The 144,179-nt window shown below is 42.3% G+C and overlaps 7 protein-coding genes and 1 non-coding gene across 8 annotated transcripts; 3 read left to right on the forward strand and 5 right to left on the reverse strand.

Annotated features, from left to right (window-relative positions):
- Window positions 1-17,217: 17,217 nt before the first annotated feature.
- Window positions 17,218-18,499, reverse strand: LOC134804894 (histidine-rich glycoprotein-like). Its single transcript, XM_063778245.1, has one exon. It carries the CDS (start codon window positions 18,304-18,306, stop codon window positions 17,485-17,487), a length of 822 nt encoding a protein of 273 aa, XP_063634315.1. The 5' UTR covers window positions 18,307-18,499; the 3' UTR covers window positions 17,218-17,484.
- A 3,751-nt stretch (window positions 18,500-22,250) lies between these two features.
- LOC134805006 (histidine-rich glycoprotein-like) lies at window positions 22,251-23,171 on the reverse strand. Its single transcript, XM_063778326.1, has one exon. It carries the CDS (start codon window positions 23,132-23,134, stop codon window positions 22,397-22,399), a length of 738 nt encoding a protein of 245 aa, XP_063634396.1. The 5' UTR covers window positions 23,135-23,171; the 3' UTR covers window positions 22,251-22,396.
- A 5,006-nt stretch (window positions 23,172-28,177) lies between these two features.
- On the reverse strand, window positions 28,178-105,031 carry LOC134793497 (E3 ubiquitin-protein ligase Ufd4). The gene is made up of 46 exons (XM_063765079.1): window positions 104,839-105,031; window positions 101,321-101,460; window positions 100,629-100,744; window positions 99,631-99,749; window positions 99,212-99,351; window positions 98,744-98,919; window positions 97,224-97,354; window positions 89,980-90,113; window positions 89,324-89,453; window positions 88,549-88,684; window positions 87,786-87,950; window positions 87,036-87,171; window positions 85,911-86,091; window positions 85,061-85,126; window positions 82,020-82,185; window positions 80,367-80,582; window positions 80,057-80,189; window positions 79,487-79,617; window positions 78,922-79,037; window positions 76,974-77,103; window positions 72,920-73,060; window positions 72,639-72,831; window positions 69,108-69,324; window positions 65,948-66,247; window positions 65,526-65,723; window positions 64,222-64,442; window positions 56,291-56,441; window positions 55,807-55,945; window positions 55,187-55,356; window positions 53,830-53,940; window positions 53,270-53,379; window positions 53,008-53,143; window positions 50,236-50,358; window positions 48,693-48,870; window positions 39,908-40,160; window positions 39,604-39,683; window positions 39,086-39,275; window positions 36,547-36,687; window positions 36,091-36,214; window positions 35,389-35,587; window positions 33,379-33,503; window positions 32,900-33,015; window positions 32,348-32,555; window positions 31,698-31,904; window positions 31,129-31,308; window positions 28,178-30,590 (listed from the first exon to the last, which is right to left on the reverse strand). Exons 1-46 carry the CDS (start codon window positions 104,839-104,841, stop codon window positions 30,453-30,455), a joined length of 7,014 nt encoding a protein of 2,337 aa, XP_063621149.1. The 5' UTR covers window positions 104,842-105,031; the 3' UTR covers window positions 28,178-30,452.
- On the reverse strand, window positions 84,311-84,382 carry Trnag-acc (transfer RNA glycine (anticodon ACC)). The gene has a single exon. It is a non-coding gene; the product is annotated as a tRNA-Gly (tRNA).
- Window positions 105,032-118,906: 13,875 nt separating the features above from the next.
- Window positions 118,907-120,322, forward strand: LOC134793509 (transcription initiation factor TFIID subunit 7-like). Its single transcript, XM_063765090.1, has one exon. The coding sequence runs from the start codon at window positions 119,032-119,034 to the stop codon at window positions 120,166-120,168; it is 1,137 nt and encodes a 378-aa protein (XP_063621160.1). The 5' UTR covers window positions 118,907-119,031; the 3' UTR covers window positions 120,169-120,322.
- Window positions 120,323-120,891: 569 nt separating this feature from the next.
- LOC134805086 (cytoplasmic dynein 2 light intermediate chain 1) lies at window positions 120,892-123,177 on the forward strand. Its single transcript, XM_063778408.1, has 4 exons — window positions 120,892-121,057; window positions 121,380-121,731; window positions 122,255-122,505; window positions 122,840-123,177. The coding sequence occupies exons 1-4, from the start codon at window positions 120,953-120,955 to the stop codon at window positions 123,026-123,028; spliced, it is 897 nt and encodes a 298-aa protein (XP_063634478.1). The 5' UTR covers window positions 120,892-120,952; the 3' UTR covers window positions 123,029-123,177.
- Window positions 123,178-123,599: 422 nt separating this feature from the next.
- LOC134805169 (tetratricopeptide repeat protein 8) lies at window positions 123,600-134,277 on the reverse strand. The gene is made up of 6 exons (XM_063778505.1): window positions 133,945-134,277; window positions 133,554-133,805; window positions 133,197-133,421; window positions 132,596-132,795; window positions 124,414-124,588; window positions 123,600-123,766 (listed from the first exon to the last, which is right to left on the reverse strand). Exons 1-6 carry the CDS (start codon window positions 134,215-134,217, stop codon window positions 123,638-123,640), a joined length of 1,254 nt encoding a protein of 417 aa, XP_063634575.1. The 5' UTR covers window positions 134,218-134,277; the 3' UTR covers window positions 123,600-123,637.
- A 1,235-nt stretch (window positions 134,278-135,512) lies between these two features.
- LOC134805253 (thyrostimulin alpha-2 subunit) lies at window positions 135,513-138,378 on the forward strand. The gene is made up of 3 exons (XM_063778595.1): window positions 135,513-135,706; window positions 136,158-136,324; window positions 137,465-138,378. Exons 1-3 carry the CDS (start codon window positions 135,619-135,621, stop codon window positions 137,555-137,557), a joined length of 348 nt encoding a protein of 115 aa, XP_063634665.1. The 5' UTR covers window positions 135,513-135,618; the 3' UTR covers window positions 137,558-138,378.
- The last annotated feature ends 5,801 nt before the right edge of the window (window positions 138,379-144,179 follow it).

Consider the following 144,179-nt stretch of genomic DNA (forward strand, 5'->3'; position numbering starts at 1 on the left):
GCAGGCGCACAGACTCGCACCGCCGCTCAGGAAGGCAGACCTTTGCCAGTACATTCTGCAACCATAACTCAGGGCAATAACTCTGTCATAACATAACATATTTGGATTCAACTTTTGAAATTATGGTTCAACTATCCTTGGCTCACTCAATATTTTCTAATAATTCATCAACATAATATTTGATCAGAATAGATTTAATGTCTCCCGTGGAAGACCTATGATGCCCGGCAGTGGAACATTGCACAGGCGGGTAATAAAATAATAATCTTGGCTTCAATTACATCAAGATTCCCACACAAGACATGTCGCATACTCTATCGAGATTCTTTATGAAGTATTGACACTATCCCACACATAAAAAGGGTTTTGTTAGAATAAGTAATGTGAATAAAACATGTGGACAATTTATTAGCTTAAGGTGTAGGTATACCAATACTGTATGAGCTTTAGTAAGCCATCTTTCAATGTTACTTCTTCCCATAACGATATACCAGGTTTACCACCTTCATGACAATACAGCAATAATTTATTATATTTTATCTTTTATAACACATATGTAGTGCCATTATATTATTACCATTATTCTATGACCATGTCAGATTTTCAATAAAATGGGATGTAGTAGTATGATTTTCTTGCATGGAAAACCAAATACTTCAACTTGTTGAAACAAAGAACTTGTGTTGAGAATACTTAACTTCTCTCATAGTGGTACATGCAGCGTCCAACTTGGCAACTTTTAACATACTACCTGCAGTCATCTCTCACCGCAGATTTCTTTCACTGCCAAGAATTCCTTATACCATCCAGTTCGGTGAGGACTCGCATCAAGCAGCTGCAGTAGCCATTTGAAGAGACATTTGAACATTCTAACAACACACAACATACAACATTTAACAAACAACAAAAACATGTGATATGTTTCTGTCACATCTTATTCCACATTATTATTTGTCAATTACATATAAGATTATTGCCTCAATTCAATTCAAGTAGTTTTGACTATGTTTTCATGACTAACCAAGACTAAACTAGTAGGTCTCTTAAAATGACACAATTTTCAATCAGCAACATAATATGAATAGTAAATAATTTAAATAAACTCTTTTACAAGAAGGTATCATCAGTCATCACCATATCAATTGTCCCTTTTTTATTTTTTATTTATTAATTCACTGAACTGACTGCCTGTTATAGTACAGTCAACATTAAGAGTAGGCACAGCTCCTTATTAACGGCACATGTCACTTCATCCTTTCCATTTGGACATCACTGGCCTTTAGTGGATATGCTGACCTGTTCTATTTTAGTAGAAACTGTAACGCATTCCTGTTGCCATTCAACCGCCCAGCCAGCCAAGCCACGTCATCGCCCCACTACCACCAGCCCCTCCATGCTGCCTAGCCGAGCCTCGGAGTGGGAGATGACAAGCCAGCCTATAAAAGCCAGCGCACCCTCATTTTGGGTGTTCATTCTGATTGATAAACTACTAAGTGGAAACTCTGTCCGATTAATCATAATTAATTATAAATAAAATAAATCACCGATCACAAAGTATTTGACTTCTCGCCGTCCCATTTCACCTGCTAATTTACATTCAGAAATTGGGATACGAGTACCTACAATTTAATGATGACGCGAGCGGCAACAAAAAAACGACCACGACCACCTGACTGGAACACTGAACACGTGGCCGCTTCCGCCAGTGACGAAGACATCGAAATTACGGACGCTACTTACGATCAAGATGAAGAAGACGGTACGTCTACGCCACCAGCAAGAAAAATTCTTAAAAGTCTTTTGACCCAAGAAGTGCATAAAGCCTTTGAAGCCTTGGAAGACGATATACCGGTGCTAGCACGTACAAAACACCATCGTGCTGCATCCCTGATCCCTGAATTCGACCCTGATAATGAGGACTGTACCGTTCAGACGTGGCTTAAGAAAATCGACCAATTAGGAGACATCCACGGTTGGAATGATAAAACAAAATCATTCCATCTCCAGGACAAGTTGCGTGGCCAAGCTCGTAAGTGGTATAATCGCCTTGAAGAGTACGATCATTCATGGGAAGACTGGAAGGAAATGATTCTTCGTGCTTTTCCGAAACATCGAGATTATTCGAATATACTAGAAGAAATGCTTAACAGGAAGAAAATGCCGAACGAAAGCATGACAAAGTACTACCAAGAAAAAATCGCCATGTGTCATCGGTGCAAGCTGTCCAACGCCGCTACAGTATCCTGCATCATCCGCGGCCTCCCGCCAACCCTGCAATCAAATGCGAGAGCATTCCAATGCGATCAGCCGACGGAGTTGTACGAGCGTTTCCTGTCTGCGTTGGACGACTACCGTGCGCCATTTTATGGCGCCGATGTAACTCGTGCCGGTTCTAAGGACGGTACACGTCAGTCTACTGAAAAGAAAGCGCCGGTAAATATTGAGGCAGATCCGTGCCCACGCTGTAAGAAAACCGGGCATTTGGTACGGAATTGCCCTTTACCTGACCAGCGCACCTGTTTCAAGTGTGGCGCAAAGGGGCACATTGCACCACGTTGCCCAGATAACCTAAAAACTCGAGACGAGACGACTCCAGCTGTAAAGGAAATCAAGATGATTCAAAAGCATAATAACATCTACAAGAAGACCGCTCAAATCAACGACGTCTACGTGAAGGCCTATTTGGACACCGGAAGCGAGGTCAACGTTCTCAATTCGGAAATCGCAGATCTGCTCAACTTAGAAGTGAAACCATCACAAGTCGCATTTAAAGGATTTTATGGCGACAGGGTGGAGAGCAAAGGTGAAGTCGAGTTTAAACTACAAATTGACAGCCTGGACGTAAATTGCCAAGCATATCTAACGGACGTCGAGATGACCGATATTGACTTAATAGTTGGCCAGCCTATTATTAATAAGGACGGCGTGACCCTGATAGTCAACAGAGGCGCAGCCACTTTAAGTATCACCGAACAAGATTTTATGGCAAACATGGATGTGGATAGCGAAACCCAGCGCTTCAAGGTTGTTACCGCGGTGAAGGAATGCTTGCCACCAGGAACATCCATCATCAAGGTTCGCATACTTGGGAACCGACCTGATAATGATGTGGTCACACCTGCGCGACACCACGACTTGCACGGAGTTACCTACTCGCTGCCCGCTACTCTTCTTCGCGGCGAAGCTGGCTACCTGAAAGTCGTCAACACTGGCAGCAAGGACGTGAAATGGAGCGAGGGCACCGTTCTGCTGCGTGCCGAGAGCTGCATGGAAGCCCAGGTTAGTCAAAATTCCGATTTATTGCCATCTTCCTCAGCCCAAAATGTTTTATGCATCAGCTCAGCCGATTCAGCTAGTAAACAACATATTATAGGGGGTGTTAAAATAGTAGATTTGAAGATAGGTCCGTTAAATGAAACGCAGCATAAGGTTCTTGTCGATTTATTATCCGAGTACAGTGATTGTTTTGCCAACGACACGAAGAATTTAGGCTGTTCCAATTTAGTTCAAATGCAAATCAATTTGAAAAATGATAATCCTATTTACTATCGTCCTTATAGACTCTCTCTCAGTGAGCAAGCGGTCCTAAAGTCTAAAATAGCCGATTTATTAGGTGCAGGCATTATCAAAGAGTCAGAATCAAGCTACGCCTTTCCAGTTATCCTCGTTAAAAAGAAAAATGGCGATTATCGCCTCTGTGTCGATTATCGATCACTTAATGCCATTACTATACGCGATCGATATCCTTTGCCTAACATAGACGACCAGCTGTCTAGGTTGGCCGGTAAAAATTATTTCACTAGCTTGGATCTGGCTCAAGGATACCACCAAGTCAATATAAGGCCTGAGGATACACATAAGACAGGATTTATTACGCCTCAAGGACATTTTGAGTATACACGTGTCCCGTATGGTTTGGCCAATTCGCCGTCAGTTTTCATGCGCTTGATTAATAAGGTAGTAGAATCTGTAGGCGATCACGAAATTCTAGCTTTCCTAGACGATATATTGCTACCATCAATTGACGTCGAGTCCGGTATTGAACTACTAAAGAAAGTCTTGGTCCGTTTGAAAGCTGAAAACCTGAAATTAAATATGAGTAAATGTTCATTCCTGCAAAAAGAAGTTACCTATCTAGGTCACCAAATTTCTCCGAATAGCATACAACCTAGTGAATTAAAGCTGGCAGCCGTATCTCAATTCCCAGTCCCACGTAATGTGCACGAAATCAGGCAATTTATAGGCCTCTGTAGTTATTTTCGCAAATTCATATATAATTTTGCAACTATAGCTCGCCCGCTTACGACACTAACACAAAAAAACACTCCATGGGTTTGGGGCGAACAACAAGCACATAGTTTCGATGAACTTAAACGTAAGCTATGCGAAAAGCCCGTGCTAGCAATATACGATCCCTTACTGCAAACAGAGATACATACTGACGCGAGTAAGCTAGGCATCGCAGGTATATTATTACAGAAACAATCCGATGGCACCTTACGTCCCGTTATGTATTTTAGCCGCGTCACGAGTAGAGAAGAAAGTGTTTATCATAGCTATGAATTAGAAACATTGGCGGTAGTTGAATCGTTGCGCAGATTTCGTGTGTATGTATTCGGAAAAAGAGTGAAGATAGTCACAGATTGCACGGCTGTCACCGCCACGTTAACAAAACGCGACCTCATTCCCCGAATCGCGAGATGGTGGCTGTTGATACAGGACTTTGACATTGACATTGATTATAGACCGGGCGAGCGAATGAAGCATGTAGACGCACTTAGCCGAAATCCCGTGGATTTAAATTCTTTGATAACGAAAAGTAAATCGGAGTGTGTATCGGAACGTCCCTCGCCGGCCATAGATAGTGTCAATGTCAATCGCCTCGAAGTGACAGATTGGTTTCTTACGGTTCAACAACAAGACGAAAAACTTAAAACTGTGATCGACTTGATAAATAGTGGGTGTACGGACTTGGATATAGTAAATAACTATGCCTTAATTAATGATAGACTTTATCGTAAAACGCTCAACGGTAATCGGCTTATAGTTCCCAGTTTCGCGCGTTGGAAAATCCTACAGATGCATCACGATGACATCGGTCATGTAGGTCTGAAAAGATGTACAGAGTTAATCAAATCGGTGTACTGGTTTCCTAAAATGTCGCGGTTTATTAGGAAATACGTCTCGAGCTGTCTTCACTGTGCATATGGCAAGGGTGATTACGGAAAGAAAGCAGGTAAATTACATCCTATACCTAAACCCTCAGAGCCCATGAAAATGATACATATAGACCACCTGGGACCCTTTTGCAAAACAAAAAAAGGGTACCAGTATATGTTAGTAGTGACAGATTCCTTCTCCAAGTTTGTTATTGCGGAACCTACGCGCACTGTTAACTCTGTCGAAACTATACGCGTGCTTAGGAAGATATTCAGCTTGTTCGACGTTCCTGAACGGATCGTATCCGATCATGGGAAAGCTTTTACCAGTAGGTATTTTAAAAAATTTTCACTTGAAAAACAGTTTCGTCATACGCTGTGTACCATTGCTTGCCCAAGGGCGAACGGCCAAGTGGAAAGGTCAAACCGTACGATTCTTGACGCGTTAAGGGCTACTGACCCTAGTAGTGCTAGCAACAATTGGGCTAATAGTTTACCTAACATAATTTGGGGTATTAATAACACTCTGAATGCCTCCACTGGATACAAACCATTTGATTTAATGTTTGCTAGGGTCAGTAGGTCTGTGTGTGATCTTGCGGTTCCGGGTCAGGTTCAGGAACCCATACAAACTAGGCGTGAAAAGGCAGTAGCTCGAAACAAGGTTGCTAGTGCTAGGATGAAACGACAATATGACAAAAAGCGTAAAAACAGTGTTCTATATAAAAAGGGAGACCTAGTTCTCTGGAACCAGGCCCCTGTAAGTAGTGCTAGCAAGGTAAATTCCAAATTAGATGATTTGTACTCCGGTCCTTATATAGTGGTTAAAGTGTTAGGTAATGACAGGTACAAAGTTAGGAGTATAAAAGGGGTAAGAGGGTACAAAAAGTTCATGGGACTTGTCTCTGCAGATGCCATAAGACCATACAAAAGTGTAGCATGTATGTCAGATAGTGAGAGTAGTACTAATGAGCAATTAGAAACTGAGGACCTTATTGATCTCTTGGAAAGTTAGAATTTTAATGATGCATGTGTCTATTTATTCGATTATTAATAGTGTATTCTCTCCCCATTGCGGGAGCAATTGTTTCAGGACGGCCGAGTGTAACGCATTCCTGTTGCCATTCAACCGCCCAGCCAGCCAAGCCACGTCATCGCCCCACTACCACCAGCCCCTCCATGCTGCCTAGCCGAGCCTCGGAGTGGGAGATGACAAGCCAGCCTATAAAAGCCAGCGCACCCTCATTTTGGGTGTTCATTCTGATTGATAAACTACTAAGTGGAAACTCTGTCCGATTAATCATAATTAATTATAAATAAAATAAATCACCGATCACAAAGTATTTGACTTCTCGCCGTCCCATTTCACCTGCTAATTTACAAAACATATTAACACATATTAATTATTTAGTGTAGGTGCATGACAATTTGAATATGTTAGGAACATGCCTCAATAGCCGCTTTTGAGTATAATTTGTGTAAGTCAATTATATATCTGATCACTCACTTGTTATTATTTTTATTATTTTAACCATGCTATAACTACAAATTATATGTGAATGTCGCTCACATAACACAACAGTATAATTTGGCCTTACCTCATTCAATTTTGTATCGCTGATTATATTTCTTATACCGCCAAAACCTTTTACACGGGACAGTATTACTTACTCATTTGTGTGCAATCATTCTGCAAGCGCAAGGCTTCTGTGAGTATGCAGACATAAAGCTTGTTCTGGTAAACAATACCTCCTGCATAAAACACATTTATTCTGTGAAAATATAAATGAAGCAACAACTTTATCTGAAATGACAATTATTACCATCTTTCCCATAATGTGATCATGCTACACTCACACTCACACACAAACAACATTCTCAAAGGGATTATTTCAACATAGCCTTATAAAACTATGCCATTCAATGACAGCAACTTGGTCGATCTTGCATAAATAGGCATAATAGCTCAGGTTCTCTATTACATTCAAAACAATAATATTCAAAGTGTAATAATAATCATACACCACATAAGTACTCTCAAACTATATTGCTTTTAATCTTAGAATGTTTTAATATATTAGTAACTAAAAGAATTACTCAACGTTAAATAACCAATCTTTTATATCGGTAACATGTAAAATACTTAATCCAATTGTTTTTATTGCTAATGCCAATATTTTCCAACATCAATCATAGACTAGGCGTTTAAACATAACCTCATACACCATAAGCCAAACCACTATGACTGATAAATTTCATAATCAATTTAATAACACCTTGATAGAACTTTCTGTGCTGAACGTGCAACATTTTCACCGTAGTATGATTTTTATGAAATTGGGGTCCAGAATAAATATTACAGTGTGTTTATAATGTTATTGCTGTAGTCTAGCTGGCATTTATAATCATAATAGTAATTTTGAGTATTGCCTTTTTTTGCATATTTTAAGAGTAAATAATTATGACCATTGTTGTTTACTGTAAATTGTTTGCATATGTGCAATACTATTCTACACTAAGTGGATAAGACAACCTTTCACAGATTTTCCTTGATTGTATAATGATATTCAAGACTTGACACTATGGCACTTAGTTCTTGGATTGCTTACCCATAGAACATTAAATGGTAAATCTTTACTTTATGGACCCACGATTTTTGGGGTGGGGAGGGGGGGAGGGGGGAGGGGGTGGAGAGGGCTACCCCCCAGTCCAACCCCCATGGTGAGGAACCCCATGGTTATGGAGATATTCATGGTTAAAGTTTGTATGGAATTACTAAGAAATAAGGGATTACAGCAAATTTTGAAGGAGGAGGGGGTGAGGGGTGAGGGGGGGCGCGCTTCGCCCGAAGGCCCGCTTCGTCGCCCCTGAGGTCGCGAGCTGACGAGACCATAGCTCGCTTGTGGACGTCGCCGGCTCGCTACGCTCGCCACCTCCCCCCCCTGCGCTTCGCTATTTGGTCTCGGTCGCTCGCTGACCTCGGGGCTACTCCGCGAGCCTTCGACCTCAGCGGTGAAGCTGTTGGATCTGGGTTAGCTCCGGCGCTGCGGAAGAGCAGCCCTTCCGCCCTCGCGTGACAAAGCACGCTCACTACACTCGGCTCCGCAGCTTCGGCTTACTGGTCGCCTTCGGCGACCAGCCTCAGCCGCTCGCCTCGCTCGTTCCCGCGCTCCGTCACGGCGGGCGAGGGCTGCCCTCCCTCCGCGCCTCCGTTTTTGGAATTGCTCTCTAGGGGTAGGACAGACAAGACCACGTGGATAGTGGGGTGCTCTGATTCGGTTTTAAGTGACCTTGACATTTTGGGTACCTTGAGATTCTGGTGACCAAAGATTTTGGTGACCTTGAGATTCTGGTGACCAAAATTTTTGGTGACCTTGAGATTTTGGTCACCATAAAATTTCGTGACCTTGAGATTTTGGTGACCTTGAGGATGGTGGTGTGGTATAAAAGGTAATATAAATTAACAAAAAACGGCACCTATCGACATCTGCTATTACATTTCTCCTTTATTTCATAGTAATTTCATACAAACTTTAACCATGGATATCTCCATAACCATGGGGTTCCGCGCCATGGGGGTTGGACTGGGGGGTAGCCCTTTGCACCCTCTACCCCCCCATACCCAACACACCCTCCAAATCGTGGGTCCATAAAGTAAAGATTAGCCCGTATTCCAACTAACTTCTCGTATTGGACAAGAGTGGCATGACGCCATGAACCACGGTGATGTACACCGTCAACAATAATTTTCTTCATCAAATATGCCTTAATAAGGCTTCACCAAAGATTTGTTTATATTATTCAATGATGAATGGTGCGAATATAATAGTAAAATCACTAGAACCGGCGTTCATTTGGTTAGCAACAATAAGCGAGTAAACTACTGGCTTTTTGCCTTTTAGAATATATTGTGGACGTAAATTACGCATCTCGCTTCTGAACTATTAAGAGAGAAAACACCATACATCATTAAATAAAGGATTCAATACATAAAACACGGAAAACAGGCGTAGCTTCAAGTAAATCACACTCCGACGCAGTAATGGCGAGCGATCCTCGTCTGACAGTTCGGGCCGCGCCAGTCCTGGTGTCACCATTGACACCTACCGTAGGGCTGCGTTCGAGCAAACCACATAATCGGTTATCAGTAGGTACCTTTCAATACGTGTCGCTCACGTTCTTACTATCTTAGATAGGTTTCAACTCACCAACTAACTAGGTGGCGGTGTTTTAATTTTATCAGGGGTTTATCGAACGAGCGAGCAAAGCGAACGAAGTTCTTACATTCGACTTGGGACACGCGGCTGGCTAGAGGCACGTCCCGGCATTTCGATGTTTTTAAGCTGAACTATCAGAGGATAGTTTGATACTCAAGAACTTAAGTAAATTTGTTCTAATTTAAATTAAATTGGGTAAACGTGTAGTTGAGGGCATTATATTTTAGTCATTAAATTATGAGTAGGCTCGATCAAGGGGTTATTGAGCTAGAAGAGCTTAGAAGGCTAAAAAGCTATTTGTGAGGGGTCTTGCTATTCTGGTCATCTTTTTGCAAGAAAGTATGGTCGAGTTTGGTATCAAATGAAAGTGCTCGGCTTGCACTTTTATAATATCGTTTTTAAATTTACCATTTTGAAATAATTAGCAAGATAAAAATAAACACAATATAGGTATTTGACATTTGACAGGAAATATTTCGGCTTACCACAGATACAGTATCAGTTAAGGGCTCCGCAGACCTTGTAATATATCCACGCGATTATTATTATTTTATAGTAGGACATAAAATAGTAGAAATGAAATAAAATGGAATTCTAAAATTTCCATACTATAGTCGGTCAAACAAGTTTGTCAGTAGAAAAAGGCGCGATATTTAAATTTTCCTTGGGACGATAACCCTTCGCGCCTACATTTTTTAGCCGCTTTTTTCTACTGACGAAAATGGCTTGACAGACTATAAATTGTTGCCATGTGTAAGTCAAAAATGTGACAGCTACGTAGAAAGTGGCGCCCTCATTTATTAACCGACTACCAAATCTCAAAAGGAGGAGATTCGATTGTGATTTTTTTTTATGTCTGTCACTCCATATCCATATCTCCGTCATTACTGGACCGATTTTGAAAATTATTTTTTTAATTGTATGTATATACATACAGATTGGTCCCGTTTTTGTCAAAACCCAGTTCTGATGATGGGATCCATGAGGAATCAAGGGAATCTTAAAGGCATACATATAGTGGTTTATGTGTTTTATCAACAAATCAAGCATATACATTCAAAAAAGTGACATTTGATGAAGTGGAACTGCTGATGATGATCAGAACGGAACTCTTCAACGACGCATAGTTCACGTTTGACGATTTGTCCTCTTCGTTATGTTTGTTAAGCAAGTTAAATTTTTAAGCCACATTTTTGTCAAGCTCGAGGTCTGATGGTGGTATCCATGAGGAATCGAGGGAACTCCTCAAATCTTAAAGGCATGCGTATAGAGATTTGTGTATTTTCATCAGAGAATGAAGAACTTACATTAAAAACTGTCGCATTTAATGAAGTGGAACTGCTAATGATGATCAGAACAGAACTCTTCAATGACTACACGTTTGGCGATTTCGAATTTCGATTTTGACGGAGCTGGCCCTGGAGCCACACCTGACCCGGATCCGGGCTCTTATCTGGAACTGAACCCGGACCTGGACCCGGACTTGTACCTGGACCAAGACTTAGACCTGGACCTGATCCTGGACCCGGAACTGGACCCGGACCCGGAACTGGACCCGGACCCGGACTCGGACCCGGACTCGGACCTTGACCCGGAAAACCACTGATACCTAAGCTAAATAAACCAATATGATTACCTACCTTAAAATGTAGGTATAAAGTATAATGATGCCAAACTTACTAGCCCCTTCCGCTCAAACCCCCGTACACCGCACCGCACGCGCCGTTAAGTGGGTTAGGTTAGGTTTGAACTGCGATCCTCACAGAACCGAAAAAAAGTGGGTTAGGTTAGGTCAGAACTGCGACCCTTACAGAAACGAAATGCTACCTACTAGAAAAATGGGTGGTTTTACCTCCTTTTTTACATAGTGCACCATATGTACAAAAATCTTTCACCGTCCCCCATAGAAGTCAGTTTTTTTTTCTTGAAAATTATTTTCTACTATTTTATGTCGAACTATACGAGTAAGTAGGTGCAACAAAGTAAATCGCTCTACTTATATAATTTTTGGTAAGCCGCGAGTTCTCAGTTCGGGGCGAACTACTAGTAATGTTAAAGATTAGCATGAAGGTTTAATATTTTACAATTCTACTTTTCTGTTGTTCATTGGTTCACAAATTCCATTGTGGCATGGCGCGTGATTTGGTTAACCCATAATTATATGCGAAATAAATCAACATCACTGGTTTAATTAGAGATTAATTAGACGAACCGCAGCTACTGTTTTACACTAATTAAAAATAAACGCGGGCTGGTTTTACTCCTCCTGACAACGACATATAATACACTGATATAGGTATAGTTACTGATGTGCCGTTGGAAAGATACCAAGATTGCGAAATTTCACAAGAGAAAATTTCGGAAACTCCTCATATTGTTGTATTGATTGAAAATTTTGTAAGCATGTTCGGTAATTATAAAGATCTCTTTGTCTATCGTAAAACCACCCAAATAGTTCAAAAGCTCTCAACTATGGTCTAAAATTAACTCGAATATTAAGATATTCGAGTTCAGGTGTAAATATTATTTTAAACTCGCAGTTTTAAGGCACAACATTTTCACAAAAGGGAGAAAAGTCTCAGGTAAAACAAAAAACATGTTGGTATTGGTATTGAGCGAGCGAAGCGAAGCGAAGTTCTTACATTCGACTTGGATCACGCGGCTGGCTAGCGGCACGTTCCTGCATTTCGATGTTTTTAAGCTGAACTGTCAGAAGATAGTTTGATACTCAAGAACTTAAGTAAATTTGTTCTAATTTAAATGAAATCGGGTAAACGTGTAGTTGAGGGCATTATATTTTAGCCATTAAATTATGAGCAGGCTCGATCAAGGGATTATTGAGATAGAAGAGCTTAGAAGGCCAAAAAGCTGTTTGTGAGAGATCTTGCTATTCTGGTCATTTTTTTGCATAAACCATGGTCGAATTTAGTATCAAATGAAAGTGCTCGGTTTGCAATTTTATAATATCGTTTTTATATTTACCATTTTGAAATAATTAGCAAGATAAAAATAAAATAATACAAACATAATATAGGTATTTGACATTTGACAGGAAATATTTCGGCTTAGCACAGATACAGTTTATTTTAATGTCTATGATTTATATGATGACTTAAATCAAAGACATATGTAACTTCGTATAAGACGAATAAAGTCTAAGGAAAAAACGTGCCTCGGAATTCAACCAAAAGTCATTCTCGAATAGATGGCGCACACACCTTTAGCCTATCCTCGGCTAGATGGCGTGACGACACCGTTTCATATTTAACAATTTTAACACATAGATATCAGTGAATGAACATGGATCAAAATGATATAAAAATAATAAAATCATTTATCCATATATATACATTTTTTGATAACTTTATACGTTTTCATTTTGAGTTTTAGTCGTGTGTCGATAGATGGCAGTAAATTTACAGTGACTACAACATTTACAATGACAGGACCCCTCTATACTATCTATTCTTTTTGCTTAAATCCAGGGGAAGGACAGTCGTATATAAATAAAAAGCACTATATTCGAAAAATAGCGACATCTATATTACTTAACGCTAAACTTTTTTTTATATGGCTTTATTTTTCGTTTGAACGTCTTAAAAGTCTTGTATCCAGGGCATGGATCAAACAAAAAAACATCTGTTAGAACAGATTATTTATGGCCATCGTTGCCATGGAGGCGATTGTCACAACATAACAACTTTGTCTAATAAAACTCAATAGTACATTGTGTATTAAGGGCGGGAAATAAGAAATTACGAACGAGTGTCAATTTTAAGCCCGACGCGAAGCGAGGGCTTAAAATGTTCACGAGTTCGGAATTTCTTTACCGCCCGTGGCACACACAATGTTTTTCATCACACTTGTAAGGAAAAAAAGGAGAATTAATAAAAACAAACTTCTGTATAAAACACTTTTCCGCCCTAGGGCGGAAAAAATCTTTTCCGCCCGCAAGCCCTACGTGTAAATAAGTGTTTTTCATCACACTTGCTCGGAAAAGATTTTTTCCGCCCTAGGGCGAAAAATTCAATTTCCCGCCCGCAAGCCCTACGTGTAAATACATCTTTTCCGAGCAAGTGTGATGAAAAATATTATAACACCCCATTTATTGTCTGTACTACGACATAATTCAGATAAATAAAAATACTTTCAGTTTTACAATGTTAAAAGAAACAAAGTTTTCATACGCCATCAAAGTTGCTGAGAACTTTATTACCAAAAAATTTAGAAAAATTATGGCGGGTAGATTCACAACCTGCTGTGTGTAATTGTGTTTCGTGGTCAATTGTGTGTTGTGTGTTATTCCAGCCGTGTATGATAGGTAATTTATTTACATCAACAGTCAAGTTAAAAGTACCTAATCTGTTTTCGTGTATTAATAAATATCCTGAAGCCTTTCTTCAAAGTCAAAGTTTTTTACGTTCGTAACATACTTCGATGCTATTTATGCCCCTCCCCCCCTGATATTGACGTTGATATTTATGGCACTTCAAAATGGATGCAAAAAAGTTCCACGAGAGGGCTCTCTTTGTCCTATATATTATACATACTACTCTTTGCTTAAATCTATCAGTCAAGGACTCCACAGACCTTGCAATAAATCTAGGCGATTTTTGATCCATTGTCGCCTATAGTGCGACATAAAATAGTAGAAATTAAATAAAATGAAACTCAAAAATGTCCATACTAAATTGTTGCCATGTGTAAGCATTTTACGTCAAAAATGTGACAGTTACGTAGAAAGTGGTGTGGTTTTATGTCGCACTATACGAGTACCTAAGTAGGTGCAACAAAGTCAATCGCTCTATAATAATTTTTGGTTAACTGCGAGTTCTAAGTTCGGGGCGAACTACTAGTTAGGTACGTTTAGTATTCAGTTTTTGGAAATTTGGCGGAAATAGTTCCGCCAAATTTTTGGGGTTCGCGAGAATCACGAGGTCTACGGCTCACAAAACCAGTAGTTCGTAGAGTTTGAATCTTGGCTAGTTTAACTAGGGGAACACCGCTCGCTGTGATAGTCATTAGGCATTCAGCTATATTCTCCCGGGCTAGTTAGAGGTATCTGTCCTGGACACGCTAGTCTCATTTAATTACCAGACGTTCATCCCAGCTAGCTAGGTCACCCAATTAAACATTAGCAGGTTTGTTTAGAACTAAATACAAACGCTGGCCCCGTTTGTTTTGTTTCAGGCAAAAACAGACGACCCTGCACATGAAGAGCGAACAGTTGCGGACATATTTTTTATATACCTATGGCATACGGCATTGTCCTAAAACCGTCTTTCAATAATTGTCATATGCCTTCCAAATGTCATAAGTCCTCAATTGCCCGAAATCGGATTCTAACAGCCATCTTCAGCTTTACACTGATTTAAAATACTGTCGCTGCGCAATTTGCCCAATATTTTGGGCTCATTTTCTTGCTATAGTTTAATCAAATCAATCGATCGATCCAAAGTTCTCAGTTGCCATAGTAATTACCAGTTGCGTAGGTGGGATAAGTGTGTGTGCCTTAATTGTGGCCACACTCGGCCGAAGGTATGCTCGCAATTTTACCTACCCCCAATAAGTGAATATTAATCACCCCCGATAATCTATATTTAATGCAGGGATGTCGTCCTTCGAGACCGTCTTCTTGCCCAAAGTTTGACTGAAGGGTTGCTGATATAGGTCATATTGGGTACATAGGTACCTACATGTATTGTAGGTATATAAAACAAAGGCAGACAACTGCTTGGAGTTATATACGAAAAGTGATTTAGATTATCTTCGTATACTTCAAAGTCAAAACAATACAATTTTACTTAACTTACTGATTAACAGTCCGCCGGACGGTATCGACCTGTCAGTTGTTCGGAACTGTCAAAATTTTGTTGTAACTGACAGGCCGACACCGTCCGGCGGACTGTTAATCAGTTGGCCCCTTTAGAATCCAACACGACGACTGCCGTCGTCTGACAAAACAATATATCACAATTCAAAGCGTTTTATATTAAAATTTTTCATTTTAGGACTTGATACACGTTTTGGTTTTGTTTTTGATACAATATAATTATTGTCCACTAAAGTCGGATAAATACTCGTAGTTTCATGGCCAAATTTATATGTATAAATGGAAATGTTTTTAACAATTTCTGAAAAATTACTGTATTTTAGATAGATATTCCGTGTTATGTCAGAGCACGGGATACTAGATACCGGGTCAAATTCTTGAAATAACGAGACGTAAGGCACTCCGCCCGACACGCCTGTAACGGGCGGGCGCAGTACGACGACCCTGATGTTAACTACCTATGTTTTGTAGGCTATAAATGTCGTTTCGAGTTACCTGAACTAGCTATTTGCTGATTTTTATAAAAATATTTAACCCGAGGAATAGGTAATTACGATTTTCTATTTACTTTTTCCTCGGGGTAAATATTTTCGTAGGGGTAAACTGATATTCCACAGGAGAAATAGAAATTGCCTTAGAACTACAAAATTCAAATAATAGTTGCACCTGAACAAAGTTATTAGATTTAATTTTGGGCCATCGTTAAGAGATTTTGGACTACAGTTGGGTTTTATGGTATTTATTCTTGTAACTAAATCGAAAGGTAATGTATGTACGCCAGTATATTAAAGAAAACCCAGGCTAGATTTTATTCATATTGTCGATAGCAGTAGGTACAAAAACAGTTTGCAAGGCATGCCTTTAATCATTATCAATTCAGTAAATGAAAGAAAAAACATTACTTCCTTCAGAATACGAAATACTTTAAGGATGACTCACGCTAGACGGGCCGTGCCCGCGCCGAGGCGTCCGATATGTCATTTTTTATGACGGCTGATCGGTGATCGCGTGGTGCTTTCCATAGAAAACGAAGTGCCGGAAGCTCCGGCCCGGATCCGGCCCGGTCTAGCGTGAGTCATCCTTTACTTGTAGACTTTGTAGCGAGTTCCCGATATTTATTAACCTACTTGCTTTCCAAACAGGCAGCTGTAATACACTGGTCATAAATACGATTGCTACATTACTTAAGTAGATAATATCTGCTATTTCTCTCAAGCACATAGAAATCCACGTCTAAATCCTGCTTACATTTTAACCAAGATTAATTAGAGCGTTCTCGTAATTCATTTCTATAGTAGGTAATCTACCCAATGTAGATACTTTCTTAGTCTAGCACGTAGTTATCTGACCGGGGGAGATAGACAGTGGCTAGATAATTATGCACAATTAATTTGTTCCAGCAGTCCGCCGGAGGGAGGATCTCTCGATTCCCGTGATTAAAATATCTCTTTACCCTCCGAGTATTACCGTAGGCACTCTATGAATTATTCAAGCCGTTTTCAACAAAAGACACAAAGCGATTTTCACTGTGATTAACCCGATTATATTATAGCCTTTGGATTTGGATATGTAGGTAGGTACATGCTCTAATTAAAATATCATACAATAGAGCTCGATTGTATCTTTATTAATGACTGTTTTTTCGTATAAAATATCTTAGTAATTTACTTACCGGATTTCTAGAGACAATGAAAGCGGGTCATTGTGTTTTCATAAGTACTAAATTGAGGCTCGAGTATGACCGCTCAGATACGATTAGGTACTACATGTCCTGTTAACGAGCCTACTCGCTTCGCCGTTTTTGCCCAAATATTCGTGTTGCATCTCTTTCTTCAGGATACATAAAAAAATAAAAAAGCTGTAGAGCTGTGTTGTGGCTGATTCGGCGAATTGAATAGGCACTATTAAGGGAAGTACATACGCTCATCCTTAGCGACATTGATACAATAATGTAAGTACATCGATTATCATTGAAAATTTAGATCCCTATAATATATGACCTCGCCTTTAAGTGGTGCCACGAGCCGCAACTATTTATCGAGGGGCGACATCAAAATTGCTTTTTAACGACCCACTTTTACGATTCGAGCCTCAAATTATGTATTAGTATTACAAACTAATGTCTAGACTCTTAAATAACTATAGTCATTTTAAAGTACTTAACTAATAAATAAATATTTTTTTTGGCGAATAATTTACGAGTATCGTAACGAAGACAAATGCGATCGCACCTGGAACATTGCAAACCATAAGTAAACTATTGTTCCTAATGTCATCAGTGACCTTTCTTGTAGCCGTATTTCTTGTGGTGTTCGTGTCCTCCTTTGTGCGCGTGATCGTGATGATGACGATAATGTTCGTCGTGGCCGGCGGCCTCCTTGTGGCCCTTGTGCTCCTTGTGATGGCCTCCCTTCTCGTGGTGGCCCTTCTCTCCATGCTCGTGCTCGTGATGCCCTCCGTGATGATGTCCCTTCTTGAAATGCCCTCCCTTCTTGTGTCCGTGCTCCTCGTGGAAACCGCCATGTTTTTCTTCGTGACCGGAATCACCTTCCTCGTCGAAGAAGTGTTTGTCCTTCTTGAACTCGTCAAGCTTGTGTACTTCGTGATGGCCCTTGGTCGAGTGGCCCTTGTTGTAGTGTCCTTTTTCGGCGTACTTGTGTCCCTTCTCGCCCTTGTCACCCTTGTGGTACTCGTCGTAGTGTCCGTCCTCGTGGTGGTGCTTTTTATCGTGTCCTCCGTGATCGTCGTACTCCCCCTTGTGGTGTTCCTTGTCGTGGTGCCCTTTTTTACCTTCCTCGTGGTGATGATGGCCCTTGTATCCCTTGTAGCCTTTCTCGCCGTGGTCGTTGTGGTGCTCGGCATGGTGTTCCTTGCCGCCTCCCTTTTTATGATCGTGGTTGTGGTGATGGTCCTTTTTATGTCCAGATGCCGCGGGCTGCTGGTCGGTGGTCTCTGCTGAGGCCTTGTCCGAGGAGGCCTTATCCGAGGAGGCCTTGTCCGAGTCGAACCGCCGGGATTTGGAAGAAGGCAGCCGGCGGGCGTCGACAACTGCAAGAATCAATATCAAGGCGAGTGTACAGGAGACGAGCGGCCTCATGATGCGGCGTGAGCTAATGCGGGTGTTGGGTTCAATCTCCTTGTTAAATTGTCGTCTCGATGATGGTGCAGCAGTTTTATATCAGGAGTTGTGTAAGCTGCGGTAACCGACGCGTCGCGACTGGCTTCGCGCGCTAACTATAGTTATTGCATCAAGCACAATCCCCAAATATTGCCCACTGTTTACCGAATATCTAATCAATCCTCAAGTCACCCAAGACGGCCAAAGAACCCTAATTAGATTTGAAGGTTTAACAGTATTAATTGCGTACCTATTAAATAACGAATTATTTTCAATCAGATTTTAATACTTTTAGAGCTTTTGTTTCATAATGATTATGAACGATATGCTCGCCTAACTTAGAAGTGAGATGAGATTAACAATTAATTTAAATATATTGAAAAGCCATTTGAGTATTATTAGCAGAGCAATTTTAATCATATCTAACCGATTTGGTTTCATTGAACGGCCACTCTGCTATTTCAGATTAATTGAACATTATTGCAAAACTGTTGGCTCAGCTGAAGCGAACAGAATATCTGTCGGAGCTTCGAGAGCATCACGGCGAACTTCAATTTGGGTCGGCGATGTTCTCGCCCCGACTGAAACAAATACTGTTCTATATGTAAACAAGTAAATACACCTCGGGAATATTGTTACTTTATATGTACGATTTTGCAACTTTTAAAGTTTATAAATCGTAAGTGTATTGGTATTTACTATTATGACGTGCCTTTAACTTTAACCGATTAGAGGAAGGTCAAACTCGAGCATACAGGTACCTTATATAAACGCCCGACCTACTTGTCGGCGACAGACAGATGTCACAAGCTAGAGTTTTAGTATGAAATAATAAAAAACAAAATGTGATTTTTTTGTGTTTGTATGCGAAACGACCGATAGCGTTGGACGTACTGTACTTAAAAATAAAGTTTAACATTAATTAAGCAAATAGGCCACAACAGCACTTTTACACGTCAACATTGAATTTACATTTTATTCACAACAAATGATTGAATTTACATTCAAACAAAAATAATAACAATAACACACACTAATCTACCACATCGTCTAGTAACCCCACAGAATTGCTACCGATAAGAGTGGTAGTTAATTCTAAAGTTAAGGTAAAATTTTAATACACCGAAAAAGGAGCATTTGTTAGCATACTTTTATTAAGAGTTCCATGACTATTATATATAGGTAATTAGGTAGGTATATCGATCGGAAGAAAATAATTACATTTAATAACAATTATTTTTGATTGGATACAGTCAAGCTCTTGAACACGCTGCCCAAGCAACACACAAGCAGGATAATAGAGTAAAATTATCATCTTATTCAAATTAAGATTGCATAAATTTTATATACAAAATTTATGCAATCTTAATTTGAATAAGATGATAATTTTACTCTATTTTTTAACTATCCTGCTTGTGTGTTACTTGGGTGCGCTATCTTCTCCTTTGGCAGTACCAGACAGTGGGGTCACTAAAAGCTAAATTATAAAACTATGACTCAGACGAAGCATTAATTGTAATTTTATATGTATTGATATGTATTTTATTTATTCATGTATTTATTTACATACATTTTATAACATGTAATAATGTAAGATTACTTTAGGTATCGTTTTTAATTACTTTTTGAGGATAGCTGGAAGAGATCCCTCATGGGGATACGTTCGCCTTTGTACTTTCAATTACATAATTATAATATCTGCTGTAACTTATCCTTATTTCGTGCAATAAAGTGTTTAGGTATTACTTTACTTTAATGTATTTTACATAGGCAGCTATCCTATAGCTAACTAAACATTTGCAACACCCATGTTCCCCCTGTTTACAAAACTTCACCCCCTTTTAAGCCTGATTATCTTGCGAAATTATTTAATTAATTAAGCTGTTAAGAAAATTTGCTTAATTATAAATAGTTAAAGGTACGGTCGCTGCGAGTCGCCTCTCAGACCAGACGTACGCCTTCATTACGAGTACTCATTCTGTCCAATTCCTATTTCAGGAGTACGTACTCTGTACCTGTGAAATGTAACTGGCGTACCTACTGGTGACTGATAATATACATCAGTTCATATATCTAACGTAATGTAATATAGCACGTAAATGAGGATTTAATACAATTGCTTGCTATATATAAAGGGAGGAGATGTATACCTTATTTACATTTAGGTCGGTATTATCGGTATAAAAATTATTATACGGGCTGATTTAGACGATGCGAGAACTCGCATGCGAGTTTCATACCATTGCGGGTTTTGATCGGTCGGTTGAATTGGGCGTAACCAACAGTCCGCAATGTAACTAAAATTGCATGCGAGTTCGCGCGCCGTCTAAATCAGCCCTAAGCAAATTCCCTCCTATAGGTGCCAGTAAAGTGACTGCATTTTGTTTTTGTTCTAATTACCTAAGACTCTTTTCAGGTTCTGATCCTTAGCAAAATTAATTATTTTCAGTCCAGTAATATCAAAATCAATCTGATCCCATGGCAAATTTTATTGTTCTAATTCAATTAGGTTTTTGAATTAGAGATTTAAGAAAATCCTTAAATGTCGTTCTTTTCGTACCTAGCCCCAAAATTATAACAAACTTAGTCTAAATTCTAATTCTAATCCGTTTAAGTTGCTCAAACATTTATAACCTGAAAATCAAGTCTACTATCAAAATTACTTAGACTCTTATTGATTCAAAGTACTCAAACCAGAGGCAATACTAATCCTATATAATTTATAGACAAGCTTTAAAAAGCCTCTGAACAGAGCGAATAATAGAGATAAGTGAAAACAAAGAACACAATGGCACACCTACTTGATATAATTACCTGGCCATGTTAGCTAATTAAATAGAAAAGAAATAATTGATGTAGCCGGGCTCTCTGGGCCCTCGCAGGTCACCGCTCGAATTTTAATTGAGGTAAGAGAGGTCTAACCATTTGTTCCACTGATGACACCTTACGTTTACATAATTTACATACCTATTATTTCGTGGAACATAATTCACCGAGCATTATTAAACCACGAAGCCCGGGTACGGGTAGCGTTATACCACTTTAACCAAAAATAATATTTTAAATGTATTTCGTCGACGAATGAAGACACAAAGTAATTTTGTAATTTACGGGATCCGGGAGGCTTAACATTTCTATTATTTTCTGTTTAAAAATAATCGGATGTTGTTATTACGGAAACTCGCTTTACATTTCATTAACTAGGTAGGTAAGTACGAGAGACATTTCTCACGTTAGAAGTGAGTTATAAGTAACTGAAAGGAAGAATTCTACAAACAAAAAAAATACCTTTAATAATTAGTATAAATTTATAAGAAAGGCGACGGGGACTACTTATAACCTGAGATATACGTATATTGTACCTATTTACACGGGTATTCCCCCAAACCGCTCACCGCGCCCCGATCCACCCTTCAGCCCGACTTGGCAATAACATCCCTTAAAACGCATATATTTTCTCAAACTTATCCTCTCACACATTTCACCTTTTTTATTCGAACAGAATTCGATATGTCTGTAGAGTCACAGACTTTTTAACAATTTCTCCTTTTCAAATAAAACTTTATCTACATGATCGCTGCAGCGAACAGACGGCAGTGCCTGCGACACGAGCAAGATTTATCTACACTTTTCTCAGTCCGATGGCTGAGAAGAAAATCCGTTATCAATTGCATTAGGGCTGCAAGTGTTTTCTATAGGAAACGGTTCATTGCAACCACGACTAATTCGTTGGCCACGAAAATGTAGGCCAATCTCGGGCACCGCTCTAGTTTCTCAACGTGAGTTTATCTCGCCAGCGGCCGTTGCCAACCTCCACCGCCAACTGTTTTATGTAACGTTTGTTGTTGAAATGAAACGTGAAATTGATGTTTTTCACTACCAATCAAACGTGCGATTATTCCGTGCAGGACAATAGGCGAAGGTCATTGTAATGAAGATGTTTCTTTAACATATAATTTCTTTAATAAAATCACCTAAACTGTACAAACAAAAACTCAACAACGTAAACCTAAACAAGTAAGGCTTAACTAATTGGCATCCATAGAAATATAAGCAGTCTTTTGATTGATTAGTGTCCCTTCTTGTGTCCCCAGTGTTTGTGGTCCTCGTGACCGCCCTTCTTGCCATGATCATGATGATGGTGATGGTGCTCGTGGTGGCCGCCCTCATCATGGTGTCCCTTGTGGTCGTGGTGATGTCCTCCCTTCTCATGGTGTCCCTTCTTGCCGTGGTGGTGCTCGTGGTGACCGCCGTGCTTGTGTCCCTTGTGGAATTCTCCTCCCTTCTTGTGGCCGTGTTCCTCGTGGTGCCCTCCGTGGTGCTCGTGGTGGCCCTTCTCGCCATGGTGATCGTGGAAGTGCTTCTCCTTCTTGAACTCGTCATGCTTGTGGACTCCGTGGTGGCCTTTAGTGGAGTGTCCCTTGTGGTAGTGGCCTTCCTCGTGATGACCGTGGCCCTTGTGGCCCTTCTCGCCGTGGTGATGTTCATGATGGTGGCCGTCGTCGTGGTGATGGTGTTTCTTGTGTCCGCCGTGCTCGTCGTGGTGTCCCTTGTGTCCCTCGTGGTGGTGGTGGCCTTTCTTGCCGTGCTCGTGATGGTGGTGGCCCTTGTAGCCCTTGTGTCCCTTCTCGCCGTGGTCGTGGTGGTGGTGCGCGTGGTGCTCGTGGCCGCCGCCTTTGTCCCACTTGCCGCCGTGGTGGGAGGCGGCCTCCTCCAGGTCGGCGGCGCGCCTGTCGCGGCTCAGCTCGCGGCCGCTGACCAGTGCCAGCGCCGCCGCCGCCACACAACACACTAGTAAGCCCCTCATACTGCACTGATCACAGGAACACTGTTGACTGATACACTGCTTCCGTTGCTGGAAGGTTTTATACTAATGATTTCAATTATTTAGCATTGTATGAAAATTGTGTAAAACACCAAGGTTGCGCTTGGTTGTTGCAGCCTACGGCAGCGGGAGCATTGCGCAGTGCTGGGACCCGGTGTCTCAACGCAAAAACTTAGTTATTTCAATAATGGGTGAGTATCGTAAAAGTCCGTTCGAAAGGATACTAACTCTCAAATAGCAAGTTTCTTTTTTCTGTTTATGTCTGACAATATAATGTAAAATAAGACTAATGTGTGTATTATGTATTATCAGACTAGGTAAATAAATAAATATCAGAAAGAAATTTTGAACTGTGGAATTCGTAGGTATTTGCGAGAGATAATGTTTTGTATCAAATTTGCTATTTGTGGTCAAGTAAGGTAAGGTTTTCAAGTGTGGGTTAGGTATGTACGTAGCTTTAATTGTGAATATATTATGATTTTTAATTTCGCATGTTCTGAAAGTGGCTCATTGCTTATCTATTAATCGAGCTAAAAGTGATGTACATTTCAAGAGTGTCTCCGACGTCTCCGTGCCTCCCTCTGTCCTAAAAGCAACTAAATGGAAAAATAAATATTTCGCCGTCTGGAACAATTGGAAATTGTTATGCATTGGATTTATTTGATCGAAAATGATGGTAAGTACCTATCTATATAGTTTAGTTATTAACGACGCTACAATACTAATGCGGTGCTAGTATAGTTGAATTATCGAGAAGATGGAATTGCATTTGTAGTGGTTGTACGCTGATAGTACAAGAAAATAGAAAATTCAAATATAGAATGCCTGTAAACAAACAATACTACTACATATGCAATTCCACGCTCTCGATGATTCAACTATACGTGACGTAAGGGCCGAACGCCGATATCGTCTTGGGTCGTCCCATTCGTTTTTCGTCACGTTCTTAAATTAGTCCTATTCTGCTTTCGTCACTCATTCTACATTGAAAGCCACCGACGATTGTGACGAATGTAGAATGAGTGACGAAAGCAGAATACTTAGGACTAATTTAAGAACGTGACGAAAAACGAATGGGACGACCCAAGACGATACCCGAACGCCATAAGGTACCTTTTCTCGTGGAACGTCACAAATTATCATTGTTTGTTTGTTTATTTATATGTAATATTATAAGTAAAAAGTATGAGGCAATCCCGCAGATCCGTTTATAAAGGTAATTAAGTACCTACCTTTAGAGGTCTGTGCGGAAAGAGAAGAGTTCGTAGAATGTATGGGCTCCCTTACATTCCACGTCTGTTCTCTTTCCGAACAGACTCTATATACAGTGGAACCTGGATAATTGCAATCTCAAGGGACCGGCCATTTTTTGTCAATTAACCAGGTTTTTCATTTAAGCAGGTCGTGTCAATTAACGAGGTTCAAAAAATCGTTGTGTCAATTATAGAGGTTTTCATTAATAGAGGTTTCGTTCTGACAAATTTCTTTTATGTAGGGTGCAAATAACCATTAAAAGTAGATTTACACGCTTACGTTCTGGGTTTCTGGTCTAAATATTGCTTCTGTCTATACTTGCACTTTTACACTACATTAATTAATAATTACTACTTTATTTTCTTATCATTTGGGTTTTAAAAAATTCCCTTGAAGAAAGAAGAAAGTTTTATTAGAATGTAAAAAGCATACTTTGTTTTTGATTCAATCAAAACTATTTCACCTACTACAGGCTGTGATAGATACCCAATAAATAAATTGAATTCTGGGTGCAGATATAAATAAAATGATCATTGCTATTAAAATGTTGTTTCTGCTGTCTACAACTACATTATTTCAATTACAGAGGTAATAAGTAAGACTCGTTTCAATAATAGAGGTAAAAAGAAGAGCAAAAATAACGGATTTCTTTAGCACAGTGTCAATTATAGAGGTCTTAGTTGCGATGTGGTCAATTACAGAGGCAAAATTACGAAAAGCACTAAAATCTAAATTGCAATTATAGAGGTTCCAAAATTTCAATTATAGAGGCCTTTTGGTCTCAAGGGACCGGGACCGGACCTTTGGTTGCAATTATTGAGGTTTTCCATTTATCCAGGTGCCAATTAACCAGGTTTCACTGTATAGGCTTTATTATATTAAATCATCATAAAAATATTCGCTACCTACACACGGCAGCGAACATTTTTCATGTGTCTAACTTGAGCTTTTGTATTTCAGTCTTTCAGCCCCATTCATGTCTGACATAAAAAAGAGTTCCGATCAGTTCCGTACTTTCCTATAAAAATCCTCATTAGCACCAGTACCAATTAGTGTAGTAAATAAAGGTAGTGGACCCCGCAGTAATTCCTCAGCCAGAAAAAACTTTACAGTATGATAAAGTATCAATAAATAAAAAGTATTGTATAAATTTCCAAAGAATAATAATAATAGAATTAAAGTAAATACCTAAAGTCTTAAATCGTTAATATCTTTTTACGGAAAAATGCTCCGTTCAAACTTTCTTCACCAGACATATTCATGTAACGTATTGCAACAATATATGAAATATCAAAAAAATATCCCAGCAGAAATACCAGTAATAATAAAATAAAATTTTTTGGCGTGTCTTGGACCGGAAAATTGCTCAGTCTAATTTTTTCACTGGAATGCCATTTTATTGCCGTTTTATACCTACAAAATGAAAATCTAAAAATTTTCCACTCTCAGTTTTTAATAGTTCTATAATACATACATTTCGATACGCATTTTTTTTGGATTTTTTTACCCACTGCGCCAAATTATATTCTAAGATCATATAAGAAGAAAAAAATGACAGAGTAATTTTCCGATGAAAATGAGCGGCAAAAAAAGGAAGTATCATAAAAATATATTCTCATGTTTGACAAAACTTTTAGATTTTTTTCTAGTATCACATACTGATACAAATAACTTATTTTGTAAAATAATTTTGGACTGAGGAATTACTCGGTTCAATATATAATCAGATTTGTGTTTTTACCTAACTTAGGAGTATTTTTTTTTTGGATATTTATAATGTTAGTCTCGGCTCATACTATACAATAATCAAGCTAAATTTCATCGACTGAGAAATTAATGCATGGGTCTCCATACAACAACTTGCTTCATTTACTACATTAAATGTTCTTCTCGTTTTTTCGTTATTATTTTGAACGCTACACACTATCCACCCCATACCTACCTACAATAGGCCTGTTGCAAGTAACAAAGAATTACGGAAATAATGGTTTCAAAGAAACATATATGTTAATATGATTCTAAAAAATGGCCCAATCTCAGTATAAACTGAAGGATTATTAATATGTTCAATAAAATAAAACTGCAAAATTCTCCAATCGGCCTTTATTACTGAAACGCCAATCAGAAGCGTTTTAAACAGTGACGTCATCAATCCATAACATATTTCTTAGAGCAACATAGACAACCTCATTGACCGAAATCCATACGTTCTCACCAAAGAGTTCGAAGGTGCAAAAAATATGTTATTTCGCCACTAAACATTTATTACGTCCAAAAAATATTATTACACGATATAAAGGAGATATCTATTTGTTATTATCTAAATAAAACGCTAAATAATACGATATTTCACCAACAAACTTTTTTAATTATTTGGCTGAATGGAACTATCATTGCCATGTTGGCTGTCGTAACTAGAAAAAATTAAAAAGTAAAACCGGCGCTCGGTGATTTTCACTCAAAATTTACATGTATCTAAATAATTCATCTTAAATTGCAACCGTGTGAGAGTTTTTGTGTAAAATGAGTTATTGTGATAAATTTTTGTAATGTATTTATCATCCCTAATCGTAATATATGGTGCTGAATTAACAATATCATTCGGATTCAAGGGAAATTCGTAACTGTAAGTATGTTAACAATGTCTACCACCCTACCACCAACTAAATGATGACGTCACAAATGTCGTTTTCGCGCGAGTTTTAAACTAGCTATAATAAAATGCAATTATTTATGTTAAATCTTATGAGTATAGCTGAAATATTGTGTTTTTCGGAACCAATACAAGTGTACCGACAATAATAAAAGGATTTCAAAATTTGTCATCAGGCCTATTGCGTAAAACTATAATTAAAATATACCTTAATTCATTGCGGTAAGGTTAACTATTGCAAGTGTATAAAAGACTTACGACGAGAACCTATTTAACCTTTAACCCATATCCGGAGTGATTGATAATTTCAAAAAAAAATTAAGAGCTACACAGAAATTGCAACAAAACGCATACGATTTTCAATAATTTCCGGCTAAGTAGGCTCAACTTTTAGTTAATTTGATGTTTCAACGATAATTGCATTTATCTTATTAAATTTCTAATATAAATGTTTGAAGTGCCGCATGGCTGTGGTCGCCTCTGCCTTGATATATAGTATTGTACTATATTTTGTCTCTCTGTAGTTCTGTACTATATACTTTTGGAAAAATATATAGTACGCTAAAATACTATATTTCCGATTAAACGTATATTACACTCATGTTTAGTATTTTATCTAAAAGTACTATATTTTTGATGCCTTATTCTGCAAAATACTATATTCCACCAAAAAAAAGGTGGCAACCCTACTTGACTGGGAGGCTTGAACCTACATTTTGACATCTAAAATATGTATTTTTGTTATCAATCCCCCGTTCGTCTCGTTTGCGCCAATACGTGCACGGAAAATTACGAGTGAAATGCACGCTCGAAAGACAACTTAATCACATCATTTAGATATAATGTTGAATATTTTGATATCAAATGTACGTTCGAATTGGCCTATACAGGGTATCGTGATATAAGGGCAAAATCGGTAGCTCTTAAGGTTGACCTTCGTTTGCTCCGTACCGTACTGAGCGCCACACCGTGTACAACGAAAATCGTTTCGACTGTTCTGGCCTTTGTCACGAGATAAGGTAGGACATAGATTTCACTGTTTAACAGACAGGTAACATGAACAACGAAAGCCACAATAATATAAGGTAATTCTCGGGGATACAAGTAAAAATGCTTCAAATTCTTGCTTAATTTATTGACACAATCCTCAACAACAAATATGATCCGAGCGCTACATGTTGCTGTAATGTTAATAAATTTTAATCTAATCGCCTAATTATGATAAACTAAATATCTTTTAATTCGTAAAATATTTCATACATCACAATATCAACTTTTAGTTGACTACTTAATAAAAGGAACATAGCTAAAATAGTATTAGTATATAGTGTTTTACACCCTGAATTTATATATCTTTCTTGGTTTCACTTTTTACATTTACCAAAGTGTATTTTCGTGTGAATTTGCTAATCATGATTAGTATACATTGAACATAAGCGATAGTTATGTTTGTTATTCGATACAAGATTATTTAGTACAGAATTCGATATACATAAGACAGTTATGGAAGCACCATACGCGATGCATACTTTAAAATTTAGATACATTAGCTAAGGCGTAGGCATCAGTAAGTACTATCACTTGACAAAATGGTGTTTTTTCAGGGAACCAAATTTTTCAATTATCATACAATATATGAAAGTTCAAACATTTATAGATGCAAGTTATTCGTAGATTTTCACATTCCTTTTGTCAAGCGAATCATACGTTTTAAAGGTGACTGCAAATAGCACATATGTCGTGCTTTTATATGTTTTACTAATTTCAACTATAAAATATTCAATTACGAGTGAATCCATGATTAGGGCACCCAAAAAGTACAAATCTGGTCATTTTCAACTATATGAATATAAACATCACAGAGATCTAGTCAAAAGTACTCGTTCACTAACAAAACAGAAGCCTCTCTTATTTTATATTTTTAATCAAATCTTACAATAATAATAGCAGCAAAAACTTAGAGCACAAATCAAGACACTATGTAAATAAATTGAATAATCCCGACCCAGCGATAGTGGTGTACTTTATATATATATATATATATATATAATTGCCCACGGTAACAAATCTTCATCGAGATTACATTACTCCTACCCAGATTATAAACTAAAGTGGTATTCAGAATTAGATAGTATTAACTGAGCGTGGATGTAATGAGATTACCACGTTACGGTATAAATATAATGGTTCTCATTAACATTTATATAAAAACGACATGTCTAAAATGTCTGTAAATCTGAATACTACCTTAAAACGACGGTACAATAGTTTGTACGTCTAAAATGTTACACAAACAGTTTATAGTATTAGATAACATACAAAAATCGTCTTCCTTTGATATCGCCGACCCAAGTATACAAATGAATAGTAACACGTATTACAAAACGACAAAAAGTATTGGTGAAAAAAAGGTTATTGATTACGCTTCGAAGCAGCGTGAATATATTTACCTATCTAAGCATTTTTTGTGAGAGAACTCCAATTTGTCTTTACAAGTACATTTTAAATCTAACAAAAAAATTAAAAAATATCTAACTAAATATGCCGCAAATAGACAAAAAATCTTCGCATACATATCGTCCGCCTAGTTACTCACGATACGCTGGTGATATGTACAACACAGTAAATTATATTCAAATAATACAAACAAAGTGTCTTATAGCATTATCTAATGTCATACCATAACACAAGTCTTTTTGAGCTATGTGTAAGATTAGACTATAGACTAGGCCGAGTACTCATATTGGTTGAGATCATGGTGAACTGTCGGTATACTTGTGGGCATTCAAGTTATATGTTAACATTTTTGCATCTTATTATATTGTAACAAGGCGTTAAATGTATACATATTTTAGACGTCGACTGCACCTGCTCGTAAAGACTGTAAAGTGGTACATAAACCAGCGCAGCGTAGATAAATATTTTAGCCAATAATAACTCTTCTTATCACACTTCTTCATCCGCTATTGGCTGTTTGCGGCTCAGCCGTTATTATATTGCGTTAGAGTTCAATTCCGTGTTCGTAGGTGTTAATATACGAGTCCATATACGATTGATAGTAAATCGAAAATATTCGCATACCCATTGTAATTCGAATATTTATTTTACCAAGGGTACAAATTAATAAAACTGTCAAGTCAATTATGTCAGTAGCAAGCAGCCAAGTAACTTATTACACCATAAGTTGAGATCATTCAATCGCGTTGATGCGTTGTGAGTCGTGGAAGCGCCAATCCTCAATAGGCATCAGAGAACGATCCGCCTCACGAGGATTTTACCACACGAAGCAGCTCGGTCTGTATAGACGTGCCTATTAGAGTACAAGGTGTAATATAATTATTTTCTACTAACGGCTTACAGACATTAGGAACTCGCTGGGTCGCCATGAGACGCCTAGTTGAGATGGAAGCCGCGCTCGTTGGTGGCGGCGAGCAGGCGCTCGCGTAGCACCTCTTTGCAGGAGTACTCGGGCAGCTTCAGGTAGTGCACGCATGTGTTCACTGAGGGATATGAGCCGTCGCCTGCGTCCACCTGCGGAAATAACGAGGGTTTAGTACAGAGATATGAGAAACAACAGATGTAATGTTTTGAAAAGATTGTTGCCGCCGAGTTTGTTGCCGGTCCCATAATAGGATACCCTCCTCCAATTGAGGGGGATTTAAATCTTCTCGAGGCAGAGGTGTAGGATTCGAGCCGGTGTAGCTTTATTTGACGTTCATAAGCGCATTGTAATATGCCTACTTGAATAATAAACTATATTTATCTTTAACACGAGATTGATAACGATAAACAGAAATATCATTGAAAGACAAACCAGTCTACAGCTACACGCAGGGAATCGGCTTCAAACTAGATGATTTAGTTTTTACAATGCGATTGGCTTAAGCATATTTATTTAGCACAAGATTTTTGTTTATCACTGGCCAACAAGTTAACTGCCTGGCGGCACCAACTTTTTGAGACAGCTGATATCACCAACCGCGTCACTACCACGTATAGTCACGTGCCGCAGCTTCGCAATATCATGGCCGGACCGTAATTAAGCATAATTGAACTGCTTGTGTCGTACCTTTCTGACGACAGTGAGGCGCGGGTGTAAGTTGGCCAGCCCGCCGGGCGGCAGGCTGCTGCAGCCCGTGGCAAACTGTAGGAAGGCCTTGCGCTCGCGCCACGACATCTCCACCAGCACGTCCACGAGCCGGAGGAAGCCGGGCGAGTCGCGGGTATAGCCCAGCTTCGGTTCCGTGTACTGTGGAAATGGGATATTGTTAGTTTCATTAATCTAAAAGGGTTAAATTACAAATTTGACCTTACGTAGCTAACGTTTGTATAAGTACATTACTGTTGAACATTTATTGTCCAACTGAAAAACAAAAATAAACACATTCCACCTTTATTTCCTCAAATATTTATTTATTTAAAATGTAAATCAGGCATCAAGGCCAATACTACTTTAATACCAGACTAAAATACACAAATTTCAAAACTTAAAACTAAACACTATTTTGGCGATAAAACGGCGGGGCTCGGTCGAATCGTGGCTCCCTCAAGGATCCTCCACAGCGGTCGCGGCACGCGCACTACAAAAGAGTTGAATCGCATACATTATAAATAAGTTACCAGTAATAAATAATTTACCTGTAAGAGCAGCTCTTTGGTCCACGCGGGTCCGCGCTCGCCGCACAGCAGCAGCCTGAGCTCGGCGGGGCTGAAGGCGCGCAGGCGGCGCGGCGGGAACACGCCGGCGAAGCCGCGCCGGAACGCGCCCGCCTGCCGCCGGATGCCGTCCGCGACCATCCAGCGTGCGCTCGCCTCCGCGTACGCGCGGGCGTTGTGTGCACCGATCTTTATAACAAATAAAAAACGTTACACAGTGAATCGATTTAAATGATGCTGTCTAAAAGGGATACGAAAACAAGGCCACTTTGCTACTAAACTTATCGCGGATAAAATTTTGCCTAGAAGGGAAATTATCATTGTTTTTCGATAGGTTTTCAGAAATAACACGTATATTAAGTATTTTATTTTCAACATATCAGGATCAGAAAGATTAACGTTTGCTAAACGTGTTAACATGTTTGCGGTTTGAGTTTGTGTTCAATCACGTAAACTCATGGAAATTTAAAACATAAAAAATGTAAAGCTTTACGCTGTTACATATTTGAAATTTGAAAACAATTTTTGACATAGATTCCGATCTGATTGCATACTTAGTATTCCCACAACATAAAAAGAAAATTAGTACGAAATCAAAACCCGTAACCGTACAGTAGAGTGTGGTATCGTACCTCGACGTGGTCGCCGGCGTCGCAGAGCGGCTGCAGGGCGGCGACGTCGCCGGCCGCCACGTGCGTCATGGTGAGCGCGAGCTGCTCGAACGTGGCGCCCTCCACGGTGAGCTCGGCTGCGCGCAAGGCGCGCGCCTCCGCGGACAGGGACGCGTCGGTTTGCAGCGCGTCGTATTGGTCCGCCGCGGCCAGAACGTTTTGCAGGAACCTAGAAGGATTCGTTTTTAATACGATTTTCTGTTGATGCGCTTTATCATCAAACATAATGTCGATTAAGGTAGAAAACGGTGTCAATTCTTTGTTTATTCTTATTTTCTAAATATTGATACCCAAGTACAAAAATACGATCACTACTGGTGTTGAACGACTCGGATCATGTAAAGAACGTGCAAATTTGATTTGATTTATAAAATAACCTAGATCATATCGTCTAGGGGTTGGAGGCGCTTATGAATAAACTTCGACCCATGGACACCTAGACAAAAAAAAACAAAAACACTAGCGATTTGGAATTTTGAAGATGGTTAAAAAATAAATGTACGCCTTGCATACCTGTGCCTAATCGGATCGATGTCCTCTAGATACTCGTTCTTCAGTTCCTCGCCGCACATGATGCGCAGGAACGGCTCCGAAAGCGGCAGGTCCACCAGCCGCCCGTCTTGTAAAACCTACCACAAACCAACGGTTACATTCCACATTCAAAAGCTATGAAGTGATTGGTTAATATACGATCTACATCAAGCGTGTGGTGTCAAAGGAATATGAACCTTTTGCTACTAGTTAGATGTCATTTTAACCCTTTGAACCCCTCGCTTATCGTCGCGTCGCTACTAAATTGACTTTAGTACATTTTTTTACTAGTACGGTTGGACAAATCAGGGTACTTCATCGAAGTGACATTTTAATATTTTGGATATAATATAACAAGATTTAAAGAAGGCTCAAACATTTGAAACGATTCTGTTAAAATACGATATGCGCTAGCCGTTTGATGTAAATTGCAAATTAAGAGTAAAAGAATAGTGAGTTACCTTAGCTAAAAATACTCCTAGGAACCAGAAATATTTGCAAACTTTATCACAGATTGGAGAGTCTTGAGGGAGCGGCGCCGGGAACAGACCGTTGGCCGGCGTCACGTAGTAGCCCGGGGGCTTTTCTGTGGAAAAAAAGTAAGTATTGAAATGTCAGTTGTGGTTTTTATTACCTAATAAATTTGAAATGGTGGTGGTGTTCAAGTGAGTGGAAACAGTGAACGTATGGTTTAGCAAGGAGTGACAATAGATCCCATATGTGTGGTAGGGAGGTATGCGTACCGTCCAGGTGGTAGGGCTGGTGGTGTGCGGGCTGCGCTGGCTGCAGCTGCGCGTCGTGCAGCCACATGGCGAGGTCGGCGCGCTGCAGCTCGGCCGCCACGAGCGCGTAGAACTCCAGCGTGGGCCCGAGCCCCGTGCCCTCCTCGCCCGCGAACTGCACCTTCATCACCTGCAGTAGTGAGGTATGCGTACCGTCCAGGTGGTAGGGCTGGTGGTGTGCGGGCTGCGCTGGCTGCAGCTGCGCGTCGTGCAGCCACATGGCGAGGTCGGCGCGCTGCAGCTCGGCCGCCACGAGCGCGTAGAACTCCAGCGTGGGCCCGAGCCCCGTGCCCTCCTCGCCCGCGAACTGCACCTTCATCACCTGCTGTAGTGAGGTATGCGTACCGTCCAGGTGGTAGGGCTGGTGGTGTGCGGGCTGCGCTGGCTGCAGCTGCGCGTCGTGCAGCCACATGGCGAGGTCGGCGCGCTGCAGCTCGGCCGCCACGAGCGCGTAGAACTCCAGCGTGGGCCCGAGCCCCGTGCCCTCCTCGCCCGCGAACTGCACCTTCATCACCTGCAGTAGTGAGGTATGCGTACCGTCCAGGTGGTAGGGCTGGTGGTGTGCGGGCTGCGCTGGCTGCAGCTGCGCGTCGTGCAGCCACATGGCGAGGTCGGCGCGCTGCAGCTCGGCCGCCACGAGCGCGTAGAACTCCAGCGTGGGCCCGAGCCCCGTGCCCTCCTCGCCCGCGAACTGCACCTTCATCACCTGCAGTAGTGAGGTATGCGTACCGTCCAGGTGGTAGGGCTGGTGGTGTGCGGGCTGCGCTGGCTGCAGCTGCGCGTCGTGCAGCCACATGGCGAGGTCGGCGCGCTGCAGCTCGGCCGCCACGAGCGCGTAGAACTCCAGCGTGGGCCCGAGCCCCGTGCCCTCCTCGCCCGCGAACTGCACCTTCATCACCTGCAGTAGTGAGGTATGCGTACCGTCCAGGTGGTAGGGCTGGTGGTGTGCGGGCTGCGCTGGCTGCAGCTGCGCGTCGTGCAGCCACATGGCGAGGTCGGCGCGCTGCAGCTCGGCCGCCACGAGCGCGTAGAACTCCAGCGTGGGCCCGAGCCCCGTGCCCTCCTCGCCCGCGAACTGCACCTTCATCACCTGCAGTAGTGAGGTATGCGTACCGTCCAGGTGGTAGGGCTGGTGGTGTGCGGGCTGCGCTGGCTGCAGCTGCGCGTCGTGCAGCCACATGGCGAGGTCGGCGCGCTGCAGCTCGGCCGCCACGAGCGCGTAGAACTCCAGCGTGGGCCCGAGCCCCGTGCCCTCCTCGCCCGCGAACTGCACCTTCATCACCTGCAGTAGTGAGGTATGCGTACCGTCCAGGTGGTAGGGCTGGTGGTGTGCGGGCTGCGCTGGCTGCAGCTGCGCGTCGTGCAGCCACATGGCGAGGTCGGCGCGCTGCAGCTCGGCCGCCACGAGCGCGTAGAACTCCAGCGTGGGCCCGAGCCCCGTGCCCTCCTCGCCCGCGAACTGCACCTTCATCACCTGCAGTAGTGAGGTATGCGTACCGTCCAGGTGGTAGGGCTGGTGGTGTGCGGGCTGCGCTGGCTGCAGCTGCGCGTCGTGCAGCCACATGGCGAGGTCGGCGCGCTGCAGCTCGGCCGCCACGAGCGCGTAGAACTCCAGCGTGGGCCCGAGCCCCGTGCCCTCCTCGCCCGCGAACTGCACCTTCATCACCTGCAGTAGTGAGGTATGCGTACCGTCCAGGTGGTAGGGCTGGTGGTGTGCGGGCTGCGCTGGCTGCAGCTGCGCGTCGTGCAGCCACATGGCGAGGTCGGCGCGCTGCAGCTCGGCCGCCACGAGCGCGTAGAACTCCAGCGTGGGCCCGAGCCCCGTGCCCTCCTCGCCCGCGAACTCCACCTCCAGCACCGACTTGCGCCCCGCGTGCACCTTCATCACCTGTGGAACAAATATATTTTTATAGTATTTTTAAGGATACTTTCAATTAACAATTTAGGCAAAAGTATCGTTATTTATGAAATGGGAGAGTCAAATATCAGAAGGGAAATTGTATAACAAATTCAAATACGTATAAAATTGTACACAAATTTCAATTGCTTATCGTAAAAAAAAAAAAATTTGTACATGGAACCTAAAATGCTCTAGTGCAGAAACGTATCATTTTCTGCACACCTTTTAGAACAACAACGACCCTCTTTCAGAGCATGAGAAATGAAAAAATTACATAGACGCAATATGAATGGAATTATTTATAAAGTAGCCCTTTTGCAGCTGGGGGTACCTAATGCACAATGGGATTTTATACATTGGCCACAAAACTAAATACTGACAAATCTACAACGTCCCGCTGAAACGAAGTGCAAGCTCAACTGCTAGAGGCTCGTTGATATCTTTTGTTCTATCGTTAGGCTTTATCTTACAGCACATGGACTACAACGTACCTGCATAGCGGATCGCAGCAGGTTAGGTTGGCGTGGGATGCGCACGCGTTCGTGCCGCAGACGACCCATGCGGAACTCCGTCGCTTCTAATTCCGCACGACGCGGCGACACCGTGTTGCCAGCTCTGTGTATCAATAGAAAACATTTAGAAACTGGACTTAAAGTACACGCTTAATCAAAAAATGCAGCAACGCTGCGTTTGTTCATCACAATGTTATACATAGTCTCGGATAAAGCCATAAAATAACCCACAAGCCTACACAAGAATGTTATACATAGTCTCGGATAAAGCCATAAAATAACCCACAAGCCTACACAAGAATGTACTCTTAAATCCTTATGTTGTTTTTGCACATCGATTTCATTTGTACACAGGGGTTTCTATAGGGATGGAAACTTTCGAAGCTTAGAAACATCCCGAAAGCTATCAGTTCTTTTGTATTGTATATATGGTACCTCTGGCGGTCCAGCGCTCGGTCGCGCTGCGCCTGCAGCCACACGATGGTGCGCGAGGTGCCGAACGCTGTGCACGCGAAGAACATCTGCCGCGTCTCCAGCGGGAACAGGAACGGGCACCAGTCGTTCAGTTGTTGGCACCTGGCAAAGCAACAAAAGTTAATAATAGAATTATCACAGATGAGCAGACACAGATGAGATAGCACAGACAAGCGATGTAATCCGTGTAAAGCGCGTCCACCGAATGTATTTTAATGGCAATCGGGTCTAGTGTAACGGCGCGCGGTTAGTAGCGCGCATACGTACAAAATGTTAGATCATAAGTCCGCCTGGCTACAGTTTTCGTTTCCTTGTGCAGTGAGCACTCACCAGTGCGGCGCGGCGTGCGCGGCGAGAGCCAGCGGGTCCTGCAGCTGCTGGTGCAGCTTGTTGGTGAGCTTGGTGGAGAGGAAGGCGTCGGGCGGCAGCGCGGGTGCGGCGGCGCGCAGGCGGCGCAGCACACCTCGCTCTGTAACAGTACTCACCAGTGCGGCGCGGCGTGCGCGGCGAGAGCCAGCGGGTCCTGCAGCTGCTGGTGCAGCTTGTTGGTGAGCTTGGTGGAGAGGAAGGCGTCGGGCGGCAGCGCGGGTGCGGCGGCGCGCAGGCGGCGCAGCACACCTCGCTCTGTAACAGTACTCACCAGTGCGGCGCGGCGTGCGCGGCGAGAGCCAGCGGGTCCTGCAGCTGCTGGTGCAGCTTGTTGGTGAGCTTGGTGGAGAGGAAGGCGTCGGGCGGCAGCTGGGGCGCGGCGGCGCGCAGGCGGCGCAGCACACCTCGCTCTGTAACAGTACTCACCAGTGCGGCGCGGCGTGCGCGGCGAGAGCCAGCGGGTCCTGCAGCTGCTGGTGCAGCTTGTTGGTGAGCTTGGTGGAGAGGAAGGCGTCGGGCGGCAGCTGGGGCGCGGCGGCGCGCAGGCGGCGCAGCACACCTCGCTCTGTAACAGTACTCACCAGTGCGGCGCGGCGTGCGCGGCGAGAGCCAGCGGGTCCTGCAGCTGCTGGTGCAGCTTGTTGGTGAGCTTGGTGGAGAGGAAGGCGTCGGGCGGCAGCGCGGGTGCGGCGGCGCGCAGGCGGCGCAGCACACCTCGCTCTGTAACAGTACTCACCAGTGCGGCGCGGCGTGCGCGGCGAGAGCCAGCGGGTCCTGCAGCTGCTGGTGCAGCTTGTTGGTGAGCTTGGTGGAGAGGAAGGCGTCGGGCGGCAGCTGGGGCGCGGCGACGCGCAGGCGGCGCAGCACACCTCGCTCTGTAACAGTACTCACCAGTGCGGCGCGGCGTGCGCGGCGAGAGCCAGCGGGTCCTGCAGCTGCTGGTGCAGCTTGTTGGTGAGCTTGGTGGAGAGGAAGGCGTCGGGCGGCAGCGCGGGTGCGGCGGCGCGCAGGCGGCGCAGCACACCTCGCTCTGTAACAGTACTCACCAGTGCGGCGCGGCGTGCGCGGCGAGAGCCAGCGGGTCCTGCAGCTGCTGGTGCAGCTTGTTGGTGAGCTTGGTGGAGAGGAAGGCGTCGGGCGGCAGCGCGGGTGCGGCGGCGCGCAGGCGGCGCAGCACACCTCGCTCTGTAACAGTACTCACCAGTGCGGCGCGGCGTGCGCGGCGAGAGCCAGCGGGTCCTGCAGCTGCTGGTGCAGCTTGTTGGTGAGCTTGGTGGAGAGGAAGGCGTCGGGCGGCAGCGCGGGTGCGGCGGCGCGCAGGCGGCGCAGCACACCTCGCTCTGTAACAGTACTCACCAGTGCGGCGCGGCGTGCGCGGCGAGAGCCAGCGGGTCCTGCAGCTGCTGGTGCAGCTTGTTGGTGAGCTTGGTGGAGAGGAAGGCGTCGGGCGGCAGCGCGGGTGCGGCGGCGCGCAGGCGGCGCAGCACACCTCGCTCTGTAACAGTACTCACCAGTGCGGCGCGGCGTGCGCGGCGAGAGCCAGCGGGTCCTGCAGCTGCTGGTGCAGCTTGTTGGTGAGCTTGGTGGAGAGGAAGGCGTCGGGCGGCAGCTGGGGCGCGGCGGCGCGCAGGCGGCGCAGCACACCTCGCTCTGTAACAGTACTCACCAGTGCGGCGCGGCGTGCGCGGCGAGAGCCAGCGGGTCCTGCAGCTGCTGGTGCAGCTTGTTGGTGAGCTTGGTGGAGAGGAAGGCGTCGGGCGGCAGCGCGGGTGCGGCGGCGCGCAGGCGGCGCAGCACACCTCGCTCTGTAACAGTACTCACCAGTGCGGCGCGGCGTGCGCGGCGAGAGCCAGCGGGTCCTGCAGCTGCTGGTGCAGCTTGTTGGTGAGCTTGGTGGAGAGGAAGGCGTCGGGCGGCAGCTGGGGCGCGGCGGCGCGCAGGCGGCGCAGCACACCTCGCTCTGTAACAGTACTCACCAGTGCGGCGCGGCGTGCGCGGCGAGAGCCAGCGGGTCCTGCAGCTGCTGGTGCAGCTTGTTGGTGAGCTTGGTGGAGAGGAAGGCGTCGGGCGGCAGCGCGGGTGCGGCGGCGCGCAGGCGGCGCAGCACACCTCGCTCTGTAACAGTACTCACCAGTGCGGCGCGGCGTGCGCGGCGAGAGCCAGCGGGTCCTGCAGCTGCTGGTGCAGCTTGTTGGTGAGCTTGGTGGAGAGGAAGGCGTCGGGCGGCAGCGCGGGTGCGGCGGCGCGCAGGCGGCGCAGCACGCGCACGCACACCGCCGCCGCCGCGCCCTCCGCTCCCTCGGCGCCGGACACGCCTCGCTCTGTAACAACGCAGTATTGTAGCGTGGAAAGCGTCACATTTTACGATCTCCGCGCAAATTAACTGGCTTCGAAGCTATCCAGCACTGCGATGTGTTTTTCACCTGATGGTCTCACAATTAACACTAGTGACATACTAAGAGTAAGATAAGATGAGATCATTTTCTTGAGGCTTGGCACGTTTCTTATTTATTTGTTAATTACTAGTTTATCTATACAAAATGTCATGTGCAGTTCAGACGACCACAATTTTCCGTTACAGTGACTTCCCGAGGCAAAATAGTAAGAGAATTTAAGGGCTGCAATACAAAAACCGTTGTTTCTGCTTACCTGGATCTCCCGGTTCGTCGTCTTCGCTATCACTGGACGCGGCGAACGTTTCCATTCCCTCCACTTCTTTATATGTTAATCTAAGAACAGATACGAATTAATTTTGTAGTCGTATCAAATAACTAGAATCGGGAATGGAAGTTTTCAGGAGTAACGTTGGTCTGATCGAGTTTTTAGTACAAATGCAAAATAAAATATAACCACTAGGTAGTCCCAAGTATTTAGACCATTTCTTTTTAACAAAATACTAATATCCGTAAAAGGATGTGTACGTCCATGATGTGAGAGGGGTTAGTAAACTGACGTGTAGGTGGTGTCCCTGTGCGAGTCCTGGTGGTTGTGGCGCTGGTTGAGCTGCACGACGGCGCGGTACACGGTCCAGTCGGGGCGCTCCAGCGGCAGCGAGGCGGCGCCCGAGCTCAGCACCAGGCGCAGCGCGGGCAGCCGGGGCGGCGGCGCGGCGGCGGGCGCGGGCGCGGGGGCGGGCGACGAGGGCGGGCTGCGCGCCGGCAAGGGCTCCTCCGTGTCGGAGGACTCGTTTAGGGGTATATCGAGATCTAGAAAGGGGAGCGTAAATAAACGAACGAGAACTCGACAATGACAGTATCAAATTATTGTTTTTCTACTCGTCGACTGTAATTCCTGAATTAAGATTTCGTATACTTTGGTATACTAATATATGCATTTGGGTACTTTTAATGTATGGGCTCCCAACTCAAGTATAATATTCATTTCAATACAGTTTAGTCAACTATAATGAAATTGACCAATCACAGCTCGCCGCGGTCAAAAGGACGAAACAAAACCATAGCTCGAATTAATTACTAATTTTAGGTTATTGTAGGAACAATTGCTTCATAAGTCAGAAACGCGCATGTGACACCCTTAATATAGGAACATCCATAGACTACGAAACCCGCTTAGTGTTACTTGTTAGTCTCCATAGGCTACGGTGGCTAAAATCGAGAAAAAAACTGTTTAAAAATTGAATTTAGCAAGGAGCAAGTACATACCAGGGCCTCATGAGCAAACGTCGGACTATAGGGGGCAATTTGAGGGCAAGGTAAGGTTTACAAAAAAATCTTAACTTACGAGTATTATAATTTTTTTTTTTTTTTTTTTTTGTTTTATTGAGAAACAGTCTTAAAATAAACATATGAACAACTTAGCTAGTAGCTACAAATTAATTTCGGTATAGACCTATAGTTCCCTAATTTACAAAGATAATTTACAAATGTATAAAATTTGTGTAAACTTATAGTACCCAATTACATAAAAATAGAATAGATGTAAAAGAGAAAAGACTCAAATTACAAGTATGCGGTTGCTTGCAACATTTCACACTTTCTTTACTTCAACAAAGAATATACAGTTTTCTTAAACAGACCTAATGAACTGCCAAACAAGTCTGCGTCCATACATTTTTCATTGTACTGCTTACATGCGCGCCCAATATATGAATGCTGTGCGTGTTTCGTTCTGCTGTTAGGAATGCTAAATAATGCCTTACTACGACAACTACGTTCATTCCTACGGGGAACACGGAAGCCAATTTTATGTAATAAGTCGGGGGCATCTACGACATTATTAATAATTTTGAATAAAAATACCAAATCTGTACATGACCGCCTAAGTGAAAGCGGCTGGATATTATGATGTGTAGCCGAGGAAGCGTAATTTACATAGTTCCGACCTACTCGAAATTCCAGTCCTTTAATAAACTTTTTCTGGAGTCTTTCAATTCGAGTCTTATGGACATTATAGAAAGGATTCCATACTACAGAGGCAAATTCCAATCTACTACGAACGTAACTATTGTAAAGAAGTTTATAAGTGAGAGGTCTTCGAAAAGGTTTTGCTACGCGAAGAACGAAACCCAGTTGTTTGTATGCTTTGTTTAATATATGATCTATATGTGGGTTAAACGTTAGTTTTGCATCCATTAGCACCCCTAGGTCACGTATACTATGCTGTCGTGTTAGAGAACTGCCGCAGAGCCGGTAACTGAATACAATGGGATCCCTTTTCCGAGTGAAGGTAATAACTGAACATTTGTCACTATTTAAAAACAGATTATTTTGCACACAATATGTTTCAAAGCTAGTTAAATCATCCTGCAATAGAGCACAGTCAGCGTCTGTTTTAATGATTCGAAATATTTTAGCATCATCGGCGTATAAAAGGGCTTTAGAATTTGTCAGACACTCCGTGACATCGTTTATGTATAAAATAAATAATAAAGGGCCCAAATGGGACCCTTGAGGGACACCTGAAGTGGTTATTTTGAAAGCCGATGAAAAACCGCCAAGTACAACACTTTGGGACCTATTTTCTATATACGATTTCACCCATCGAAAAAGATCACCATGGATGCCAAGTTTCCAAAGTTTCACCAGAAGCGTATTGTAAGAAATTTTGTCGAACGCTTTAGCGAAGTCTGTGTAAACTGCGTCGACTTGATACTTATTATCCATTGCATCTCGTATGACTTCACTAAAGGACAAAAGATTACTCTCCACACTTCGACCCTTATAGAACCCGTGCTGACTCGGATTGATATGACGCCGTACAGCGTTTGATAATTGGTCAGTGACAATTTTTTCCAATATTTTACCGAATTGGCACAACTTAGAAATAGGCCTATACTTTTCGACGTCTTGACTTATAGAACCCTTAGGTATTGGTGTGATCCACGCCGTTTTCCAGATTTGCGGTACCTTTCCCTCCTTAATAGACTGCTGATATAATTTGGTGACAGGAACCACCAAAGTACCAGCACATTTACTAATTAGCAAAGGATGTATACGATCAGGTCCTGCGCCTTTATTTATATCAACAGATTTCAGATATTTGAGGACCATTTCATTTGTCAACATAATTGTACTAAAATCAAAAACTGGCTTGAGCGGTGGCTCCAGGCAGTCGATGTCCAGTGGTGGTAAGGTGGAATTTTCAAAGACTGATTGGAAGTGATCACTGAACATATTACAAATAGTTTCACCGTCTGATGCAGAAACACCCCTGTAATTCATTGTTTGTGGTATACCTTTATTGGACATTGAGGACTTAATAAATTTCCAAAAATGCTTTACATGTGATTTTATTTTATCCTCGGAACTTTCTATATAATTTTTATAACACTCATTTTCTATTTTTTCAGCTCTTTTTCTTAAAATTTTATAACTTTCATAATCTAACGGATTACTATAACATTTCCATAATTTATGATATTTTCTTTTAAAATCTTCCTTAAAGATCTACTATGCCATACAGGATAATTTGTACACGAGTTTCTAGAATAACAGCAAGGTACGTGTTTATCAATTAAGGTATATAACAAATTATAAAACTTGGTTACGCATCCTTCGATATTTAAATTATTGAAATATGTGTTCCAATCTATATTTAATAAGTCACTGTTAATATCATCATAATTTGCTAAATAGAATTTATATATAAGCGTTTTAGCGGGTTTAATAGACGCAGTATAATTAAGTTTTAAATTTAAAAATAATGCCGCATGGTGTACATCCTCTGGAGTCAACGGAATATCACACCTAGTGACTGTACAAATCTCGTTACTAAATATGAGGTCAAGGATACGATTATTGACATTAACAATATTGTTAAATTGATTTAAATTACTGAGCGACATAAAATCATGCATAAATTGAACTAAAACATTACTAGAATTATTTAAGGATAGTGCTCCGGAGCCTCCACCTAACCATTCAGCATGGGAGATATTAAAGTACCCTGTAATAAGGAATACATCATCAGGGTGATCGAGAATAAGTCGAGAAGTTATGTCAAAAAATGATTCGATAGCATCTTTGTGGTTAGATCCGTGCGGAATGTATACGCATGCTATATTTAAGTATCTACGCTGAGAGTTAAAGTGATCATTACAAATAGGGAGTGATATCCAAACACACTCTGCGTGCGCGGGGGAGGGGCAGGGCCAGGCGCGGCGCAGCGGCAGCAGCTCGCGGCGCGCCGCCACCAGCACGCCCCCGCCGCGCGCAGCGCCGCTGTCCACCTCCGACCGGTCGCACCTATATACTATGTATCTTTCGTCAACATATTCTCTGTCATAAAAATTCGAGGTCAGCCAGGATTCAGTAATACAGATAAAATCGTAATCGGCCAGGGCAACTTGTGAAAAGAAACTATGCGATTTAGTTCGTAGTCCCCGTACGTTCTGATAATAACCGTTAAATAGCTTATCCGACACTGCAGATAAAAAATGTATTTATTTGCATTATTGTAAATATAAGAACAAAGCGTAGGCGTATATTTATACTGTGTGTAGCTATGAACAGCAGTAGTCTAAAGGCACTATTATAATTCAAAGCAGATAGATAGATATCTGTGCTACCAACATTTAGCAAGATTTTTGAAAAATTAGTTCTTTCTCAATTGGTACGACATTTTAACGTTAATAATTTGATGCATAATAAGCAGTTTGGTTTTACACGGGGTCGCTCAACAACCGATGCCGGTGTTGAGCTAATTAAGCATATTTTCGATGCCTGGGAGGAGTCACGAGATGCTTTAGGTGTCTTCTGTGATTTATCTAAGGCCTTCGACTGTGTTTGTCATGAAACATTAATCAGGAAACTTCATTATTACGGAGTTAGAGGATCGGCACTGAATTTACTTAAGTCCTACTTAAATGGTAGAATACAAAGGGTCGATGTGAATGGACAGCGATCACCTGGGTCATTGGTCTCTATGGGTGTACCACAGGGATCAATATTGGGACCTTTCCTGTTCCTTATCTACATAAATGACTTGCCATTCCTTGTTAAGACCCACCATGATATAGTATTGTTTGCAGACGACACCTCACTTATTTTCAAAGTCAAACGACAGCAACAAGCTTACAATGATGTAAACAATGCCATTTCAAAAGTAGTAAATTGGTTCAATGTTAATAATTTATTGTTAAATGAGAAAAAGACTAAATGTATTAAGTTTGTCACTAGTAGTAACGTAAGGCATGTGCAAACAAGTGTCATTGTGAAGGATGAGGAATTGGAATTAGTTGATAGTACAGTTTTTCTTGGTATAACTTTAGATTCTAAACTCCAGTGGGGTCCCCATATTGCTACTCTTTCGAATAGACTGAGCTCTGCAGCTTTTGCAGTGAGCAAAATCCGTCAGTTAACTGACGTGAAAACAGCTCGATTAGTATATTTTAGTTACTTCCATAGCATTATGGCATATGGTATTTTACTGTGGGGCGGTGCTTCAGAGATAAATACCATTTTTGTTCTGCAGAAGAGGGCTATTCGAGCAATATACAAAATGAACCATAGAGACTCACTTAGAGATAAATTTAAGGAAATTGACATAATGACAGTGCACTGTCAATACATTTATGAGAATATTCTGTATGTACATAAAAATATTGTAAATTTTAGGAAAAATTGTGAAATTCATAATATTAATACTAGAAATAAACATAAGCTCGCAGTGCCCTTCACTCGGCTCCATAAAATTAAAAAATCATTCATGGGTAATTGTGTAAGATTTTATAATAAACTTCCAAACCATATTACTGAATTATCTATTAATAAATTTAAGAATTATGTAAAGCGTAAACTTATTTCTAAAGCTTATTATACCACACAAGACTACATGAATGATATTACAACGTGGGATTAATTGTTATTCGAAATGATTATTTATTTATTAGGTACATTTGATTATTGATGAGGAAATGGATATTCCGATGTAATACTATCTACTTCTTTTGTTACTTATGCTTTTTTTTTTGACATTTAGATTTTATTCTAGAAATTCTAGACTAGTATTTTTTTATACAATCTTTTTAATGTTTGACGATCCTTTTGTGAAATTCTTAGTGTTAAATTTGATATGTATAATAATCCAATTTTATTATGGAATAATATTAACATCAATAAATTGCTCTGATAATTAGATTAAGATTAATTACGATTCATAAGAGCTTGTTGCTAGGCCTACATGAATAAAGTATATTTTTGATTTGATTTGATTTGATTTGCAGTTGAGGCATTACAAAATGATACAATACAAAAACATATATATTGTTTATTAACAGGTAAAATATTTGCGACATGGTGGCGGGCGTATGTAGGTACATAAAAAGCGTTGAGATAACAATAGCATTCATAATAATGAGACGCGCATGCAGGTCTGCCCATTATAGCCGTAAGCAAATAGTTAATAAATGATGTGATTTATGCTAAATAGACGAGAAGTACTTTGGCAGTCATTTGTGAAGGCAAAGGGCAACAACAGAGTATATAATAATCATATTTACATGCAAACGTGTACATACTGATATAACATAAACATAGTAGTCACTTTAACTTAAATAGATCCGAATCGTTATTTATCGCGACGATTTTAGACGTGTCGGTCTTACGCATGAGGATCTTGCAATCGCGAGTCCAAAGGTATGCATACTGGAGCTCAGCTTTCCTTTCCCTGGCGCGTTTTAATAGCAGTTTATTTGTCGGCGTGAGGTGATCACTTATGAATATGGCACGAGCCGGTCCCTCCGTGCCGATGTCTGTGGTGGTGAGGCCGCGGCGCGCGCGCACTGCTGCCAGCAGCTGGTCCTTGCACAGCCGCCTGGTGAATTTAACTATAATCGCGGGGGGACGTGGTTCTGTCGCATTGCTACCCATGCTTCTCTCGCCTGTTACGTTGCCTTCCGAGTTGGTGTCAACTTGACCAGTATTTCTGCTAACGAAACGGCGGACGCGATGTATGGAATCCACCTCTTTAGCCTCCAGATGTACACCAACTTTTTTGTAAATAGTGTCCAGTATCACTAAAAGGTTTTCGCCCTTCTTATACGGTATTCCAGATACTTCGACGTTGTTCATTCGTGCATTTTGGTCGCGCACATGCAATTCATTTTGTAGGTTATGTATTGTCTGACTTGAGGTGGCAAGTTCCGATTGTAATTTCGAAACGACTTTCGCACTGCTTTCCAGAGCAATCACTCTGTCTTCTAAACTGGAAAACCGGGATTCCATCTCATTCCATTTTGCATTTAATGAGTCAACAGAATTGGAGATTCGCTCAATGTCTGACCTAGCGGCGCCGAACTCTGCCCTAAAACCTCTCAGCTCCTCGAGAATGGTGGATATGTCCTGCGAATTATCGGGGCCAGCACGACATTTCTGGCATCGTATTCCTGCTCTTCGATCCATGTTCATTTTTCGGTAGGTGGTTTCCACTACGCCGATGCACCCAAAGTGAAATTGACTACGGCAGCTGCCACAGTCCACACCATCAATCACTGGTTCACTACAAGTTTTACACTTCATGATGACAATATTTATATATAAAGATATTTTTTTTTTCCTTATATTCGCGGTTAGTAAATCGTTAGTTAAGCGCGCACGAAACTGGTTTCTTATCGGTGCGCGCGACGATCGCTAGCCGCGGCCGCTAAGAGCGAAGTAATGTACCTAGTATTTGTAACATAGTTAATTAAATTAGTTACCCGTTATCATTTATTCATCTTTAATGTGTAAATACTCTATGAAGTGATGACTGATAGCCCACTGAAGTGGCCACTTAGAAAACAAATAAATAGCTGACATGCGCCATTATGACTGTTGTTCATACTTATATTTGGAATTTCACATTATAAATACTAGGTACCAAATACTAAGTACAAATACTCGAAAGTGAATTGATTGATTTGCGAACCTTACCTATGATTCTGACATGCCACGAAAATGCCCGCTGGAGTCCGACGTATGCTCATGAGTTACGAGAAGGTGTCGTTGACCAACCCGCCGGGCCGCGGCTGCTCGCGTATCTTATTTTTTTTTTTTTTCTTTATTTAGAAACAAACAGTCTCTTATAGTAATAAATTATTACAGTAAACGGTTATTAGACTTATAGACCTACAGTTTCCTTAATAAGAATATATAAACCATACAACTTATATAAGTAGTACTAAAACTAAATGGAATTTCAAAGTTGAAATGAAATTAAAGTTACTAAAATACTCAATGGAATTTCGAATTTGGAATGAAATAGAAGTTACAAAAATACTCGTGCATCCTAAAGAAAACGGATAAATTTAATAACAAACAAAAAGTGCACTTAGAGTTATAAACTATCTAATTAAAGCCTATTAATACACTTCAAGGTCAGTCGTTTGAAACTATATAACTTTTCATTGAAAATATCTAAATTTTGAAATTTATCATCGTACGTCCTGCATGCTCTTCTAATGAAACCGTTTCTCGCGTATGAAGTTCGGCTACGAGGAATATAAAAGAGGTTCTTCTTTCTACATGCTCGCTCACAACGACGGGGTACTCTAAAGGAAAGAGATTTTAACAACTCAGGGGCGTCGATAATGTTCTTATCTTAATGATCTTAGCTGTATACTTTTGGTTTATTTACTAGTTTAAAGTATTATTTTTGTAAACTCGTAGAAAAACTATTGTATACAATAGTGCTATAATCAAGCTTTTCAATCTCGTACCTTACTTAGGCAACGAAGCTTTTGTATAAAATACTATTAAGTAGAGTCGTAAAGCAATCTTATATTATAGGAGCCCTAGTACCACAGACAAAACATCCTCCAGACTGAGCATAGTCGCGCTACCCCCTCTGCCACGCATACGGTAATTTTACTCCATGTTCGAGTCGAAAGTGTCTTTGTGTGATGTCCGTGTCTTTGAACGGACCAATCACGGCACGGGACTTCGCTCACCTCGTCCCGCGCACCCCCGCATTTTTGGCATCATCGGTTGCATGAAATAATTGCTCTAAACTCGGTCTAGAGGATTCCTAGTCTATGCCTAGTACTGACAGCTGCAGTACGTCATACATATGCTGTAACTAGATTTTCAAGCGATAACGATAACATTTAACAATCCCTTTACAACAAATCTATAGCCACCAGTAGATGCATCCCCGCTGGCAACTAAAACTTCGGTTTTAAAAATCTGGCGAAGCGATCAAAGGTGAAACGAAAACTGGCGACATTACAGCCGGGACACGACCTCTTCTACCATGTTTGCCTTTGTGAATTGCGGCGTTCCTGCAACAATGACAGTACTTACCGACGGTCTGGTTGAGGTTGGTGCGGCCGGGGCGCGGGTCGAAGGCGGGTATGAGCGCGGAGAACTGCCGCTTCAGCACGAACTCGTCGTCCCACGGACGCCGTGCGCGCTGTCCTAGGCCTCCGCGGACCGCTTCCAACGCCTCCTCTTCCATAAGAGACAGCAGGTTGCGGGATACCTGTAAACGTATGCCGTGTTAGAACTTTACTGACGGCGACGAGACGCAAGGCAAGACTCACCCGCCCTTTCCTATTGCCGTTGTCAAGAAAAAAATCGTGATCAGGAGGTAAGATAAACCCAAATGGAAACTCCAGATAGTTACGTTACAGTATAATAGTTTGACCTGGAGCGTTTCAATAGTGTCACAGAATAAATAATAGTACTAGGTACAGAAGGTTCACTCTAACAAAACGCGTATATTACGACAGATGTGACCGCTAGGTGGCGCAAGCGTGAGCAGGCGTCCGTTTCGTAGCATTGCGCGGCAACTACTATGGCTAGACACCAAAATTGGTGTGGGCCGCGGGTGTGTAATGCTTAATATAATTATAAAAAAACTATCATACATTTGTTATAACGCCATTTGATATATTATTGTATGTTATAATGTAATTTTTATTATACGTTTCCTTTATTATATTGTGATTTCATCTAAACTGTCATTATTATAATGCCTAATGTAATATAATTTTCAAATAGTATATAGACATGTTTTATAATGACATTTGTTATATTATATTTTTGTATAACGTAATACTTTATACAATTTTATCAAGTATAAATAGGTACATATATTGTATAACATTTTTTGTCATATTTCATTTACTGATAACGAAAAGTTTTACATACTTTTTATAACTAGTACGCCGGCCTACTGCTTAGCTATTTTATTCTAGGGAGATCGCAGTTCTAACCTAACCTAACCAATTTTTTCACGGTTTTCGTTCTGCGGGAGCCGCAGTTCAAACCTAACCCAAACCACTTTTTTGTTAGAGTATTTTATTCTACGGAGGGTCAAAGTTCTAACCTAACCTAACCCTCCTTTTGTTAGGTAGTTATTCGTTTGTGCGGAGTCGCAGTTCCAACTTAACCTAACCCATTTATGTCATGCAACTATTATGCCACACAAATAATTATGTTATGTCACTTGTTATAACAAATGATATGCTTTAGATTATGTAATAATTATGACAATGTATATTAGACAAAGTGTAAATATACCTTATGACCATTATACCAATAATAACATTATGTATACCGTTAATTAGGTGTTACGGTAGTATGCCATTTATTACGTTATTCAAAATAACGATATATTAAACTATAATATATTAAAAGTAATTATAACAAATGTAATGCACCCGTGGGCCGCATGTACTTTGTAGCGACGCGACGAAATCACAGTGAACCACGCCCTTACAAACACTACTCTTTTAATGCTTATGAAAATGCTAGGAAGCCGATGTATTGCCTGTTCGGCAAGCTGCGAGGGCGCGGGACACAACTGTAGGAGGTCCTCCTAGACACGACTACATGTAGGTACCTCCTGGTAGGCGGGCTCGTTCTCCTTGTCGCTGTCGAGCGCGTCGTCGCCGTCGTCGTCGTCCTCCAGCTCGGCGAGGAGGGCGGGCGCGCGACACGATTCCAGGAAGTCTTCAAGGGACACCTGCCAACATAAGTGCTGAGTTAGCCAAAGGATACCAAATCGAATATAAAACGTGTCAAATTATATTCCATCTGTCCAATTTCTTGGTCCCATGTCATTGCGTCTCACTCTCTCATTAAGCAATATGTGAGATGCAAATAGGTACAGATTGGACCAAGAAATTGGATAGGTGGGATACCACGTTAAAGTTTACTGTAGGTACATAATGATTCATAGTTCTCTCAGTAAAGCTGATAAGTCCACTTTAGCGTACGAACTGAGTGGACACTCGTGCGGAGCTTGCAGCTAGCAGGAGCGTTTATGTTAAATAAATGCATACGGCGTAAGTATTTATCAAGATAAGAAAAATATACTAGTAGTTCGCCCCGAACTGAGAACTCGCGGTTTGCCAAAAATTATATAGAGCGATAGACTTTGTTGCACCTACGTACTCGTATAGTTCGACATAAAATAGTAGAAAATTATTATCAAGAAAAAAAAACCGATTTCTATGGGGGCCGGTGAAAGATTATTGTACATAGATGGGGCACTATGTAGAAAAGGAGGTAAAACCACCCACTTTTCTAGTAAGTAGCATTTCGTTTCTGTAAGTGTCGCAGTTTTAGCCTCACGAACCCACTTCTCTGATAGCAGTTCGGTTCTGTGAGGATTGCAGTTCGAACCTAACCAAAACCACTTTTCTAGCAGCATTTCGTTTCTGTAAGGCTCGCAGTTCTAACCTTACCAGGTAATCATAGTGGTTTATTTAGCTTAGGTATCAGTGGTTTTCCGGGTCAAGGTCCGAGTCCGGGTCCCGGTCCAGTTCCGGGTCCAGGACCAGGTCCAGGTCGAGGTCTAGGTTTTGGTCCAGGTCCAAATCCAGGTCCAAGTCCGGGTCCAGGTCCGGGTTCAGGTCCAGATAAGAGCCCGGATCCAGGTCAGGTCTGGCTCCAGGGCCAGCTCCGTCAAAATCGAAATTCGAAATCGCCAAACGTGTAGTCATTGAAGAGTTCTGTTCTGATCATCATCAGCAGTTCCACTTCATCAAATGCGACAGTTTTTAATGTAAATTCTTGATTTTCTGATGAAAATACACAAATCTCTATACGGATGCCTTTAAGCTTTGAGGAGTTCCCTCGATTCTTCATGGATACCATCATCAGACCTCGAGCTTGGCAAAAATGTGGCTTAAAAACTTAACTTGCTTAGCAAACATAACGAAGAGGACAAATCGCCAAACGTGAACTATGCGTCGTTGAAGAGTTCAGTTCTAATCATCATCAGCAGTTCCACTTCATCAAATGCGACAGTTTTTAATGAAAATGCTTGATTTTCTGATGAAAATACAAAAATCTCTATACGCATGCCTTTAAGATTTGAGGAGTTCCCTCGATTCCTCGTGGATCCCATCATCAGAACTCGAGCTTGACATAAATGTGGCTTAAAAAGTTAACTTGCTTAACAAACATAACGAAGAGGACAAATCGTCAAACGTGAACTATGCGTCGTTGAAGAGTTCCGTTCTGATCATCATCAGCAGTTCCACTTCATCAAATACGTCAGTTTTTAATGAAAATGCTTGATTTTCTGATGAAAATACAAAAATCTCTATACGCATGCCTTTAAGATTTGAGGAGTTCCCTCGATTCCTCATGGATCCCATCATCAGAACTGAGTTTTGACAAAAACGGGACCGATCTGTATGCATATACATACAATCAAAAAAATAATTTTCAAAACCGGTCCATTAATGACGGAGATATGGAGTAACATAGATAAAAAAATCACATTTGAATCTCCTCCTTCTGAGATTTGGAAGTCGGTTAATAAATGAGGGCGCCATTTTCTACGTAGCTGTCACATTTTTGACGTAAAATGCTTACACGTGGCAATTTATAGTCTGTCAAGCCATTTCCATCAGTAGAAAAAAGCGGCTAAAAAATGTAGGCGCGAAGGGTTATCGTCCCATAGAAAATTTGAATATCGCGCCTATTTCTCCTAAAAAACTTGTTTGGCCGACTATAGTATGGAAATTTTAGAGTTCAATTTTATTTTATTCCTACTATTTTATGTCCCACTATAGGCGGCAATGGATTAAAAATCGCGTGGATATATTACAAGGTCTGTGGAGCCCTTAACTGATACTGTATCAAAGGTAAGCCGAAATATTTCCTGTCAAATGTCAAATACCTATATTATGATTAGTTTTTATCTTGCAATTATTTCAAAATGGTAAATTTAAAAACGATATTATAAAAATGCAAGCCCAGCACTTTCATTTGATACCAAACTCGACCACATTTTCTTGCAAAAAGATGACCAGAATAGCAAGACCCCTCACAAACAGCTTTTTAGCCTTCTAAGCTCTTCTAGCTCAATAACCCATTGATCGAGCCTGCTCATAATTTAATGACTAAAATATAATGCCCTCAACTACACTTTTACCCAATTGCATTTAAATTAGAACAAATTTACTTAAGTTCTTGAGTATCAAACTATCCTCTGATAGTTCAGCTTAAAAACATCGAAATGTCGGGACGTGCCCCTAGCCAGCCGCGTGTCCCAAGTCGAATGTAAGAACTTCGTTCGCTTCGCTCGCTCGTTCGATAAAACATGTAAGTGTTATAACAAATATTTTGTAAAAAAAATCTCTGCTCTTTGTAAAAATACCTGCTCGCTCTCGCTGGAAGTAGACGTGAGGGAAAGGGTGAGAGCGTTTTGCGCGTTAGGTGCAAGCGAAGGGTAGCTCTGAGCTGCAGACAGCAGCCCGCCGGGGAAGTTGCTTGATAACGCGAGTCGCACCAAACTATAACATTACATACTATATAGAAATGTTTTCTTATAATGAGACCTTTGTATTATTTTATTTGTCAAAATGGAGCAAGATAGTATATTTTTCAGTCAATTAGTATAGTAAGTGATACGGGCATACCTCGGGAACAGGCTAGTGGAGTGGTTGGTGCGCGCGGCGCGCTGCGGGTTGTGGCCGCGGCCGGCGCCGCCGCGGCCCACGCCCAGCGACTCCAGCAGGCGCGCGGCACCCTGCACGACACAACCATACTTAACCACACAGTTTAAAGGTCGCATTGGTTCACGGGACTCGCTATAAATAAATGCCGGGAACCTATTGACTGGACCCTTTTACAGTACTTTTAGTTACAACTCTGTTGCCACTTTATGGCAAAAACGCTAGAGATAAATAGCAGATCTTCGAATTTTAATATTTGCTGAAGCCTTCCTGAACCGCTCTGTTCAGAATTGCAGCTTCAAGCATTATAGTTTTTAGAATATGTAGTAGACAATAAATGTGATAGTCAAGACATAGGTACATTACATAGATAGATAGAATACTCTTTATTGACACACTTCAGTAAAAAGATACAAAAGAAAAGAAACAATTTATTAAATGAAGAGGCAGACAACAGGCGGTCTTATCGCTAAAGAGCGATCTCTTCCAGACAACCTTTAGGTAGCTGGGTGGATTTATGATACCTGTTGTGTGAGATCCGGTTCGCTGGCACTCATCGTGCCCGAGCCGCTGCCCTGTCCATCATTTTTGTTGTGCTCGTCATATTGCCCCTCTCCGCTTTCGTTGTCTTCGCACTATACACCGACAAAAATATTTAATAAATGTTGGTGGACTTCTTGAAATGAAATCACATAATCTACGAACTATGAAGAACAGATACAATAATTTAAAAGTATTTTTTTTTTTACTAGCCTGTTTGAGTGTCCCACTTTAAATGTATTATTGTATTATATTCAAATCATAATGAAAGAACATACTACGTCGATGCTACCCCTGCTACCAAATTAACTATTACCTTTTACTTCTGTTCGTATAGTTTCTCAAGACTATTTACTTATTACTTCAGAGACTCGAAACATTATGTCGCTAAAATCATTCTAATCAAAAAACTAACGGCGCCTAGATTTTTTTGTAGGAAAGTAAAGTCTACGCAACCTTACAAAAGAATGAATTTTGATGGAAAACAATGCTCAAGAATCTAATGTCATAATTAGATAATTACCCTATTTTAAATGCATTGTGTCAACAAACTACACGGTTTTGGATAAGAAATAGTCCTAAATAGGACAGGGACCTGTATGTACAGGCCAGGAGGTCGCATCGCATGAAGTTGCCTCAGGAGTGCAGCAGGTATGGCCAGGAACGCGTTTGACAACGCCACGTCAGCATTATTATTCGATCCACGGGAGCAACGTTCCTATTTTAACAGGAATACATGTGTCAGAAATTACGCAAGATTGAACCCTATCGCATTGAAATAGAGAACCCTATCGCATCCCGCATAGCGCTATCGCAGTCATTACTGGAAATATACCTGCCTACCTCCTCAAGGCATAAACCGCGTCTACCGCTGATTTCTCTCTGATCTACTGTTTTCACATCAAACAAAGAGGGTTGTACCCACAAAGTTTTGGAATTTGTCACCAACTAGCTAGTCCCCAAAGACAATGTCAAAGGACGAATCTATAAGGTCCAAGAAAAAATCGACGATTCCTAATGTATGAAATAGTTGATTTGATTAGTTTGAGTAGTTAGTTTGTATGAGTAGTTGATGTTGATTTTGTTAGTTTGAAAATCGAACAGAAACCCAGTCACAGTTTTGTTTTTGTAGTAATTATTTTTTAAGATCATTATAATATAGACAATGTTTATCCAGGTATTGGCTATTGTAGTTATAAATTTTGCTATGTTTTTTCATGTCACTGTAATGTTGTATTGAATTGTTAAAGAGCCCTTGCCAAGGCAAATTTTTGTTTTTTTTTTTTAATTTCTGAATTTGAATTCCGGTGCATATTTTTTTTTGATTCAAAGTTAACAAACCTCTTGCGAATTCGCCTCCGGTAGCGGCTCCTTGGCCGGATAAGGCTTGGTGATGTCCGTGATGCTGGTGGGTCCCAGCTCCATGTTGGCGAACGAGTTGCCGCTGAGATCGGCGATGCAGTTGTTGCCCTCCGCGCCCAGCGTTAGAGACTCCACTATCGTCGCCAGATCTACCAACGAGAGGTCTTCACGATCGTCAACTAGTTTTTTTACATAAGCAAGTCAAAATATGCCCCTGCAGTTCTAGCACGGACTGCAGTTCTAAATATTTAAAGCGCAGCATCACATCGCATAGTAGTCAGTCTAGTCACAGCCAGCAGCCTAGCCTAGTAGGCTGGGGTAAAATTACCAGGAATAACTAATTTGCCGGTAATTTGGTCAGTCTACGCAAGCTTACACTAAATAATTGAAAGTAATTCCTTGGCTATCCGGAACAGCTTTATTTAAAATCAATCTGTACCTAGGTTTTAACCTCAAGTCGCCCAAAGGCCTTTAAAAAGGACTTCCACACTATTGTATTTTGAATCTTTGTTTTGACAAACCATTTTTGTCTTGGCAAGTTTTAATTTGTGGGCGGCTAGATGTTAAATCAAACTTATACACACAGAAGTTAGTGTTACCTGTGTTGATGTGATGAGTGGAGTTGTTGATCGCGGACAGGTCGGCGGTGTGCATACGCGGCCGCGTCATGTTGCTGGCCATCTCTTCACCCGATATGTTGTCCGCTGAGGACGCCTGCTCGGTTGACGCTACTGACACCTAATCAACGAGAAATATAGTTTAAAAAAATATGTGTATTCTCCTAAAATGTATGCATGTCCAAAGTTTCACCGTTGCCTAACTCTGAAACCAATAACCATTGTATGAAACACAGCCGAATTCATCTTTGTCTGAGGTGTCGGGTATTCGTTCGTCTGGCGCTTTATATATATCGACGTTTGTTGTGACACATCACACACGATTTAAATTCCCGTCTTAAAGCACAAGGGGTGGGGAAGCGGCCTATTCTAATCTATATTCTGGTGCAAGAAAACCACGGTAGTACTCTCATGTGCCAAAGAACAGTTTTTACAATCCCTGGTATAACATAGTGGGTAGAGTGACCTGGTCCTGCGCGGTGGCGTCGGGCAGGCTGGGGGTGGAGTGGGACTTGCGTCCGCCGCGCGCGCCCTCGGCCGCGCCGCCGCTCACCACCTTGAGGTCGAACTTGCCCTCAGCGCCCATGCGGTACGAGTTGCGCCCGCCGTGCTCCCACCTGACACAAACAATACCCATCATTAACATCATTAAGGGCCACTTGCACCATCCCACTAACCCGGGGTTAAGCGGTTAAACCGTTAACCCAGTGTCAAATTGTATTGGTAACCATGGTAACTCCAGATTTAACCAGTGTACCCCGAGTCAGTAGAATGGTGCAAGTGGCGCTTATTGTGACAAAATCATTCTAACTTAACAGAGAATCGAGATTGATTACTATCATAGAAAATATTGATACACAACTAATCACGCAAAAAAAATATGCCGTAAAAGTAACCCTTCGCAAACAGACGCATTCGCTACGTGTAGTGTAGACACAGATGCGTGCGCTGGTAAATCATCCTGAGATGTGGACCTTGTGTATTGGCAATAAAATTAAAGAATTGTCAGTATTATGCACGACGGTACCTGACGTCCACCCAGCCGTTGTGCAGGTCGGAGGTGACGGTGCCGAGGCCGGGCGGGCTGCCGTCCTGGTCGCGCCACTTCCAGTCGGGCCCGCGCGCCACCTTGGCGCCGGCGCACACTGTGGAGACACATACCTGACGTCCACCCAGCCGTTGTGCAGGTCGGAGGTGACGGTGCCGAGGCCGGGCGGGCTGCCGTCCTGGTCGCGCCACTTCCAGTCGGGCCCGCGCGCCACCTTGGCGCCGGCGCACACTGTGGAGACACATACCTGACGTCCACCCAGCCGTTGTGCAGGTCGGAGGTGACGGTGCCGAGGCCGGGCGGGCTGCCGTCCTGGTCGCGCCACTTCCAGTCGGGCCCGCGCGCCACCTTGGCGCCGGCGCACACTGTGGAGACACATACCTGACGTCCACCCAGCCGTTGTGCAGGTCGGAGGTGACGGTGCCGAGGCCGGGCGGGCTGCCGTCCTGGTCGCGCCACTTCCAGTCGGGCCCGCGCGCCACCTTGGCGCCGGCGCACACTGTGGAGACACATACCTGACGTCCACCCAGCCGTTGTGCAGGTCGGAGGTGACGGTGCCGAGGCCGGGCGGGCTGCCGTCCTGGTCGCGCCACTTCCAGTCGGGCCCGCGCGCCACCTTGGCGCCGGCGCACACTGTGGAGACACATACCTGACGTCCACCCAGCCGTTGTGCAGGTCGGAGGTGACGGTGCCGAGGCCGGGCGGGCTGCCGTCCTGGTCGCGCCACTTCCAGTCGGGCCCGCGCGCCACCTTGGCGCCGGCGCACACTGTGGAGACACATACCTGACGTCCACCCAGCCGTTGTGCAGGTCGGAGGTGACGGTGCCGAGGCCGGGCGGGCTGCCGTCCTGGTCGCGCCACTTCCAGTCGGGCCCGCGCGCCACCTTGGCGCCGGCGCACACTGTGGAGACACATACCTGACGTCCACCCAGCCGTTGTGCAGGTCGGAGGTGACGGTGCCGAGGCCGGGCGGGCTGCCGTCCTGGTCGCGCCACTTCCAGTCGGGCCCGCGCGCCACCTTGGCGCCGGCGCACACTGTGGAGACACATACCTGACGTCCACCCTGCCGTTGTGCAGGTCGGAGGTGACGGTGCCGAGGCCGGGCGGGCTGCCGTCCTGGTCGCGCCACTTCCAGTCGGGCCCGCGCGCCACCTTGGCGCCGGCGCACACTGTGGAGACACATACCTGACGTCCACCCAGCCGTTGTGCAGGTCGGAGGTGACGGTGCCGAGGCCGGGCGGGCTGCCGTCCTGGTCGCGCCACTTCCAGTCGGGCCCGCGCGCCACCTTGGCGCCGGCGCACACTGTGGAGACACATACCTGACGTCCACCCAGCCGTTGTGCAGGTCGGAGGTGACGGTGCCGAGGCCGGGCGGGCTGCCGTCCTGGTCGCGCCACTTCCAGTCGGGCCCGCGCGCCACCTTGGCGCCGGCGCACACTGTGGAGACACATACCTGACGTCCACCCAGCCGTTGTGCAGGTCGGAGGTGACGGTGCCGAGGCCGGGCGGGCTGCCGTCCTGGTCGCGCCACTTCCAGTCGGGCCCGCGCGCCACCTTGGCGCCGGCGCACACTGTGGAGACACATACCTGACGTCCACTCAGCCGTTGTGCAGGTCGGAGGTGACGGTGCCGAGGCCGGGCGGGCTGCCGTCCTGGTCGCGCCACTTCCAGTCGGGCCCGCGCGCCACCTTGGCGCCGGCGCACACTGTGGAGACACATACCTGACGTCCACCCAGCCGTTGTGCAGGTCGGAGGTGACGGTGCCGAGGCCGGGCGGGCTGCCGTCCTGGTCGCGCCACTTCCAGTCGGGCCCGCGCGCCACCTTGGCGCCGGCGCACACTGTGGAGACACATACCTGACGTCCACCCAGCCGTTGTGCAGGTCGGAGGTGACGGTGCCGAGGCCGGGCGGGCTGCCGTCCTGGTCGCGCCACTTCCAGTCGGGCCCGCGCGCCACCTTGGCGCCGGCGCACACTGTGGAGACACATACCTGACGTCCACTCAGCCGTTGTGCAGGTCGGAGGTGACGGTGCCGAGGCCGGGCGGGCTGCCGTCCTGGTCGCGCCACTTCCAGTCGGGCCCGCGCGCCACCTTGGCGCCGGCGCACACTGTGGAGACACATACCTGACGTCCACCCAGCCGTTGTGCAGGTCGGAGGTGACGGTGCCGAGGCCGGGCGGGCTGCCGTCCTGGTCGCGCCACTTCCAGTCGGGCCCGCGCGCCACCTTGGCGCCGGCGCACACTGTGGAGACACATACCTGACGTCCACCCAGCCGTTGTGCAGGTCGGAGGTGACGGTGCCGAGGCCGGGCGGGCTGCCGTCCTGGTCGCGCCACTTCCAGTCGGGCCCGCGCGCCACCTTGGCGCCGGCGCACACTGTGGAGACACATACCTGACGTCCACCCAGCCGTTGTGCAGGTCGGAGGTGACGGTGCCGAGGCCGGGCGGGCTGCCGTCCTGGTCGCGCCACTTCCAGTCGGGCCCGCGCGCCACCTTGGCGCCGGCGCACACTGTGGAGACACATACCTGACGTCCACCCAGCCGTTGTGCAGGTCGGAGGTGACGGTGCCGAGGCCGGGCGGGCTGCCGTCCTGGTCGCGCCACTTCCAGTCGGGCCCGCGCGCCACCTTGGCGCCGGCGCACACTGTGGAGACACATACCTGACGTCCACCCAGCCGTTGTGCAGGTCGGAGGTGACGGTGCCGAGGCCGGGCGGGCTGCCGTCCTGGTCGCGCCACTTCCAGTCGGGCCCGCGCGCCACCTTGGCGCCGGCGCACACTGTGGAGACACATACCTGACGTCCACCCAGCCGTTGTGCAGGTCGGAGGTGACGGTGCCGAGGCCGGGCGGGCTGCCGTCCTGGTCGCGCCACTTCCAGTCGGGCCCGCGCGCCACCTTGGCGCCGGCGCACACTGTGGAGACACATACCTGACGTCCACCCAGCCGTTGTGCAGGTCGGAGGTGACGGTGCCGAGGCCGGGCGGGCTGCCGTCCTGGTCGCGCCACTTCCAGTCGGGCCCGCGCGCCACCTTGGCGCCGGCGCACACTGTGGAGACACATACCTGACGTCCACCCAGCCGTTGTGCAGGTCGGAGGTGACGGTGCCGAGGCCGGGCGGGCTGCCGTCCTGGTCGCGCCACTTCCAGTCGGGCCCGCGCGCCACCTTGGCGCCGGCGCACACTGTGGAGACACATACCTGACGTCCACCCAGCCGTTGTGCAGGTCGGAGGTGACGGTGCCGAGGCCGGGCGGGCTGCCGTCCTGGTCGCGCCACTTCCAGTCGGGCCCGCGCGCCACCTTGGCGCCGGCGCACACTGTGGAGACACATACCTGACGTCCACCCAGCCGTTGTGCAGGTCGGAGGTGACGGTGCCGAGGCCGGGCGGGCTGCCGTCCTGGTCGCGCCACTTCCAGTCGGGCCCGCGCGCCACCTTGGCGCCGGCGCACACTGTGGAGACACATACCTGACGTCCACCCAGCCGTTGTGCAGGTCGGAGGTGACGGTGCCGAGGCCGGGCGGGCTGCCGTCCTGGTCGCGCCACTTCCAGTCGGGCCCGCGCGCCACCTTGGCGCCGGCGCACACTGTGGAGACACATACCTGACGTCCACCCAGCCGTTGTGCAGGTCGGAGGTGACGGTGCCGAGGCCGGGCGGGCTGCCGTCCTGGTCGCGCCACTTCCAGTCGGGCCCGCGCGCCACCTTGGCGCCGGCGCACACTGTGGAGACACATACCTGACGTCCACCCAGCCGTTGTGCAGGTCGGAGGTGACGGTGCCGAGGCCGGGCGGGCTGCCGTCCTGGTCGCGCCACTTCCAGTCGGGCCCGCGCGCCACCTTGGCGCCGGCGCACACTGTGGAGACACATACCTGACGTCCACCCAGCCGTTGTGCAGGTCGGAGGTGACGGTGCCGAGGCCGGGCGGGCTGCCGTCCTGGTCGCGCCACTTCCAGTCGGGCCCGCGCGCCACCTTGGCGCCGGCGCACACTGTGGAGACACATACCTGACGTCCACCCAGCCGTTGTGCAGGTCGGAGGTGACGGTGCCGAGGCCGGGCGGGCTGCCGTCCTGGTCGCGCCACTTCCAGTCGGGCCCGCGCGCCACCTTGGCGCCGGCGCACACTGTGGAGACACATACCTGACGTCCACCCAGCCGTTGTGCAGGTCGGAGGTGACGGTGCCGAGGCCGGGCGGGCTGCCGTCCTGGTCGCGCCACTTCCAGTCGGGCCCGCGCGCCACCTTGGCGCCGGCGCACACTGTGGAGACACATACCTGACGTCCACCCAGCCGTTGTGCAGGTCGGAGGTGACGGTGCCGAGGCCGGGCGGGCTGCCGTCCTGGTCGCGCCACTTCCAGTCGGGCCCGCGCGCCACCTTGGCGCCGGCGCACACTGTGGAGACACATACCTGACGTCCACCCAGCCGTTGTGCAGGTCGGAGGTGACGGTGCCGAGGCCGGGCGGGCTGCCGTCCTGGTCGCGCCACTTCCAGTCGGGCCCGCGCGCCACCTTGGCGCCGGCGCACACTGTGAAGACACATACCTGACGTCCACCCAGCCGTTGTGCAGGTCGGAGGTGACGGTGCCGAGGCCGGGCGGGCTGCCGTCCTGGTCGCGCCACTTCCAGTCGGGCCCGCGCGCCACCTTGGCGCCGGCGCACACTGTGGAGACACATACCTGACGTCCACCCAGCCGTTGTGCAGGTCGGAGGTGACGGTGCCGAGGCCGGGCGGGCTGCCGTCCTGGTCGCGCCACTTCCAGTCGGGCCCGCGCGCCACCTTGGCGCCGGCGCACACTGTGGAGACACATACCTGACGTCCACCCAGCCGTTGTGCAGGTCGGAGGTGACGGTGCCGAGGCCGGGCGGGCTGCCGTCCTGGTCGCGCCACTTCCAGTCGGGCCCGCGCGCCACCTTGGCGCCGGCGCACACTGTGGAGACACATACCTGACGTCCACCCAGCCGTTGTGCAGGTCGGAGGTGACGGTGCCGAGGCCGGGCGGGCTGCCGTCCTGGTCGCGCCACTTCCAGTCGGGCCCGCGCGCCACCTTGGCGCCGGCGCACACTGTGGAGACACATACCTGACGTCCACCCAGCCGTTGTGCAGGTCGGAGGTGACGGTGCCGAGGCCGGGCGGGCTGCCGTCCTGGTCGCGCCACTTTCAGTCGGGCCCGCGCGCCACCTTGGCGCCGGCGCACACTGTGGAGACACATACCTGACGTCCACCCAGCCGTTGTGCAGGTCGGAGGTGACGGTGCCGAGGCCGGGCGGGCTGCCGTCCTGGTCGCGCCACTTCCAGTCGGGCCCGCGCGCCACCTTGGCGCCGGCGCACACTGTGGAGACACATACCTGACGTCCACCCAGCCGTTGTGCAGGTCGGAGGTGACGGTGCCGAGGCCGGGCGGGCTGCCGTCCTGGTCGCGCCACTTCCAGTCGGGCCCGCGCGCCACCTTGGCGCCGGCGCACACTGTGGAGACACATACCTGACGTCGACCCAGCCGTTGTGCAGGTCGGAGGTGACGGTGCCGAGGCCGGGCGGGCTGCCGTCCTGGTCGCGCCACTTTCAGTCGGGCCCGCGCGCCACCTTGGCGCCGGCGCACACTGTGGAGACACATACCTGACGTCCACCCAGCCGTTGTGCAGGTCGGAGGTGACGGTGCCGAGGCCGGGCGGGCTGCCGTCCTGGTCGCGCCACTTCCAGTCGGGCCCGCGCGCCACCTTGGCGCCGGCGCACACTGTGGAGACACATACCTGACGTCCACCCAGCCGTTGTGCAGGTCGGAGGTGACGGTGCCGAGGCCGGGCGGGCTGCCGTCCTGGTCGCGCCACTTCCAGTCGGGCCCGCGCGCCACCTTGGCGCCGGCGCACACTGTGGAGACACATACCTGACGTCCACCCAGCCGTTGTGCAGGTCGGAGGTGACGGTGCCGAGGCCGGGCGGGCTGCCGTCCTGGTCGCGCCACTTTCAGTCGGGCCCGCGCGCCACCTTGGCGCCGGCGCACACTGTGGAGACACATACCTGACGTCCACCCAGCCGTTGTGCAGGTCGGAGGTGACGGTGCCGAGGCCGGGCGGGCTGCCGTCCTGGTCGCGCCACTTCCAGTCGGGCCCGCGCGCCACCTTGGCGCCGGCGCACACTGTGGAGACACATACCTGACGTCCACCCAGCCGTTGTGCAGGTCGGAGGTGACGGTGCCGAGGCCGGGCGGGCTGCCGTCCTGGTCGCGCCACTTCCAGTCGGGCCCGCGCGCCACCTTGGCGCCGGCGCACACTGTGGAGACACATACCTGACGTCCACCCAGCCGTTGTGCAGGTCGGAGGTGACGGTGCCGAGGCCGGGCGGGCTGCCGTCCTGGTCGCGCCACTTCCAGTCGGGCCCGCGCGCCACCTTGGCGCCGGCGCACACTGTGGAGACACATACCTGACGTCCACCCAGCCGTTGTGCAGGTCGGAGGTGACGGTGCCGAGGCCGGGCGGGCTGCCGTCCTGGTCGCGCCACTTTCAGTCGGGCCCGCGCGCCACCTTGGCGCCGGCGCACACTGTGGAGACACATACCTGACGTCCACCCAGCCGTTGTGCAGGTCGGAGGTGACGGTGCCGAGGCCGGGCGGGCTGCCGTCCTGGTCGCGCCACTTCCAGCCGGGCCCGCGCGCCACCTTGGCGCCGGCGCACACTGTGGAGACACATACCTGACGTCCACCCAGCCGTTGTGCAGGTCGGAGGTGACGGTGCCGAGGCCGGGCGGGCTGCCGTCCTGGTCGCGCCACTTCCAGTCGGGCCCGCGCGCCACCTTGGCGCCGGCGCACACTGTGGAGACACATACCTGACGTCCACCCAGCCGTTGTGCAGGTCGGAGGTGACGGTGCCGAGGCCGGGCGGGCTGCCGTCCTGGTCGCGCCACTTCCAGTCGGGCCCGCGCGCCACCTTGGCGCCGGCGCACACTGTGGAGACACATACCTGACGTCCACCCAGCCGTTGTGCAGGTCGGAGGTGACGGTGCCGAGGCCGGGCGGGCTGCCGTCCTGGTCGCGCCACTTCCAGTCGGGCCCGCGCGCCACCTTGGCGCCGGCGCACACTGTGGAGACACATACCTGACGTCCACCCAGCCGTTGTGCAGGTCGGAGGTGACGGTGCCGAGGCCGGGCGGGCTGCCGTCCTGGTCGCGCCACTTCCAGTCGGGCCCGCGCGCCACCTTGGCGCCGGCGCACACTGTGGAGACACATACCTGACGTCCACCCAGCCGTTGTGCAGGTCGGAGGTGACGGTGCCGAGGCCGGGCGGGCTGCCGTCCTGGTCGCGCCACTTCCAGTCGGGCCCGCGCGCCACCTTGGCGCCGGCGCACACTGTGGAGACACATACCTGACGTCCACCCAGCCGTTGTGCAGGTCGGAGGTGACGGTGCCGAGGCCGGGCGGGCTGCCGTCCTGGTCGCGCCACTTCCAGTCGGGCCCGCGCGCCACCTTGGCGCCGGCGCACAGCCCGCGCGCGCCGCGCGACCAGCGCCGCGAGCGCGCGCCGCCGCACGCGCCGCCCACGCTGCCCGCGCACTGCCGCGGCGGCGTCGAGCACACGCTCACCACCTGCCACACAACACACACACTATCTTATCTGCGAGCCTAACCGAGACGACAATCGTTCATAGAAAACGCCAATCGAAACTTAGATAATGTATGGAAACGGTGACGTGACTTTTCGTAGCATCTGTCATCCCGATACATTTTGTCTTTTCGTTTGACGTTTGTCGATATTCGATTGTCACCCTTAATTCGACAAAAAAGCACACAATGTGGTGCGTTCGAACCTCAATAATTGGAATGATTAGAATTAGCAAAGGTTATGTCCACAGTCCAGTATTTTAAACGCTGACGAATCAAAAGAAAAAGCTTTGAAAAATTTAGAATGTTTACAAAACAGTAGATTCTTCAAGAGTCGAAGCTTAACAACATGAGACGTGGTGAGCGAACACCTTAGCCTATAGACGCTTGAGCTTCACAACCCTTTATACGTATACATATGACGATTTACTGTGATGCCAAATTAAGGTACAAATTATATTATTTAAATGCACTCATGGTTTTGCAACAAAATCATTATTTAATTTAAAACAAAAAAGCAAGAGTTAAAAAACAATACGCTTTTAAACAGACAACTAACATACGAATGCAAAAAATAAAGAGGGAATAAAAGCTAACAAAAAGTTACAACAGAGAGCCAATTTCACGCACGTATTTGGCCGACATTGAGCGAGCGAAGCGCGACGACCGTGACATAAAAAGTTAACCCACAATATAGTTAATTCATTTCACGAGGGCACTGACCGCTCTCATATAGAGTTTAATTTCGTTAAATCTGTCCCTTTAATATTAAATATGTATCCGGTACGAAGAGCAGACCTTTTTTATGTCGTCTAGACTCTAACGTTGTTAACATTTGGGTTACGACATGTTTGTTTACAAAACGCAGTTGTGTACTAAGCATAAACTACCTTTCAAATAAAAGTTCAGGGTGGTCTAGTAATGAGTAGCAGATGAAAGATCCTAATGTTCATGGCAACACAAAAAAACGCGTTCTGGGGCTGTTGCATGATGAAACTTGATCCAAGACCTAAGATTGAGGCAAGGAAGCAGAGGCACGATTAGTGCGTGTCTCTGCTCAGTCAGTACCTTGCCGTATATCTCGAGGCCGGAGAGCGACAGGTAGTGTGATTGCCCGGAGGCGTTCTTGCCGTTCTGCTGCACGCGCAGGTAGCGGTAGGGCGCGTCGGCGCGAAGACGCCACGTGGCCGTACTGCCTGGTTCCTGTAGTGCTTGCTCGTCGCTGTGCGCCAGTAGGGTTGACCATGACATGCCGTCCGCAGACATCTGAAATATGACCCATTGTAATGCCAGCCTAACAATTTTACTAGAAAATAAGGGCTAGTGCACGATAACGAAGAAGTGGTCATAATGAGAGCTGTAGAACGTTTTATTCAATAAAATTTCAGCCCGAGATCGAGTGTGAGACGAGTAAGGTAGTTGGGGTCCGCGCGAAGATCAGGGGACCGCGTCAAGGCGAAATCATAACAACGACTGTTTATTTGACAAACCTGGAAGAGCCAATTTCTGAGCGCTGAGCGTCCATATCCTCTCGCATGCCGCAACGTATAGGCTGTAGGTATTATCTGCAGGCCGAGATCGAGTGCTATAAACGCGCGTCTATCATCGTTCGTATGCACGTTCAGCGGTTCAGGTGAGCGGGACAGAGCATCTTCGGCGCGACCGTAGGGTAATTGGCGGCCGTCGGAAGACCATACGGAGACGAGGGCATGTGCTCCCGGGTTGACCCACTCGGCGGTGCCCCCATTGCTGCCGATGAAGTATAGGACGCCGTTCTCGTCGAAATCGTGCTGTGGAATAAACAACGATTTTAAGTAGGAAAAGGAACGGTTACTTATTTTAGAACATATGAGCGTCAAAGTCTTACGACGTGTTTCGTGAAGAATTTATACAACGTGTCCCAAAATTCAACGATAAGCTGGCACCAGAAGATGGACCTGCTCATGACTACTCAAGGAAAACTATAAAAAAAAAATTAAAAAACAAATTGATAAATTGTAGACATGGTCGTTAAACATACCACTAGGGGTGTCGATTTTTTTTTTTTTTGTAATTCCATAATAAATTGAGGTATATATTTTTTCTTTTTTTTCCTCGAGTAGTCATGAGCAGATCCATCTTCTGGTGCCAGCTTATCGTTGAATTTTGGGACACGTGGTATAAGTATGAAACGCGTGTAATTTTGTATTGTCTATTGTCAATTAGGATTGTTCATTTTTTTTTAAATGTTCTATTTCGAAAACCATTTCGAGATATGAGGTTTTCAAACAGTTTCCGACATTTGCTGCGATATAATAATTGAGGATTGAAGATATTTCAACAAATATCCTTATGACCTTAGTTTGACCTTTCTCGTTGGCTGAATGTAAAGTCATCGCATAATAAAAGTTATCGGACCATAGTAAATCAATCCGTCACTCACGTAATTGTCAAAGTTATCATTGTCATAATGAAATTTTTCAGTTAAACCGCTGCGCTGGTTTGTTATGATTTGATTTATAATTGATACCTAAACAGTAGTTTTCGTTGCTTAATATATCAAAGACCTTGTTCCTACGTGTGGGAATGATTCACAAAAATAATTGTTCGAATCCGCGAAGACCTACGACGTGAAACATGGTGCCGTGAATTGAACTTGGAATACCTACCTACTTACACACAGTATTGCTGTGAGGATCACGTCGATGTAAGTATAAAATTAATATTATTTTACTACAATTATTTAATAGCTCACTTTGTAGGTAGGGTCGCGGGGACCTATGTGTTTTCTGTGGTAATGTAGCCAGAGTATATAAAGGCAAACCGTTAAACAGAGATGGTGCCTACTAGAAAGATACAAGAATACATAGTCATACTCAAAATTCAGCCTGAAACTGCTTTAAAAAGATATAATTTCTAATTTCCAGGTACATGTTGCAGTTCAAGCTGCTGATATCATGGTGGACAAGACTTAAGTTAATAGTTGTGAATAATAAAACATGTTTTTGTTTACCTACTTTTTTATTAATTTAGGAAATATATGTATATAAATAAATAAAATAAAAATAAAAAGCCTTTTATTTCCTGCTATTTGATAGGTACATGATTTGTTTGGTTAGTTAGATTTGGTTAGTACTTATTTGTTTTTTAGTTAAATTGATTTTTGTTAGTATTTTTACTCTTAGTCTAATAAGCAGGAACCCCTCCGGTGAAGGCCTCTTCCAAAGCTAGCCATTTTTCTCGGTCCTGAGCAGTTTTTTGCCAGTTCTGCCCGGCAATTTTTTTAATGTCGTCATCCCAGCGTGCAGTTGGTTTTCCTTTTTGTCCATCTGCGGTCCTTCAGACGCGCGACATGTCCAGCCCATCTCCATTTTAATTTCCTTGCTTGAGCAAGAGCATCAATTGTTTTTAATTTTGCTCTTATTGTGCTGTGTCTTATCTTATATATCTTTTTCACATTCAGCATGCTGCGTTCCATTCCTCGCTGGCATGTGATTATTTTATTTTTTACCTTTTCGGTAAAATTCCATGTTTGGCATGCATATATATGTATATATGTTTCCCAAAAAAAAGTAACTATACATATATGTATGTTCATCATGTTCTGCACGAGCAGCTGACAATGATGGCTTCTTGTTGACGAACCAGAAGAGAAGTGTATGGTTGGTTATTTACTCTGTTCCCAGGCATTATTTACTGTCGTAAAGTATTATGACGATTAATATGACGTTCGTTTCGATACAAAATGCTCAACTTTGTTCAGGGCCCAAGTGCCTTAACAAAATCAATCTCCTTCGTACATTACGTATCCCACAGCCGTATCTAAATAGGAATCACATGATGACCTGAAATTATAGGATATAATTAGCAAAATTGGCATGTACCTAATATAGTACAATATCCAAACAATGGTGACAAGCCGGTAGAACCCACTGGGTGCTACCTTAGCAATGGACGCTTATAACGATTTTATGAATCCAATCATCTTACGAATCGAATCAGTTAAAAAATATATGATGTAACTTACATTTGTATTTTTGCTCCCCTGATTTCAGCCAAGTTATGGTTGGAGTTGGATGCTATATTATGGATACATACTCCAATAAAACTAAGTTATATTATATAACTTAGGCAGATTTCTGGAATCAGCTTTCACAAATTTATATAGCGTAGGTATTTTGAAATTATTCAAAATAAACGAGTTTTCCAGACGATATTATTTATAGAAACGCGTGACACTGACATTGTAGACAGGTGACATTACAATCAATTGACAATTACAACTATTTTTTTAATGTTTGTTATTGCTTGTGCTTTATCAAATCAGCCACTACATGTAATTTACGAGAAGTCGTATCTCATATTTTCAATAAATTATAAATATTCAACCGAGCCGTGAATTAATAAATCATTCAAATTGGTATCTTAAATTAACCTATATTTTCAGAAAATAAAATAAAAATGGGGGTCTAAAAAAAATGAACAATCCTAATTGCTGTCCCGTATAGACGCACGTTTTTTCGTCTACCAGCCATTATTTGAAGCCTCGGCCTTGATGCGCTGCACGAAGTTGAAGCTGCATGTCGTACCACTGGCGCGCCACGGATTCGCCGAGGGCGCGTGCTGGTGGACGGTCAGGGCTTCAGGGTAGAGCAGGACGGGTATACTCACGTCGTACACGAAGTCGATCGGCGCCTCCGCCTTGATGCGCTGCACGAAGTTGAAGGTGGAGCGCTCCATGTCGTACCACTGGCGCGCCACGGACTTGGCGAGGAAGCGCTCCAGCTGGCGGACGGTGGTGAGGGCTTCCACCTTGAGGTTGCGGCCGGCGTTGTTGCTGTTGGCCGTGTCTTCGGTGCCGTCTTCGGTTGCGCGGACTACGCGTAATCTGATGGGTAAATTTTGGATGTGCACTTAATTTTCAAGATTGGTGAAACGATCATCGAACGATATTGAAGGGGTGAGTAAATAAAACTTTAGACTAGTTTCAATCCTATTATTAATAAAAATGCAGATGAACAACCTGTGGAGCATTGGGCAGTTTTTGACTCCTTAAAACGTTGCCGAATAGACTACAGATACATCCAGCTGTTGAAAAACCTTTACCGCTCAGCGACAATGACAGTGCAAATTCAAGGCTCCAAAACCTCAATACCACTCGGAAGAGGAGTGCGTCAAGGTGACGTAATATCTCCAAAACTTTTCACAAATGCACTAGAAGATGTATTTAAACACTGTAACTGGGACGGCAGAGGTATCAAGATAGATGGAGAGTACTTAAACCACCTGCGCTTTGCTGACGACATTGTTTTACTCGCAGAGACACCTGATGATCTCGAACACATGCTCAATGATCTAAGCCAGGCATCGATGCGAGTTGGTCTAAAAATGAATATGGAGAAAACAAAGTGGATGAGCACCGCTGAAAAGGCAACCATTTCATTGGAAGGCAAAACGATGGAGAGAGTAAGCGATTACGTATATTTGGGCCAGAAAATAACGCTCGACGGTAACCCCTTGGATGCCGAAATTAGTAGGCGCATTCAATTGGGTTGGGGCGCATTTGGAAAGCTAGGCGATGTAAGTCCAAAATCCCACAGTCACTGAAAACCCGGGTCTACAACCAATGCGTCCTCCCAGTGATGACTTACGCATGCGAGACATGGACGTTGACCGTCGGAAGGGTGCGCCAGCTAAAAGTTTCACAGAGAGCCATGGAGCGCGCGATGCTCGGGATCTCCCTGCGAGACAGAATTCGGAATGAGGACATTCGCCAACGCACGAGAGTTACCGACATCGCCAAAAGAATTGCGCAACTGAAGTGGGAATGGGCCGGCCATATCTGCCGCAGGGATGACGACCGATGGGGCCAGCGAATACTGTTCTGGAGACCTCGACTGGGAAGCCGGAGGGACGGAAAACACGAGAAAGACGGCAGGGCCGACCTGGCATAGAACCGCCGCAGACAGAACAACATGAAAATCCATGAAAGAGGCATATGTTCAGCAGTGGACGCAAATATGCTGAGAAGAGATGAACAACCGTCACCATAACGTATAAAACAAACGTTCCTGAACTCGGGCAGATGTAATGGAGGTTCTGGCTATTAAGGATGAACATCCTCTTTATACTTGAAGTGTTGTCTTTTTAATATATTCTGTTGCTATGAAACATTGTTGATTTTACTGTTACTTTGGACTTATCTAAATACAATAATAAACGCAAACTCTATTCTTGTTATACTTTAATATGGTAGCAGAGCGTGGTTTTTGGTCTCATACCAAATTTTTGCCTATGGCTCTTTCCAAAAACACAGCCTTCACAAATATCTGATGAACTTGAGTTTAACTTTACTCCAAGCTCTTGGTGTATCAGTTTTGCCACATGTCTCTTGTTCTGATGTCCCAGGCGTTCATGGTAGAGTTGAAGATTCTGAGGTGCCGATAATTGGTTCACTTCAAGCTTCGGCATCAAAACCTTGACGTTAAGTTTGTATAAATCGCCATATTTGGCTCGGTTTCCAAGTAATAGCACTCTTTCATCATTATTTAAACTACAAGACAGGCCATTTGACTTAAAACAGCTATTTTTCAGCGTATCTTGCGCGTACAACACGGAAAATAAGTTTCGTTTGATGCTTGGTATGTACCATACGTTTGAAAGGATTACTATCTCTTTGTGGCCGTTAATGTCAGCTTCAAGATGGATTGAGCCTTTTCCTAGGGCTTGTATCTCCTGTCCGCTGGCTGTCATTACTCTAGTAGAAGACTCGTCAAACTTTTCGAAATTTTGATATATATCTCTTCTGTTAGAGACAGTGGCTTTTCGAGCCATTATCTACATACCACGAGTATGGATCCGTATTCTTTATTTCGCAGGTAAGAGCGAGGTCAGTCAGTGTCAATGTCGCAATATTAGAGGTTTGCTTCGGAGGTTTAGGAGGTCTACCATCCGCAATCCACTTCTTGCAGGCTGTGACTTTGTGAAAGCCTTCTCCACAGTAATTGCATTTCTTGAACTTCTTATTTCTTTTCTTTTCGTACTGTTTATTCCCTCGTAACATAAGTAGTTCGTTGCTTCCTCCGGCTTCTTCACTACTTTTCTGATTTAGAGACCTCTCGTGTGCGCATACTTGTGTAGTCAAGTTCTCTATGTTCCTGTCACTTTTATTCATTAAAAGCCAACTTGATTTGAAGCTAAAGTATTGTTCAGGAAGTGTGTCCAAAATTTTGCATATTAATAGCATTTCTGGCAGGTTATTTCCCTCAATTTCTTTGTTCAGATCATACCATAGAGTTTTAAGATTTGAAATATGCGTAGCCATGTCGTGTTAGTCGTGAGGATTAGCAGCGCCTGACTATCTGATTTTTGAAACGCTTAGGCGCCTGCTTATCGCTGCTTATTGCTGCTTAGATATTTGAAGGGAACTGTCGATACAGGGCTTGAGTATAAGAAAGGTGAAAAGCGTGTGGTGTGCTACAGCGATCCCGATCACGGTGGAGACGATGCGACGGGGTGCTCCACTAGTGGAATATTATGCCTATATGCTGGTTCAGCAATATCATGGCGCAGTTCGAAGCAAACTGTCATCACACTATCATCTACAGAGGGAGATAGTAGCGGCCAGTGAAGCCAGCCGTGAGATTGTTTGGCTAAGGAGATTGTTCCAAGACCTGAAAATAAAACTTGATACGCCAATTTTGCGCATTGACAATGAGTCTGCAATCAAGCTTGCGTACAATCCTCCATATGAGCAACACCGGAAGACGAAACACATAAAACTGAAACACTTCTATGTGAAACAGTGTGTATCTGAAAAAGATATAACAATTGAGCAAGTACCGACAGCAGATCAACTTGCCGATATGTTTACGAAACCTCTTTACAAACCAAGATTGATTAAACTGTGCGAAGCCTTTGGCTTGAAAAGAGAGGGAATATTAAGGATGAACATCCTCTTTATACTTGAAGTGTTGTCTTTTTAATATATTCTGTTGCTATGAAACATTGTTGATTTTACTGTTACTTTGGACTTATCTAAATACAATAATAAACGCAAACTGTGTTCTTGTTATACTTTAATACTGGCCGCGTCGTGGCCGAAGATCGTGCTATAAAAGGACAAAAATCAAACAAGACCCAATGCAGCCCGCTCGGCCGTCCCTGGTCCGGATGGCTCCACGCCACACACAAATGTAGTACCTGATCCGCTTGGTGAGGTGGTGCAGCGCGGTGGAGGGCGGCGGCGGCGCGTCGCCGGCCGGCGCGTGCACGGGCAGGCGCTCCACGGACTCCAGCACGCCCACCAGCCGCGCCGCCAGCGCGCAGCCCGCGCGGCTGTCCGTGGCCCAGGCCCGGACGAGCTCCTCGCGCGCAAGGTACTGGGAGGCCGGTTCTGCACACAAGAACCGCACATGAGTAAACACATTCATATGTACAATTCCGATCAAACGGGATCAAACCAGGATTTCCCTTATACTTACCATTAGGTTGTTGTGACAGCACTTGCAACAGCGCGGGTGCGAGCCCCGATGATTGCAGTTCATAGGCGGATAGAAGTTCCTCTCCGCATAACAGCTCAGTTAACTGCTCTAAGGCTTCGTTCATCTCTTGCTGCCAGTCTTCTGTAATAATACAATTGTTTAGTCCAATATTCGATATTTAGTTTTCAGATTTAGTTGTTGAGATAAAGCAATAGTATTTACTGGAAACCAAAAAAATCCCGACTGTGTGAGCAGTCTAAATAGATATAACGTCGGGTAACAAGCAAAAGTCACTAAGTACTATCAAAAATTAAAGTAACAATGCACTTTATAACACTTGTAACACGGTTTATTGTCAAATAATTTCAATGGTGTTAGTTAGTGACTTTTGCTTGTCACCCGACGATAAGACAGTCTGCCAATTGCAGCATTAGTATAAGAGCCGGCCGCAAATTTTCTAACCGACCTGATACCACGATGAAATGCACAATGGTTTCCCATAAAAGTGATGCTAAGTCCGAATTCAATAGTCTGCCACGGCGGAACATGCCGAAAGTACGAAAAAGAAGGCCACTTCCGGTGCGAAAAAAGGGGGCTGATTTAACCCATCTGATACCGAAATAATAGTTATGGCAGCAGCTAGAAATTTACATGTAGACACAGAAAAGCGAAGTCTGCCAGTATTTTTTTTGCCGGAAGTGCTTGGCAGACGCTCTCAAAGGTGGCCACCGGGACCCCTAATTTAACCCATATGATACCACCATGAAACCAATTCCAGTCGGTAGGAATGAACCCTCATGTCAGGAATATATAAGTCTGCCAAGGCTTTTCCTGTCGAAACGCCTTGGCAGACGAGATTATGTGAGCAAGATGACCATCAGTTACCGTACACTAACCGATCTGATACCACCATGAAACCAATTCCAGTCGGTAGGTATGAACCCCTATTTTAGGAATATATAAGTCTGCCAAGGTTTTTCCTGCTGAAACACCTTGGCAGACGAGATTATAAGCAAGATGACCATCGGTTACCGTACACTAACCCATCTGATACCACGATGAATCCAATTCCAGTCGGTAGGTATGAACCCTCATTTCAGGAATATATAAGTCTGCCAGGGCTTTTGCTGTCCAAACACCTTGGCAGACGAGATTATGTTAGCAAGGTGTACATCAGTTACCCTACATCCAAGGCTACTACTACTGCCAAGGCTTTTCCTGCCGAAACACCTTGGCAGACGAGATTATAAGCAAGATGACCATCGGTTATCGTACACTAACCCATCTGATACCACCATGAAACTAATTCCAGTCGGTAGTTATGAACCCCCATTTGAGGAATATATAAGTCTGCCAAGGTTTTTCCTGCCGAAACACCTTGGCAGACGAAATTATAAGCAAGATGACCATCGGTTACCGTACACTAACCCATCTGATACCACCATGAAACCAATTCCAGTCGGTAGGTATGAACCCGCATTTCAGGAATATATAAGTCTGCCAAGGCCTTGGCAGACTTGACTTGGCAGCCTGGACTTGTCAAACAAGGTATCAGATGGGTAAATGTAGGGTAACTGATGTACACCTTGCTAACATAATCTCGTCTGCCAAGGTGTTTCGGCAGGAAAAGCCTTGGCAGACTTATATATTCCTGTAATGAGGGTGCATAGAGTCTGGCTACTGAAATATTACACAAATTATTGGCGGGAAATTCAAAAAATCTTGGGCTGGTCACACTTCGTGTAGTAGGAATTATAGTTTTGGTACTAGAAAATATTTTTGATTTTCTGTGCACACGTAAGGTACCTAAGGAAATAAGTTAAATATACGTTGACGTGCACTCAAAGTCAGCTCACATAATTTCTACCACTATTTAAAGTACAGTCAACGACAAACGCATAAGTTTACGTTCCAATGTTTAGATTTTATTGATATTTTCCAGAACTTCTAGTTTATCCGTTTTTTTACACACTTGTCCTGTTTATGAGATTCAGGTATTAATGGGCGTTTTCAGAAATTAAATAAATATTGAAAACCTCATTCTTTCACATCTGGACGTTCTTGGGCTCATTCTACTCAGAATCGACAGCATTCTCCATCCCTCCATTAAAAAAAGATGTCCCAAAATGTCCATTCCATTACGTCACGTTTTAGTATGAAATTTTTTTCACTTGTATGTGCGTGACGTAGTGAAATGTACAATTTTCATACAAATTTTTGGGACATTTTATTTTATCATCAGACTTGAATATGCTAGTGATTCTGAGTTGAAAGAACCCAAAAACACCGGGATCTCTGAGAATCGGGATTTCGATATTTATTTCTGAAAACGCCCTAATAAATTCACGTACTTAATCAAAGTTATATGGAAATGTTATAACTAGTACTTAAAGTATCAAAATATTAATAGAGCACCAACTTACTAAATTGTTTACGACTTGTAAACATTGCAGTTTTTTGTTATAAAACGCTTCACGTCGACTTCGCACATTGTCGTAATTATTTACGAGCGTAAATAATACTTTGCGGACCACACACGGAATAGTCATTATTAATATTATTTAAGTATTATTTAAAATAAACGCCTTATAAACCGTGAACAATTTGGACAATTTGAATGAATGACATAAATTGACAACAGACGTTAATTTTTTTTAAAGCATAGACAATTGGTGATACAACAAGGAAATATCTGTCAACAAAATTTGGCTAGCCAGACTCTACCTACCGACTGGAATTGGTTTCATGGTGGTATCAGATGGGTTAGTGTACGGTAACTGATGGTCATCTTGCTTATAATTTCGTTTGCCAAGGTGTTTCGGCAGGAAAAGCCCTGGCAGACTTATATATTCCTGAAATGAGGGTTCATACCTACCGACTGGAATTGGTTTCATCGTGGTATCAGAGGGGTTAGTGTACGGTAACCGATGGTCATCTTGCTTATAATCTCGTCTGCCAAGGTGTTTCGGCAGGAAAAGCCTTGGCACACATATATTCCTGAAATGGGGGTTCATACCTACCGACTGGAATTAGTTTCATGGTGGTATCAGATGGGTTGATGTAGGGTAACTGATGTACACCTTGCTAACATAATCTCGTCTGCCAAGGTGTTTCGGCAGGAAAAGCCCTGGCAGACTTATATATTCCTGAAATGAGGGTTCATACCTACCGACTGGAATTGGTTTCATCGTGGTATCAGATGGGTTAGTGTATGGTAACCGATGGTCATCTTGCTTATAATCTCGTCTGCCAAGGTGTTTCGGCAGGAAAACCCTTGGCAGACTTATATATTCCTAAAATGGGGGTTCATACCTACCGACTGGAATTGGTTTCATGGTGGTATCAGATGGGTTAGTGTAGGGTAACCGATGCTGACCTTGCTCAAATAATCTCGTCTGCCAAGGTGTTTCGGCAGGAACAGCCTTGGCAGACTTATATATTCCTGACATGAGGGTTCATACCTACCGACTGGAATTGGTTTCATGGTGGTATCAGATGGGTTAAATTAGGGGTCCCGGTGGCCACCTTTGAGAGCGTCTGGCAAAAAAAATACTGGCAGACTTCGCTTTTCTGTGTCTACATGTAAATTTCTAACTGCTGCCATAACTATTATTTCGGTATCAGATGGGTTAAATAAGCCCCCTTTTTTCGCACCGGAAGTGGCCTTCTTTTTCGTACTTTCGGCAAGTTCCGCCGTGGCAGACTATCGAATTCGGACTTAGCATCACTTTTATGGGAAACTCTCTACTACATGTCTACTACATAAAATCTTACTACATGGTTCCATTTTTATCGCCTGTCACTATGTTCGTCACTTTCGCACTTAAACTACATAAAATCTTACTACATGGTTCCATTTTTATCGCCTGTCACTATGTTCGTCACTTTCGCACTTAAAAATGCGATAAAAATGCGACCGTGCTACCGCCGCAGGTTTATAAAACACGAATGTCGGATTTTAAATATTCTCGAATGCTAATATCTTTTAGACAAGCGATAATCTGCTCATACGTTAGTGTAAGAATGTGTAATGGAAAGGAAGATGGTAGGTTACTGGTGGGTTTGGTGGCTTGCCGCTGCAGCAGCGTGAGCACGGCGCGCAGGCGGGCCACGGGCGCGCGCGGCTGGCGGCCCGCCGCGCCCGCCAGGTGCCGCGCGTACAGCGAGCGCGCGCGGGACCCCACCTAAGCCAATATCAACATTTTATTTATACATTTAAATCGTAGACCACTAAGTGTAAGGCCTGAGTGGACGCTCGAAGCGGAGCGTTCGGCGGGACGTGCAGCGTGGCGCCGGGCTCACAAGTGATTTGAGCAGCGTGCCTAAGGCCGCTCCTATACGTTTGCATTTGTTTAACATGCACGCCGCACGCCCCGCCCCGCTGCACGCTCAACTCGACCGTCCACTCAGGCCTTACACTAAGGGACTATCCAGATCTGGCGAGTGTGCCGCTAGCGCGTCATACGCCTTAGGCCCACTTGCACCATTACACTAACCCAAGGTTAAGCGGTTAAACCGATAACCTAGTGTCAAATTGTACTGGTAACCACGGTAACTCCAGGTTTAACCGGTTAACCCCGGGTTAGTTGAATGGTGCAAGTGGGCCTTAGTAACTCATGTCAATTGTTCAAACTTTGTCGTTTTTAATATTATCTTTGTACTGTAGTACTGGCTTTGACGTCTAATGGCGTTACTACACGTTTATTTTAAATGTCATTTTGACTAAAGCCCCATTTTCATGGTGCGAGATTCTCGCACGTTTTGGGGCGAGAAATCGTATGACATTATCGTATGCAATAATCGTCAGGCGATTATCGTATAAAAATGTTTACATTCATGCGACAAATAAAAACTCGCTTACGATTATGTTATTATCGACTCGTACGGAGATTATCGCCAGGCGAAATAGTTTACACGGGGAGCTGCATTCTAGGGAGATATTTGCTTACGATTTCTCGACTCGTCTAAACTGGTTCTCGTATGACATTTTTTCACGTACGTGCGAGTATCGCACGAATCGGTGCGAACCGATTTTCATACGAGTTTTACCTGTCAACTTACGTGATTATTTACTAATCATTACCACCATACTATCAATATTTGTAATTATATTAGTTATTACTCACATTATTTTTAATTTTAATATAATTTAAGTTGCATTTATTTTATTATTGGCTCTTAGCTAAAATGGAATGGCGTTCACTATAAGAAAAAAAAAGTTAGCGGGAGACAGCAGCCTTTTGAAAAGAAAAACTTTGTTCTGAGTTATGGCAATTAATAAAACATTTAAAATTTCCCAAAAAAACGTAGTACAAATTTGAAACTTCAACATATGTAAGGTTATTTCAGATGTATAAAAGCTACGAATGCTTAAATATGAAACCCGGAAGACATCAATTACAAAAACAGGGATGCAAGAGAAGCAGCACTTTATTCATTTTTGCATGAGTTGGCAATTAAAGAGTTTGATCCAAAATGAAAACAGAATAAAGATTAAAAATACACTCATGATGGCGACTGAATAGCACATGAACTCGAAGTACGATTCTCGCATTCAAATTTTGTTTATACGGAGACATCCAATCATCAAGGGTGAGGCGATTATCGCTCCGTCTTGTGCGATATCGTACGTATAGTGTACATGATACTATATTTTTCCTCGTGCTACGATAATCGCACGGTCGGGGCGAGAAACTCGAACCATGTAAATGGGCCTTTATTATGTATTTGTAAGAATGGGATAAAACATAAATTAGGTATAGTTAATTTTCATAAGGTCCATCATTCAACGCGAGAGGTACAATTGAGTCTTGTAAAATTTTATTAATAAGGGGGGTAAATGCTTCATCAAGATTTCGCGCGGTAGTGGCCACGGCGAGTCATGCATCGCTACGAATTATTATGAAACAAGAGGTCCGATCGCGGCGACACACTCCCACGTATGGCCACTCGCCACTGCTACCGATGTCGTGTCTTCTCAAAACCCTCCTCGAGTAACGTACCTGCGTCTTGAGCGCCTCAGTCTTAGCAGAGACTCGCGAGCGCCGCTGGTTAGCGTTGTTCGCGTTATTCGTTACTGTGGGTCTGCGGTCTGTCCATCCGCTTGCTAATTCTGGCCCTGTAGAAACATCTAATTAATACATGATAACCAGCTGTAATTACAAATGTTATCTTTTAAAGAATACAAGGATACAATTTAAAATAAATCTCTGATGAATCAAACACTGCCGCGCTTACAATAAGAACAGTAACTTATTTTGAAATCTCTTTCAATTGTTACAATCGTACAAGTACAAAGTATACAATTGAATGACATTTCAAAATGAGTTACCGCTCTCATTGTAAGCGCGGCAGAACAGGTGTTCGCAGAAATAATAACCCACCTTAGCATAGAAGCCAGAAAGCACACATACATACTAATCTAAAAGTGGTCTTATGTTTTAAAAAATCCTTTCGCAAACGGAGCGATCAAAATTGATCCCTATCATTTTGAAATAAAGATCAAAATCATGTTAGCAATATATTCACCTTTGTCTTTATAGTCTTATAATGGCTTAAAAAACTTACCTAAAAATGTTTCAGCAGTGAAGGAATGTTTGGTCCCTCGGTTGGATTCAAATATGAACCCGGGTAGATCTTCCCTTAGCAATGTGGTTTGCTGTTGACCATCTGTGTTGTGTATTTGAAGCTCCTTTTCCCTAGAGTTACAAAATTGTGGTAAATAAAACTAATTCACAAATATTGTCAAGCAATTCAAGTGTATATTAACCCAAGGGGGTTATTCATAAAACGTTACTAGCGTCAATCAGTTAATGTATGTTTTATCCTTTTCTTACAAATACATTTGTGAAAATGACAGATTTATAGCTGATTGAGACTTGTAGACGCCATACATGATTACAACATAATTACATATTTACTGCTTTTAAACCTGTCTTATACTTTAACCCTTAAGGCCCCAGTCACACAGATATACCACATGAAATTTAAATACCCTCTCATGTATGTAATGCACTGGAGAATACATTAAATGTCATCTCTCTCTCTTTATCTTTATCAGTTTCTAAGTAATTGTACATATGTGGTCGCTTAAACGCCACTGCCTTTATAAGGGATTCAATACTATACAATACTTACTTTTTGCAGGACAGAGACCAGTTACCAAGTATCAGTTTGGTGTGTGAGGGCTTGGACAATATCGGCTGTGGTACAGAGTTTTTCACCGACGCTCTGGCTCTTTGGAGTTTGTCAATGAACTCGCCGCGGTTCTCTGTTAACAACATTTAAATTTAGAAAAAAGATATGTACTGGTTAATAATATCCTTATCTCAGAGTAGACAATCTTCTGCTATGGACACATATTTCCTAGAGTTTATTGCCGGCGAAGCCAGGGTATAGCATCGTCACCTGCTATGGTGACGATGTTATACCCTGGCCATAAACGTACCCGTGTTGTCGGTCTGGTGCTCCGGGCTGCCGCTGGAGTACATGGTGGCCAGCTTGCCGTCCAGCAGGAAGCGGAACCAGCCGTTGGAGCCGGTGCTGAGCTCCAGCGCGGCCGCGTCGCTCCACACGTACAGCGCGTCGCGCCCGCGGCACAGGGACCACTCGCCCCAAGAGTACGCTACGTTGCTACACAAACTTGTCGCGTCTTCTGTTCCACCTGGATAACAATGTGTGTATTTTAGAATTCGTCTATGTCTATGTAACACCAGCGTAAACATTTAAACTGTATTGAACGCCACGCCTACAGTTTGGAGCGCGTCAACGTAAACCTTGTCAGAACGCACGAACGTTGATATTGAGCTATAGCCGCGTGCGTCATTATCTTTGGCAGTCAACAGGTTAACAAATTCGACCTATTGCTATACTGCGAAATTACACATAAAAAAGAATATATTCCAGATAATAAACGTACAGTACTAGTGCCCCAATTTGTCAAACCGGCCTAATAATATTAGTAGAAACTTGACACAAAAACAGGATTTTATATGTAAATTAACCAACTCAATCGACCAAAAATCCATCAAACACAGCTTTAAAATAGCGGAAACTGGAAACGGGCGTAGCCAGGAGCGAGCAGGAGATCAAATATCACATAGAATGTTTTGCAACCTTCAAAAAACAGGTAATAAAATTAAAAGCAGAGACATACAACAGGCAGTCTTACATTAAAGAGCCATTAACATTGCCAGCATATATTTTTATCTCTTGACTGAATTGTAGCATTTCTATAAAGTGACATTGTGTTGGTAGTTGCTAGCATATATGTAGTTATCGAGCGTGGAATGAGTAACTGTGATGGAGCGTGTTTCAAAATTTAACGTCATTTAGATAAAAGGATCCAACCCACACAAATCTGTCAATAAAATATGCACATCTCAAAAAATCACACATTTAAATGATATTTTTTTGAGAATGGATCTTTTTCGCTAAACTACGTCCAATTATTGGTATGAAATTGTTAAGCGTTTTGTCTCTATATTCGTTTGGAAGTTACCTTCGGTATCTGTGTAACTTATTTCAGTATCCTCTATACAAGAAAAAGAAATGAGAAAAATTAAGTTATGATTGTCTATGATAAAAAAAGAAGTAACTTTTACAAAATATACTTAGGTCTTTGTCTCCGGTTGGTGATGTACGCTGTGCACATACGTCAGGACGTCACGTTCTATAGAATTGTAACAATCTCCAATCCATTGTTACGCCATGCGCAGCGTACAGCATAAACCAAAGACCCAGGCCTAAGACGAAAGCTCATAAGCCATAACAGGGCCTACTTCTCAGGCTCATAAATCTCGTAATGCGTATCGCTGTAGAAGAGTTTAAATTAAATAATAACCATTAAAATAATCTAATAATAACCATTAAAATAATCTCTTATAACGGTATTTGCTACGACTAACCAAGAAATGGGCCGTAGACTTGTTTGCCACCGACGTGTCAAAAACAAGTCGCGATGAAGCTGCATATTCACTGCAGTGAGCTTGTCTTTATGAAAAAGAGAAAAAAAACAACAACAGGAACCTACTTTAAACCACGCTCGGCGCTGGATTCGCCGCCTAATCAACCCGTTAATTAAATCAACATTTGAACATACCAGCTGCACTAGTGGAGTTAGCAGTACTCGCCGCCGGTTCGGCCGCCAAAGCTTCCACCTTGCTGAAGACGCCCAGCCTCGCGAACTGCTCAAGGTAGATGTCTGTGGCCTTCACCATCACCTCTTCGGCGATGCCAAGCACGATGATGTGACCATCGTCGTCATCCTATAAGAGATTAGATATTTAGTCCAGGGTCTCCGGTTGACGCGTCAGCGTGAAATTGAATGGGAAGGAAGCTATTTTATAAAACATAACGCTGTATATAGAGCAGCGTCAACGGGAGACCAAAGCTTTAGGCCTTTCACACACGGGGCGACCCAAAAATGACTAGTTGTCAACTGCGACCCGCACGACCATACGCTGAAAATTAGTTTGTGATAAAACTTAGGGAACAAATCAAATTATTTCATTGAATATTTAGATTTATGTTATTTAAGTAGTCACACTACTTCATATGTGGCTTTCCATCACAGAAGGGTCCTTATGCTTTATGTGCAATAAGGATGTTTCCATCTGAAATTCCTCATGAATATTTGATAGAAACGTCTTTATACTGCCATATACGGAGGCAGGATTGGAACCGGCGTCTTCAGGCTAACGCCCTGGACCTCTAGGGCCTCTAGGCTACCCGGCCAGTTTTTGATAACTTGTGTCGTGTGGAAGTATGTCATTTATTTGACCGCGTCGCAGTTGACAATTTTCTTTGGATTGTTCCGTGTGAGAAAGACCTTATAGTGATGAATTTTATTCAGACAGTTTGGAGTTTTTGTAGCCACAGCGAAGCGGTTATATGAACACTTGTATTATTGATACACATATTAACAAGTTTAGTGGTTATTTCGAATCAGAATAAGAAATACATATTTGAGTCAACACTCAACATGTACGCTTATCCAAATTTCCTATACGCCTTGTATATAATTCGCGTTAAAATGGCGTCCGAATGTAAATATATGCACCAATAACCGCCGTGGCCACTCAAAGAAGGCATACCCCCTAAAATGGGTTAAGTATTCCAAATAGTTACCAAAAGCAATAGTTGCAATAACCGATCTATATGCCATTGGCATAATGGGGCCTACTGATTAACATGTTACTCAGTGGCGGACTGTTAATCAGTGGGCCCCTTAAAAGTCACTGAATGTGGCAGCTACTGGCATTAGGCTGCCTTTTCACTGAGGCGGAGAGGAGTCGTGCGGAAACCAACCAATAGCATTGATTCTTTTCTCCGCTCCGTTGGATTACAACGAATGCTTTTGGTTGATTTCCAGACGTCTCTCATCTCCGCTACAGTGGAAAGGCAGCCTTAATCTCAAAAACCCAGTATCAAAACTCAACGCCTATTTAGGGTTAGAGTATTTACTCAACCCCAAACTCAGCGGGACTAAAATCTACGAAGAAACAATATTAAAACACATAAAAACACCAAAAAAAACAATGCAAGTAAATTTCGATGGTGTGATGGTTTTTGTATATAAAACAGTGATGCGAGGAAACATGATATGTACATAAACCATAATATCCATTATCGGTGCTTATTAGTAAACAGTACTGTGATGTATGTGAAACAGGTACATAAATCGTTATTTCATATATAGCAATACAAAGCCGAGCAAATATTGGAGTCAGCATCGTACCATTTGAAAAATATACACTTTAAGGAGTTCGATCGTAAGTACAGTCAGCGTCAAATAGAAGTGACGGCCGAAGTGGTCAAATATATCGGAACACGTACTTATTGCTATGGTACGAAAGGTGTGATACGGTATAACCTCGAGGTCCTACCTAGAACTTATTCAGTACGATGAAATTTAAATCATATTCAATTAGAACAGAGTTGCATTTTCTTTGTATTGTTAAATTTTCAAACAAAACAAAATCAACTCTATTCCCTACACTGTAGGTTCAAATTTCAGTAACAAAATTTGGGGTTTTCATTTGTATGGCTGCCACTATCTATTGGATGCTGATTATACATCAGTGCGACATAAATTGCAATGTAAGTGGCTAAAATAATCTCATCGGTACGACGCTGCCGTATGCTACGGCTCTAAGTTACTGACCATTTTATTAACAATTCATTTTAAGGCCAATTACTTTGTTCCTTTTGAAATATTGGCTAATAATTGTTTTAGAGTAGAGTAGAAGTATCATAATCACCTTATAGAATGTTTAACCCGGCATTTAGTAATCAAAACTTTAAATTTTGGCATAGATTGATAAACACCATCAATAGTTTTATTTTAAAGGCTACGTTATAAAAAAGTAAATTAAAAGTGTAAAAATTCACTGTCTCGGTCGGGGCTCGAACTCGCGGCTCTGGATCGGTAGCCCATCGCTCTGCCAACTGAGCTACCGAGACTTCACTCGAAGACAACAGCAGGTTAGAGCGATGCGCTAGTGATCCAGAGTCGCGAGTTCGAGCCTCGCTCGAAACAATGAATTATTCCACTACCGCGATATAATTTCATTGTTTTTACCTTAAATTCCGACGTTTCAGCTGAATTGCACCAGTGGTCACGGAAAGACTGACGTCCCAGCAAATGTCAATGAAATTATATCGCGGTAGACCCTTTTGTGTAATCAAATATGTGTACAAAACGCGAGAGTTCAAAGTGTTATAAATTATTCCACTATTAATTTATTTCTAAGGTACATTATAAAGTGGCTTTAAACTCTGTGTTTATATCCCATACACTCACGCAGGATGATTATCCTGCTTTTGTAATAATTTCATACTAAAATGTCAGGTCAGTTGGACCAATCGGGACAATCAAACTGTTATATGAAATGGGATATATCAAAACAAGGTTTAATACGATGTCAATTTACCGCTCGACCACGGTAACAACCACGTTGTTAGAGCGAGAAGTCGGATGCGCGCTATAGCTTCAACGTAAGACGGCTAGCCATTCGGGCCCCGCACAAACTCAGTAGAGCGGTTAAACCGGAGTGTAGGCGACTATGATACTTGTACCGCTCGGGCAGTAGTTAGAGCCTCAGGCGCACACTCGGAATCATCACACCATCGGAACATTACCGCCGGCGCGCGGATATAGCGGCTGCGCAGCGCCCGAGGCACAGCTCGCCGGGGGCCCACCTCGCCCTACACACACAACCGCTGTACTTCCATCACCCTCAAATACATAAATCTGGCATAGAGTTAGACCAATAAAAGTTTGCAGCGATTTTGATAGCCCACGCAGTGCAAGTGTTATTTATATGTCATAATTTCATAGAAGTTTGACGTTTACAATGACACTTGCGCTGCGTGGGCTATCAAAATCGCTACAGACTTTTCTCGGTCTGAGTAATTTTGTCAGCAGAAAATGGCGGCAAATTAAAAAAAAAATAGGCAAGAAATGTTTCAATATTATAAAGGTTTAATTTTAGTATTTTTCAAATATGATTTTACGACGATACGGCATCAGTTGACTCATAAGCTTTTCACTAATATTACTGCAGACACTTTCAGCTGTATTACACTATCTTTGACTTGCTAGTGCCCGTGTATCTACTAGCTGCAAGAGAACATGTCTGAACACTTGTATCAAAGGGATCACTTACCACGTTGTATAGCAAAGTCAACAAAAAACCGATACCCTACTTCACACTCGTAAGCCCCGTCTCCATATCGCGCGGCAAACTATCGAACATTGACTCGCGAGGCAGCCGCGCGCATTGGATACCGGGTTGGCTCGCGAGCCAACTCGCTCTGATCGACAGTATGCCGCGCGATATGGAGACAGGGCTGTATATTTACAAGGAAAAATTTGTTGAAAAAAAAAATCATTTGTACAATACGAGTATTTCCCCGTAATTAGTACAGAGTGCGCAGTACGGCATCGAAACGATGGTAAAGGGCACATGTTATGTATATGTTATGTTACCACGTTGTCGAGCACGGCGGCGATGAGCATGGTGAGCGCGTTGGCGGTGGCTCGGGGCAGCCGGCGCAGCAGGCGGGCGGGCGTGTAGTGCACCATCTTGCGCACCAGCGACAGGCACGCGCGCCGCACGCTCGCGCCGCCCGCGCCCAGGTAGCGCGCGCAGAACACTGGGATCAGACGCCTGCGAACCGATATCACAGAATAACTAATTAAAGTAACGGTATTATCATACAGAACGGCCACGCACCGCCCCGCCCCGACTCGAATTACCTCGCCCCGCGACCGCCCGCGACATGAATCTGGCGTCCTCTCAGTAAAGAGAGACAGAGGTGTACGGTTGGAGCCGGTATAGCTTTATTTGACGTTCATAAGCGCATTGTAATATGCCTACTTGAATAAACTATTTTTTATCTTTTTTATCTTTATCTTTAAAGCGACTTACCCACACATACACAATGACGCGTGTACAGACGTGCCGCGCACACATATAAACGCAAATTATTTTGATGTATGGCGTGTCCGCCCTGTGCCAATATCTAGGTCAGAGGTTCTCGAGGCGTGATACACGAACCCCTGGTTCGGCAGCAAAGGGGTTCGCAACAAGTCCCTACATGACAAGACTTTCTTATATTCATAGTGGTGCCCGTTTTTCCTTATGTAGTTGGCAGCCATCTGGGAAATTGATTAGGTGTGCACGGGGCAAGAAGTTTGAGAAACCCTGATTTAGGTAAAAACCAGTCTCAGTAAAGGGTAATTTTTAAATTAAGAACAAGAGTTCAGTCGAGAATTACGTCATAATCGGCTTACAGAACGGCCGATCAGATCGTGTATACTAATAATAAAAAGATTCAGTAGTCCCTCGTTGGGCGCCATTTCTAAACGGAGCTGTTGCAGTAGGCAGCTTTTTAATTTAATTAACTTTGCACTACAGCACGTAAATCAATTAATAGACGTTGTTAATATAATCATTATAAGTGTAAATAAATGGTGACATGATTTCGTATCATTAGCCCCACGTTGGGCGCCATATGTCAATTTTGAATAATTTTTATACTGATTAATTTATCGACGACAACAACCTAGAATCATTTAGCCTGGGCTATCAGTTACTAGATTGATACTCACTCTAAATAAATAGCAGCCATTTCTTTATCCCCAGTCTCAGGAAAGTCTTCATCGTTGGAAAACGTCGGTGAATCCTGGTTGCCGACAACCAACCACTCTCCAGGGCACTGGAGGATAGCGGCCACTTCCCTGTGACCTGAGTAAGCAAATAAACACATGACTAACAGGATCAACTTCGGTGAGACACAGTCAAGCTATTCTCGTAATCAACTCCCATTTTTTAAGCATTTGTACGTTATAAATGCTAAGAGCGCCAAAACACGCTTCAAAGCTTTACACGCCCACTTGTCACCTTCATTCTTTCATGCTACTCACTTAGCGGGCGTCCATTAATTACGTGAGGGCTTCAGGGGGGAGGGGGTCAAGCCGTACCTCACTAAATCTCACGTGGGCGGCAAATATTTTTGGCAAATATCAAGTAATTTTTTCACGAGCAAATATCACGTCAAAATCCTCAAAAACCCTCAAGTAATTAATGGACGCCCCCTTACGCCCACGATATTGGCGTGTCGATTTTTTGGAATGGATAACGGTGCATAATGGTTAGGTATATCTTTACGAACATATCAAATACACTCATGATCAAATTTAGAGTTTGTGATCAATCACCCTGCCGCGCAGAGTCAGACTATGCTAAGTTTCATGCCAAGTACGTTAAGTGTGGCGCTCAGATGGGATATTGCATTATCATTGCCAAGAGCACCAAGTCTATTTAACTCGATGGCACCCATCCCTAAAGTCCTGGCATACCTTGATCGTGACGCTCTCTGGCCTTGTCTAGCGGCGTCTTGCCGTCCTCGTCGCGCAGATCAGCATTAGCTCCGTAGCGTAACAGTACTTTAGCGATGGCCGGCCGCCCGAAGCAAGCCGCGTAGTGCAGGGACGAACTGCGCTGACCACGGTTTACGTCGGCTCCTGTCAACATTGCATACAAAGATCATGAGATAGGGTGTATTACGTCTCACATTTTGCTTTAATGAGAGTGAAAAGCAATGACATTGGCCAAAGAAAATGGACAGGTGGAATACCACCCATAGGGCCATTTAATTCGGGGTCGATCAAATGTTTTTATCGTTATCCTGCTCAGTAGGACTAGCACAGGAGCGGCGCAACAGTATCTCGCCCGCGAGTTAAACTACCCGCCTTATTCTAACTGTATGGGAGATATAACCATGATAACGAATGACAAAAAAAGTTGATCGAGGTCATAAGGACCAAAGGACCATCATTCGACGCGAGAAGTATAATTACAATTACACTAAGGGGCTATTCATAAATTACGTCATTTAAAATTAGGGGGGGGGGGTCTGGACATCGGATGACGGTAGCATGAAGTAGGAGGAAATGGGGTCATTTGATGCATGATTTTTGGATGATTATAGGGGGGGGGGGGTCCAAAATCGTCAAAAATCGATGACGTAATTTATGGACAGCCCCTAATGAGTAGTAAGTAGTAGTTATTATAAGTTTCGTGTCTATCAGATAGTTTTTCCAAGAACGAGACAACACTCACCCTTCTCGCACAGGAACTCAACCATCTCCTTGGTGCCGAAAGCCGCGGCCCAGTTGAGCAGCGTCTGCCCGACGTCGTCGGTGAAGTTGACGTCGACGGCGCCTGTCGACACGGCTGCGAGCAGCGCGTCCGTGTCCTTAAGGTCAAAAACAAAATGTAAGCTTTAGAGCAAACTTTACAGAAATAGAAGCCCCGCGTAGTAAGGCCCCGTCGACCAGGGCGATTTTCACGTTTGACGATATGCCTAGAAATTTCATAATCTGGCGGATATCACGATCGGCCGCCGACATTTATATGTCCTTTAAAATTGTTATATCGTGATTTGCACTAAATAAAAAAAAGTCAAAGAAGCATCATCGTAATATATGAAAGGTAATATAGCAAAACATTTGTGAAACTAACATATCGTTGCTGCCGTGATTTTTTTCGAGCACAACCCTCGTTTCTCTGTTGACTAGGATAGTAAGTAGGTGAAGATTTTCTTTGTAGTTAAGCTTTCCCATACCCATATCATATTTCTAATAACAGTTAGAATCATTACATTATACACCCCTAAATAATATTTATATAATACAAGAGACCTTATTTAATTACACAAACGGGTCTACCGCGATATAATTTCATTGTTTTTACCCTAAATTCCGACGTTTCAGCTGAGTTGCACCAGCTGTGAGTGTGGTCACGGAAAGACTGACGTCCCAGCTAATAATGAAAAAAACAATGAAATTCTATCGCGGTAGACCCGTTTGTGTAATTAAATATGTGTACAAGGTACCTTGCCACGGATACAATCGATCAACTGGCGATGCGACTTGTCGCCTCTTGCGCCCGCTGTCGCGCTGGAACCTTCTCCTCCTGCACCACTCTTGGAACCGCTGGCTGCATCGCCATTTCTGTTTGAGCCACTGCACAACACATAAACACGTTACATGTACATAATTACTTTGCGTAGTTCCAAAGTAAATTTATCTATCCTCTAGCTCAATTTTGAATTTCAATTATTAAATCGTTTTTAACTGGAAAAGGGTTGCAAGTTTTTAAAAATCAGGGTGACACACTAAACTATAGCAAATAATCCATACTAATATTATAAAGGCCAAAGTGTGTCTGTCTGTCTGTTACATCTTCACGCTTAAGCCGCTGAACCGATTTAGTTAAAATTTGGTATACAGATAGTTTGAGTCCCGGGGAAGGACATAGGATAGTTTTTATGTGAGAAATCATCCCCGAAGACAGTGCGAAGGGGGGTGGAATTGAAAGAGTTAATTAATTGCCTAATAATTGAAATAAGCGTTCTTGGGTAAGCAATGCGCGAATTGAATGATTGCTATTAGCATTATCCAGGCGCTATACCTACTTTAGCTGCTGTCACTAGTTCCATGCAGACGAAGTTGCGGGCAAAAGCTAGTTTTAAAATATTCGTGTACTAACGTCTGTATAGCATGTCGGCCTTCGCAGACCAGCACCAGTAGGAGGTCCACCAGCCGCATGCACTCGAGGCACCAGCGCTCGTCTGCTTGTACGGCCGCCTCGATGGCCGAGCATAGCTCCAGGCGGACTAGGTCCTGTCATACAGAAATTATATATTAATAAACGTTTTCTTAAATGGGCATTTTCATCGTACTCGTGATTCTGAGTAGAAATAACTCAAAAGTTGATGGTTTAAAGTAAATGGCACACTTTTTTTTTAAACCCCCAAATAGGAAGCTTACAAAATTACAAGATAAGGTAAGAGCATGAAAATAATCATTATGCCAGATTAATGACGTTTTTTCACGACGGTGGCAATTAAACCTAACCTCGGAATGTTTTCTCATAGCCTTATCGAACTGAATAATAAATGTCAATTCACAGAGCATAACTTGAACTAGAAAAAGAAGACAGCGAATATTCGTCCTTCGCGTGTCTTCTTTAGATGTTTTGTTGTTCTTTTAATAGGCTAATATCGCTCGGTCGCGCTTTCTTTCCATGCTGTTTCAAGTGCCGGATGTTTGTTGTTACAATATATAATGCCTTATTGCAACATAATGATTCGTACAAATTTACCTAAAGTCCTAAATGTAGACTCATTTATAAATTGTTCTTATGACGTCATAGTCAAGTAGGTACAATAAAATCGACTATTAATAACAAGTTATTTGTTTAAGACAAAACATAATTTGTTTCTAAATCATATCAGAATCAGAAAAAGATCGTAAACACAATGTTAGTCTCGATCGAGTTAGTTATAATAGTTATACTAAGTTACCACAGGTAATTAGTAGTCAATAACAGAATGCTCAAGTCACACCTGGCTGCCTGATCGGTTTTTCAACAGGAAACCAGCGTGGGGCAATTTAGGCAATTAGTCGGCCAATCTAGGCGTGAATGAGTCACGCCTCTTTTTCACAACTTACAGTTTAACTAGCTAACTAACTACGGGACTGTAAATGCTTATTTTTAAATGACATTACAGGTAAACAAGCAGTCCTCAGGGTCCCAGGAGCCGTGGCAAACAGTTAGGACAACGTGAAGATGATGATTACAGGTAAACTGGATGTTGACTTAGAACTTTTTTTTTTTTTTTTTTTTAATTATTATTATGGCTTTTACTCCTCGCTAAATTTAGCAAGGTGGATTCTGCCAATGTCGAGGTGTAGACTTTTGACTTATGAGACGAGAATGTTCGGTTTAATTTTGATTTTTGTGGAAGGATAGACTGGGAACCTAAAACAAACAAATTATTATGGACATCACAGACAAATACATGACATGACACAATTAACATAGTACCAACATTAGTGAAAAAGAGCGGAAAGCGGATGACAGATTGTTAAGGCAAGCAACATAGCGGATGAAATGGAGGAAAAAACGTAGAGATTAAATTATATAGATAGATAGAAAATAATAGTAAGACGAGCAGTAAGAATTAAAGTTTTATATTATGTTCCTGTACATACTTAATAAGGATAGAAGTTAGGGGCGGGTCCATTAGAGTGAGAAGTGAGTAAAAATTAATGGGTCGCGGAATATTTGAAGGTAACACATCATACAAAGAGTAATTGAATCTCGGACAAGAGAAGAAAATGTGATCTACGGTGCCTTCGTCTAACCCACATTCGCACAGTGACGTATCCCGGACCCGTATCTTGGCAAGGAATACAGGCGTACAAACTGGCCCTAAGCGTAAACGGCAAATTGTAGACGTGACCCATTTAGGGTATGCTCGGAATCTGAAAAACCATGGTTTACGTGGAATATTGGGCTGAATGTGGCCATAATGTTTTCCTACCTCCAATCTGGAAGAATTCCAGAGATTTTGCCACGTGTTAAACATATCAGTCTGTGCATGGTTTAAAAGGTCAGAACTGTATATCCTGTCGTGGCCTGGTGATCCCATCTCAATAGCTCTCTTTGCCCATAAGTCTGCAGACTCATTTCCAGGAATGCCACAATGGCCCGGGATCCACCCAAGTACTATTTTTAACCCCTTTGATTCACATTTTCTTAGTAAGGTTTTGATCTGAAGTATTAAGGGAAATTTTGCTTTCATTTTAAACTGATTGCCCATAATAGCTTGCAGACAACTCCTGCTATCTGTAAATATGAACATTTTTGTTATATTGTGAGAATCCGCGTATGCTACAGCTTCCAAGATGGCAACAGCCTCGCCTGTAAAAATGGATGATTGAGGAGGGCACTTAAACATCAAGACAATGCTATATTTTGGAACCACCACTGCTGCTCCAACACAATTTGCGGAATTATTTTTTGATGCGTCAGTAAACACCGGTAAGTAGTCTTCCCACTTTTCTAAAAGTTTTTTAAATTTGCTGTTAGCTCCCGGGTCATTTTTAAAAATTCCAAGGTCTAAAATAACACTAGGGGTGTAAATTAAAGTTTCAAATTTTGTTTCAAATAAGGGGTTTGTTCCTGATTTATATAATATGGGGTTTATACGATTTAATTTAGAATAAGTAATAATAATTTTTGGAAACTCCTTATGCATCCAATATGGGTTTTCAGTGACCAATGAAGCAAGAGCCCGCAAGCGTGTAATCAGCAAGTGATTGGAGTTGGAGATAGCTCTTATGAGGAACCTGTCAGCAAGATATTGTCTACGCAGCGCCAGAGGAGGCTCCACACATTCTACTTGCATGGCATTTTTTGGGGAAGATCTCATGGCACCAAGTATGATTCTTAAGCATTTAGCCTGTATTAAATCCAACTTTTTTAAGGATTCCTTATTACATGGTTCTAATATAAAGGATCCATAGTCCATGTGGCTGCGGATAATAGCATTATAAAGTAGCTTTTGACAATATGGATGAGAACCCCACCAAACTCCTGATAGAGCCCGCAAAATGTTGATTCCTTTTTCACACTTGTCCTGTATGTATTTCAGATGAGGTATTCCACTCATTTTCCGATCCAATATGATACCCAGGAATTTGATTGATTCGTTATTGGGAATGCTTTCTTCACCATAATGAACATCTGCAGTTGGCATGTTCCTTTTGCGACTAAAGATCACAGCACAGCTCTTGGAAGGTGACAAAGACAGACCATGCTCTTCAAGCCAATCCTTCAGGTAACTCAGGCCCATGTTCAACCTTGCAGATGCTGTATCAATAGATTTTGCGGAAGTGTAGAGGATTAGATCATCTGCATACTGTAGAATGTTACAGAAGGGTAACACGGCTTGCTCTAAATCATATGTATATATGCTGTAAAGTATTGGGCTAAGAACGGATCCTTGAGGAAGGCCCTGCCACAGTGTACGAGGAGAAAGATAAGAACTGCCATCACGGATTTTGATGGTTCTTCCTATGAATAGATTGGAGACAATTTGTACAATCTTCACTGCAATGCTCAGATGTAGCATTTTTGCTCTGAGCACCGGAAGAAGGACATTGTCATAAGCTGCCGAAATATCAAGAAAACATCCTAGTAGGTCCTCATTGTTAGAAAGCGAAAGTCTGATATCCGTGGTTAGTATGTTTAAGCTGTCCATTGTGCTCCTACCTTTTCGAAAACCGAATTGGGTGTTTGCTAATAGTCCTCTGCTCTCGACATACCACTCTAGCCTATTCTTTACTAGGTGCTCAAGTATCTTGCCCATCATAGTGGAGAGCGCAATCGGTCGGTACGAGCTGGCCTCTTGTGGATTTTTAGTCGGTTTCAGAATTGGGATGACAATTTGAGTTTTCCAATCTTCTGGGATCTCTCCTGAGTCAAACACGTGATTCAGAATGCCAAGGAAGTATTCCTGTGAGAATGAGCTCAGTTCTGTTATAAAACAGTAAGGAATACCATCTTCTCCTGGTGAAGTGTTGCGTAGTCCATCCAAAGCTATTTTGAGCTCAGAAACCGAAAACGGTTCGTCAAAGGTGGTCGACGGAGGAGGGAGTGGTGGCGACTCTACGCAGGATAATTCTGGGGCAGTTGGGGGTGCCAGTTTATCAGCAAAGTCCAAGAGCCAAGCCGACCTGTCAGAAGAGCATATGATATCCGGTTTAAAGGACCCTCTGAACCGCCTTATATTCTTCCATACAACTGATGGGGGAGTTCTAGGGGACAAGCTCTCACAGAACCCTTTCCAACCCTTTTTCTTTGTTTTGGACAATAAGCGTTTAGTGCGGGCCGAGGTTTTCCTGAAATTGATGAAGTCCTGTATGTCACCTGATTCATTGAATCTTTGTTCAGCTTCATCCCTCTCTTTCACGGCAGCTGTGCAGTCAGCATTCCACCATGGAGGTGAAAGAATTTTATCCTTTTTGTTATTTTTCCGGGGGATAAACTTATCAGCTGCTTCTAAAAGTAAATTTTTGAATTTTGAGTAATTTTCCCTATTGTCATTTAAGTTAGAGTCCCATTCTTTAATTTTTGTTTCGACATAAAGTGAAAATTTCGACCAGTCAGCTGATTGTAATCTGTATTTCAGAAGAGGTTCAGGAGCCGGGGATGGAAGAACAGATGAGGGCTTGGAAATAACAATGGGAAAGTGATCGCTGCCATAGGACTGACGAAGCACAGTCCAAGATAACAATGAGGCCAAATTAGGGGAGCAAGCTGACAAGTCGGGAACGGATTGTGGGTTCTGGCCTGGATAGACTCGATGTGTGGGCGATCCGTCGTTTATAACGCAAACATTGATTTCATCGAAGATTTCTAACAAGAGTGACGAAAACCCGTCCGAATGGTATGATCCCCAAGAAATGTTATGTGAATTAAAATCGCCTAAAACTATATGAGGAGGAGGGACAGAGGTTAGGATAGAAGATAATTCAGGAATAAGGTCAAGGTCAGGGTGAGGAATATATATTGAAATGAAATTAATGCCCATAACCTTAGCGGCTACGGCATTAATTTCATTTCCATGAGGAGGGAGGGGAATTTGAGAGAAGGGGTAGGATTGCTTGATCAACAGAGCGCATCCTGCACGTCCATCAACGCGGTCATCCCGGAGGCATGAGAAGCCCGGGAGTCTAAAACGAGACCCGGGCCTCAGCCACGTCTCCGAGATGGCCGCGACAGACACAGAATGGTCATTGATCAGCTGGATGAGATCTGTTTTTTTAGGAAAAATACTCCGGCTATTCCATTGAAGAAATGTGGCCTGGCGGTCCGTGGTGGTGAGGGAAGGAGAGTTTTTCTACTAGGGTCAACATTATAGGTGCAACGTCGTTCGGTAATATATCACTCCATTTGGCGATGATATTAGTCAACAGTTTTAGGAGGAGCTCCATGAGGTCCTCATTTGGAGTTTCTCTGGTGTATGAGTTATTGAGGGCTTGTCCGTTGGGAATTTGGGATGGAGGGGGTCGGACTATATTGTTATGGGCTTGTTGGTCATAACCTGGGGACAAGGAAGGTCTTGACCGAGGTGACAAAAATACTGTTTTGCGGTGAGAGGTTCTGGGAGGGGTAGAAGGTAAATCTGTTAAGTCAAAGGTTGATTGTGATGGGGGGGAAGGTTCTCTTGTGGGGCCAAACATTATATTTGCAACGTCCGCATAGGGTCTACGACTAACAACTGGGACTTGTGTGGATGCTTCAGCATATGAAATGTTTCTTTCAGACATTATCAGTTTGATGGACTTTTGTCGGTGATGTTCTGGGCAGTTTCTGTCAGTGGCATAGTGTCGGGCAGTGCAAAAAATACAGGATATGTGTTCGGGAGCTACATTACACCCATCACCCGGGTGCTTTTGGGCACATTTGTAGCAGCGGGCATCTGAGCGACATTGAGTCTGAATGTGTCCAAATCTAAGGCATTTTCGGCATTGAATTGTTGGCAGTAGGTATACTTCCACCACTAGAGAAGTATAATAAGCAAATATTCTAGATGGCAAAGTTTGACCTTCAAAAGTAACTACTACAGTCTGGGTTGGAACCCAGGATGGAGATCCATCTTCCTTAGTCACTTTCCTTTGTAGGCGACGCGCTTTCAGAATCCTACCTTTACCTTCTATTAAATTTGTACCCTTAACGAAATCAGTAATGGACCAATCCGTTGGAACTCCTCGAACTAGACCCATACGAGAAATGTTGTATGTTGGTATGTTTGCTGATAGTTTGTATTTATCTAACATAGGGTTTTTTAAGATAGAGTTGGCATCAACGGCTTTATTGAATGTTACTGAAACTCTATTGCGGCCTACAGATTTTATCCCGTCCTTCTTAATATTTGTGACATTTGCCTGTGTTAAGAGCATACCTACATAGATGGCTTTCAGTGTTGACCTGGAGTCAGCAGAAGATTCCTTTGAGATGTGAACCACAAATGGGCCATCGTCGTCTGCATTGTATCCTCTGCCTTCTGTGTCAAGATCAGGGTGTTTGTACAAAAGTGGGTTACCATTCTCATCGCGTTGTTTATCTACGTGGGGGTTGGTGGCATCCTCATTTACTATTGCTATTACCTGTTCCGAGATCTCTTTGTTGTCGTTGGTTGTAATTTTTTTAAGAGCCGGTTCTTGTGGGCTACTGACCGGTGATAAGTCTAATGTTTGCAAGTTTCTTTTTCTAGAATTATTTTCAATGTCCATACCAACCATAACATTAGAGTTACCATCGGTCTCGTCAGGTGGCTTTTCCTTCTCATTCCCTACCATTGGCCCTAAGGCCAAAAAGGCCTTACCCTAGCTTTGTATCAGAACAAATGTATTAATAAACTAATTTATGTAAATAAACCTCAACCAAGTTAATAAATAAGGATGAAATTTACAAAGGATATTATTTATAAAGGAAAATAACCTAAAAATGAACAGACTCACACGGCGCTTCTGTCAAAAGTCGACTTAGAACTTATTTTGTATTGCCCATTCGTGTCAATTTTATTGAGGCTACTTAAACTGGCAACCTAAAGATTTATTTCAAGAAGGTAATTTTAAAACGCGGTTAATTGCAAACAAAATTGCTTTTTATCAACAAATTTCGCTTGTCTCGTTAGCCTTCCGAAATCATACCATATGTTAATTTGAAGTCAATACGATAATTAATCCAGTGCCTCAATGAAAAAATAACATATACTGATATATGTTATTATCTTTTATTAAGACGCTGTTTATATTATAAGCAGCGTCCTCGAGTTAGGCACGTTCACACAGACCGAGCTGCTTCACGCGACATTTTCCTCGCAAGGCGGCTCGGCCTGTACGGACGGGTCTCTTACTTCACATAACTATACATACGTGTGTTATCTGCGCGGAGCCGCGGCACAGCGTGGACAGCAGACTGACGGTGGTGGACACGGAGGGCGCCGGGCACTTGTCGTCGCTGCTCTCCGTGCTGCCGAGACGGCGCACTAGCTCTTCAGTTAGTCCTGCAAGTATATTTTCATATCTCATGCTCTGAAAGTGGGTCGTTGTTGTTCTAAAAAGTGCGCAGAAAGTGATACGTTCCTGCTCTAGCGCAGAAAAGTGGTGTACTCCTCTGCGTCCCCGTCCCACGAGCAACTGGGTGGAAACAAAATGGAAAAATAGTCTGTATTTCCCCGCTTGGAACAATTGATAATTGTTCAATTTTACTAATCCCGTATTAAATTTTTTTCAACGAAAATGATGTAAGTAAATTATTAAAATAAAAATTATTGGTGATTTCTTATGTTGAATTGTATTTCCTCGATAACATATAAGGCGGGAACGAAAAGGAATACACCAAAAATAATGTTTTAAACCATACACTTGCGTAAATGAGCAAAGGCAGAATCTTATACAGCCACAGTTAAACGTTTGTACTTACGTTATGAAATAGGGTTTTAAAGTTATTTAGCGCTATATTCAGGAAAATAAAATTAAAATGCTTACAAGATAAAAATGGCTTATTTCACTCATCAATTGTTATTTAAAACATATTTAAATTCTTAAAATATTTTTAGTGCGGTAGTGTGTTACGGCTTTTAGAACGAAAAAGTAAAAAATTAAAAAGTAAGAGGCAATCCCGCTGATTTTCATACTACATATTAATAATGAACAAATCATTTTAAAATACTGCAGTTTGTTAAAATATGTGTTTTTTCGTAAATATTGCAATCTAAATATTTTTCGCTAGGGGTTATTTATCTACACACATGTAAAGTGTCCGATTGCAAGTAAGTCCTAAGGAAAAAATCATGGCCGTAAGTCTATTCGGTAAGTACCTAGTTGAATTACTGATTTTGCAAAATTGTCTGGTCTTGTTTGGTTTCCTCGCATTCGATATGAAAAGTAGAGTGTTTAACTCGGGTGAAAGGCACCATTTCCGTCTCGGACTATTGGCGCTCTCACTGCGTTCGAGCGCCAAACTACCTCGACAGAAATGGGTGCCTTTCAACCCTTGGTTAACAATCTACTATTGTTTGTGAATCAAATGTGGAAAGTAAGCTATCGCAAAGTAGAGTCGATAGTGTAAAATACTTGAAATAGGACAGATATAGCGATAGAGTTTTAGTTCGTAGCGTGGGCGCGAGCGAAAGGCCTGCCACGCGTGTGTCCGTGTAACCCAGTAGGGCTGAGAGTCATCACTACACTATAAAGGCTCATTTGGACGGTGCGAGAAGTCGCATGCGAGTTTCATTACATTGCGGTTTTTGATCGGTCGGTTGAATTGGACGTAACCAACAGTCCGCAATGTAACTAAAATCGCATGCGAGTTCGCGCGCCATCTAAATCAGCCTTAACCCTGCTACATCCAGTGTGTAGTACAACTGTATGTAGCACAACTAGTACGGTACCGTGCTCCGCTAAAGGCGCGGGGTCGGCGTGGGCGCGAGCGAAGCGGTCCGCGAGCGAAGCGAAGCAGCGCAGCGCCGCGTCGGCCACGCGCGCGTCCGCGTGACGCAGTAACGCTGAGAGGGACATCACCGCGTCGCCTACGCGCTCTGAGCCCGGCTCCATCTTGCCGCACACCCTGTATAACAAGAAGTTCTTATAATATCACAAAAATATACCATTTGGGTGTGATATTTCGGCAGTTCCGTGGAAATCTGCCGAATCTTACACTACGAAGCAGGAAGTCCTCGGTTCGTATTTCGTATCCCGGTAAAGGCATTTGTGTGTTTATTATGAATATTTTTTTCCTGATGGATGTTATCTATGTATGTAAAATGTCGTCTAGTACCCATAACTTTGCTTATTTTGGGGCTAGGTCGATTAGTGTAAGATTGTCCCAATTTTATTTCCTTATGCAGTATATTAGTAACCTTGAGACCACGGCCATGGCGGAGTGCAGCGTGTCCTTGTGCACGGCGGTGCCGTAGTGCGTGATGAAGTGCAGCACGGCCGGCAGACCGCCGCCCTCCCACACCGCGCCCGCCTCGCGGGTGCATACTAACTCCAGCACCTGAGAACATTTATGAGAGTTACACAAAAAGATGGCATCGTTGTCGCTGTAATTTGTAATGCATTGACCTGACGGCGCAAAGGTAAAAGGCGAACCGGGATTCGTCATGACATAAAAGAGGCGAGAAGTTTGATCAGAGCGTGTCACTAGTACAGTTGTGCCGTTCTCGAGAACGTTCTCCATTTACTAAGGGGGGGTGTTCTCACGCGACTTTACACTTGACAACTAAAACTTAGTAAAATAATCATTAAATACCAAGTAATTTATGAAAGAACTGACCTTGATACATTGTTCGGCGAGATCTTTGCTGGTGCGGTTGTTAGGATCGACGGTCAACAGGCGGCTGCATATGGCCTTCACCGCACCCTCGATGGCTACGATCCGACGGGTACACTCCGCTACAGACAAATTAAAGTAAATAAATTATAATAGGGCTTAAATATAATCCTCAGCTAACAACGAAACACAAGTAAAAACATAATAAAGGCAAGTAAGCTTATGTAATAATAAAATTATACTTACACCAATTTTTTATTATAAAAAATAAGCCTTTACATTATATAAAATTTAATTTATTAAATTTAATAAATTTAATCTTTATATTAAATTTCTTGTCACGGCTATGACTTTAGATGTTTCGAAATCATAGTTTCCAGTTAGTAACCACTGCTTCTCTTATTAATATGTAAGTGATATTGTAAATGTGACTAGACTCAGCAATCAGCATAGTCTGCATAAATTATAACCGTTAGGGCAACACGCGGAATGACTCGAAATGACTCACCTTTGTTTGGTTTTGAACACAAACAATGTGTGTTACTAAGGCCCACTTGCACCATTCCAGTTCCACTAACCTGGGGTTAACCGGTTAAACCTGGAGTTACCATGGTTACCAGTACAATTTGACACTGGGTTAACGGTTTAACCGCTTTATTGGGATTTTGGGATGGTGCAAGTGGGCCTAAGAGTAATGAAAATGGGTTAGTTCGGTTTATAATCCTTAGGTACTCAAATTAGGTACATCAAATTTGTAACTATTTCACATTACACTTGATTGATAATGATAATTGACTTGTGCCATATACGAGTAGCATGTCACATTGTCAATTTCCGAAATAGGTACAACACAATCCTTCCTGTCTAGTCACCACTTAATATTTTTAGGACTAAGTTCAAATGAACTTTGTAACCTAAGTCTAAAGTAATAAATAATATTACATATTCTACAAACATTTACTTATCCAGAATATAAAGTAGGCACCAATACTATAGCTTACCGGACACATCCAGATAGTAGGTTATAGCTCTGGCTGTCACTTCCAGAACATTGTCGGGTGCACTCTCATCCAAAAATATTTTGCACAATGCTGGCAAAAACGTTCTCGGAGGGCAGCTGAAACAAAATATATATTTGAATAAGTTCAACTTTTTGGGTTTTTATAAGATTATTAAATTTGATTTTAATAAAAGTGGTCTAGTATGAAAAATAGTTTAATTTACTAGTACTGTTTCACTTCCTCCGTTTATTGAAACATAACAAACCCAGAATCACATTAACATTAAATTTACGGCTGCATAGAGGATGCCGACTAGATAAGCTTAAGGAAACACATATGGTCATAAACTTTTTTCCTGCTGGTGACTCGCCAACACCATATTTTACATTGCATACAAAACTGAAAGTGATAATAGGCTTCCAGAATAACATTAATGAGTGCTTTTTTTCGTGAAAATATTACTAAGAAAGTATTTCTTAAAAAATATTAATTAGTTCTTAAAAAGTGTTAATAGCTTATACACGCACGCAAACGTCAATTAACTCTAAGACATTTTGTTCTGAATACCACTTATTTCTGTCACAGAGCTCGAAGCACCTACCAACTTTGTTGAACATGAACATCACCTGCCCCATCAATATTGACACCGGATCCTCTCCCCACACATCACGATAACTATAAACAGTGGTTACCTCTCGAAGCACCTGTCCACATTGTCGGACATGAGGAGCAGCATGCAGAGCTGCTCGAGGGCAATGAGCTGCATGTCGCGCTCATCGCCCTGCCCCGTCAGCAGCCACTCCAGCAACGTCTCCGGATCCACTTCCGACATCTACATCCAACAGACATAATAATTATTAAGACCACAATGACACCATGGATATAATATGAGATTAGATTAGGAGTATTGGTCATTAAATAACAATTAGATAGTCTAGAAAATTGACAAAGTGTATGAAATTAAAATAAATAAACCTGAAGGTTTGAGAGTTAACCAGCAAAGAATTAATACATTTGAAATAATTGCACTGAATGTGACCTCAACACATGAGTTTACCCTTTTTTTCTTGAATGTCAAGGTGACTCACAATAGTTCATATGTAATTGTTTTATTTCTACTGATCAAAATAATATAACTCATCTAAAATTTAAATTGTGAAATTATGCAAATCCTTTTTAACTTTTAAATAGTTCTCTGCATGTGGTTGTTTTATGAAAATGAAATGTGTGGAAATTTGTATTACCACTGTCAAGGAGTAACAATTTGTTTACTTGTAACCCCCATATAAAGATATATATTTAGTAACCAGCATTTACCGTCCAAAACCATGTCTAGGTGCGTGAGGTTAGTAGGAAAATGTTTGCAGCAAGTGCATCACTCCGCAGACTTCGAAATTTCTTGCCTTACTCCACTAAGATTGCGCTAGCTCAAACCCTCTTACTGCCCATATTAGACTATGCCGACTTTTGCTATCTGGACCTTAGGGGTCATCCATTAATTACATCACACGTTTAGGGGGAGGGAGGGGGTCAAGAAAATGTGACATGTTGTGACAAGGGGGAGGGGGGGTCATAAACTTTGTGACGTCACTTTAACTTCATCAGTAACCGAAAATATATTTAAATTATTTTATACGCTAATTATCATTTAAATAACAAGGTTTTCAAACGATAATCGTTTTTCTTCGTTTAATTTAATTTCTTAATCAGTTTTGGGTTATAAAATTACTAATATTTCTTTTGTCAAAAATATTTTGATAAAATATTAAATAAATATTGGCCGATTTCGTTGAAGAAATGTGACGTCACACCAGGGGGGAGGGGTTTGCTAAATGTGACCAAGTGTGACAAGGAGGGGGGGGAGGGGTAAAAAAACCTTGAAATTCGTGTGACGTAATTAATGGATGACCCCTTATGGAGGATCAGCTGAATAAGCTTGAGCGCCCCCAGAATCTCTGCATAAGGTTTATATTTGGCCTGCGTAAATATGACCATGTGTCACAATTCCGTTCTCAGCTCAAGTGGCTTCCTATTCGACTTCGCCGTGACTCTCATGTCCTCGCCCTTCTTTATGGCATTCTCTTTAACCCTGCTACACCACCTTATCTCAAAGAGCGTTTCAAGTATCTCTCTTCTATCCGATGTTCTCAGACTCATATTCTTGCTCCTCCTTCATCTACTTCAAAATTTTATAACACCTCGATTACCTTCCGGGCTGTTCGGTTGTGGAATGCTTTGCCAGTAGAATTAAGATTAGCTAAATCTCTCCCCATAATCAAAAATCAGCTGGAAGTATACTTTTTATCTCTGCCTTAAGTTGCCATTTTATATATTGTATATATGTGTATAAATATATATTATGTATATTGTATATTTATTTGTGTATTAGGTTTTGTTGTAATACTAATATAAGTAGTATGTAATATGTGTGTTTGTGTTTAATAGTCTCCATATTTCGCTCCGTGCACTACCTGTTGACTTTCGTTTGAGTTCTACATTTCCTGCTACCCAAAGGTTGTCTGGAAGAGATCGCTTTTTAGCGATAAGACCGCCTGTTGTCACCGAGTTCTATTTTTCCGTTACAATTTCTTTGTAGTTTTACATGTATGTAAAATGTATAATTATTAGTGCAATAAAGAATATTTACTTACTTACTTACCTTGTGTATTTTTTAGTTATGCAAGATATGCGGCGACTATAGTAGAATTGGTAAAAAGTGTATGAACAGCCATCTTGGTGGACAGACCCACATTAGCTATACATTTAAATAAAGATAAAACCTGGTTTTTAACAGGAAGTGTGAATTTAACATATATTTATGACTTTCCTAATTTTACGAGGTACTGCAACTGGACTTAACCACACACATAATTTAAGTCTAAATATATTATAGATTTATCAAATATAACATTTGTTTAACCATACACCTATATCACATGTTATGTTATGACTAATACAAATTATTACCTATAACAATTTTTTCACTTGTGACTGATCTTAAGCCTCGTCTCCATATCGCGCGGCAAACCATTGAACATTGGCTCGCGCGGCAGCCGAGTGGAGACGGGACTTTATATGGTAAAACTATGTACTCATAAACAGAGAATAAGGAAATTGATTAACTATTAAATTTATCACCATAGTCAGCAATAATTTATAAATAAGCTGACTCATAATATTATTTGTAAATAGCCAATGACTGTGACTATGAGCACTGTTTTATTAATATTGATTCATTTAAAGCAGCAATACTCAACCTGTGGCTTGCCAGGCTTTTTTGCGTGGCCCGCCAGGTGATCTTGGTATAGATTTCCTATCTATCGTAACCCAAATGTCTCTTTTAAGCAAATTCATCTTGCGGCCCGGGGCTACAAGGCAAAACCATCTTTGTGGCAAAAAAAAGGTTTAGTTGAGTATAGGTGATTTAAAGGATAATGAAAGTTTTACAGACAAACTGAATAATTTGAGAAAGCATTTAATGTGGCAAATTTGTGTTAGGTGCATCTCATTATTTTTAATAATGGTTGTGTAATACAAATAAATCACCACATGCACATAAAATGACACTGATACAAGAGCCCATGTATTTATTCTTTTGTTCTTCAGTCCTTTTTATGTTCCTGAATCTTTGCCTGGCAATGAAATAGATTTATGAATGTATTAACCTATTAACAAACTTAGTTTGTTATTATAATTAAGTCAATAAATAAAACATTTATTTAAAGATTATAATCTATTTTTAAACTCAACCATATCATGGGTTATCCCATACAAATTAGGTCAGTAATCATACATTATCACATGGTTATTATTTACAATCAATTATGGCGTAGTAGTCAAAAACTATATAAAAAAACTAAAATAGTTTACCAACTCGTTCAGAATCACGATACAAAAGATAATTGTATATACGCGACCATAAAGCTAGGAGGTGCTAAATCAAATTGCGGAAATATACGCACCGTATGAAATGCACTCATATTAAGTAGGTTACAGCACATAAGGAAAAGCCTTTCTCTTGCATCTCTAGCGACGAATGAACAAAGGATAGGTATCTAGGATAAATCGCGATGGAATAGAAATTGATTATTTATCGAGCGAGTCATCCAAATAATAACATTCCTTGAACATAACAAATACAAAATGATGAGGACAAGAGTGAAGGTGACGACTCCGTCTTTACTTAACACTACATATTTGCTATACTAACCATAATATGATTATAGAAATTGTCATTTAAATGCACACCACAACTTAGCACTTCTTCGCAAAAACACTATAATATGCAGTTATTTCGTAACTAATTGTAACGCAATTTCGTTTTATTAGCAGTAAACCTTGTGTGATATTTTCATATGTTCACTCTTCACTCGTATATTTTTTTCTTTCATCGACAACACCACAGATAGTATAGAAATCGATAGTTCTAAGTGTTTTTTTTAAAGAAAGTTTCGCACGATGCATGTAGCTGAAGCAAGTACGGCACAGGCTAAGCTACTTGCGCAAGCAGCGTGCTAGCTTGATAAAGATATCTCTTTCTCGCTCTCATTTATGGTTGCGGCGCACCAAGGTCACGGTGCGACATAGATGGACTATGGTCTAAAGCCCCCCATTCACACTCCTACCGTGTAGGCCGCCTCGTAGTCCGCCTCGTTAGGTAGGATTGTGTATGAGGGTTGCGGACTACGAGCCGTCCTACCCTTGTCCTACCGTTTCTAGCCGTTTGTAGGACGGCTCGTGGGGATCTCCTACTACTAGATTCATGCGGTGCGGTAATGTGTTACGGCTATTACATTGGTTTACGCTTTTTTACAATGGTCACACTAAGATTGACGTTTGACGTAAATGACGTATTTGCTTTTGCTTTTATTCATAGACCCAGTGGCGAGAAACTCTCTTACTACGAACAAACGTATAGCAAAGATATTTGTCATAATTAGTTCAGCGGCGTGGCATTGGCGGCAGCACTGTTGAAATGCCAACTTGACATTATGCGTATACGAGCGGCAACCATTTTGAAATACAAAATTGACATAATTCGTGTGCAAATTTTGCAAAATAATAACAGTTTTCTAAAGTTGAGTTTGCTTCTCCTGAGTTTTGTGGTGATTTGAAACAGAAACCCGTACCTACTGTTGTAAAATAGTACAATGGCCGGCAAAAACCGATATTGTGAAATATGCGGTGTCTGAGAAATCACTCGAGGAGGATTCTTTGCCAAATTTCTCAAGGATGAACAGCGGTAAGTCTACAAGTTCCGAAATACAACTACCAGGGAACAAATCAAATTATTTTATTAAACATTTTGATTTATCAGCCGCGTAACAAGCTAAAGACCGACCGAGACGCCGGTTCGAATCCGGTCTCCGCCACTCCGTAATAGGAGGAACAAGCACGTATTGCTCGCCCTAAATGTTATTTATTTATTTATTTAATAAAATACAGAGGTATTCTTAAAAATAGTCATAGCCCAGCAAAACTCAACAATGAGTTTGACTGTGGGGTCATCAGTCTCTAGTTATCAAAGTTGTTGGTTAAATACTTCCCAGGCATTCAAAGATGACGTCTATTTCAATTTATAAATTCCTAAAAATGTTATTTGCTACTTATGCGGTGTATTATTTGAATTTGCTATGTTTGCTACCTGTAAGTCTCTTCTAATAGTTAGGGCACAGGGTATTACTTATTAGACCGACACAACTCACGTTGTTTATCATCATCGAATCTCTATAATCTCCATTTCTTTTTCAAATATGACCTTTTATTACTATAAAAGCTTACGTGTTATTCAATTTCATATTTTAGTTATCTGAAAGTAGTCCTGCATGAACCCAAATGTCGCAATCACTTTAAAGCACATACTACTACTATCTTCCTCTTATGTTTGCAATACTTATTTTAATTTGCATCATTTGTGTCCCTCAATATTATGTTTACAGTACACAATGAAAAGGAAGCCAAAACCACTTTGCTTACAGGTGTATAACTTGGGTTAGATAAGCTAGACTGGAAAAGAAGATCTCGTTCATTTACCCATAGAAAAGTTGCAGAAGATTCGTCACGTTTGTGGCGATCATTTTGAACGGAGAGACTTTGGCAAGACAGAAAATAAGCTACATGTCGAGCCATGCTCAATTGCTCAGTGTAGAGTTTCGTAGTTACGATTCTGTCAAAATAGGCTAAACGGGGGATATTCGTAAGTATCATGTAGGTACATTATAAATTACAGGGAGTACCTATTTGCAGCGCTTTGTACGTCTTTTTACTAAGAAAAAGGAGATTTTTAGCAATAACTCAAAAACGGCTGGACCGATCATGTTTGCTATAGTTTTCATTGAAATTATTTATTAAGCTTTTGTTTCACGATTTTTGTCATACTTTTTGGACCCATGGTTCAAAAGTTAGAGGGGTGGGCACATATTTTTTTTCTTTTGGAGCGATTATTTCCGAAAAAAATACTATATCAAAAAAGGGTCTCCTTATTCGTTTTGAAAGACCTATCCAGCGGTTCACCCCACGCTATTGGAACAAAAAAATTTTTTTATAGTTTTTAATTTATCGCTGCCGCAATGCATGATATATGTACCCATGCCAAATTGCAGCTTTCTAACACTAACGATCACGGAGCAAAGCCTCGGACAGACGGACATGGCGAAACTATAAGGGTTTCTAGGTGACTACAAAACCCTAAAAAGAGCCTATCCAAAGTTAAATCTTTCCGCACCTCCACTGTCGGAATACCAATTATTATGAGAATTTCCTCAACATGCTGCAAGTAGACGAGGTAACTTTCTATTAACCATAATTAGTAATTAGCCTTAGTTGTAGCCCACAGGGCCACTTGCACCATTCACTAACCCGGGGTTAACTGATTCAACCTAGAGTAGCCATGGTTACCAGTACAATTTGACACTAGGTTAATGGTTTAACCGGTTAACCCCGGGTTAGTAGTATGGTGCAAGTGGCACTAAGTGATTAGGTAAGTAATAAACATTTTATCGTAGGTAAGTTTAAAACAGTCCAGCACAGCAACAGATACATTTTAAATTATAAAGATGAAGTTATCCCTTCATCCAGCTAACCCCAAACAAACTTTGTACCAAGACCTAATATTATAATTTAAAAAACCGGCCAAGTGCAAGTCGGACTCGCGCACGAAGGGTTCCGTGCCCATATGCAAAAAACGGCAAAAAAATCACGTTTGTTATATGGGAGCCCCACTAAATATTTATTTTATTTTGTTTTTAGTATTCCTTGTTATAGCGGCAACAGAAATACATCATCTTTGAAAATTTCAACTGTCTAGCTATCACGGTTCATGAGTTACAGCCTGGTGATAGACAGACAGACAGACAGACGGACGGACAGCGGAGTCTTAGTAATATTAGGGTCCCGCTTTTAACCTTTGGGTACGGAACCCTAAAACATGTATTCAAGGCATACACTACCTACCTTCTAAGGAGGAGGAATTTTACTGAGTACCTAATATAGGTACTGTAAACAATTTGTCATATAATTGGGTGTTTGTGAGGTTGGATCATAATGACATCTAACTAATGTCATTCAAATATCGTACTTTTCCGTACATGTATTGGTGCGGGCAAGACGCACGATGACTAAATTTAACAATGAATGCATGATGATGATTAAAATAAATTATTATTCTGATTTCAGTGTATGTTCGAATTGGCCTGTTTTTGTGCACATCACGGTTATTCCAGTCCAGAGTAGGTACTTACAGCTATTTCATTATTTGTAATTACTTATTAGTATTACCTACCTATTTTTTGATGGAAACAATGCCCATCTAACAAGAAACTTCAATTAATAGGTACTAAGTATGCTATGCTATGAGAGATTGAATTGAAGGTACTTATTTCAATTTCAACAATAGTATTCTTATGACATTATTCATAAACGCTTTTAAGCCCTTGATAATCGATTATCTTTATCCGTCATTTTGTCATTTGTGTTTGTTAGAAAGGGACAAATTTAACAAAGGTAGATGCTAAGTTTTATGAATAAGTGGTTTAATATATAAGTCAGTACGTCTTTCCCATAAGGGCACACGGGGCTCGTGCCCAGAGGGGCTACCGCGAAAACCGAAATTCGCAAATTGCGGGGATCTTACTCTTTTACTCCAATGAAGGCGTAATTAGAGTGACAGAGAAAAATGCCCGCAATTGACGATTTTCGGTATTGGCGGTAGCCCTACAGGGCACCCATCCTCAGGGAGCCCCGAAAGACAGACAGTAACAGTAGGTATATTTGATTACCCATAAAAAATAGATGATCTCATCATCATCATCAGTCGTTCCCTCAATGCTGAGGATCGTGACATCATGTCCTGATGTTAAAAATATTAAAATAATTTTTCACCAGAATTTTAAATTTCAGCTGCAAACCTTTACATGCCAGACCATCGACATCGAACAGTGTAGGTAAATGGTAATTATGCTAGTTATCTTTAAAAGTATTTTCACACAGACTTCAGAGGGCCTACCGCGAACCACGTTCGACGTGTTGCCTCTCTGTCGCACTTGTAAATTCGTACGTATGTGCGACAGAGAAGTAACACGGCGAACGTGTTTCGCGAGAGGCCTTCAGTTTACCCACGTTTCTCTTCGAATTGGTTAGTCCGAATTGTGATCGTTTTCAGGGTTCCGTCCGTAGCCAAAATGGCAAAAATGAAACCGTTATAGTTTCGTCATGTCCGTCGGTCAGTCCGCCCGTCCGTCCGTCCGTAGATCACAGCCATTTTACTCAAGAACTATAAGATATAAGGATATTAAAATAAACATAGGCTTTTCTATATAAGTTATATAGGAGGCAAACGAGGACACGAATCACCTGTAAATAAGCGATTACCGTCGCACATGGAAAGTCCATGAAGATCTTTTTTTTTTTTCTAGATAAATTGCCGCTCCCAACCGCGTTATTGCGGTGCACGGCGTATGGAGTTATACCTACTCGTAATAGTACTTAATCTAAAAATGTTAAATTAAGGTAGAAGTACTAGTGCTCGACGCTGCACTAGTATTCGACATGGGCACTTTATGTCAAAGTGACAAGGATTAAATTTGAATACAGAAAAATCTTCGCTGTTCAAATTTAACCTATATTACTTTGACATAAAGTGCCCATGTCGAATACTAGTGCAGCGTCAAGCACTAGTACTTCTACCTTATTTCTTTTACAATAATTTAAATTTCAGCTGGAAACCAGATTCAGATCAGATCTTCACATGCCAGAGTACCTCTGTCAACATCAAACAGTGAAAATGGTAATTATGCTAGTTTTGCTTTTAGGTAAAAGTATTTTAGTTTTCACACAGATCTCAAGTAGTTTGTCCACGTTTCTCTTCGAAACCGATAGTCCGATTTGTGAACGTTTTTAGGGTTCCGTGGCCAAAATAGCAAAAAAAGAAACACTTATACAGTAATTTTACTCCAAAACTATAAGATAAGTATAAGGGTATTTTATTATTACATTACAGTCGCAACACCGTAGGGGTTGTAATTTCCTAATTTCGATGCTGGCCTCTTTTCTTGAAGGTTTGACGGTCGAAACGGTCCGGAAATACCGCACGCGGCAGTTCATTCGACAGTTTGTCTGTGCGAGGTAGGAAGTTTCTGGAGAAACTCATACTTGAGGACTGCCAGCCGTCCATTAATGGACGTTAATTAAGTGGTGTTGATGTACTTACTTTACGCTTCGGTACGTAGTTTAAAATACACTCCATGGGTAGGTAAATAAATAAATAATAAATATTAGGGGACATCTTACACAGATCAACCTAGCCCAAAACTAAGCAAAGCTTGTACTATGGGTGCTAGGCGACGATATACATTACATACTTATACAGATAAATACATACTTATATACATAGAAAACACCCATGACTCAGGAACAAATATTTGTGTTCATCATACAATGCCCTTATCGGGATCCGATCGGTTTCACAGGCATGCAGGGTCGCTACTTACTAGGCCAGACCGGTCGTCGTCGTATGAAACTAAAATTGATTTTTTCTTGAGAAATATCAACATAAGCACATCATTCGATAGGTCTTCAAAATTACTATTAAGCAAGTTAAGGTTTTAAGCCACATTTTTGTTAAGCTCGAGTACCTACTGATGATGGGATCCATGAGGAATCGAGGGAACTCCTCAAATCTTTAATTAAAGGCATACATATGTGAGTTTTGTGTTTTTATCAACAAATCAAGCATTTACATTGAAAAAAGTGACAATTGATGAAGTAGAACTGCTGATGATGGTCAAGAACGGAACTCTTCATCGACGCATAGCTCACGTTTTTAAGCCACATTTATGTCAAGCTCGAGTTCTGAACATGGGATCCATGAGGAATCGAGAGAACTCCTTAAATTTTAAAGGCATACGTACAGAGATTTATGTATTTTAATCAGAAAATCAAGCATTTACATTAAAAACATTTGATTTGATGAAGTGGAACTGCTGATGATTATCAGAACAGAACTCTTGAACGACGCATAGTACACATTTGGCGATTTCGATTTTGTGGGTTAGGTTAGGTAGGATAAAACTGTGACCCTTAGAGAAACGAAATCATCATTATCATCATCATCATCTTCCTCGCGTTGTCCCGGAATTTTGCCACGGCTCATGGGAGCCTGGGGTCCGCTTGGCAACGAATCCCAAGAATTGGCGTAGGCACTAGTTTTTACGAAAGCGACTGCCATTTGTACTTCCATTCCAACTCAGAGGGTAAACGAGGCCTTATTGGGATTAGTACGATTTTTTCCTTCACCTAAAAGCGACTGGTAAATATCAAATGATATTTCGTACATAAGTTCCGAAAAACTCATTGGTAGGTACGAGCCGAGTTTGAACCCGCAAACCTTCGGATTGCAAGTCGCACGCTCTTACCGCTAGGCCACTAGCGCTTCTTAGAGAAACGAAATGCTACTACGAGTATAAAAGTGGGTAAGGTTAATATTAGGTTAGGTAAGAACTGCGACCCTTACAGAAACGAAATGCTACTAGGAAAAGGTGACGAAGTGGATTACTATATATGGTGATCACTGTGATCAGTTAAATGCCAGCCAATAATTTACATATATAAAAAAAAAATATAGGACATTTTTACACAAATTGAATAAGCCCCACGGTAAGCTCAAGAAAGCTTGTGTTGTGGGTACTCAGACAACGATATAAATAATATATAAATACTTAAATACATAGAAAACAACCATGACTCAGGAACAAATATCTGTATCATCATACAAATAATTGCCCTTACCAGGATTCGAACCCGGGACCATCGGCTTCATATGCAGGGTCACTACCCACTAGGCCAGACCAGTCGTCATTCATATATGGCATTTCAGACTGTTTTGAGAAGTCGGTTTTTTTCTATTAAATATTTTTGGCATAGGTACATTTATCTCAACTTAGTAGGTTATTCAGTGGAAGTTTTATCAAAACCGGTTTATCAATAACGTTCTAATGTACGTGTACGTATTAGTATGATAATCTCGCTTATTGATAGGTACGAACTACGAGTGTGGTATCATTGGGAATTAAGAAACGGGGCAAAACATCTTAAAGTTCATACCCCATGCAAGTTTCATCGAAACCGGTTAAATGTGTGCGTCCGCTTAAGGATTTATACGGAGATGGTCTTCGCATGCTCTTTAATAGTTTACTTGAGGATTCTTTACCTACTAGGTATTCGGTAGTATGCGAGATTTGCTCTCACGCGGACGCCGATATGCATGTCTTCAAGCAGGTCATTAGTATCAGCTATTACTAGGTAAAACATAGATCGGTATAAAACAGATAAGAAGTTCAAAGTAAGGTATTTAAACGGTCTAAGTCTTACCTGCTTGGTTAACAGCTAACTACGACTGACAAATAAAAATAAGTGAAGGTACTAACTATTAATGTTTTATGTTGGTACCTATGTTTGTAATTTATTTTTAAAACTTATTTTAACGTGTGAAATGTTCCAGCACAAACTTCAGCTACTGCATCTACGAGTACAGGCCAAGCTTGTCTGAAATCTGGAATAAGCATTCGACCGGATAAAGGTAAGCGTAGAATTGAGAAAAAAAAAATGTTATTGGCTCAATTAATGCTATTGCCTATTGAGCATGCGACTTGTCCACCGAACAAGAAATGGTTATGGTTCAAAACCATACATTAGACCAGACAAGTAGAGTCCGTATAAGTGAAGCCTGCAGTGAAGTATGTAATTTAAGTACAAAGGTATTTAATTTATAGGACTTGACCGATTATAAGGTTATTTACTATAAGGGCCAGGTGTTCAAAATGATCTTAACGCGACTTTTATTGTTAAGAGAATAAGTGCGTATCAAGATGGTATCAAGGTAATTTTGAACACCTCGTCCGCTTAGCAACATCTGCTGCTGACTGTAGGAGTATCAAAAAAACTCTACCTATGTTGACGAGCTCTTATTTATTACTAACTTACATTCCATGCTTGATACGTTCACGACAGCACGGTCATGGTATGATACTGCATGGATGGGTAGAGCATTTACGTATTTTTAGTCACTCGCGCGACGGGTTTCCGAAAGCTTCATCATCATCATAACCATCATATCAGCCGAAAGACGTCCACTGATGGCCAAAGAACTCCCTCAACGATCTCCACAGCGGCCGGTCACGCGCCGACCCCATACAACTCCATCTTGTAGAGGGCCTTCCCACGCTGCGTCTTCCGGTCCGTGGTTTCTAGAGCTTATAGGTCTCCATTTTTAAGTAGGTAGGTACTAATACTACTAATAAAGAGGCGAGCAGCTAATAGTACCTCTATAATTATGCGGATTATTTGATTTCAGCGGCAATACCAGCGAAACGCCCCCGCTTTGCTGACAAACAACCTGGCGGATCTAGGGATTCTCTAGTTCAGCGGTCGGCAACAAGCGGCCCGCGGGCCGCATGCGGCCCGCGAACCTCTCACTTCCGGCCCGCGAGCCCCCCTGGCTATTTTGTATGTAATATTGTCAAACAACAATGTCTGATTAAAGTCACACATATTAACAAAAGTGCGGCCCGCGTCAACTTCCTTAACTACTATGTGGCCCTTGGCTGCTAAAAGGTTGCCGACCGCTGCTCTAGTTCTTGCTTCTGATAATCGAAAAACGCAGCGAGCAAATCAAAAGACTAGGTAAGTGAATATGGTATTGTTACTCGTATTAAAAAAATATGTTTATCTCTCAGCAGTTTGAAACATTAATTCCAAAGTTATTGGTTAATATTTACGCACAGTATATTATTATCTCATCTTCGTTTTAAAGGATGTATACGGCGGAATAGTACCAAATAATACTTTTTAATCTCTGCCTGCATACATACCATTGCTTAAAACAAGCCTAATTTCATCCACTTGGTAAAAGGCTCTCATACATCTTTTAATTTTTCCGCGGATGTACTTATGTTTGCATTGTACGAATGCATTTAAGAGACCAAAGATTTCTACGGAGTTTTTTTAAATTAATTTTACTTGTTACAGATTACAATACAACGAAGAAAGAATTGCTGAAGAAGCTCATGAAAGTGAAATCGAGTTTACTTTATTAAGAGTCTGCCTAATAGGTAGCTTAGGACTTTAACCAGATAAATTGTTTTTAAATCCATCTTTGAAACATGGTATCAAAGAGAATTTTAAATAGAGAGTTACTGTCATGGTAAATTATGTAGCTACTTACAGTACCTACATTTACTGCCATCTTTCGACAGAAGATTAAACCTGTTAGAACGCCATTTGACTTTGATCATTATTCTTTCACTCATATTACAGAATAAGTAATAGTATTTGATATGTGTAAACTTGTTAAATATTAATATTAACGCCATCTACTCGAGAGTAGGCCAAAGGTATGGTGCAATCTTTTCGAGCGATGGCGCCATAACCTTTGGCCTACAGTCGAGTAGATGGCGTTAATTTCAATATTTAACAAATTTACACATATCAGTGAAATAATAAAAGGGCTCATTTAGTCGATGCGAGAACTCGCATGCGAGTTTCATTACATTGCGGTTTTTGATCGGTCGGTTGAATTGGACTTAACCAACAGTCCGCAATGTAGCTAAAATCGCATACGCTTCGCGCGCCGTCTTAATCAGCCTTATGGATCAAAGTCAAATGGCGTTCTAACAGTTTTAATTTTCTGTGGAAAGATATTGGCAGTCAATTTACAGTGGCTACATAATTTACTTTGACAATCCGCCTCTATACACTCTATTTTCATTGATGGACCATATTTAGTACAGACTATGTAACTATGTTTGTACGGGTCAAATCTTGCAAGTTAAATTTGACCCACTTCCCGACTTCCAATGAAGCTGGAAATTTGTATACATAAGTAAGGCGAGACAGGAGGTGGCCATAGGAACTCTGTGATAAAACAACGAAACCTAATTGTGTTTGGGGTTTATAGAATTGTCTCGATGAGTATTAGTTGCCCGTGGAATAAAAGTACAGTCAGCGATAAAAGCTTGTACCAAAAATTTTTTTTTGCCATAAACTTATTATATTGGTTAAAGTTAGATCTATGGGTTCGTTTTGGTAGGGTCTTAACTGAATGAGTTTTATTTTATGCGTATTAACTTGGAGATTGTGATTCTGTAGCCATTCTGCGTCAGGGGTTAATGAGGATCAGCTCATAGCGTAATAATTAACACACACACTATCACACACAGCCCACAGCTGATACGGCTTAAAGTATATAATAGACCTAGGTATATATAATTTCGACTGTTGAGTTGAGTGTGTGACGGTAATTCAGTTAGTTCCTACTTCCTTTTTACAGTTATATTTGTGTTTACCTTATCCTATTTAAATATATTAATTCTAAGATTAGTTTTTGAAAAATCTTTAGACAAACATGTTAGATTTTGTAACGAGTACAGTGTATCCGTTTGTAAATTCTACCAGAATATATTTTGTACAGTTCAGTGTTTAAAAACAAAGGTACAGCATATTTGTACATTCAGTATTCAAATTGTGCAATAAGAACAAATATGTATATATATATATACATATATATATACCATATATTAAGTCTGGCTATTAATTCAGCTATTCATAGTCTCACGTTCATACTGCATGTTTGGTACCTGGACGACGGCACCATCAGCGGAGACTCACATATAATACGGTTCTGGCAGACTTATCCCTCTTCTTCAGTCGGTCCCTCAATACTGAGGATCGTGACATCATATCCTTCTGTTGAAGACCAGGCTCCTCCATAGGGTTCTGTTCTCCGCCAAGCGCATGGCCTCGTGCAGTTTTAATAGCATAGGTGCCGTAATTTGAGCACACCATCTAGTAGGAGGAGGGCCCTGAGGTGTCGTGCCTTCAACTTTTCCCGTTATTATTAATCTTTCCAGGCTATCCGGAGAGCGACGTGACTTATCCCTAGTTATACAGAAATTTAGCGCCATTGACCTGAAACTTGACTTCGACAAATGTGAATTGTACATTTCCGAAAACGTAGAACCCTCTTTAGCAGCCCAGGTACTTCAAAGTTTTTCGAGTTTAGATCAGATTCAGAACGTTTAGTCAAAATTAGTAGCCATTCGGCCTTATTTATTTTAAAATGTTGTTGTTGGTTCCCAAATTTACGTACTTGCTCCGTTGCTGCGCTATCTGGAAAGTCGCTAGTTTAGTCCAACCTATCGATAGTCTCCTTAAGTCACAACTGGAATCGATTTTGAATGTCCATTTTAATGAACCGGCTTGGACCCAAGATTCTTTGCCCATTAGGTTTGGCGGTTTAGGAACACGCAAAATATCGAGTATTGCTCTGCCGGCATTCTTGTCCTCAATCCATAGCACGTCTGATCTCGCAGGTAAAATCCTTAAAATAACAAACTGCGAGGTCGCGTGCTTGGATGAGGCCAAGAAAGCCTGGCTAGCTAAACTGCCAGATGTGCCACCTAGACCCGAGAGGCAATAAGGGCCTGGGACAACTTAGCCCCCACTGCCGTTCTAAAATCCCCAATTGACACTTCGTCGGGAAGGGACCACGCAAGGCTCCTAGCTGTGACCAGAGTCTGGACAATGACCCTTTCGATTTCCAACTTCTGAACTCTACGCTGAAGCTATGGGCCTGACTGTTCGGCAGTTATTTTTGCACAGTATCGTTTTGCTTACACACAAATCGTCTACACTCATGACTTGTTACGTCTCGCTTCTCAAAAACCGAATCTTTAACCTACCTGTTCCAGAAGTCTTCTCCGCCTTCGGTAAACGATTTGGGGACCACCTTAAGGCTTCAACCTACAGTGCCATGCTAAAGCATTGTTATCTCAAATCAAAGACAGATCAGTTATTGAGGCCAAAAAGCTTACATACACTCTTCTTCAATCACTTAACTACGTGGAAACAGCTAGAAGCTATACTAAGTAATATTTTATAATGTACGCAAATATTTAAGTGTCATTTTTAGTAATTTTGTAACTTGCATGCTATACCTATTAAGTAACTAAATTCAGATACTGCATGTACAAATCTAAAGGCCCCTGTACGCAATGGGCCAGCGCCGGCCAGTCCAAGGGACGCAGCCATGCGGTAGAATGAGATAGCAATATCACTTGCTCCCTTTAACGCATAAATGCGGCCCCCAGAATGGCCCACGCTGGCCCATTGTGTACCCCTGTATAGTTGAATCATCGAGAGCGTGGAATTGCATATGTAGTAGTATTGTTTGTTTACAGGCATTCTATATTTGAATTTTCTATTTTCTTGTACTATCAGCATACAACCACTACAAATGCAATTCCATCTTCTCGATAATTCAACTATACACAATGGGCCAGCGTGGGTCATTCTGGGCCCCTTAGGCCATTTAAGGCCCCTGCCTTAAATGGTTCCCCGCGATACAGAGGGGCTACCGCGAAATCCGTAATTCGCAAATTGCGGGGATTTTTCTCTTTTACTCCATTAAAGGTGTAATTAGAGTGACAGAGAAAAATGCCCGCAATTTGCGAACTTCGATTTTCGCGGTTATAGCCCAGGTCTCACCTAGTGCGGGGGCCCCTGGTAAATATGTATACCATAGTTTATTGGTAAATACATTATTTTATTTTACTAATTTTATGGCTGCACGCCTATCCATCACCCAACAACGGCACTTTCATCGAGCCAAACACTCAGAATTGCTATCGGACTCCGGGTCGGGGCCGATGTATGTGTGGACCACAGCTGTGCCTCTAGTGGGGCCCCTGTTGATCGCCTTGGCCACCACGGACTCGCCTGCTCCTCGGGCGCCGGCCGCCTATCCCGTCATGCCGCGCTCAACGACATCCTGAGGAGAGCGCTCGTCAGCGCCGACGTCCCTGCGGCTCTGGAGCCCCAGATCGCAAGGGACGACGGCAAACGCCCCGACGGGATGTCGTTGATCCCCTGGCGGATGGGCCGGGCGCTGGTGTAGGACGCCACCTGCGCAGATACGCTGGCGGTGTCCTACATTTTAGCCACCAGCAAACAGGCCGGGGCGGCGGCTGACGTCCGAGAACTCTTCAAGGCGAATAAATATAGTTGTCTCGGCGCATACTACGAATATGTAGCCTTTGGCGTCGAGACACTAGGTCCATGGGGTAGGGGGGCTCGGGGACTCCACAAGGTGCTCAGTAAATTCCTAAGGGAGGCCACAGGTGATCCTCGCGCAGGCAGCTTTCTCGCGCAAAGATTGGCCATAGCAATCCAGCGCGGGAACGCTGCCTGCGTGATGGGTACCCTACCAAGGGTGCAAAATTTTTAGCTTCAGTTATCTTAATTGTAGTTAATTTTAGTTTTATATTCATTTTAGAACACTTATTATTTATAATAAATGAGTTTTTGTATATACCAAGTATCAACTTAAGAAATTAATAAAGTTTGTAATAAACTCACAGGTGTTTTATTTTCTAAGATAAAAAAATTGAATGAGTTTAGGACGGTTTTTATCGGTTTAGGAAGTCACTATTATCGATTTTTCACAGCACTACTTTCTATCATGTCGGTTATTATCGTTTCGAGAACTCACTATTATCGATTTTTCACAGCACTGCTTTCTATAAACCATAGATAAATATATAGATAATATATTTCTTTATCTGTGCTATAAACAATTTTCTTTATGTTGGTATGAATAGATGCTCATCAGTCATACATCAGTCAAGTCCTGTCAAAACCAACCGTTTGACAAAAACGTACTATGGAGTTCCTTCTCTTAGAACGTAGTGATTATATGCTCTTTGCATAGACCTATATTTTTATTTTACCTGTTGCGGCGAAATCGAAATTATCATCGGACATTTGCATTTTGCTTTGCTAAAATAGAAAAGGACGAAAAAAGGCGAGTAGAAATTCATTTCATAAGTATAGACCATTGTTGTTAAATATAACCATGAATAGACGAGAGCCAGATTACCCCGTAGAGTTAGAATCTCAATTTATAATGAGGTTACCAACCGAGCCAGCTAAAGCCCTTCGTGAGCTTTTAAAATCCGGGGATAATTTTAAAAACAGACTTACTATTCAATTTGAAAACGATATGAGGCATGGCGAAGTACGCTTCGATCACTGGCTGCTTCATGCAAAGATCGTTGACTTGCCCACTATAATCGAATCGTTAAAAACCATTGATAGAAAGAGTGTTTACAAAACTGCGGATATATGTCAAATGATGATATGCAAAGAAGAATTAGACCCTGTACCTGCGGAGGACGAGTCGCCAAAAAAGAAGAAAGATCCTCTTAAAGTTGATAAGAAATATCTTCATCCTCACGGCATCACACCACCGACCAAAAACATAAGAAAGAGGCGTTTCCGGAAGACTTTGCGCAAGAAGTGCATGGAGGCCCCTGAAATAGAAAAAGAAGTAAAGAGACTGCTGCGCGCTGATAATGAAGCTGTGAGTGTCACATGGGAGGTGATCCAAGAGGAAGATGAGGTTAAACATGAGCCTAGCCCATCAACATCAACTAAACCAGACAAAACTAAACCAAAGAAGGAACAAAACATTAAACGAGATTTGGTGGAGAGCTCATCGAAGGTTGAGGACATATTTGGTGGTGCCGTCAGTGACAGCGATGCGGAAGATGATAATGTAAATGTTGATGTCGATGACAGGTTGTCCTCGTATGATGATCATTTCTCGGACACCAACTCTATTTACGGTGCCAGTGACTTTAAAGGAGGAAACCTAGCTACTCAATTTAAACCTGAAATGTTTAGCTCCACACAAGGAATTGAGCCACAACCCTCATCAAGCCACCAAATGGACATGGAAATGAGCGGTCAGGAGCAATTCTCCGTAGATGACTTCTTGCAGTCAGAAGACAAGAGCGGTGTAACTTACAAGCTGCAGCAGATCAGCGCCGAGCTTGAAGAACTGAAGCAGCGCCGCCAGCGCACCCAGCATGAGATAGCTGGACTGGAGAACCAGACCCTTCGGCAAAGGTTCCAAGACATCCTACAGACCCTCAACCAAGATATCATGTACAAGGAATTGGAATACCAAAACCTGCAGAGGCAAAAATAATTATAGTAAGAAAGTAAAAGTGAGATAAGAAAAACTTTGTACTGTAAAGGTATTTATTCTTCATGCATTTAATATACTTAATGAACTGGTAGCTGTTGATGAAATTATTAAAATGTAATAATTAATAAATTAAATAATAAATAATTTTATATGACTGTTTATTTTAGTACCACTCTATTCCTATTTATTCCATAGTGATAGTTATTTTATTCTAATCAGTCTGCACCTCTGGAGTGCCTTTAGCACACACAGCAACACACACACTTAATTGAGAAATTGTCTTCTCTCCTTAACCTCACCTTAATACATCTATAGATTTAACAGAGTATAACCTAGTACTCACATCACAGCCACTCACGGCCAAAGAATATAATACTCTGGTCCTGATCGTTAAGGTCCGTTTTCCTAGGATAGTGGTACCGTCATATAGCGGCCGTCTCCATACAAAATATTATATGGATGGAGTATTATTTTGTATGGAGACGGCACTGCTATCTTAGGAAACCAGAGCTTTGCTAAAGTGAGATAGTAGTAGCTTTGGTAGTAGTGAGATTCTTTGGTAGTGAGTAAGTAAAGTAAGAGAAGGATCGTTTTCGAAAATAAACTTCAATGTAAAATAAACCTTGCGTCAACGTCAAGGACAATAGATTATTTTTCCAACAAACGCATGCAGCAGACAGCTTTCTGTTGCTAGGCAGCCATATTTACAAAACATTACGCAAATCACGTGTAGTAAACAGTGATTGTAATATTTCCTTGACAAAAGGATTTTGGAGCCCAAAATATGCTATCAATACCTGAAATAGCTTCACAAATCGTGAATAAAGCGCTGTCGGAGAGCAGTGATGATTGTTCAAGGACGGTTTTTGTTGTGGGAAGCAAATCTGTGGTGAGTAAAACAACTGGGCACCGTTTGTTCCCATTACATTTACAGTACAATATTAAAATTTAAGACACGTTTATATTGTATATTCGCATTGTATTGCCACCCTTGCAAAAAAAGTTTAATAATTCACGTAAAGTTATATTTTATCAGCGCCTGCACATCAAGGAAAACGCATTTATAATAATCATACTATTTGTTTTTGCTAGGCGCTTAGAGTATACTAGAAAATCGACATTGTTAGTAAGTAAATAGTGAGTTTAGAGTTAGAGCCATAGTGAGCCGTAGTAGTACCAAAACAAGGTTGTATTTTTTTTTGCCTCCTCAGGGAAAATCTACGATGATTCATTCATTTCTCGAGAAAAACGAAGTTCCCCGAGAAACTTTAGTCCTAGAGTATTCTTTTGGCCGGAAATCAGTGAACAAGCAAAGCATAGAGAAGTCGATATGCCACGTTTGGGAATATGGCGGGAAGATCGACGTTTTGAAAAACACGCTCACGTCAGTACCCGTTCGAGGAAAGTACTATTGTTGTGTAATGGTCGATCTGAGTAAAATAAAGAATTTCTGGAATATTCTGGAGACTTGTATCGGATCTATAAAAGAGACTTACGATGGGACAGGGATCGAGCCGGAGCTGATAATCATTGGCGGGAAATATGACATATTCAAAAATTATGGTAAGTGTAGGTACCTATTTATACATATGCAGTACGTGGCGTAGCTATAGGTGTGGGCGAATGGTGCCTTTGCCCATCACGGCCTCGCACTTGGGGGGGTGGCCTAAGCCAACCTTTTTATTATCTTGGGGAAAAACATTTTATAGGGCCTCGCAGATGTGGTTTTCGCCCACGGCTAGATTGGTTCACGCTCACGCTACGCCACTGTACCTACTTTTTAATATGTAAGGAAAGCCACGAATGACGATTCAATATTCTTCATATCTAAAATGTTAGTAGTGTCCGTGTGATAATAGATAGTAGTATAGATGACGTGCCATGAGTCAACCCCAAGTATCTACATACACCGATTCACCATACACGATTGATTATACTTTTTTAAATCTCACATCCCTTGATTTTGAGCAGGTTGTTGGTCCCTGCATAAAATACTATGAATTTGGTCGCCTGTTAAAATTTCAATTTCAAACTAAGCCTTTCGAAAAATTTTATCGGATTGGTGTGCAGTTTTATTTATTTTCAGATAATGAAATCAAGAAGATCATAAGCACAACCATGAGAAGCGTGTCGCTAACAACCCACTCCCATTTAATATTCTACTCATCCAAAGAGCCTCAATTAGTAAAAAGAGCCAAAGAGATGCTGTACAATATAGGCTTTGGGAGCGGTTTTCATACCAAAGAGAAGAATACAAATTTCTCTAAACCTTTGGTTATACCAAAAGGGTCGGATTCTTGGGAGAACATTGGTGTGCCAAAGTCTACTATGGATATGGTAGGTACCTAAATTAAAGTATAAATCTGGACTTTTTTTGTAAAGTACACAGTTTATTTTTGAGCCTAAAACCTACACTGTCCGGTTCGAAGGACCGAGCCGAGGTTATTATCAGCCAGAAATGTATATTTTGCCATTGGTGCGTGGAGCACTGATGCCCGTTATATATAGGCGACTAGCATAAACGTTGCATACTGCTTTTATAGTACTAAAATATACTCGTATATTGTCTGGCCTAGGTACCTTTTTACTGTCACTGAAAAAAACTGCTCGACGTCCGTAAAATTATTTCCATCACATAATATTGACCAATATACAATTTACATGTCCACAGATCAAAGCCCGTCATTTATCCAGGATAGCGCCCGAGGCCGAAGTCACAGGGGACGTTACTACTACGAGGCCGAAACTCACACACCCCGAACCAGTGTTGGATGCCTTGGCCTCGGCCAAGTATGACGAACTGCGCAATATGGAGTCCTTTGATTTCTCAATTGGCGATTATTTGAAAGCCTTGGATTAAGTATTGTTAAAAAGACTATACTTGCGTGTTAGGCGTAACGTAAGTACCTAAGTAAATAATCTGATAGGTATATTGGTACTTATGATTTGATGAAAACAGAAAGAAAATTATAAAGGTAGGTATAACCAATATATAGATGAGAATACAGCTAAGAAATAAAAACACACGTTTACCCAAATAAAGTATATTTAATACATTTATTACCTTCAACTTGTTTCCTAATAGATTTCCATATACTTCTATATATCATTCATAAATTCGTATTTAACATAATGATGGAGCAGGTAGGTACTAGGTAGTCAAGGTATTAAATATCGACATGGCCAAAGTGTCAAAACATGTACACACTACCTTAATGTATGGTCAATAAGGTCGCGTATACATACTGTTGGCACTCTGTCCTTGTCGATATTTAATACCTTGACTGGGTACTATTTGCATTTTACCTCTGACTTGCCAAAAGTAACCACCCCAACGCAACGCCTGTGCCAGAAATTGTATAGGAGTTCTTCTTTGTCCATAGAACCCAGTATAGTACTCCAAATACTTTCGAAATGGGAAAGGTGTGCGAGCATAGGTATGCTTGGAATTTCGAAAGTGTACGTTTGTTTACTTGTCTTTACGTGCACGCAGCCGTGCATCCATGGTCTTCAGCGCGTGCCGCGCGGGCCCATTTTCCGAGTTGGTGGCGAGGCTCACCTGTAGGCACCGCCGCGCCAGCACCATATCTCCAGTGGACTGTCAAATACCTCAATGTTATTAGGGTGTAGTTGTAGTCTTGGGCTGTAGCTTTATGCAGATTGGGGGACTTCACGAAACTTGCAAAGATCGAATATCTCCAAGACCGCGTTTGCAATAATTCTGGAGGAATCTGTCAGTTGCTACCTAGAAGGATTTGTAAAGGTCCAGGTACCAACTTACACTTTGAACACATACCTAGATAGATAGATAGATAGATAACCATTTATTAGCTTGCCACAATACACACATTGACAGAAAAAACAGAAACAATAACAGTACCAAACTAAAGCTAAAATCAGGAACAAGATGTATCAATAAATGTGCTGTGTGCGTTGCAGCAAAACAAAAGGGTTCTGGTTCAGTAATACCACAGTAGAGTACTGTAATACGCTCCACTCTTTCGGGTGAAGCACTAACCTAACCTAACCTGTCTTCTGCTGAACAGGCCCTTTATAGGCCTCTCTTTTGCTCACTATTAGTCTAACTACAGTGACTACGACTGAACTGTGATACTGTCTAACCAATTGCCATCGACCTTGGTTCGTCTGTGGATCTCGAATTCACTGATACGAACTTCGAAGTGGACTGAATTTTGAAAAATAGTTTGGGATACGATTCTCTGGCCAAGATCTAGTAAGGCTTACCAAAGCTACATGCGCCAAATTGAACCATATATTGGAGCGCGACTCCGGATTGGTTGAGAAATACAGCGCTTGCCTGAAGCAGGGCAGCGTGAGATCCCATTGGTTGCAGTATAAGCAGCAAAGAGCCAGATTATTGTATATCTCAGCTCCTGGTGGGTTCGTCGCTAATAACCTCCTGAAAAATATTCAGATATTTTAATGGCGACTGTACAAGGAAACCATAAAAATGGGTGCAAGATATACTTGGTCAAGAAGATCTTGTCAGTAGAAAAAGGCGGCAAATTTGAAAAATGAAGGCATGAAGGGATATCGTCTCATAGAAAATTTGAATTTCGCGCGTTTTCTACTGACAAGATTTGCTTGACCATCTATATAATGGAAAGCGTGCGTCAACTATAGGGGACAGCACAATATGTGGGGTACTGAGGGCAGCACCTGCATATTGGCGTGAAGTTCGTCCGTACATTTCAGAATTTTTGATTTAGCCCATGGTATAATAATATACTCCGCCTGGTACTCTCTTCCCATCTTTTCGTGGTCACGTGACTGACACAAGCCTACGCCATCATGCGACAGCGCTATATGATAATATGCGATAGCGCTATATAAAGTGGCAATGTTATTGTGACGTAGGCTAGTGTCACTCTGGGAAGAGAAGACCATGTTTTATCTTCTTTATATATAAACGCGAGCGGCTTTGACGGTAGAAACAAATTAAATTATGCTCAAACAAAAGAGCGTAAAAAAATAACACTTTTGAATCGACAACATATATCCGCAAAATTCGTATTGTCGCGTATTTTGCATTTAAAAGTGAAAAAATTTCGACAAACAATACTAAAGGCTCAATTTGTTGGTTGACATTTGACAGCTATGCGTTGCGTTTAGAAACTGCAAATATGCTTACAAGTTAGGTTGGTCGTATTTTTTTTAATAAAAAGCAAGACGAATATTACTGTTTATTTGATGACTTTCCGGTATGTATAATGGTTAATATTTGCATTAAGTTTCGTTTCATATGGATATGTATACCGGTATAATTATTACATAAATTTGTTTTTAAGCCAGAACGTGCGATAGTCTGTTACGGCTTTTAAGACGATAGCAACACTGTCTAGACGTCAACGACGGCTGTTATTCGAAAATACTTTATCCGGTACTCCAGACGTGATAAAAACCTGTTAAATAGTGTATTGTGTGTGTTAACAATAAAAAATAGTCACCGAACATAGTGCAAAGTGCAAACGCCATCGTAACGTAACGAGATTTGAACTTCAAAGCGTTCCATGGGTGTATTGTGTTTAGTATAAACATCGGTCTCTCAGTTGTATTTTAATATTTCAGAATGATTCCAAATATTCTTACATGTCAAGGCACTATTAGCTACCTGGAAATGCAAGTGAAAGCAACCTTGAAGCAGCTGTGATAAACTAATAAGTGAGCGAGATGAAAATGACGTTGTTCAAAGAAACTTTGAGTTAAGTGCCAGCTGACTGTAACACACTCTAATTAAGTACATTGCCAGTGTGAAACAGTGCAAAAAGCTACAGTGTATTGTGGACATATTTAATAACTGTGCTTTAGACTATGAATCAAATTTGAGGTGTATCGGTGAATTGGAAAGTCAACTGCATAAAGCTAATAAGTTATCTCCGGAGTCAATGTAAGTTGAATATAAGATTAAATATAATAAGATATATAGATAGTATATATGTCGCAGTCAAAAGTGTGAACTGGTCAAAAGAACTTTTAACCGACAAAAACAGGCAAAACTGCTTTTGACTGAGCATGTTGGTCAAAAGTAGTTATACCTGAAATTTAATTTTTTGGTCAATAAAGGCTATTCTATTCTATTCTATTCTAATTTGACAGGTGACAACAAAAAAAATATTAATTCCTGCTAAAATTTCAGAGTCATAGTGAAGCATAGTACATAGTACCAAAACAAGGTTGATTTTTAGGGTTCTGTAGCCAAAGGGTAAAAACGGGACCCCTATTACGAGGACTCCAATATGTTATTAGATCAAAACAAATTATTTTCAGAAAATATTTAATTTAGGCTTAGGGATGGCGAGGCTCCATAAACCTTCAGTAAGTAGTGCATAAGTATCCTTGGAAAAATTCGACCTATGCCGCCGTGGGTGGCCCGGTGGCAGAATGGCACAGGCACCTGCTGCAATAGCAGAGGACGCTGCTTTGATTCCAGCCTAGGGCACTGGAGGCCTTGGTCACTTTTTAGGGTTGCGTACCCATAGGGTAAAAACGGGACCCTATTAAATATTAAGACTCTGCTGTCCGTCTGTCTGTCACCAGGCTGTATCTCAAGATCTCATGAACTGTGATAACTAGATTAACTAGACAGTTTCAATTTTCACAAATGATGTATTTCTGTTGCCGCTATAACAACAAATACTAAAAACAAATTAAAGAAATATTTAAGCGGGGCCAATGCAATGCTAGGCTGGATATGACTGATGAAATGAGTAAATTTTTATTAATATGTTTTAATATGACATGTTGGTGGCAAACAAGCATACAAGGCTGTTAATGCCGATGGTAAGTGGGAGTTTAGACTAGACCTCTGCTTCTCCAAGGGACTCACATTGCTGACCGAGTAAATTTTTATTAATATGTTTTAATATGACATGTTGGTGGCAAACAAGCATACAAGGCTGTTAATGCCAATGGTAAGTGGGAGTTTAGACTAGACCTCTGCTTCTCCAAGGGACTCACATTGCTGACCGAGTAAATTTTTATTAATATGTTTTAATATGACATGTTGGTGGCAAACAAGCATACAAGGCTGTTAATGCCGATGGTAAGTGGGAGTTTAGACTAGACCTCTGCTTCTCCAAGGGACTCACATTGCTGACCGAGTAAATTTTTATTAATATGTTTTAACATGGCATGTTGGTGGCAAACAAGCATACAACTCATACAAGGCTGTTAATGCCGATGGTAAGTGGGAGTTTAGACTAGACCTCTGCTTCTCCAAGGGACTCACATTGTTGACCGAGTAAATTTTTATTAATATGTTTTAATATGACATGTTGGTGGCAAACAAGAATACAAGGCTGTTAATGCCGATGGTAACCCAAGTAGCATTGCAAGCTGTATATAAGCTGTATTAAAGTGTATTTGTATATTATAAGCTGTACAGTTAGGCTGTACAAAGGCTGTATAAGCGCTTATACAGCCCTTATAAGTAAAAAAAGGGCCCAAATTATACAGCCTTTGGCGTTATTAGAGCTGTAGAGTAGCTGTATAAGCAATACATAAGCTGCATAATAGCTGCATTACAGCTATATTTCGGTGAAACAGGAAACCTTAACACTACAGATAATCTCTTATAAGTACGATATAAGAATATAAGTTTTAAATGAGTTATAAGAAAGAATTACAAGAGAATAATAATCATTTAAGAAACTAAAATGTCTTAATCTTGTTCATTCGTAATATAGTAATGGCGACAATAAAGTGTTATAGTGGATGGTAAAAGTAAAAGTAAATATTATACAGGACTTGAATGGAATATTACATTATTGGTAAGTGCGGATTATTATTTATTGTGAACCTGTGTATCTTTTCTGGCAAAATATTTACGCGCCTGCAAAATAACAAAGAGAAACCATAAGGAAAATATCAAAAATCGGTAAAGTTACTGTTTGTTTTTAAGGTTAGAGTATCAAAAATATTTATAAATATTAATTCTAAGGCTAAACAATTTATTTTAGCTGGTAATCATGACACGGCGTTAGTCTGCTAAATATTTGCAAGTATTTCTTTAATTATATTTACAAATACGTTTTTTTTTTATTCTAAAATGGCGATAATTTTTAAAGAGCCTATACAGGATAGTTGGAGAGCATTATAATCTCAGTAGCTGTGCTGTGTAATAAATGGAGTGTCTTTTACAGCTTTTGTAATTAAAACAGCTTTATAATAGAATATTTGTATTCGTTTGGCTGTATTTCGGTTCTCCGTACATAAGTTATAATTCTCTTTAGATATCCGTATAAAAAATAAAAAACCTGTACTGTAACTGCCATATATTCCTTTAGTTTTATAATACACTTATTTTCAGAAATAATTACACTACTATACTTATACGAGTGTAAAATTACGCCAAAAGATTGTTATAAGCGACTCTATCAGTAATACAGAAAAAAGCTGTACTATAGCTGCCATTTATTCATTTGGTTTTACAATACCCTTACAGACAGAAGTTATACAACTACTATTCTTATAGGAGAGTAAGATTACGCCATAAGAAATAGCTTTAAAACGGGGTTGACAGATACATTTGTACAGCTACAAGTGCCAAGTGATACTACAATACAGCCTGTATACAGCTTTTACGATAAAATTAGCTTGTAGTGTTTCACAACACTTAATGTTTTAAAACGGAGTTGACAGATACTTTTGTACAGCTAAAAGTGCCAAGTGTTACTACAATATAGATATGAGCGCCGCGCCGGCGCGCCGCCGCCGCCGACAAAATATTCGCGCCGCCGCCGCCGACGCTGCGCTATCGGCGTGGCATCGGCGTGACCTTGTTAGATACTACTACGTGCTACTACTTTAAGAATCAGATAATATATATTTTATCTAGTTTAGATCTTTAACGGCGCCACTCCGAAGACATTCAATAGGTATTTTAGGTCCATATAATTCAAAAATATCGATGGTAAATTCATTTTTTTTCTTTCTGGTAATCGCGCTACTATTAAGTTTATAGGGCAACGAAATTACAAATTTTGCCAGCTGGTTAGCTCATCCGTCATTCACCGCGAAATTAACTATTGCAAACATGGTTGAATGTTTCTGAAAGGTGCAAAAAGGGGTCAATTTCAGATATTAAGCGTTTTCACGTACAAAAGGACGAATTTTTCTTCAAGCAATGTTTCTTCACGGACTGTGTCACAACAAATTTGACTGTGCACAGCTTGTCAATAAAATATGTTATATAGTGCCCAGAACTGTTAACCGCCGAGACACGCGCGCGTACCGACTGTTCGCGGTGGCCACATGCCGCACCAACGCCGGCGCGCGTGCGCCTCTCCGCAGGCTAGTTACCACGTATAACCAACACTTTACCCACTTAGATGTATGTCATCTACCCGAGACTAAGTTTAGATTCCTTTAAAACCCCTACTAGAAATTTAGGTTTAGGTAGTTAATTTAGTTTAAGTTAAAGCTTTGTATCTGCATCTGATCTAAGCAAACATTTTCATTACCTATTTGTTATATTTATAAGGCATGACGTAACTAACTTAGCATATAATTTTTCCCTGTTTAAATAAGTACCTACAATCTACATCAAATAATTAACTGTTCCCTTTTTTGTGCCAACCATTGCATAATTTTGTTGTAATCCGTGGATAATGTCGTTGGTTATGCATTAAGTTAATTTGAATTCTACTACTAAATTTAACATTGTTTTGTATAGCTGTTTGTTATCCCTAAAATGAATAAAATAAAATAAAATAAAAAAGTCCGGCCGTTGGCTTCGCACGGAAGGGCGTCGGAAACGGTACCGGGTCTCATTTAAACTTGGCCATTGTTCAAATTTCAAGCTTTGCTTTCTTTGGCCTTGCATCGCATGGAAGTAAGCCGTTATATCTTACCTCCAATTTTTCGGTCTGTTTGGAGCTCAACTTTCGGCCTCGCTTTTACAATGCTTGGTCATTGGTTTTTATCCGATCTTAGCTCCACTGCAGCACGGCCTTTGGCCTCGCACGAATGCGCCGGCAGGAAAGCTCCAGGTCTTTAACACTATGGCCTCGGTCTTTATCGCCCTTTAACTTGCTTACACTGGACCACTAGTTCAATTCCAAGCTCTGCTTTCTTGCAGCTTGGCCTACGACCTCGCACAGAAGCGCGCCGCCATCGGCGCTCCAGGCATTCGGCCGTCAGCCAAGCTCAATTCTAAGCTGTATTCTTACTTGCAGGTCAGCCTCTGGCCTCGCATCGGAAGGCGTCGGAATCAGGTCTTCGCTTTTAGGTGGAGCTCGGCCTCGCGTCTCCCTTTTTTACATAAATCGGTTATGTAGAGTCGATTTTGGTTAATGACGGAGCTTGATTTTCCTCACTTCGGCTCTTTGGTTGAACTGTCGACAATGACTGTTTCCCTGTGGGCGCAGCACGGTTCCATTTTTATCGTCGATCACTATGCGCGTCCCTTTCGCACTTACGTACTTGTTAAATCGTGACAGGCATGGTGACAAGGGATAAAAACGCGACCGTGCTAAGCCGCCTGGTGATACAGTCAATCCGCTACTTTTTACTTAGCATAAAAGATAAGCCGCTCGCAAAGATGTTCCCGCCATGGCCTCGCCAAGATTAAAACCGCCTCTGATGCAGCGCGATACCGTTTATACTATGAAATGAAATACTACTACAATACTACGTAAGCCTATACTATATAAAAATATTATACTATATAAAACTATTTTACTACCTTTATTCAATAAATTATCCTTGAAATTGAAAAATGCACTTAATTTATAACTTTCTTACAGCAAAAACATGTTTTTTCGGTAAAATTTTGATTTGAATTATTTTTTCATTAATCCAAGGAGTTTCAAGGCCACGCCGCCGATTCGCCGCCGCCGCCGACCGATTTTGACCGGCGCGCCGCCGCCGGCTAAATGCCTATCGGCGCTCATATCTACTACAATACAGCCTGTATACAGCTTTTACGATAGAATTAGCTTGTAGTCTCTCACAACACTTTTAGTTTTATAGTAGATTTTTTATATTCTGATAAAGCACCCCATGCTTCCGCAGAATCCTTTATAATGATTTTATACAGCTTGAGCTGTATAATGTCTGTAAAGTACCTTTTATACAGCTTAAATCTTTTCTGACACTCTTATACGTCCCTTAAATCACTCTAAGTTCTTAATTGGCTGCTATATTGATGTTGCCGACACTTCCATGCTACTTGGGAAGTGGGGGTTTAGACTAGACCTCTGCTTCTCCAAGGGACTCACATTGCTGACCGGTTACAAATCTATTACACTCATACTAGGGTTCCGTACCTGAAGGGTAACTAAAAAACGGGAACCTATTAGCGATTCCGACTCGCACTTGGCCGGTTTTTCTTAGTAGGTACATGACATTTATTTCAGTTTTACTTCATTGTCCGTCTGTCTGTCTGTCTGTCACCAGGCTGTATCTCATGAACCGTGATAGGCCTAGGCAGTTGAAATTTTCACAGATGATGTATTTCTGTTACCGCTATAACAACAAATACTAAAAAGTATGGAACCCTTCGTGCGCGAGCACTTGCCCGGTTTGACATTTCAGGCTCCGTCACACAGGCGCGTTTCGCGTGCGGCGCGTGAGCGGGGCGCGCCGCTTTTTCATATAAAACGCTCAGGCCCGGCTCTGAAATCGCGCCGGTGTGACGGAACCTTTATTTCAGTTTACTCCACTGTCCCTCTGTCACCAGGCTGTATCTCATGAACCGTGATAGCTAGACAGTTGAAATTTTCACACATGATGTATTTCTGTTGCCGCTATAACAACAAATATTAAAAAGTGTTCCGTTCTTGATGGGTGAGTCCGACTCGCACTTATTCAGTTTTTTTTTGTAAACGAATTTAATATTAACGGATAGGCATTAATATTAAAGAATGAAATAGTAGTGATAATTTCCATACTTATACTTTAGTGCCATGAAGGGTAGGTACAAAAGGGTTCCCTCTTTTGAGATTGGAAAGTGGGCTAGGTTATAAATGCGGCCTTCACAGAACCGATCTGCGACCAGAAAAGTGGGTCAGGTTAGAACTGTGATCCTTACAGAACCGAACTGCTACCAGAAAAGCGGATTAGGTTTTTTTAATTACATATTTGTTTTTAGATATAATTATCGGAATAGTAAATTTTTCGAGTTATGATTGTATGTTACGGATTTAAAGTTTTCTGAGATGAGATAGGTTTGTAACCGCCTTGATGAAGGTATGAAGTCTAAAAGTAAATAATTACTTAATTCAAAATGAGTATTACCTATTACTATTATTTATTTTACCCGAGCGAAGCCGGGTTTTCATCTAGTTAGACTATGATTTAGCCCTATTTATGTATTAATTAGAGTTTTGAACTCTATTTGGTATAAAATAAGGTTGCAAATTCGGAAACGCAAAAATTATTAGGCTAGCTGCAAGACAAGAAGAACCTGTAGTATCGTAAAGCAATCTCTGGCTGGTCGTTATAGAAGTTGAACATAGCGATGCTGGCCACCGCCTCCATATTAGTCGGATCCTCGAGCGCCACCACCCGGTACTCCTGCACGGCCAGCGTGGAGTTGCCCATCTGATCGTGGATCCTGGCCTGCTCCAGCAGCAGCGGCGGGTACGAGTGGAACACGGACAAACCCTGCGTGTTTCATGTTCTTTAGTACGCTCGAGAGCATGAAAAGGCGAATATTACTATGGGAATTACCACCGTGTCGCGGCTAATATTAGCGGTTATAACACTCAAAATGCCGCATTATAGGTGAGTCGTATCGGCCTGCCATAGTAGTAGTTGTTAGGTTGTAAGGTATGTATCTATGGGCCTTAGTAGCTTGAAAATAAATTCTTTTATTGATTGATAGTAGCCAGATTGGGGTTGGAATAATAAGTAGGTACCTACATAAATAAGTATCATTTGGCCTTAGATGAGCGAATGTGAATGTATTTCTCTCACATATAGCTGGCGTGAGTATTCCGCTTCTACAAAAAACTTGGAATTTTGATATACCTACACGTGTCACGTCACGTGTCTGTTCTACGTACCTGCTTGCAGACTTCCAACGCCGACAAAGGCTGGTTCAGCCCCACATACATCGCGATCAACCGCAGGTATATCGACACGTGCTTGTTGAGTTTCAGCGCCTGCCTCAAACAGTCCTCTGCATTTCTGAACATGCCTAAACTGGAGTAACAGCGGGCGAGGGAGAAATGCCACCACCAGTCCGTGGTGTCGTCGGCCTTTTGAGCTTGGAATGCTATTTCTATTGCCTGGGAATGAAAAAATATTAGGTAAAAATCTGTCTAAGTATTTGCGTTCTCCCTACTAATATTATAAATGCAAAAGTAACTCCTATATATCTCTCTGTCTGTCTGTTGGTCTGTTACCTCTTCACGGATTACCTTTCGAACATCTCCTTCACAATAGTAAACATACTCAAAGAGTGTCTTGGCGGAGGGTGTAAACATCTTGTTTTCCTTATCTACGAATCTCAGCGACAGTGGGACGGTCAGGGTGAAGCTGAAGGGTGCTCCAGCGAGGGCTGTGGCGGCCCTGGAGGCTCGCGAGGCTGTATTGAGGGCGCTGCGGGCGGTACGAGCGCGGGCCGTGCTGCTGGTGCCGGCTCGGGTCTTCAAAGTTGCTGTAGCGGTTCTCTACAACAACAATCGACATAGTGAAATGTATGCAAGTTTATTAAAGAATAAAAAATCCTAGTTCACTACGGAATTCTAAAAATGACTTAGACTTATTCACCATAATGCTAACAGAACTATAATAATCAATAGGACTTACAATGTTCTGAGCAGTCCTAGCAGTCCTCTGGAACGACGTGCCCGGACGTGGGGTCTTCGCCACAGCCGTACTCGTCAACTCATCCTGCTGAGGCACATACTCCACCTCCTCATACCCGTTCCCAGCTATCTTGGCTTGTATCGTCATCACCCGCATCTGTATGAACTCTAGCATTCGGTCGTCTTTCCCTTGCAACGCTGTCGCGCATAATGTTAGACATTCGGTGTATTGTTTTGTTTTGTATAAGTTTATGATTCTGTAGTCTATATCCATTGTTTAAGTTAACTAGAAGGATTAAGTTGAACAGTTTTGTGTTTGGTACTGTTTCGATTGGTTGCTAAGCAACCCTATACGTAATTTGAATCAGCTGAGCTTTTCATACCCCTGTAGTGTTCGGGTATGTTCGTAATAATTTGAATTAAATGATGTACCTAAAATCTTGAAAATTTTAACGATGTACCTATGTGTGTAACATGGCGATATTGCCAACTCACTCCGCTCGTTTCATAAAACCACACCTGAGTTTTAAAGTCTCTCTTATGTATCAGTTGCATGTGAACTACCGTAATTCCGCGGTTTTATTTTATAACATATTGCATAAAATATCTACAAATAATTAATGTTATTTTTTGTATATATGTCTAGGTATAGGTAGTAGGTAGGTATACATACAGTAGGTATATTAGGTCTGCTCTGTCAAGTCCACCCCATTACGCTCGCGCCATAACGTTGCAAATACCCCCTGGCTGGCTGGACGTCAGCTGTTTTATGGGTTGAGATAATTTTATCCCTTTGTTTTTAGCAAAAGCTTAACTGAGACAGTGGTGGTAAACCTTTATAAATGCGCTGTTCTTAAGCAAACGAATACTTTGTCAGTTTGCAATATAATAAAAAATGAAGTCGCCAAAATGGTTTTTAGCTTTTAACATTTTTTGGCCGAGCGTTAGCGAAGATCTCCGTTTCAGCTTGGACATAAATGCTTTCGTATGTTCGGATGATCTCCTCTATAGGTCGCACAATTTCTCAACGGATTCTCGTGAAATTTTGTGAGCAGGTTCAAGAATTAAATATGTAGGTAGATTATTTTTGTCGATTTAGATTTCGGAAATTTTTCAAAATGACGGAGCCTTGGGGGTTTGCGAAGTCTAAAAGTCACAGAGCCACTAATAGTGTTACTGTATAAATAAATAATAATAAATAATAAATTTATAAATATTATAGGTCATTCTTACACAGATTGACCAAGACACCACAGTAAGCTCAAGAAGGCTTGTGTTGTGGGTACTCAGACAACGATATAATATAATACATAAATACTTAAATACATAGAAAACAACCATGACTCAGGAACAAATATCTGTGTCATCACACAAATAAATGCCCTTACTGGGATTCGAACCCAGGACCATCGGCTTCACAGGCAGGATCACTACCCACTAGGCCAGACCGGTCATCAAATGTATGTATGTAAGTTTGTAAATTATGTGTCTATAGGCCTTAATTGCCTGAAAATAAATAATATTCTCTGATTTTAAGACAAGCAATTCTTAACTTTCATATTTTTTTAAAGAATTGTTGACGATCCCTGCATAGTTGCCACCAATGCTAGTATAAGAGAGGGGTACTTCAAAACACCTCCATTGTTTTCTGAGCATCACCCTCATCTGCTTCACCATGCTTCTGAGGAGTATAATTCTGTTGATAACGTTCACGCAGATATTCGCCGGGGAAGGCTGGAGAAAGCCTGGCTGCCATAAAACGGGTTTGATTATTTGTTTTTATCTCACATATATATTCGCAAAATGTTTTCAGTTTTTTTACGTCACTGATCGGTAAAACACTTCACAAAATTCTAAGATTTAAATAAAAGAATATTGATAATTATCATGTGTCTGAAAATGTACTGCCATGTGGGCTCCTCGGGGCCTTTTGCCAAGTCGAGTAGTTTGGACGTCTGCCGTGTCCGCGATCTAGTTATTTTAGCATTTTTAGCGGAGCTCCGTCTACGATAAGTCTGGCCAAGAGCTATATATCAAATATAACGCTGCCGTGGTACTTAAGTAATTAAGTAGGTATACTCTCACTGCCAAGTCGGTGCAGACTGCAGACGCATAGACGAACTCTATTAGTCGATGAAAAGCAATGGGAACACTCAAATTACTAACCATGCCATAGCTACTCTTAAGCGTATAGATTTATAAATTTGCCTTCAGGCCACACTCGGGAAATCAACATACCTGACTGCGTCGGCTTCAAGATCACGACCAACGCCTGCCGCGGCTACTGCGAGTCCTGGTCGCTGCCTAGCATCATGCTGGGGTTTAAGCGGCACCCGGTCACTTCGCTGGGGCAGTGCTGCAACATAATGGAGTCGGAAGACGTAAGTGTATTTACAGGTTGCTCTTCGGTGAAGACTTCAAGTTCACGACCAACACGCCTGCCGCGGCTATTGCGAGTCCTGGTCGCTGCCTAGCATAATGCTTGGATTTAAGCGGCTCCCGGTCACTTCGCTGGGACAGTGCTGCAACATAATGGAGTCGGAAGACGTAAGTGTATTTACAGGTTGCTCTTCGGTGAAGACTTAAAGTTCACGACCAACGCCTGCCGCGGCTACTGCGACTCCTGGTCGCTGCCCATCAGCATCATGCTGGGCTTTAAGCGGCACCCGGTCACTTCGCTGGGGCAGTGCTGCAACATAATGGAGTCGGAAGACGTAAGTGGTTTTATAGGTTGTTCTTTCGTGAAGACTTCAAGATCACGACCAACGCCTGCCGCGGCTACTGCGAGTCCTGGTCGCTGCCTAACATCATGCTCGGCTTTAAGCGGCAGCCGGTCACTTTCGCTATGCAATAGATAGGGAATATTCCGGAAACTAGGGGGCGCCTCTAGCACAAACAGTAAACAAACCATAGTCATAATTTATTCGTAACAAATAATATTAGTAGGAGATCCCACATATGGTCGACCTTCACCAATCTGTCTGACGGATGAAACTATGAAAATATGAAAGGAAATATGTTCCAGAACATAAATAAATAGGGTTGCCTAAAGAAATATGGTCAAGGCTATTTTTAATAAATTTTTGAAAAAACGACAGCAATGGCATACCATTGTATTTGCAATAAAATTACCATCATTTTGATGTATAATTCAAGCGTCAGACAGATGAGTGCAATTATCGATATAAAATCACCTCTTTAAACACGGCAACCACATAATAGTGACCGGAAAAATATAGGCAACCTAGTTGATTTATATGTTGTACAAGTTGTATACTTTCCATTGAAACTTATTTCGTTCGTCTGGTTCGTCAGACAAATCGGTGAAATTTACCGAAAAAAAAATGTTTTCAAAAATTTATTAAAAATAGCCTTGACCATATTTCTTTAGGAAACCCTATTTATTTATGTTCTGGAACATATTTTCTTTCATAGTTTCATTCGTCAGACAGATTGGTGAAGGTCGACCATATATGTGGGATCTGCAAGTGCAAGGGCCTAAACTCGTGTATTTTTTTCAGACGCATGTCAAGGTGCAATGTATTGACGGAGAACGGAATTTGACGTTCAAGTCGGCGGTGTCCTGCGCGTGCTACCACTGTCAGAAGGAATAGAGAACTTCTGTAACATCCCACCCACAGACATATATCTAAGTAGACTCGTGCACCGCACTACTATGTACCGCAGGATTTTGTATCGATAAAGATCGGTTTTCCTAGGATAGCGGTGCCGTGCCGTCATTTAGCGGCCGTCTCCATACTAAATAATACGACTAAATATGGATGTCGTAGTATTTGTATGTAGACGGCCGCTATAATGACGGCACCGCTATCCTAGGAAACCAGAGCTTAAGCAAGCGCGAGGCGTATTTAGATTTGAAATTATGGTATTGATTTCATATTTGCTGAGACAGTCAAATTAATATCGATAGATTTTTTTCGATTCTATGTCAATTAAAATTCTTATCTAGTTACGCTTTACGAAGTAGTTAAAAGGTAGGCACATTTTGTAATTGCATCTTAAAAATACAGTATTGTTTTACGAAACTCGAAATAACTCATCTTAAAATCACTTTATTCACGATCGGATATAAAACAGAATTGGAAGCTAATTTTGTAGTTGCATTTTAAGGTTGAGTAACTAATATCTAAATTCTTGTATCTACTTATTATACTTATACATAAAAGTAGGTGCATGCATTTGGGTGGTCTCGTTAGATGTATGTCTATGATTATACTACAATAAGTAATTAATTTGCAATCTATTGTTGTTCTATGGGGAAATAGAATATCTTAGTGAAATTAAACAATGAATTGTTTGTCTTAAGTGAAATTTATTACGTAACTTATTATAACTTGCGATGTAGAAATTAAGAGAAAATTAGTATGTAATGTACCTAAAGGAGGGTACTTTATAAACTGTACAATAAATGTGATTGGTTAAAAATAAACATATCGAGTGAGCGAAAACCCGTTTTATTCAAATAATACTAGGACTAGTAAGTAGTTCGCCCCGAACTGAGAACACGCGGCCTATGCCAAAAATTATATAGAGCGATTGACTTTGTTGCACCTACTTACTCGTAAAGTTCGACATAAAATAGTAGAAAATAATTTTCAAGAAAAAAAAACCGACTTCTATGGGGGCCGGTAAAAGATTATTGTACATAGATGGTGCACTATGTAGAAGAGGAGGTAAAACCACCCACTTTTCTAGTAGGTATAGCATTTCGTTTCTGTAAGGGTCGCAGTTCTAACCTAACCTAACCCACTTTTTTTCGGTTCTTGTCGCGAACATGCGAACCGGCTAATAGTTGCCAGCGTCATGGAGTAGATGGCGCTCGCAGTCATGTTTAAGTTAAATAACCGCTTCTAGGTTATTGTGATTTTTTAGGACAAGACAAGAGGGTAGACGCCGAACGATAGTAAGAAAGGGAGGTTATGTGCGAACAGATACGGAGGGAGAATTTTGCTTTGGGGATCAATTCAACGGCTTTCTTATGGTGTTATTAGATTAATGATGTGCCTCATGTAAATTGTGACTAACGTATATCAGTATTCAGAGTGAACAGTGATCCGAGGGAATTGTTGATGGCTAATATGAACTTATGGTAAACTTAGTGTGAGGAATGGGGTCGCTATAAGGGGAGGTTTGGAGGCGACTATGAGGTTCAAGAAACCAGGTGGATAATCAGGTGAAACTTATTTTATATGCAGGTAATAAAGTAGGACACCAGCAATGAGTGAATCGTCATCTCACTAACGTCCAGGCCTCATATAGGTATGTAGTATGATTACATATCGCTAACCAGTATCAGTAAAGGCATCATCTCATTCGATAGGTTAACAAGTATGGTGAGCTTGACGACATGGTGGAGATGCTGGGATTTTATGCACATGCACTGTAATCATCATCAAAAGTAACATATGAAAAGTCAATTTATATATGCACGTACAACTAAAGAGTTACATTTTTTGGTTTGTTCAGTTCAATTTAATGTTTTATTTCAGGCATGAAATGAAGCCCACATTTATGTAATCCTATTCTTGCAAAAAGGCGTTAAGCAGGCGAATATGTTAGTGGTTCACCGGAGCACATATGCAATTAAGTGCCTACATTTTATTGAACATTCTTGCTCTTTGATATACAAGAGATTGCAAATGTCAGTATATATATATATAGTTTATAAAAAATAGGTACCTATCTAAATACAAAAATTTCCTTGGTAAATTCTATAAATACAAAATTGTTTCAAAAAATTCTACTTGGAATACATAATACTAAAAAGCTCGCTTTAATCTTTGAAAGCAGTGTGTTAATCAATCAGTCCTATAGAGTGCAAATTTGGAGTTGATTCCTCATGTTAAGCAGTAGAATGGAATTTCAAGTGATGGTTTTGAATGATAAAAATATTTGAAAGCATATGTTATATATTTAACGTTTTACAGCCAGTATTTGTCACTGGTTGATGTGATACAAATGTTTGTGTCTCCAGGGCAGCAAAGTTTGTTTTTAACCCACGTGCCTTGAAACCCTCGCAACGCTCAGGATTCCAACATTTCTATGTTATAAGAATGAGAGAGTGGCTAAGATTGTCACATCAGAAAAGATAGCACAATATGGGTATGTTTACTATAAATTCTATCAGAGAGGTGTTTATAATCAGTTTTTAAACACTAACTTGGTAAGACTACCTTCAACAAGAGCCATGGAACTGCTTAAGTCTCAGATTTCATTACGTTGAAACCAATCATTACGTACATTTTTCATTAAACATGTCTAAAAACGTGGGTGACGAAACGGACATTCAACTCAAGTTTTAACGCCCTAAGCAGTAGAAATTTACACTTATCAGCAATAATCCTGAACTGAAATATATATATGTCATGTATCAAAGAAAAGGTGAAGAAGCTCCAATGGCAATATTTGATAAAAGTAACTAGATTTTTTCTCAAAGTTGTGAATAATCTTATTGTTCTCTTAAATATCATATGATTGGTACCGTTACCATACCTGCTCATGCCTAACAAGTTTAAGTTGAACAGGAGGTTTATATATAATCTATATTTGGGTGGATGTTATGATTATGTTCACAAGAACATGGTTTCATTTTGATATTTATTATGTTTGATGATGTAGTTGACAAGTTGCTTTACTTGTTTAGTTTTAGTTACCTGACCAATCTTTGATAAAATCATGCACTAATAAAAATTTACGAGATTTTGAAAAATAACAGTCTTGGATGATTCACGGTTAAGGGAAAGGTAATCACGGTCTATATAAATATATTTTGAATTAAAATTTGCTGGTCGATTTGTGAACCAGAATGGATCCTTTCAAACAGCGACTTTATCACCTGAGCTAGAAGATTCAAATTATGCAGTTGATCAACAATTTAACATTACTAATTATATTTGTTTTTAAATTGGGTTCTTAAGTGACGATTATGACATTTTTCGTAATTTAATTAAATGTAAGACATAAATGAAATCGCATAAATGATTAGATCTGTTAAAATAATTATATGCGAATTTTTTGGCATCCATGCCTTTGCAATTTTGTTTGTAACGTTGCATGAGTTAAGATCTTAATATTAAAATAATAAGAATCATAATCTCACATTCATTGTTCTGTGTGGCCGAATAGTTTTAGTACCAAATTGAAAGTTTATTTTTAATGCGGGTAGTTGATATTACTTATGGCTTACCAACTGTTGTTGCTTACAAACCAGTTTAGGTCTGACCTCCGATTTTGTATATATTCTATTACATCGGTATTTCGTTAAATTGGTGGTAAACAATATTTTGTGATTATGAAGTTCCACGCCAAGTTAATTATTACTGGATTGCATGCTTTTCTAGAAGATGCATTGCTTGCAGAATACCCGCTTCATCACAAATTATCAGCTCAGCCATGATTAAACTAGTCGTGAGCGCAAGTGTGGTGAAATGACAACAATTTATACTGCGTATCTTTTCATGAAACGAATGTATCATGTTTAACGTATTAGCCTTATACTTATATGATCAATATTTTTACAACAACACAATATTTTTTATTGCTCACCAATATGTAAAGGAACTTAACACATATCACTTATACTATGGTGCACAACGGGCGGTCTTATCGCTAAAAGATTGATATCTTCCAGACAAACAAACCAGGCTATTATAATGGTATGTTTTGCGGATCCATATTTTCACTGGGCTTTAATCAGAACCATTGAGTTTAATTAAAAACTCGAATTTAACACTCACCACGTTTGAAGGACTAGAACCACTCATATCATAAGAGATGTTAATATGGAATTTCTTGCCTCATCGTTGTTTGTTGTTACAATCGTAAGGAATTGTAACGGATTGGTTTCTTGGAAGTCGGTACAATTTAGTTGTAATGTGCCTGAATGAAAATGCAGGAGGCACTTGAAATCAGATTACAACTTGACGTCATATGTACGAGTACAATGTAGGTACATACTACTCAAACTCAAAGGACCAGGAACATCATTGGAACTCAATCAGAATCACTCAGCCATTCTAATGGTACCAGCAAACGGCCAAAAATGGGGCTCGCTAGATTTAACAATAGTAACATACTCAATTGGCATGCATGATATTTCTGTTCTGAAAGAATAAACGGGTAAAATGTTTGTAAACGAATAAAAAACTGCCGAATTAATTTAAACAATATTCACTTACTTTATGGATTGCGTTTAATCAGCGTTACATTAAGGTTCCAAAGACTTGTCTGTTGATGTAATAAAGCATAGTATCTTAATTTATTCCCAATTAACATTTCAATATAGATTGTTATCAGAGAATCAGTAAATATCAACTTGGATATGTAAAGGACAAAGGCAAAACTGTTTAGTATAAGCCACCACTAATATGTTTGCACTTAAGCAATACCCTAAGGTATAATGACTTCCTATTATTACTGAACCATTGATTCTTAGTGTGGAAAGTCCATAGATTAGTGATTAGATAAAGATTAACTAAACTTCTGAATTGTGTATGTGTGTACATACGATGACCCAAACCTAAAGTGTTAAAAATGCTAAAATAAGTTATTATTGAAAAGACTCCCAGTGAAAGTCATACTGATTGAATGGGCTAGTGGTTTCTATATTATCTGCTAACTGATTTAGATACTTCTAAGTACATAGTACATACTTTACTTTTACTCGAACAGAAATGGATAAGGGAGTGGTAGATAATTTAAAGAATAGCCATTAGCCATGCATAACTAATTTTATTTTGTTAAATGAATTGGAATCAAGCAACACATATTAATTGATATCGCCTACCCAATCGAGATACTAAATACTAAAGAATACGAACCTACATATTCATAATAATTATAGAGACGGTAGTAAGACCATGGTGGATAGGTTTCTGAATAAGAGAAATTCTCAAGTATTCGGTTATTTAAATAAATGTGATAACGTATTTTTAACTATGATAGTAGTCATTATACCACTCTGTGCAAGTAGTTCTGAAATTAAATAATGGCATAATGACAAAGACACATGAGCATTTGTTACAGAGTATATTACCTATGTCTAGGTAACGAAAAGGAATAGTAGGTATTCGCTGCGTGCAAGGCAAGTGGTGGGGGGAGCCGAAACAAACTCAGCGCTTGATGTGGCTAAATGACAATATGACAAGTTAGCAAGCAGTGTTTCTGTCAATTCACATACTTTTCAGTTATTTTGTTCACGTTTCTTTTTGCTTTAAAAATCATATTTACAATAAAAATGGGCCACGATAGATGTTGTGTGGTAAACTGTAATAATACTAGATGGTCTAGACGAAACATTAATAATAATTAATATTTTTTTATTTTTAACACTAGGCTAGAAATTAGCCTTTTATATCATATTATATTTATTCCAGTCTCAACAGCGTATCGGCTAATTATTTTATCTCGTCTGTCAACACAGATTTTTCTCAGATGTTAATAAAATAGTATGGATAATACAGTGTGTACCAACATTAGGTGTTTGTAATATTATGTAGTTATAATGCCTGTTATTGAAAACTCGGTAAAAGCATACCTTTGGCACGTAGAGTTGTCTGTCGTCTATCACAACAGACATTGTGATGCGAGTGAACATTATTTCTAACATAAAATGTGTTGATTTAAACCTGTGAAGAAGGAAGGAAAGGGTGATAGGTAACTTCAATTAAGTATTAAACTTTTTATGTTATAGTAAAAGGAAGAGATCAATCATGAGCCAAATAATTATTGGTATATGATCGTGGCCTCAACTGTTAACTTGATTATCAGATTTAATCAGAATATTGAGATATAAAATGCAGGCTGGAGGCTGGAGCTACACAAGAACAGAATCACAATTAGAATCAGATGTCATATAATGAAGTTCTATATGTATCTTTCTTCATTAATTTTAATATTGCTGTGAAATATCGTAGTGTTAAGGACATGGTATTTGTTTTATGTACGACTAAGTACTACAGGAGCAATAGTCACAAGACAGAGTTATCAGTTTTATTCGTGTCCCTATCGTGTCTCTTGGGTCACAGTGGACAGTTAGACACCTGTCCTGTGTGGTTCTTCACCAGTGCTCACCATCTGCAGTAACTAGATATGCTAGCCTGTAATGTGGCTTTGTCTTTAATATTTTTTCTGTTCGCCCACCGTGTGGCCATACGTCCATGCCTATCCCTACGCTTCCTTGCCATGTGGCCAGTGATTATGAGCTTCTCCAGACTA

The sequence above is a fragment of the Cydia splendana genome, chromosome 1 (genome assembly GCF_910591565.1).
Source record: "Cydia splendana chromosome 1, ilCydSple1.2, whole genome shotgun sequence".
NCBI lineage: Eukaryota > Metazoa > Arthropoda > Insecta > Lepidoptera > Tortricidae > Cydia > Cydia splendana.

Excerpts from the sequence above, each read along its gene's own strand:
- LOC134805169 (XM_063778505.1), bottom strand. The coding sequence starts at position 134,217 with ATGGATATAGACTACAGAATCATAAACTTATACAAAACAAAACAATAC. Across the intron at positions 133,806-133,944 it reads CTAGGACTGCTCAGAACATT|AGAACCGCTACAGCAACTTT; the intron begins GTAAGTCCTATT and ends TTGTTGTTGTAG. Across the intron at positions 123,767-124,413 it reads ATTTGGCGCATGTAGCTTTG|TCCACTGGAGATATGGTGCT; the intron begins GTAAGCCTTACT and ends GGTATTTGACAG.
- LOC134805086 (XM_063778408.1), top strand. The coding sequence starts at position 120,953 with ATGCTATCAATACCTGAAATAGCTTCACAAATCGTGAATAAAGCGCTG. Across the intron at positions 121,058-121,379 it reads TTGTGGGAAGCAAATCTGTG|GGAAAATCTACGATGATTCA; the intron begins GTGAGTAAAACA and ends TTGCCTCCTCAG. Across the intron at positions 122,506-122,839 it reads CAAAGTCTACTATGGATATG|ATCAAAGCCCGTCATTTATC; the intron begins GTAGGTACCTAA and ends ACATGTCCACAG.
- LOC134793509 (XM_063765090.1), top strand. The coding sequence starts at position 119,032 with ATGAATAGACGAGAGCCAGATTACCCCGTAGAGTTAGAATCTCAATTT.
- LOC134805006 (XM_063778326.1), bottom strand. The coding sequence starts at position 23,134 with ATGAGGGGCTTACTAGTGTGTTGTGTGGCGGCGGCGGCGCTGGCACTG.
- LOC134805253 (XM_063778595.1), top strand. The coding sequence starts at position 135,619 with ATGCTTCTGAGGAGTATAATTCTGTTGATAACGTTCACGCAGATATTC. Across the intron at positions 135,707-136,157 it reads GCCTGGCTGCCATAAAACGG|GCCACACTCGGGAAATCAAC; the intron begins GTTTGATTATTT and ends ATTTGCCTTCAG. Across the intron at positions 136,325-137,464 it reads ACATAATGGAGTCGGAAGAC|ACGCATGTCAAGGTGCAATG; the intron begins GTAAGTGTATTT and ends TATTTTTTTCAG.
- LOC134793497 (XM_063765079.1), bottom strand. Across the intron at positions 72,832-72,919 it reads GCTGTCACAACAACCTAATG|AACCGGCCTCCCAGTACCTT; the intron begins GTAAGTATAAGG and ends TCTTGTGTGCAG. Across the intron at positions 69,325-72,638 it reads CACCTCACCAAGCGGATCAG|ATTACGCGTAGTCCGCGCAA; the intron begins GTACTACATTTG and ends TTTACCCATCAG.
- LOC134804894 (XM_063778245.1), bottom strand. The coding sequence starts at position 18,306 with ATGAGGCCGCTCGTCTCCTGTACACTCGCCTTGATATTGATTCTTGCA.